This window comes from Dama dama, chromosome 3 (assembly GCF_033118175.1).
Source record: "Dama dama isolate Ldn47 chromosome 3, ASM3311817v1, whole genome shotgun sequence".
Classification (NCBI taxonomy): domain Eukaryota; kingdom Metazoa; phylum Chordata; class Mammalia; order Artiodactyla; family Cervidae; genus Dama; species Dama dama.
Genome location: NC_083683.1, coordinates 60122179 through 60266357, shown reverse-complemented (window position 1 = coordinate 60266357; position 144179 = coordinate 60122179). Strand labels below are relative to the sequence as shown.

Here is a 144179-nt window from a genome sequence, read left to right as displayed (position 1 = left end):
AATTCCTGCTTCCATGAGCTAATCCTGGAGTAAGGTAGGGGAGTTTAATAGGAAGCTTTCATGCTCCCTATATTAAATAATTAACTGGTCAGCCATTCTGGTTGTTCTGAATTAGACAACATACTAAGATCATATTTTATGTCCTGGACATGCAAAGTAGTCACAAAGTTGCCACTTGCTTGTATAGTTTTTATTTGCTAGCTAAAGCATGTTTGAAATTCCCTCTATTTTAGGCTTTTTTATACTTAAGCTTTTTTTTTTTTTTTTTTTTGAGAGCTCTCTCCCATATTTGGTCATCCTTCAACAAAGAAAAGATTAGATTTGCAAGCTTTTAAATACAGAAGAGCATTTGTAATACTTTTATATTGTTTACATGAAAGTAGTGATAATAATAATAGGCAATGAAGAGGCGAAAGGGCAGGAAGTAGGACAGAAAAAGAGAGAATGGTGATGAAGTTCTCTTTCTAAGGAGCAGGGCTGTTCCTGAGCAAAAATGGTAAACTCCACTTTGAAAAGCACTATGGTGCTTTAGTGATTGATACATCTTGTCTGCCAGAGGATCCTATGTGGAGGATAAATCAATATTATCTGTCAGTTAGAAATTATGGTATTAGAGTAAAAGTTTCTTCACTGTATGTGTGAGTTGAGAGTACTTTTGCTGTTTTTACTCTCAATTTGTACCCCACCTCCTTCCCCTGCTATGTCCAAAGTCTGTTTTCTATGTCTGTGTCTCTATTCCTGCCCTGCAGATAGGTTCATCAGTACCGTATTTCTAGATTCTATATATACACGTTAACATAGAACATTAGTTTTTCTCTTTCTAACTTCACCCTGTATGACAGGTTCTAGGTTCATCCACCTCACTAGTTGATCAATGCATTCCCTTTTATGGCTGAGTAATATTGCATTGTGTATATGCACCACAGCTACTTTACCCACTCATCTGTCGATGGACGTCTAGGTTGCGTCCATATCCTGGCTATTGTAAGTAGTGCTGCTGTGAGCACTGGGGTGCCTGTGTCTTTTTCAGTTGTGATTTTCTCAGGGTGTATGCCCAGTAGTGGGATTGTTGGGTCATTTGCTAGATTTATTCCTAGTTTTTTAAGGAATCTGCTGTCCGTTCTCCATAGTGGCTGTATCAGTTTACATTTCCACTAACGGTGCAATAGGGTTCCCTTTTCTCCACACCCTCTCCAACATTTATTGTTTGTAGATTTTTGATGATGGCTAGTCTGACAAATTGTATACTTTTAGTTGAGAGAATACAGTGTTCAATGGTTTGTCCTTACCAATTCCCATCATAGGCTATTTCTTACACTGGTTTTTTTTTTTAAGTGTTACATTTATTTCCAGCTATAGTCCCTCGTTTTTTAGGGCATCTGTCTCTTGAGGATTCATTCATCTGACTGCCTGTAATTGAGAGCCAGTCGTTCTCAGTTACTGTATGTTATGATTAAATTGTGTTATTATGCACAAAAGGTTCTTAGCAAAGACATGAAAAATTAATCATCACAAAATGTAAATGGAAGTTCCAAATAATACCCAAATGAGTGATATAGATGAGTGCTTATAGAATCAAGGTAAAAAGTGAAAACTCTTAGACTATAGTAGTCCAAGATGACCTTGAAAATGAGGTGAGAGTGTACATGATATTGAAGGGGTATGTAAGTTTTAGACTAACAGTGAACCCCAGGTAGACAACACAGAAATTAGAAAAGTGCAAAGTATGTTCAAGAATATTTTGCTGTAGCAGATGTTTGTGAAGTGGATTATAGGTCCATACTTTGGGGAAAGATTTGTTTTGAATTTTAGTAAGAGTATCAAGCACTTAATATTTCTAAAGTGAAGCACAAATAATTACAGTAAATGGGATAAATAAAACTGTAAATAGTTTCACATCAGTGCTTAGGTGAAATCTTTCTGTATAAAAATTTTATGTTAGGTCAGGTTTTGCCACTAAATTAAACTTTAGTTTTCAGAGATTTTGTGATTTCAAATTTTCTGAGAAACCGGTCTTAAATAGTGGAAAGGCTTTATTCTTCATTACTTTGTGTCTTTGGTGAGGACATCAGGATCTGACAATGTTACTTTGAAGAAGTTAGTATAGAAACAGTCTCTGCCAAGGAGTTCTTTTTGACACAGACTTAGGGTGGAAGGCACTGCTGAGGGTGATGAGTCTTAAAAGGTATGGGAGAACCACCTAATTCGAGTCCAGTTAAATGTCTGAAAGTAGTGGAGATTCATGAGTGTATATTAGTGCCTGGAAAGTAGTGGTGGTTTTTTTGTTTGTTTGTTTGTTTTAAATGTAATGCTTGAGAGCTCATATTTTAGCTAAGGTTTCTTTTTTAATTTTGAAAGTCTTATACCCTGCAGTTTGCCTCCCAATTGATAGATTTCTAAGAATTATATAATACATTTAATTGTGAACTTAGAGCACAAGAGAAAATTAGAATAGTCATATTGTAGGACTAACATAATCTCTATTGTAACATCCTTGGTGGAATTACTTGGTATTGACAAGGAAAGAATTTTAAAAGTATGAAGATCCTACTTTGAACTCAGGATTGATCATGAGAAGTACCTGCCCATTTTTTGTGTTTTCCACATATGCTCACCTTATTCTAGCAGCCTAATTACTTCTAACTTCAGTTCTCATTGCCTTTATCCATTCATTTGGTGTATATTAATGTCCAAGAATGCAAACATGTGTGCTGTTTTTAGATATTGACTTGTATCCATAATTGCCAAGACAGGCATGTTTCAAAGCTACTTTATTTTAAAAAGTGCTTATTAACCTAATAATTATACTAGTAAGTGGAATAATGTATGAAAAAGCCAAATGTAAGCATTGTTTATGGCTTCCAAAGTGTGGCGTGCCTTTTATTTTTCTAAGTGGTCTTTATTTTACTGGGTACTAAGTGCATCTGTAAATAAACTAAGGAGGCTAGAGTGTAACAGGAAGAACTATTAAATTAGACTACGTTACACCAGTGTGGGCATTAGCTAACATAAACTGCTGCTTAGATTAAGATAGTAAAATTATTAGAGAAAATTATGTTAAGTACCTGTGCTTCCACTGTCTTTTGTTAGTTGGTTAATTTTTCTCCTCTGACTGTGGCACATTTATTAGGAAATTTTCCATTAGGAGTGCCCTGGTCTTGAAATTTCACTTAGAATGTAATGCAAATTATAAACCCACAGTCTAAAATTATGGCATTCTTATTATGGTTTCAAATGCATTTGGGGGCAATCGTATTAAGCTTTGTCATTAAAATCTCAGAAATGTAACACTAAAATGAAATAAAAATTTGTGTAGTCAACTAAAATGAAATAAAAATTTGTGTAGTCATTTGTTCCTTCTCTCATAGAAGACTAATTCTGTTTATTTCTGAATTCAGCCTTATGTTGAAACAGACTGTAAAGTTCTGTTTAAAAAGTGTTCCCCCATGCTTGTGGAGGGTAGTATATTATAAAATCTGAATATCTATGTTAAAATAAATGTTTGTGACACTTTGCCATTCATAGAAATGAAAGGGATTTGTTTTAGAATCCTTACCTTTAACTTGAATTCTAATCTATCTGCTGGTAGTAAAAAGCTTCACTTCTGATTTCTTGAAATGCATGAAAACAAATATTTTCCCTAACTAATGAGGATATCTTCGTAGTTGATGTAATCATTTCATTCTGCAACCTGTTCTGGAAAAAGTATTGAACACCTTTGGTGTAAGTGTTAAATTTTGGACTCAGAAATTCAGGATGCTTGGAGAAAATGTGGCTTCACTAGGAACATAGTAAAATATCTGGTTAACCTTCTTACTCCCCCAAATAGTCATCCCTTTGGAGTGGTGGTGCCTCTTCTTTTGTGTGATGTGTGGAAGCTAAGCTGTTAATAGTGGATTATTTGAACGACTAAGGATTGTTTAAAATATTTCTGGAGGCCTCAGGAACACAAAGACTTTCTGTACTAAATTGGGAACACTTAATTGGAAGCAAAAAAAACAAGAATAGTACAGGCTCTGGTAGACTCTGACCTTTCTTTGCTAGGAATATAGGTCTTAGGATCTTGAGGAAAGAAGGTATTATCAGTCTTTTAGAGTACTTTTAAAAACACAGACATATCCAATTCCTATGATATTGAGAGATGTTATTGATAACCACTGGTCTAATATCACTTAATTCTCCTAGACTTTCGGGGCTTTAAAATTTAAATTTGATCTGACCTTGAGACATCCCGTCCAACCATTCCCATCAGTGCCTTCGATTAGCCACATCTTAAATATGCGTGGCTCTTTGCTTCCTATCCCGCCAGGGTATGGCCAATACCCTGGCCAGGCTGCATCTATCAGAAACATAATATCTGACTATAAATGTCTTATATGAACATACAGACGTGGGTGTTCACGTTTATCTTTAGAGAGACTCAGTGTCTGAAAACATGAAGACCTAAATGAGTCTTGGTGGATAATCTTGCTTTATAGAAAATGAAAATGCCAAGTACTAGCTTTTGCAGGCTCCTTGGTAGCTGGGGCACAAGGACTTGACATAGGCACAAGAAACAAAGAACTTTTAAAAATAATCTGAAAGGAAACTTTGCGGAGCCCTAGGCATGAATGCTTTAATGCTGGGCTGTTTATTATATTAGCCACTCCCATAATCAAAGCGCGAAGATTTAATAAATCAAATTTAGCGTCACATGTAAAGAATACACTTTACCCAAGATACCCTTTCCAGTTTTATCTGTAAAACATGATGGAGTTTTGGGATATGTTGGAGTCTTACCTTAAGTTCTCCTAATAATAATTTTGTCATCCTTAGAAATAAACAACTGAACCTGTTGACCAAGTGAATAAGGTGCCTCTTGAATGTTGTAAAATAGAGCTACATCAGCCATGCCAGAACCAAAATTGTTGTTTTTGAGACAGTCCTAAGCATTCACATGAACCATTCTCGATTCCTTTCGGGATTTTCTGTTGAGGTTTTTTCATATTATTTTGCAGCTAATTCATCTTTGTGAAACTATCAGACAACAATGTTGGCTTTATAAAATATTCTACAGCAGAAGTTTTCAAAGGTTTTTATTTACAATCCTGTTTCTCCTTTCCCTAAACCGTAACAAACATTGATCATTGAGAACTGTATTCTTTTCCCTTTGTGTCCAGAATCATTATTAACAACTGCACTCCAGGTAGCCATTAATATTTTGAGTTGCTATTTGAACAAAAGCCCTTTTGCCACCAGTAAATTAATAAACAGAATCTATCCTTAGGACAGTATCAGCGAACTTTCTGTAAAGGGCCAGTTAATAAATGTCTTGGGCTTTGTGGGCCACATAGTCTCTGTCACAACCACTGACTCTGCTGTCTTAGTATGAGTAACTGTAGACAGTACGCAATTGCATGGCTGTGTTCCAACAAAACATTACTTACCTAAGACAGACATGGTAAAATTTGGCCTGTGGGCTGGAGTTAGCCAACCTGTGCTCTGGGGCTGGAAACTGGTTTTGATTGATTCAACAAATAATTGCCTTTGTATTCCAGGCACTGTGTTAAGTGTTGGTTATACGGCAATTAACATTATATATAGATCTCTGGTCATGAGGTATTTAAACCTTAACTGATTATTTTTTTAATGCTTTCTATGTGCTTAGTCAGTCATATCCAACTCTTCTTGACCCCGCAGCCTGTAGCCCGCCAGGCTGCTCTGTTCATGGGGATTCTTCAGACAAGAACACTGAAGTGGGTGGCCATGCCCTCCTTCACCAGATCTTCCCAACCTAGGGATCAAACCCAGGTCTCCTGCATTGCAGGCAGATTCTTTACTGTCTGAGCCACTAGGGAAGCCCTTTAATGCTTTAGGCATACTCAAAGCAGCTTGAGGGAAGATGTAAGAAATAAGTGAAGTAAGTGTTAGTCTCTCAGTCGTATCTGACTGTTTGCGACCCCACGAACTGTAGCCCTCCAGGCTTCTCTGTCTGTGGGATTCTCTAAGCAAGAATACTGGAGTAGATTGCCATTCCCTTCTCCAGAGGAATCTTCCTGACCCAGGGACTGAATCCAGGTCTCCTGCAATGCAGGCAGATACTGTTTGAGCTTCAGGGAAGTCCAAAAAACATGGCCTGCCCTGTATATTTGCCTCATTTGTCAGTACAGATGAGATCTTAGGCAAATACCCTGAGTGCCATGTTCCATGGTAGTGGTATTAACAGTAATCTCAGGATGCTTTAGATACCGGATGGTGAGGTATGAAAGTTAGCATCTTGTTATAAAAGGGTGGGGATGGGGGGGCAGCTAGGATGCGTGGGTCTAGTATCTGCGCTGTCTGAACGTAATAGCTGCTTCGTATTCACACGGTGTTGTGGGATAAAACGGAAATGACCAGCTGTCTTAACTGTCTTCTGTTAGTCTCGCAGTTTCTTTCCTCTATGCAGCATTGTGCTTCTTAGCTCTTAATTTTGATTTTCATCATCTTTGTTATAGATTTCATCTTACAGATCAATTCATGCATTTTAAAAGTAGGTCATATATTAATCATATTTAATAAAATGCTAAATTTTTCTATATGTATTATCCTGGTTTCTGTTAGAACTCCTTTTATTCATTTAAAAAGTACCTCATGTATTAACAGTGCATATATGTATGGAATCTAGAAAAATGGTACTGTATCAACCAATTTGCAGGGCAGCAGTAGAGACACAGACAGAGAGAACAGACTCGTGAACAGTTGGGGGTGGGAGGAGAGGGTGGGAAAATGAAGAGAGTAGCATAGAAACATACACAATACTATATGTAAAATAGATGGCCAGTGGGAATTTGGTGTATGACTCCGGGAACTCACACCAGGGCTTTGTGAGAACATAGACGGGTGGGATGGGGTGGGAGGTGAGAGGGAGGTTCGGGAGGGAGGGGACATATGTGCAGGGCTTCCCTGGTGGCTTCGTGCTAAAGCAACTGCCTGCGATGCAGAAGATACAGGAGGAGCCCTGGGTTCGATCCCAGGGTTGGGACGATCCCCTGGAGGAGGGCATGGCAACCCCATCCAGTATTTTTGCCTGGAGAATCCCAGGGACAGAGGAGCCTGGCGGGCTACAGTCCATGAGGTTGCAAAGAGTGGTACACGACTGAGGTGACTGGGTGCGCACATGCATGGCTGAATCATGCTGAGCTATGGCAGAGATCAACACAATATTGTAAAGCATAAAGCAATTATCCTTCAATTAAAAATTCATAAATTTTGACAAGGGGGAGTACCTTTCATTTTCTCCATATTGGTATAGTTTTCTTCAAAATATCCACTACTGTTGATTACCAAATGAGTCAGATCTCTTGACCAGTCCTCAGAGATCTTCATTTTATCTTAGCTGTAGACTCTTTCTCTGTTTTTACTGTCTTGTTCTTTTTTACCTTGAGATTCGCTCAGACGGTGCTTTCTCTTGTGGTCTGATCACATTCCTACACTTTGCCGCCTTCTGTGCCTTTGCTTTCACTTTTCTCTGGCACGGTTTCCTTAATGCCAGACCTTTTAGTCATTTGCTGTCATCTTCATAAATCTGTTCCTGACCCTTTCCTCAATTTCCATAGTATTTTTGTTTCTCACATTTTCCATGATTTTTGTCTCATCTTTCTTAGAAAATTGTAAGCTTCTTGAGAATAAGTATGTTTTGCTCATCTTTGTAACCCTCATGATCATTTGCCCTGAATGCATATTCAGATACTAATTCGATGAAAGCTGTAATTTCCTACTTAAGCAAGGGACACTGTTCCTTCATGACAAATTCCTTGGATTTTTATCCAAATGAGAAAAGTCACTTCAAAATACATTGTAAATTGTAAAGGCTGTACAAATACTGTTTGTTACCATAAACACTCAAACTTGGCTCATGCAAGTGCTGCTATGCACAGTTTGCTTTTTAATTTCCATGTTTTGTTTCAAAGAAGAAAATGATAGTGAAAAAAGAAGCTTTGTAGTCCATTTGCAGGATGTTTTCTAAGCTTTCACAGTTCCACATCTTTAAAACTATGAAACATGAGAGGAAGAAAATTCCTATCAGTATGTGTTCCACCAGAGGTGACCAGCCACCTTGTTTTGCTCGGACGGAGAAGTTCCTGCAACACAAGACTTTGAATGCTAAAACCAAGACTGTTGGTCACCCTAAGTCCACTTTATGATGTAGCTGTCTTTCTTGCTTATAACTGTTTGTTGTTGTTGTTCAGTCTCTGAGTTGTGTCTGACTCTTTACGACCCCATGGACTGTAGCCTGCCAGGCTCCTCTTTGCATGGGATTTCCCAGGCAAGAATACTAGAGTGGGTTGCCATTTCTTTCTCCAGGGAGTCTTCCTGACCCATGTCTCCTGAATTGGCAGGCAGATTGTTTATCACTGAGCCTCCTTGGAAGCCCTATAACTGTTAGGACAGTTTAATAAATGCCTGGTAACTAGGCTATTGGCTTCGGAGGAGAGGAGTGTTGGGACACTTGGGCTTTTATTAAGTTTCTGAATATTACTTATTTTGGACAGACATTCTTTAATGTTCAAATAAAAATGCATTTGACTAATTGGAATATGTGTATGATATTATCATACATACACATATTATCAGAACGTAGTGCTAAATTTTTTAACATCTGTCACATGATTAATGCTTTATTTAAATGTATTTTTTTATTAGACACAGCAAAGTCCAAGGCAGCTTGAAATTTACCTCAAGTGGTTTAAGCTTTGACCATAGATTAACAGAGACTGTGTTTGTAAAGAAACATCTAGGGTAATGTGTGCATAGTCATTCCTGTGCTGAAATTAGCTTTTGTGTCTGTTCATGTTATGTAAATCAGAGTTTGGCTGAGATATCTTTAATAGCAGGTGTACAACTTAAAATGGCTACTAAAAATCCTTAGAAATTTGTCAGCAGTTAAGCCATTATGGGACAGAAACTATCTGGGACACTAAACAGTGTCCTTAATTTGATGGCTAAAATAGGCTCTTCTGGGATGGTTTTTTTGGTTGTTATTCTTTCATTATTTTTCTTGTTTTAAGAATGTGAATAGACTCCATTTGGTATTTCAGCTTTTTATGGTTCTTTTTGCCACCTCGTGAGACTTGCAGGCTTATATCCTGGACCACATTGTTGTAGAAAAATTACTTTTTCCCTAAAGCAAGTGTATCCAACATTATAGTCTTCTCTAGAAATGTAAAGAGAGATCTGAATGTTGAAAAAACTTGAGAAGACAAGAAAACAGGAACATTCACATTGAAGTTGAGAAGAGCTATATCCTTTTCACATGAGAAGGAAATCTGCCCTTTTTTGCTGATAGTAGTTTTTGTTGATTATTTTGTTGTTGTTGTTGATTTTTAATAGATACATTTTATTTTTAGACTAGACTTTCTTTAAAAGAATATGGAGTAAACACTGGCAATACTGTCACTATAGCAGTAGTATCTGTTCCTAGAGAAATCAGAAGTAGGATGTAAGGTGCTTATTCTTCCGTGTACAAAAGGCTTCAGATAAAGAGGAAAAAGACAAAGTTCAAAGACACAGTGTAGGCAAATAATTTTTCTATTTTATGGTTTGTTGTAAAATACAAGCTAGTCATTTGAGTGTTTTACACTGAGAAACTCATTAAACCTAGAAGGGTTTTTGGTTTTGTATGCATTTTTTCTGCTCATACTTCTTTTTCTCATAAACAGGCAAAAGACTCCATCAGAGTTCATTTGATAAAGGTTTACAACTAAAATTATAAAACCTTAAAATTAAGATTTTTTTGTTGTTAAGTTTCATCCGACTCTTTGTGACCCCATGGATTGCAGCACACCAGGCTACCCTGTCCTTCACTGTTTGACAGAGTCCTTCCCTATCTCACAAACTCATGTCCTTTGAGTCAGTGATGCCTTCCAACCATCTCATTCTGTTGCCCCCTTCTCCTCCTGCCCTTAGTCTTTCCCAGCATCAGGGTCTTTTCCAATGAGTCAGTTCTTTGCATCAGATGGCCAAATTATTGGAGCTTCGGCATTTCAGTGAACATTCAGGGTTGATTTCCTTTAGGATTGACTAGTTTGACCTCCTTTCTGTCCAAGGGACTCTCGAGAGTCTTCTCCAGCATCACAGTTTGAAAGCATCAATTCTTTGGCCCTTAGCCTTCTTTATGGTCCAACTCTCGTATCCATACATGACTACTAGAAAAAACCATAGCTTTGACTGTATGGACCTTTGTTGGCAATGTGATGGCTCTGCTTTTTAGTATGCTGACTAGGTTTGTCCTCCCAAGGAGCAGGCATCTTTTACGTTCATGGCTGCAGTCACTGTCCACAGTGACTTTGGAGCCCAAGAAAATAAAGTCTGTCACTGTTGGCTTTTTTCCACCATCTATTTGTCATGAAGTGATGGGACCAGATGCCATGATCTTGTTTTTGTATGTTGAGTTCTAAGCCAGCTTTTTCACTCTCCTCTTTTCACCTTCATCAAGAAGCTCTTTAGTTCCTCTTTGCTTTCTGCCCTTAGGATGGTGTCACCTGCATATTTGAGGTTATTGATATTTCTTCCCACAATATAAATTGTACATTTCAAACTAATAAGCCAGAAATATTGAGTGAAACATACTACACATAGTACATTTATAATCTTGCTAAACAAATCAGTGTTCTGTTCTATACCTGAAGCATTTTGAATGCAGACATTGAGCATCTTTCTAATCTCTTTACCAATAAAAGATGTTACTGCCATGTTCGTACATTGTCAGTTTCTCCTCCACTGTTTTGGAGACCTATACCAAAAGGTAGAAGATCCGTACTACCAAATCTGTTCGTCTTAGGTTCCCTTTCTGATTTAATGACCTCTATGTCCATTTGTTTGATCATGCTACATCTCACTTTCCTTTCCTCACCCATTCTAGTCTGTCCCCATGTTCTCTTGATTCTGACTTAGACATTTCTCAAGTATCCATTCTCTTTATTCTTTCTATCACTGTCCTGACTTAAGTCATGATCTTTTACCTGCACTAAACTCCTTCCTAGAGTTCAGAAAACTAATACTCTTGTTCTGTTTTCTTTTATAACACACATGTTCATTTCCCAACTTAGAAACTTTGTTTCTCAGTTTCCTACAGAGTACAGGTCAGGAGTCCCCTTCCTCTTATACCTACCGCCCTTTCCCATGTACTCATGATGTAATGAATTCTCATGCTAATCTTTTTTTCCCAGAATGCCCTCATCTCCCAGTGAATCTGCCTATTTCTTAAAATATCCACTGGTCTGGATTAAATATCCATTTAGGGAAACCTTGCCTAGCATATCCTTGTTGGTGGTTTAGTCTTGCAAGTCATGACTGACTCTTAAAACCCCATGGACTGTATTCCGCCAGGCTTCCCTGTCTGGGATTTCCCAGGCAAGAAGACTGGAGTGGGTTGCCATCCCCTTTTCCAGGGGATCTTCCCAACCCAGGAATCGAACTCAGGTCTCCTGCATTGCAAGTGGTCTCTTGCGTGAGGAAGACGTGGGTTTGGTCCCTGGGTCCGGAAGATACCCTGGAAAAGGGAATGGCTACTCACTCCAGTATTATTGCTTGGAGAATTCCTTGGACAAGGAGGTTCATGGGCTGGAGTCCATGGGGTCACAAGGTGTCAGACACAACTAAGCATATCCTTCTAGGCAGCCAGTTCTCTTCTGTGCAGTAGTGTTTTGTTCTGTAAACTCTACTTGATTGTGAGCTAACACAGTACAAATGCTATAAACATTTTAAAGTTCTAAACTTACAAAGCATCTTCTAGGATATAAAAGCTACTGAAATAGAGCTTTTATATTTGTTTTTTCTCAAGTTTCTGGAATGCCCTACCTCTTTATCTTTACAATTAAAGCTAACATCTCTTATCTGGTCATGAACATTCAAGTGTGTAATAAATTAATGTTTTCCCTTCATATTTGCATCCCCCTTTTTCCACATGAGAAATAATGAGAGCCCTTATGAGGTAATGGAGTGGAGAGAATGGAATTGATTTCAGAGACACCAAGGTAGAATGGATCAGACTTGGTAATGGGGTGAAAAAGAGAGACAAATGACAACTCCCTGGGGTATACGGTTTTCTGTAGTATACTATAGTATGCTTTTGAAGCCTTTCAGGTGCTTCAGGTTTTAAGCACTGTAGACAGTTAGATAGGATAAAAAAAAAAAAGTACCATTGTGTTAAGCATTTTGCATGGAATAAGTTACTTTATTTGAATTTTTTTTTAACTTAAAGAAGTACTATTTTTTCCCATTTTCAGATGAGGAAATGAGGCACAGAGAGGTTAAATAGCATGACCAAGATCATTTAGCTAATAATATGTGTTAGAACCAGCATTCTAACCCGGGTAATCTGATCTAAAATCTGTGCTCTTTAACTGTTGTTATATTTTCCTATTTTGCATTTGGTTTTTTTCCAATTTAAAGTATAGTTAACTAAGGCCTCTTAGCTATGTGTATGTGTGGAATTCTAAGATATGTAGCAGATAATAAAGCAGTGCCCACACTGCATTTACCTAAATTCAGTTCAGCAAGCCCAGCAGCTCTTTGAGTCATTATGTATGCCTATAGAATTTATTACAGCTAGATCTGACAAGAGGGAAAAAGCTGACAGGTAATTTTTAGGACATGTCCGAGGACCTGGGGGACCAGGAGGGACACAGATCCAGCTGATAGAAACTAATAAGGTGATCTTGAGCCCCCATTAATTTATTCTTGCCTGCTTTTGAAACATTGTTGGGATCTCCATTTTTTGTGATTTTTTTTTGGGGGGGGGGGTTCACTTAACTACCTTGCTCATGTATTGACTAAGAAATCTATTAAGCTTTCTTTATGTGGCTCTTCCGCAGTTGTCAGATTACTGATAGTTATACTCTAGTTAGTATATTCTCTCAGAGATGTGATCAAGTACTGAACTGAAAGGTAACTGCAGTAAAAAGTTCAATAATAAAACGGGAAACAGCTTCAATTGCACATCATAGTGTATGTTGGAATAAGCTTCATTTACTGACAATATTAATCCAATATTAATCCATGAAAAGCATGAAAGGAAGAATTTTTTTCCTCTGTGAAGTGTTATAAATACGGTCAGGCTAGAGAAGATGCTATGAACAGTTTGATGGTCTGCAAATTCTTTGCTCGAGTAGATTTAGAAGTCTAGTTTACAAAAAAGACCTTTTTCTTGGTGGAGTATAAAATTAGTAAGATTACAAACATTTGCCATTTGTCCTCTCATCCGTGGTATTCATTTTTAAGTTACTGTTTATTTTGCAGTTCCCTGTTAGTAGTTTGGTTTTGTTTGTTTGGGAGGGTGTTTTGTGTTTTTGGCTGTGTTGTGAGACATGTAGGATCTTAGTTCCCCCACCAGGAATCAAACCTGTGCCCCTGCATTGGGGGTGCAGAATCTTAACCACTAGACCTTTTAGTTCCAGAAGCTCCAGACGTTTTGTTTCTAAAAGAGAGTTTGAGCCAGTGTTCAGTTACGTTCAGTCACTCAGTCGTGTCCAACTCTTTGCGACCCCGTGAACTGCAGCACGCCAGGTCTCACTGTCCATCACCAACTCCCGGAGTCCACCCAAACTCATGTCCATAGAGTCAGTGATGCCATCCAACCATCTCATCCTCTGTTGTCCCCTTCTCCTCCTGCCCTCAATCTACTCAGAAGTTTTGAACTCTAACATTGTGTCTAAAAGATTAGTCCAGATTCTTTCAACATTTGAGTAGTTAATTTTATTTAAGAGTGAGAAGAGGGCATAGTAATCCTCTTTAGGTACTAAAATACTACTTTGGGAGTAGGAGGCAGGAAGGAGAAATCAAATATCATCTCTTCCAGAAAGTGTTCAGTGGGAGAGGTAGTGTCACTTGACTTTAGGAACCAGTAGTTAAGTGTTTTTACTTAGCCCTTTATAGTTTAAAATCACAGAATTTCAAATGTGAGTGGGGTAGGGGTATATAGGGAGGGTTGTAGCTAAACAACTTGAGGATAGGAAAATCACTTGAATTACCAGTGTTTTGGCAGAATTTTATTTATTTTTAATTGGAGGATAATTGCTTTACAATGCGTTTGTTTCTGCGTTACATCAGCATGAATCAGCCACAGGTGTGTGTATATATATATGTCCCCTCCCTCATCAACCTCTCTCCCATCCTCTCCCACCCCTCTGGGTTGTCACACAGCATTGGGTTGAGCTTCCTGTGTCACACAGCAAATTTGGGGAGAATTTTAATTTGTAGCTATTTGGAGATCCTTCTGACTTAATATTTTAATGGAAACGAATTATAAAATGTTGCTGTCACTTTTTAAGTATTGATTCTTATAACCTGACTTCCCTGGTGGCTTAGACGGTAAAGCGTCTGCTTATAATGTGGGAGACCCGGGTTTGATCTCTGGATTGGGAAGATCCCTTGGAGAAGGAAATGGAAACCCATTCCAGTACTCTTGCCTGGAGAATCCCAAGGACAGAGGAGCCTGTTAGGCTACAGTCCATCGGGTCGCAAAGAGTTGGACACGACTGAGCAACTTCACTTTCGTTCTTTCACTTTCTTATAACCTACTTTCTACATTTATTAATGAGATTGATTTAAAGAATAAGATTATAGAGTTGAGCATGTAAGTGTCTCTGGAACCCAAAAGTTGTTGGTTTTCATACTATTCCTGCTGTAGAGCATTTTCTTTTTGACTGAAGTTACAGTTCCTACAGGGCAAGTATAATAAACTAATTTTTTTTTAATTTAATTTTTTGAGATATATGCCCAGAGCATCTCGTGTATGTATGTGTTTATTTTTTGGCCACACTGCATGGCATCTGGGATCTTGGTTCCCCAACCAGCTATTGAGCCTGTGTCCCCTGCAGTGGACATGCAGAGTGTTAACCACTGGACCACCAGGGAAGACCCTTAATTTGTGTTTAATGTCAGGATTTGTGTAATTCATTTTCCATTGGGATTCATGATAGTCTGTCAACAACTAAAGAACTTAAATGGCATGTTACCTAAAAATAGTTAACTTGTTAGTGGCCTTTTAAAAATTTTAAATACTTCTTTCCTTTGCTGAAATGAATTGTTAGTCTTTAACTCATTCCTTTATTTGACAAACATTTCTGAACCTAATAGGGAACACCAAAATAAATATGGTAATGACTAACATTTATGGCTTTTATAGCCAATTTGTGTTCTTATTTAACCTGCCCACTAACTGTGAAAATTGGTATCACTGTTTTATAGATAAAACACAAGCCTAGAAATAAGTGAAAACTCATTGGTAAATTGAATAAATAGCCAGTTTTCTAGATCTTCTTATTTCTGGAATCCATGTTTTACAACCCTGGACTGCAAAGGTAGTATAGTTTTTACTTTTATGGTATAAGGAGAAATTAACTTTGGTCCTCAAACTTATCTAAATGACTTCCTTATTGATACCTGAATTGGCCATACTTGGCTAAGGGAAGTTTCTAAAAATGTTAGTTGAGTATTTGGTTTCAACTTCTTAAAATATAGGATTGTTTTGTTCATTAAAACATAGATCCACCATTTAAAAAAAAATGTGTTTGCTTTTTAAGATAATCTTGATTTCAAGCATTTTCATGGTAACTATGGATACAAATTTTGTTGCTGGATTAATATAAATAAAGTTTACCAAGTTCCTTTGGTTTGATGGTGTGTTGTATTTTATCCGGGATAGAATTAAAGCCACCTTTAAATAGAATCCATTATTCAGTGTTTTATCGGTCAGCCTGGTGACATTTGGTCCCCAGTCCACATTTTTGCATATTTTATATGTAAACTTTTCTCTTGCAACGACCTTTTGCGGCTTTTTATATTTTACTTCCCAGTCTTAATCCTTATAATCAATACGTATAATTCTGTACAACCAGTCTCTTCATTTGGGTTGATAGTTGAAGTATATTTCCTGAGGGAGAACCTCATACCCACGCCCTAATCTTAAATTAGTTTGAAAGAACCCTTGATTGACCTCACAAAGCATTTTGGACTAGCATGCCAGAAGGAAGAAGAAAATGTAGACGGCTTTTGCATCTTGTGTGCCCAGTAGTGTAGCAAATGAATAGGAAGATTGTCCTTATTGTTTCAAGCCTTTTTATTTAGCTTTATTATATTTGAAAGATAATACTAAAATGTCTATAATATTAAACCTCCATTATGTAGTTAGGAAAAGAATATTTACATTATCATTAAATTTTATTACCAAAACAGAATTTCACAGTTGGCCCTTGAATAGCGTGAAGGTTCGGCAGACAAAAATTCAAGTATAACTTTACAGTCAACTCTCAGCATCCAAGGAGTCAGCCCACCTCCAGTTGTGTAATACGAATTTATTTTTTTAAATAAGTGGACCCCACATGGTTGAAACCCATGTTGTTCAGTGGACAGTGATATATCATTTTAGACTAAGAAGGAGGAGTATAACACTAGGATACTTTAAAAAAAATTATTTCTCTTTATAAATCTTCAAAACTTGATGTAACAGTATATTTTGGAATTGAAAGGGACCTTAGAGTTCATCTAGTCCAGAAGTAAAAGAACTAGTGGCCCAGAGTCCAGATCTCCATAACTCAAATAAATGTGTTGGTTTTCACAATATTCACAGTTTTTAGATTTCGAATGACTTTAGCTGTATAAGTGTTCAGTCTATTTGGCCTTAATCCACACTATTCCTTAATAGTAACACCTTGCTCCTGGAGGCATTTTACATGCCTACAACTTCTAAAATAGAGCCAAGCCTCTTAAATCACAAGATAATATTGCCTCTACAACCTTTTGTCTCCTCTTAGAAAGCCAAACAAGAGAGTGTATGACCGAGTCCTGAAGTATCTGATGCAGCCCGTCAGAGAGAGGGGCAGTCACTGCGGGTTGAGATGGTGGCTGAGAAGACTGCAGATGTTTCTGACATTACCCCCCTAAGGACTGCATCCTGAGTATTTTTGCGTCAGGAACATTCTGTCCTGACCCATGTGCTGTTTTTTCTACAGTGAGGGGTAATAATGAATATCCTCCTGTATAGAGTTAGCAGAGGAAATCGCCAAGGGGCATTTTGTGCATATTGAACAATGCTACCTCATAAGACCAGCTATGTTTAGAATCCTCCAGAAATCCCATTTTTACCCCAAGAGGCACATTGAAGTCTTGAGCTCTCCTGTGGATCCTAAACAAATGTCTGTGACTATCTCCAATCCAGATTTAAGTTCAGCCACAAATTAATTGGAACATCACCCCACCAAAGATGTTGATTTAAAAATACTGAGCAGAACAAAGCCTGATAAGAGTCTTTCGTTGAAAATAGGATTTAATATGAATTTGTTGAAATGACTGACTACTGAGCTATATAGTACTTTGACTTTAAGACCTTTATTACCACCCTGATTAAAATTTTAATCTCTCCATTCCTTGCTGTCTCCCTTAACTAGTTTTATACTTTTTTCTCCATAGTACTTGTCAAATTACCATGTTTTATATTGATTTTGTCTTCACCCCCCCCCCAACTGTAAATTTTGGGGGCAGGGTATTTTATTCACTGCTTTATTCTGTTTGCCTGGAACAAAGCCTAACATGTAGAAGGTACTCACATGTGCATGTTAAATATTGAGTGCTATAATACAGTAATCTTGATAGAAGATGTCATTTCTTAGATTTTCTTTTTAAATTCTCAGGTTTTAGCACAATTCTTGGTTCAGAGTAGGTCTTCAGTAAATATCAGCATGAACTAAAGAGCCAAGAGGTGTTTTACTACATCTGTTTTTCATTTTGTAATGGTGTCTGTTTAAAGCTTCCCCAGTGTTTTTTGCTTGTTTGTTTACTAACTTGTTTGGCTGCATCAGGTCTCAGTTGTGGCACATGGGATCTTGGTTGCGTCACGCGGGATCTTTCTTTGGGGTACGCGGACTCTCTAGTGGTGCATGGGCTCAGTAGTTTCCGCAGGTGGGCTCTCTGGCTATGGCATGTAAGCTTCATTGCTCCACGGCATCTGGGGTCTTAGTTCCCCCACCAGGGATCAAAACCCATGTTGTCTGCGCTGCAAGGCAGACGCTAACCACGTCTAAGTCCCTTCCCAATGAGTTTTAGATTTATAATCTTGTAGTTCTTAATCAGGGACAGTAATGTCTGACCTTGGGTGTGCCCTGGGTCTTGTTAATGAAGAATATTACATGCAGTGTGTGTGCATGTGTATGTGCGCACGCTCAGTCATGTCTGACTCTGCGACCCCATGGACTGTAACTCACCAGGCTCCTCTGTCCATAGCCTTTTCCAGGCAAGAATAGTGGAGTGGGTTGAGATTTCCTACTCCAGGGTATCTTCCTGACCCAGGGATCAAACCCACATCTCTGCGTCTCCTGCATTGATAGGTAGGTGGGTTCTTTACCACGGCACCATGTGGGAAGCCCATTATATGTAATACAGAATAGTAAATATTTTTATCAATATTTTATAATGATTATTCATTGTGAGATGAGTGATTGGCTAAGCTTGGCATTTTTGAGTTTATACTGGCCATCTTTTTTTCTCTGGTTTTATTGAGATAAAATTGATGTACAGCACTGTAAAAGTTTCTTGTGTTCAGCGTAATGAATTGACTTAGATACATTGTGAAATGATTACCGCAATTAGTGAACACCCATTGTCTCATCAGATAGAAAGTTAAAGTAGGAAAGAGTGTTTCTCCTTGTAATGAGGACTCTTAAGATTTACTCTGTTAAGAACTTTTATATAACATAAGCAGTGTTAGTTTTATTTATCACGTTGTACATTATATCCCTAGTACATACTTATAACTGCAAGTTTATACCTTCTGACTGCCTTTATGTAACCGCCCCCTTTTTTTTTTTAATTTCAACTGATTTCACCATTTTTAAGTTACAGTAACATGCTACAATTACAAGACAACTCTATGACTCCTCTTTCACCTTCTGGCTTTAATTTTCATTTGTGTATTATAAATTTACTGTTTATTAGTAATAAAACTGTCAGGAAAAAAATGAGCAAACTATTTTTCTCCCTAAACTACATTTTAAAATGATGCAAAATACTGATAGATTAGTATATATTAATATATATATTATTACTTTTTGTATTGACAGCAGGAGTTTCCTATAAGATACATTCCAATTTCAGAGATGTTAAAGTATATTTTTAAAATGCCTGTTAGAATTTAGTGGCATATAGTAAGTAGAGCTAAATTTATAATATAGTTCAGTTGGTTTTTAACATAACCTATTCCAAACTGGTTGTAGTAATAGGACTAAATTAAGGATGGAAACCCACAATGATCGGAAGATAGTCTTAGGCTATGCCTTGTATCCTTTGGCCTACCTAGAAGAAACTGTCTATTAATAAACTAGACAAAAACGGAATAGCAGTGCTCCTCCTACTTTCTTAGTGTTTTATTAAACTAGTAGGTAAAAGGGTAGAGCAGTGATTCTCAGATGAGGGAACATCAGTTCTGCTGCACTGTATTGAGCAGTAGCCCAGACCATTGCTATTACAATTATTTTTAAAGCTATCTTTTATTGATTATTACTATGTGCAAGGACTCTTGAGGGAAATTACCACATTTCATATGCCAGTCACTGTTTGAGGTTCTGGGGATATAATAAAAGACAAACATTGTCATTTTTGTGGAGTTTGGGTTCTTGTATATCCATCTCACAACCTTACCGTATAGGCATTACTGTCTCCATTTTCCCTGTAAGGAAAGTGAAGCTCTAAAAGGGTTCATGACTTGCCAAAGATTATACAAAATCAGGATTTAAAATGTAGATGCTATGAACCACTGTGCTATGCTGTCAAAATTATCCCTCTTTGGGGTTCAGTGAATGAGAACAATTGTTTTTAGTGACTCAAACAACAATTATCATAACCCCTTTGAAATTCTGATATAACTCTACCCATCTTAAAATTATGCATGAAATTTTAAAAACTGAACTAATGGCCATTGCCAGCCAATCAGAGTTGGCATTCATAATGAAATCCTTTTTTTATCCTTGGCTTAGAATCTGTAAACAGTTTTTCAAAGCTGGTGTAGTAGAAGGCATAGATTTGAAAAATAGGTATTAGTTCCAATCTTGGCTTTTTTTTTTTTTTTTTTTAAAGGAAAATGCTATCCCAAGAGTTGGTATTTAATAGTATTTAAATAAAAATATTTTGCTTTTTTATCCATATAAGGAAATATGGCAAAAAAAATCAATGAAAGAGGATGACTTACTTCATTTGTGGTTCCTTCTTATCAGTGTTGCTTGTTAGAAAGCTGCTTATTGGTTAGTTAAATGTGTTTTGTCACTGTGTTTTTGTATTTGAAAGTCTGTTGATGATTTTCATATTTCCTACTTGAAAATTTGAAATGTTTTCAATTTCCTGTGAACTTAGGGCTCTGCAGTTAAAATTCTTGTTTGTGTTACTAAAATTAAATTGATACATGTTATTTATAATTACCACAAGCTGGAAACAAACCAAAATATCCATGAGCTGGTGAATGGATAAAGAAAATAACATCTATATCCATACTATGCTTTTTATCAATAATAAATAGAAGAAACAAATTACTAATAAAGCAGTAATATGCGTGAACCTGTCTCATTCTAGTGAGAAGTAATACCATGGATAAATGAAGCAACTGGCAAGAAAGAAGGACCCTAGTCATCTCATTAAGAAATGTAATTCCCCCAAATGTTTACTTTTTATAGTATGTACAAGTGTCCTGTCCTTGTTCACAGCTTCCCATTTCTTAGAAAACAAAACCCTTTTGGTTTAGTTTTTTTTTTTCTAGCTTGTTTACTTTGTGAGGATCTCAGAAAATGCTCAACTATTATAGATTTTCTAATTTTTCATTTTCAGTTTCCTGTTCAGGTCTTTAGACCATTTGCAGAAAGAAGGAACGTGTCTCTCTTTAAAATTTCCTGAAGTTAACTTTTATATTTTGTTTCCTGTGTTCATTTTGTTTACAGTTTAAAATATTGACCAGTCTACCCCTAAAATAGTATATTTCCTAAATAGGTTCTTCTCTCAAGGCCAGTTTTTTTTTTTTTTTTTATTAAATATGCTGGACTGTTTGAATCTGGTCTTTACTGTCCTGCTCTTAATCTCTTTCTTCTATGATAAAATTAAATACTTAGTAATTCAGTTGGGATTCTACAACAAATTTCTGTTCGTCTACCTGAGATTTAGAAAAATCTTTATAAACATAACTCCAACTAAATTCTAGACCAGTTTTTAAATTCAGTTTCTACAGCTCTGACTTCTACTCTAGCAATTTAAGAGACTGTTGTTTAGTATAATTTTTCCTTTGCTAAGAAACCCTCAAGAAAGGTAGTGCATTTCCGTGGTATGGTCAAGGAGTGAGTGGAATAGAAAGGCACTGTGGGAACTATAAAGAGACAATGGTGCAGGGAGAGTCTAAGTTTCCAAAGGTCTGAGCAGGGCAGTAAAGGAAGGCTGTCTTAGTCATCTTATTTGAATCTTTGGAATACCAATTAGAGGAGTTGATTATTGAATGTTATTTTTTTCTCATAATTTTTCTGTGTTTCTAATTCCTCTGAAAGTGTTGATTTTTACATTTTAAAAATTGGCCATAAGTCCTGTTGTTAGGCTGTAATTGTCAAAGTCCCCATTTTTGTAATTTACCGATGTGAGTGCAAGAGTCAAGATTATATTGGAAGTTTATAGAAGACACAGAAGTTTTTCCTAGAAAAGGTATAGCCTTGACAAATAAGAAAGAGATCACTAGAGTCAAAAAAATGGTGTTGGGGTAATTAACGGGGAAGAGACACATTGGGAACTGTTTGGATAATGGAAGTGTTTTAAATGTTAATGAGAGTTGTGTTTGAGGTTGGAGGGTATTGGCATATGCCAAAATTCATTTAACTGTATGCTTAAGATCTGCTTTTTTACTGGATGTAGATTATTCCTCAGTATGATATAAAGTGAAAATGAAAGTAAGTTAAAGGTCGCTCATTCGTGTCTGACTCTTTGCGACCCCATGGACTATACAGCCCATGGAATTCTCCAGGCCAGAATACTGGAGTGGGTAGCCTTTCCCTTCTCCAAGGGAAGTTCCCAACCCAGGATCGAACCCAGGTTTCCTGCATTGCAGGTGGATTCTTTACCAGCTGAGCCATAAGGGAAGCCCAAGAATACTGGAGTGGGTAGCCTATCCCTTCTCCAGGGGATCTTCCCAACCCAGGTATCAAACCAGGGTTTTCTGCATTGCAGGCGATCTTTACCAACTGAGCTATGAGGGAATATGATATGATGTAAGTGTGCTTTAATTTTTTTTTCCATTGAGGCATTTTATTTTCATATTTGTATTATCCCTAGAAAAAGAATCCCAGGAATTTCTCTCCTGTGTTTTTTTATCTTGGTTCTTCATGGTCCGTGATGCCTGCTGAAGTCAGTTCAGTGAAACCATACTGACAGGTTAGGAGCATATTATTCTGCCATTTTTCTAGATCTTTTAGTGGCACATCAAATCTAGGGGCTGATCGCTCCACACTTGTTTGACCTGTGTGTCAAACAACAGTTTTCTCAACTCTGCAATCATTGATTTCAGATTCGCCAGCGTAATCATGCTTCGTTATCATATGATCACAGAAGCTGACTGGAGCAAGCCCAGGAAGAAGCTGGCACTGCTTTTCCTTTCAGCGTTATTGATGCTCCTGAGAGCATCAGCTGGGACTTTCGTGTGCATGATATAGCAGCACAGAAAGATGACAGAAAGAGTTTAAAAAATTCTTCTTAACAAATGTGTTCTTACACACAGATCTTCAGGTCTCTTGACCAAGCCGAAGTTAGGAAGGTGCCCCATAATCAGCCCCACAGTTTATGACCCTGTAATGCTGTCATGAAAGTGAGTGACCCACGGTGAAGATTGCACTCATCTTTGCCTGAATTGGTCACTGATTGTACTCATCTTCAACCTTTAGTGCTTGGGGCCAGTTTGAATTTCACTGGAGGCTTTTCAGACCTATGTGTCCATCCATTCCAAACAGCTCTCCCTTATACAGTGAATGTAAACAAAACAGTCCCGGACAAAACAGAACATGAGACAAAATTTTGCCCAGGTAGACTAACAAAAAGCAAAGCAAGTAGCTGAAGAATTATGAACTAATGGCAAAATACGTATTAAATAGTACACTGCGGGCCAAAATCAAAAGCCTAAATTGCCTTATACAAAAACCTACTTGGTATAAATCCTAGAATAACAGATTTAACAGTGTGAGCTCAAGGAACTGATTGGAGCACCCATCATTGTTGTTACTGACTCATGTGATAGGAAAATCTAAGAACAAACAAGTTGGACACAGGCAGCCCATTCAGTATGCTTGTTTGTCTGAGGGCATCACTGGGAATGATGCCAGATGAGGGTCTTAAGTGGACTGTCAAAGAATGAGCGACACCATTCAATAGCTGAACTTACTGATTACTTAAGGGAAAGCTACCCTGGTCTGATACTGCCTGCCCTGAGCAAAGCAGACTACTAGTCTTACAGAGTCTTTAGGAAATTTCAAAGTCCAAAAAGCCACAAACTTTCAAAGGCAGGAATGAATTAATTATCAACTGTAAAAGCAGTGTCAGTCAAGTGAGACAGTTGCTGATTATTGGCATTTTGCTGGGTGTTCACTGAAGTCTGTCTCTCTCTCTCTCTTTTTTTTTTTTAAGTTATAAACAGTTGCAGAGAAGTGAATCAAAAAGTGGCACAGCCCAGCTGCCTAAAGGATAAAAGATGCAGGGAAATAAGTGTGTTTGTGTTAAAGTTAGTTGATTTGCTCTTTGGGATGCTGTTTAGTAAATTATTGACCCCAAAGTTACCATGTTCCCTCTAGTTGGGTTCAGAAACACAAATTTGAAGGTGTCTTTCATTAGAGTCCTAAGTTTATTTTTAAATATTTCTCAAATATTAATGTAGGTCTGTGTGGTTGGATAATGTGTACGTGGAACTGAATAGAATTACCACCTAAGTAATCCTATTTTTAAATGACTTTACATTAAAAGAAATAAACCTGACTTCAGTTATACATTTAAAGAAAACAACTTATTTGTCATAAATTGAATGCACACTACCATGTGGGATATTCTTAAAACTGAAAGGTGGTTCAGCTTTTATTTAATATCTTTTTTCATGAAATATCTGGTAAGAACTGTGCAGTTCACAAAAGTTAAGGAGACAGTGTTCCAGGACTGGAGAGAAGTCTATGGAAATGATAAGTTCACTAAGTTTAGAAATAAAACATAGGAACTAGTAAGTGGGAAAGTTAGCAGCTGACTTTTTTGGTGTTTTTTTAATTTGGTCTCTTCCAGACCCCACCCCCACCCCCCAATTAAAGAATGGAGAAAAATACAGTAAGTGATTGATGTATTTAAAGGCACAAGTGAAGGAGGAATTTTTGAAAAGTCATCCTTGGTGTTAAACACGGCATCCTAAGGAGAAATAAAGATGGCATATAGTAGTAGTGTTAGTTGCTCAGTCGTGTCCGACGCTTTGGCAACTCCGTGGACTGTAGCCCCTTTCCAGGCTCCTCTGTCCATGGAATTCTCCAGGCAAGAATACTGAAGTGGATTGCCACTTCCTTCTCCGGGGGATCTTCCCAACCTAGGGATCGAACCCAGGTCTTCTGGGTCTCCTTCATTGCTGGGAGATTCTTTTACCATCTGAGCTACCTACCAGATAGATAAACACAGGATTTCTTCCAAGAGTATGGACTAGAAGGAAAGAACATATAAAGAGGTTTAATACAAAGAAATATGTCAAAGTGAGTCCATTCTAATAGACTGACTTTCAGAAGTAAGAGGCTATCAATAATAGACTGGTCACAGAAGCATATTCACTAAAGTAAGGGGTTATCGGTGGGTTAAATGTGTTCAGACCAGTCGTGGTATTGTGTTACTATAAGTAAAGAACTGTCATCTCTTGATTGAAGAGGATTTAAAGCCTGGTCTGGTGGCTACTTCTGTACCATAGCCACTGGCAAATAAATTATTTTTTTTCTAGAAATGTGGGAGCTTTATATTCTCACGTTATTCCCCATCCTGGAAACTTTCAGGATCTTCTTTCTCTCTTAGTAGTAAGCTGAAATTTTAAAATGAAGAGCCTTGGTATGGATTGTTCCTTTTGGGTTTTATGTTTATTTGATTTCCCCTGTTTCATCATAACTGAACATTGAGTAGACTTTTATCAGTCTGGATACTCATGCTCTTGAGATTGAACTTTTGATTCCTGACTTTTCAGACTCTGTGCCACCCCATCCACACACCGCCCTCAGCCTTCTCTCTCACACACGCACACACAAACTTCAGTAATAGATATTTGGTCAGCTTTCTCTGCTAACTCATTTACCATTTATGTATCTCAGAGGCCAGCAAGTTTTTTCTGTGAATGCTTCATGTTAATAGTAAATATTTTAGACTCTGTGGACCAGATAGCTTCTGTTATAAGGACTTAATTCTGCCATTACAAGACAGCAGCCACAGACAATACACAAATGAATGGATGTGGCTGTATTTCAATGAAGCTTTATGTACAAAAACAGGGAGTTGGACTTGTTTGCAAATCCCTCCTCTATCCTATTCATCTTTACCAGAAAGTTAGCTCAGTTGAGGGCAGGAATTTTATTTGCTATCCATTGGACATATCCTTGTACTTATCCTTGTACTTGTACCTCAACTACTTGTGATTCAGGATTGCAGGTGGTTCAGAAAAGGAGATAACGTGTGTCACTGCCATCTTTTCGCCGATAGAATACCCCTTCATGCAGTTCTTCAGTCCCCCCCCCCCTTTTTCTTGATAGAGTAAGTATTTTATAGTAACTGAATATAGGATAGGGCTAAGAATCATGTCTAGAATTCTGCGATTTCTTTCTTCTGATGTTTTATAAAGAGCCCTACCAGTAGCATCGTTTAGTAAGTTTGTTTATGAAATGCTCCATCTTAGTATGGTATAGTACTCATTTTAAATAAATGCTTGAATGTTTTGTTTATATAAGAAGCACATGAATGCAAAGATATTACTTAAGAATTCTTTCTTTTTTTTTTCTTAATAAGGTACTAGCTTTTACAAGTTTGCACCATGCGTGAGTATAAGCTAGTCGTTCTTGGCTCGGGAGGCGTTGGAAAATCTGCTCTGGTAAGACATTCTAACTGTACTCAAGCTATTCACTCTTAAGACATGTTCTTTTTCTGTTGAGCATTAGGTTTTGCTTATTTTTTGTTAAGGTGAAATCTCATTGATTTTAGAAGTAATATAATATTTTTCTTGTAATCTAGTCAACTTTTAGTTATATCTGGGTAGATCATATTCTCTCTGGAACATGGGTTCCAGACCAGAATACAGTTTGGACTTAAGCACAGTTTGGACTTGAGCACATACAAATCTATGTCTCCACATTTCAGAGCAAGATAGAAATAAATTTTGTTCGATTTCAGTTGTGAGTTGGCTTAAAATATAAATTTCATGTTACAAAAATTAAATAACTTTATTTTTAAAGCTTTTTTCAAAGTTTACCTTTGACTGTCCCACCATGTTTTTTATATCAAGAAATAGTTAAGAAAGAAGACACAACTTGACAGTGGTAGTTAAGAAGGGGAGAAACTTAGGGGAAGTAACTTGGTGAATAGTTCAGAGTTTAGCAAAGCCCCACCTTAAGATAGACTGACCATCTTGCTTTGCCACTTATTTGTCACATGAACACCCAGCACGGAATTTGACTTGCTTGGATCAAACTGAGAAGTGTGTACGGTGGAGTATGAGCTGTGTTTTCGTTTGTAAATATCCAAAGTGATGGGGAGGCACTGTGAGTGTGCACATGTGTGTGATCACCAAATAATGAGCCGCTTTCTAACTAAAATTCGCATTTAAGCCCTAAAACTGAAATAGGAACCATTTAACAATTTTTAAATATATGAGCTCTAAATTTAGACCTACCCAACTAGGAATGTTATGATTATTAATTTTTTAAAAAAGCTTTCTGAAGTAATTTTCCCACCAAATACTTATGTTTGAAGGTAGTTGTGGCTGTTTTTTTAATCAGTCGTATAACTACTTATGTGAAGTTAATGTTTTTGAATGTGCAGGCTTGGATTTGTTCTTTTTGAGGGAGTATAATGGTACGTTAATTTTTTTCAGACTGTACAGTTTGTTCAAGGAATTTTTGTTGAAAAATATGATCCTACGATAGAAGATTCTTATAGAAAGGTATGTTACTTTAGAAGGCCTTTGCTTTCAACTTTACTGTAAACATAAATTCTTGGTTTTAGCTTAATAAATATTAAATGTTGTCTATAGAGTATAGGATGAGGAGCAGAGTTAATTTATAAAATTAGTGGGGAGAACTCACATCTGATTATTTCCTGGCATTGCATGTTTACCATCTTACAAGAATCTTAATCACTCTTGCTTTATCTCTCTGTCTTGCTCACAAAGAATTTTAAGTTTACACTGACCCCCAAGTTGTAATTTGTTGCAATTTGACTTTAGAGTTGAGACATCCATTTCAGGTGGTAGTTCCATGTTTCTCCCCCAATTCTGCCCCCCCAAAGACTGAATATTCTCAGGCTCCCTGCTTTTCATATAAAGATGTAAGTACAAAAGTCTCCCTAACCTTCCTATTTACAACTCCTTGAGAAAGTTCCACTGCTCGTAATAGTAGAAAAGTTTATTACTATGTTCATTTATATAACATGCGACAATAAAACTTAATATGCAGACATGTTTAATTTAGAAGGGAGAAGATTATCCGCCGCTTTAAAGCAGCCAGCCTGGACCCTGCTGCGCTGCAGACACTGCATTTCCATTCTTCTTTTGTGTCCACTGTCTGCCAAGACTAGAAACCCTTTCTGGACCCCAGCTCTGAGGCAGCATTACCCTTTTTTCCGCATCTGTATATTTTTTTCCTAGGAAATGTTAGGTTTAAAGGGTAACAGGGATATAGAATTTTATTTGATAGCTCTCCTTCCTTGCTACCAAAAATTTTGTTCAGTATAGTGAAGGGGATGTGGTTGTAAGCAAAGGGAAAGTATATCTAAAGTATGGCAGAATTGATATAGATAGTTACTTCTGACATTATTGGAACTATTATTACATTAAATAAAAGTATTTTGAGCTGATTTGAAATTATTTCCTCTCCAGAATTAAGTGCTGAGTGATTCGCATTGAGGTTGGATCTTGTATATCTTGTAGATACCCTTATATTAAATTGAGAACTCACAGTTTTTACACTTAATGCAGTTTGAGGATAAGTAGACCTTAGTTATCCAGCTGTTTTTTTCTCCTGTTTTGTTAAAGTATGTATTACTTGAGATTAGGATCAAAGTTGCTATAATCTATGTCTGTTTTAAATATCATATTAATATTATACGTATTAAAGTAGTCTTATATACAGGAAAAAAAATGAAGATCTACCTTAATTTCCCCCCTAGCAAGTTGAAGTAGATGCACAGCAGTGTATGCTTGAAATCTTGGATACTGCAGGAACGGTATGTACAACAGTACCAAAGTGTATGCACAACTTGTGCGGTGTTGACCTTATAAATGCTAGTATTCTTACAGACAAACATTATTTAAAGTGAGGCTTGCATTAAATCCTAAAGCTGTCTTCCTTATCTTCTTGAATTCTTTTCTTGTGTGCATGGGTCATTTACTGAAGAAATAAGTAGAAAATTTGTATGAAAGTTTTCATAGCTTCACTAGTACTTTTAAAGCAAGTTAGACTGTATTTCCATATGTTAAATAATGTGGAAAATACCTGAGATTCCTCAGTGACTTTGTGAAGTATTTTGAATAGTATCTTTCATCCTTCAATATATTTACAGAACAGCTAGATCTGATGGTATCTGAAGGTGAAGGGAAGATGTACTCTGGATGTGTGGTATTCATTCATCTAATGTTTGAGTGCCTGATACGTGTTGTGGCTTGTATTCTTACACTCAAAAGCTTACAGTCTAGCGAAGGAGGAAAAGTGTGGGAAAATGTCACCATGTAGGTAACTTGCTGGTGGACCTGGGAGAACTGGAGCATTGTGAGCTAGCTGTGAGCAACTTGGTGATTTGATTTGGGTGCCTTCCGTATGGTGTCTTGAAAAGCTGCCTTCAAGCAGCCTTTGAAGATGGGACATTTCCACTTGAGTGCATTTACTGCACATGAATCTGCTCTGGTGTATTATTTTTAAATAAAACACTTATTTCTTGAAATACCAATTTTTCAAATAGCCATGGACTACAGTTTTAAGAGATGTTACATAACACTACTACATTCTTCTTTGAGCTCTAATTATAGACTTTGAAAATTGTCAAATTAACTGTCAAAACATTTTTTTAAAATGATTCTTTCTTTCAACTGTAGGAACAATTCACAGCAATGAGGGATTTGTACATGAAAAATGGACAAGGCTTTGCGTTAGTTTATTCCATCACAGCACAGTCCACATTTAATGATTTACAAGATCTGAGAGAACAGATCCTTCGAGTTAAAGACACGGATGATGTAAGCTGGCTTCATAATAAATATATTTTCTTTCAAACCCTTATTATAGTGATATCTGGTTTAAAAGTTTGAATTTAAATCCAGTTTAAACTTCATCTATTTTAAGAAGTTTGTTTTTCAAAAGCTTTTTCTTTGAAAGGGAAAAACGTACCTTTAACACTGTATATAATGTAAAAAGTGATGTAACACTATATGTAATGTAAAAATACCCTTCCTCCTGTGTAAAATAAAATTTATACCCTTCCTATTTTTTTCCCTTCATATTTTTAAATCTTGCGTTTGGTGGAGAAGGAGGAGAGGTGTCGGTGGCAAATATTACTAATAGAGCAGATGACGTTCTGGTAGATTTAAGAGCCTTTTTAATAAGAGAACAACATGTGAACATATCTCAAGCAACTATGACAGAAGGTGCAAGAAAGCCAACAAATATATTCAATTCTAATGCTAAGTAGCATGCCCCTTCTGAGTACACCATAATGGAGTTTAACCCTGTAGGAAACTTCAAAAGGATTTTTAAAATTCCTCATCACGCTATATATATAAATTCATCTTGCATCAGAATCACCTGTAAAGCTAGTTAAAACAGATTGCCAGGTCCCACTCCCAGAGTTTCTAATTCAGTAGGTCTGGAATAGGGTTCAGGAATTTGCATTTCTAACATATTTCCAGATGGTATTGGTGCTGCTGGTCTGGGCATCACACTTTTAAGAACCACTGTACTATGTATAGTTTAATTATAGCAAATATTTTGAGAGCTTGGGAGCATCTATTAGAAATATCCTCATTTCCTGGACTTCTGAAGCAGGAGGACTTTGGGGGACCTTAACATACTTAAAGCAACTTCAGTTGGAAAAGCTGTTTATCAGTGTCTCTGGTAACTACTATAGTTACATTAAACAGGTATTTATTAGTATACTACTATATATCTGTTCCTTAAAAAGTCACAAATCTTGATTTTCTAGTTTGGATTTTTTCCAGAACTTCTTTGGAGAGCCAATCTCTAAAGGATTAATAGGAATTTTACAGAATAAGGATTATTTTTCCCTGTAGTGTCCAAAAACATGATTAATATGGTCTAGATTTTTAGTACATTAAGGTGATTTTAATTTTTGGCTTTTAATATAGACTATATGAAAAGCTAAAAATTCTACCTTGAATTTTATCTACCTTCTAAATTTCTCCCTTTTTGTGTTATGAAACTGAGAATGAGCTATTTGATAAATACTTGTTAAGAAACCAGAAAATCTGAAATTGATTTGTGTCCTTTGGAGTAACACTTTAAAATTTTGGAATATATTGACTTTTTATGGTATTTCCTTTTGCATTTTCTTTTTAAAAATAAGTTTTGTGTTTTCTTACTATAATTAGTCCTTTTGTGAGGGACTTTTCCTGGCAGTCCAGTGATTAAGTCTGTGCTTCCACTGCAAGGGCATGGCTTCAGTCCCTGATCAGGGAGCTAAGATCCTGCATGCTGCACGGGGTGCCTAAAATAAAAGTCCGTTTTGATACAATTTTCATGGTTTTTCCTCCCTCTTTTATAAGTAGATCATAGCTTGTTTTCTAAAAAATGTATGTGAGAAGTTCTTAAGTTAATTATTAATGCTTTTATATTTAACTGTCAGTTTTAGTACACGTTATTAATTTAGTGTTTTTCTCTGGCATAATATAAAAACTAATCCTTATGGTTGACTCTTAGAATTTTGACTTGAATTTATGTAGCATATTTGTTTACTTATTTGTTTTTACCCGTTTAGGTTCCAATGATTCTGGTTGGTAATAAGTGTGACTTGGAAGATGAAAGAGTTGTAGGAAAGGAACAAGGTCAAAATCTAGCAAGACAATGGAACAACTGTGCATTCTTAGAATCCTCTGCAAAATCAAAAATAAATGTTAATGAGGTATGGTGTAATAGAACTCTTGATTTGGAATTTAGCATTCAGAATTAATGGAAAATAATAAGTGTATATTAACACAACCCCAAGTTAATTATGTTAATTAGCATGCTAACAACCAATAATACTATTTGAGCCTCTTTATTAAACACTGGTGGTACAGTAGAATTTACCGTAAAATGAAGTAAGATTAGTGGAAAAGAATAAGGGTGGGGAAGACAGATTTAATCTTCAGATGTATGAACAATGTTATGTAAAAGATGAAAACAAATTCAAGAAGGCATGTCTGGCTCTTGGCTTCAAGGAACTTAAAATTATGTTGTAGAATAAGAATACATAGAGTCAAAGAAGAGTAAAGGATTGTTCTCTTTGGATGATGGTAAATGTTCTGACTAAACTAAGATTTCTGCAGCTACTTAGTATTTACTTTAAGGAGAATGATGTCAGCCCTCCCAGAAAATAAACAGAAAAGTACTTGACAGTTACAAGAATACCTGGCTTTACTCTCATTCCTTAAATGAACAGAATATTTGCTTTTTGGAGAAGAGTTATGGAAAGTTCAGTTTTTTCATTGTACTCTTTCACTTGTAGTTTGGGGGGATTTCCCTACAAATTAAAAAAAATTAATAAATGTTTGCAGATCTTTTATGACCTAGTGCGACAAATTAACAGAAAAACTCCAGTGCCTGGGAAGGCCCGCAAAAAGTCGTCATGTCAGCTGCTTTAATATACTAAATGCATTGTAGCTCTGAGCCAGGTATGTTAATTTATCTTTTCTTCTGTTTTGTTTGTTTCCTCTAATTTTTAACCTCAACTTTATTAAAGGTCAAAAAAGCAAGTATAGAATTTTCTGTTGTAGAAAACAAATGGTTACTTCTTAGGAGTTAATATGATATCCTAGTAATTGAAATAATTATTTCACTTACATATGATCATCAGAAGTAAGGTATTCCACATAAGTATTCTAGATGAGTTTATCCAGTATATACTCATATCTCAGTGGGTCACTGGTTTGTGCTGACAACATAGTGATGATCAAAACCAATCTTCTCTGCTTTCCTCTTTGTTACCTTAACCTAATTAAGGTCTAGTGTAAAAGTCAGACAAACCATTGCAAAATATTATAAATGTTGCTGGCGGAATAAATGCAGCATGGTACTGATAATTAAAACCCCTGACATCATGTACCAGACAAAGTACTGCCTATATGTTAGTTGGATTTTCACAACAATTCTGTGTGGCAGAATTATTATAATTCCCATATTACAGATGAGTGAACTGAGGCACAGAAAGATTGTTCAAGCCCTATAGTTAGTGAACAGCAGAGTCAGAATTGACTCTAATGATCTGAGTACATGGCTCAGAATTTGAACTCTGAACTGATTCCCAAAGTCCATAATTAGTCACTATGCTATTATGGGTACTATCAAGAGTATTTAATTGGGGTATCAAACCAGTCAGATATGAACTGTGGATTCAGGGAAAGTCTCAGAGTGAGAGCATCTAAGTTGAAATCTGATGGATAAGTAGAAATTAGAGGGTGAAGAGTTCCCGGGCAGAGAGAACCACAGATACAACCTTGAGATGAGACAGTAGAGGAAAATTGAGCAAACATCACTATAACATAGTTTTTGAAAATAGTCATAGCAAATGAGTTAATACTTGCAAAGCAGTTAGTTCAGTACCTGGCACGTGATAAACCCTCCTCTGTTAGCTGCTGTTTGCCAAGTATCACTAAGCCATTTTTTTTTTTTTAATGTATTCTTATCCTTGGAAACTTTGGATGTTACTAGCTCTGCCTCTTCCCATATTAAATGACCCTGTACAACCATAGTACTCTGATTCTGTAGTTTTCTGGAGTTTTGTCCCTTATCTCCACTTAACGACTTTCTGCTTAGGGATACAACCTTTAATTTTTTTTTTCCTCTCCTTTCCAGCCACTTGCCCATTCTTGACGGCACACTTGTGCCTGAGCTCACACTGCCATCTGTCCTTTCCAGTTTGCTCCAGTCGGTCTGCTGAGATTTAGAAAACTTAGGAAACTCATTCAGTCTCTAAATGAGGGCTTCAAGTTCAAAGCATTTGTGGAAAGTATTTCATCAGCCACATCTATATTAACAAACATTCTGGAGCAAGTCTGATTCCCAGAAAACCAATATAAAAAGGAAGTGTTTTTTTAGCCCAGGCATATGTACAGAAAATCATCCAAAGTAAATAAATAAATGACAGACTGATAAATTCTGATTTTACCCTTTTAAGTTTAATTAGATAAGATTTTAGTGTAATAACAGCCTTCTCTGGCGTTTCTTAAGTTGGATCTGTTTTATAGAATTAAAAAATATATATCTGTCAACTGTAGAGAGCCTTCATGAAATAAATTTATTTTATTGACTTCTCTGCACCAGCTTTTTAGCCACTTACTGGAAGAGGAGGGAAGAAAAGTCTTGGAGAGCTTGGTTAGATGTGCATTCTGTACTCATGATGTAATTCTAGGATTATAAACACTCTTACAGACCAGCCATTTTGTTAGTATTGCTGCCTGTTTGATTCTAGTCAAGTTGACTTGATGTAAAATTTTAATATGGTGTTTTGTTTTGTTTTTAGTTTTCCTGCTTTTAATCTTTGGGAGGTAATACAAATAAATTTTCATTTAAGTACATTCAACTTTCATTTGAGTGGCTTTCGGGGAGGCAGCAGAATGTGTCTACCCGTGCTTTGCTGTGAATCATAGTACATGGTCATAATGTAATGATGAGAATAGGAAGCTGTATTATATTTATTTCTAACTGTTGTCTTAATATGTCCTTTTGATCTTTAGTATGCTATTTACAACCTGTGTTTTCAATTAATTTTCTCCTTTTGACAGGTCTGAAGAACTGTTGCCCAATTCAACAGTGCCAGCATTCCAACTTTGTTAAACCTACCAACATCTTAAATGGACTTTCTGTGGTGGTACCCTTTAAGAGGCGGATGAAAACTACTACATCAGTTTGCACATTCTAATCACTTTCCAGTATCACAGAGAGATTTTTACTTATATAATAGTCCTAGAGTATGCAGCTGGTAAAACCAGAGGCTACAATCCAGTATTACTGCTAAGAGACATTTTTCATCCACCAATGTTGTACATGTATGAAAATGGTGTACTGTATACTTAAACACACCCCATACTTTGTATTGGAGAGTACAATAATGTAAATCCTAAAAGCACCACTATTTTAGCATAATAAAAGAAAGTCCAAAGAGCTCCTATATAGACTACTCCAGATAACTTTGCTTCTTTGATACTTGTAGCTTATTGTAATTTTTTTTAAGAAATTCAAGGTCATTATCATTGTATTGTACAAATAAGCGCTTTGATTAACACAGCTATATAGTTTTTTTAATTTTTAAAAAACCTGTGGAGACAGTGATCTTGTCTTTAAAATATGATAGTCCTTTCGGTATAATGTCTTAGATTAAAGACGTTGCCTTTAATATCTGTTGGGAAGGAAATGTCCAGACTTTTCAAATCTTTTATTATATGTTTCCTTTTTTGTTTACATAGGGAACAATGTTTATAGTTGTGTGTACAGTGGGGGTCTACAACAAGAAGTGTATATTTTCAAACAGTTTTTTAATGATTTAACAATTTTTGTAAATCATTTTCAGGCTTCTGCAGCTGTAGATTCTCACTGTGAATCCCCTGCTTGCTCATGCATAAGTGTATTTGCAATACCAAATATACAGGTTTAGTATTTTTGCCTGTTAGTGATTGTTTCCTATGTGTAACGTTTTGGTTGAGATGTTAAATGGTGGAAGAGTACTGTGGATGTGAATGTGGGAAGTAATTTTAATCATGTGTAATTGGTCACAAGGCCTAAGTTGCAGTAACTATTGCTGTTTTATTTAACAATGCCTTGTTGCTTTGTATGCATTAACGTTTGGGTGTAAAGATTGTGTGTCTATCCAACAGGGAGCCACAGTATTTAAATTGACCAACCTAATGTTACAACTACTTTTGAGGTGGCCAAATGTAAACTAAAAGCCTTAATTAAAGTGGTGCAATTTTGTATAACTTAGCATCAGTAGTTGAATAAATTTGGATTGCCATGCAAGGGCTTGCATTATAATTACTTGCCACTTGAATGTGTTTTGTGTAATGTTTAACAGTGCTAGTTAAATAAATATGGGTCTAACTTCTTTTTAAATGTGATAGGTGCATTTTGCATAGTGTGGTTCCATAATTTAATGTTTGGGCAAGCCAAACTCATTTATTAATTACAGAAATGATGAGAGGAAAATGTCAGGTATTTTTCTTAGTATTGTTTGAATATCCACATAACCATCTTTTGAATTTTTCCTTTGGAAAGAGTTCTGTAAATCAAGCAATATTGCTTACGAACGTATGCCTTCTGGGTAGTGTTCGGTAGCTCTTTGAGGTACAGGAGGAAGAATTGAAAATACTTCAGCAGGTGTTTCACTTACGGATTTTTTTTAAACCATAGGATGCAGTTACACTTATGGTCATAAAAATCTTTTAATGAAGTGGACTCAAGTACTACTTTTTATATAATGGGTCTTTGTCTCAGATGTGCTGTAATTCCATTCTTTTTTGAAATCTGTAAACGAATCTTAAACTTTCTCAAAATATTTTCCAGCCACTGGAGAATATCAGCAGTTAATTAGTAATACCATCTAATTTAGGGATGTCTGTTAATCCCTTAGATACTTGGTATTTGAATGAGACATTTAGAAGCTTTTATTTAAAAAAAAAAAGAAATCTTATTCCTTACATATTAAACTCACAGAGTTCCATGTATTTAAAGGTTCAGTGTACCTAAAGAAAAAAATGTTGTTCTCTCAGAAACCGCACTTAACACACTTGTTTTGGCAGAACTGTTTTTATTTATAGTCATTGGGAGAAAATTAAATCTGAAAAAAGTGGCATTGTGGAGCATTGAAATCACTTCAGTTTGTTATGTCCTGTTCTATCTCTTTGGTCCTTTTTGGGGGCACCACCATTAATTCAGTTACCTTAATAAATGTTTGTTGCCTACCAGCTATGTGCCAGGCTGAATTCTAGGCTCTTAAAAACAGATAAATACTCAACAGATGAACTTAAGTAATTTCTATATCCGAAGATAGAGCAGCAACCAAGATCAACTTAGGACCCTGCCCTCCTAGAATTTATACTCCGTTTAGGGTTTTTTAGCCTCAGCACTGTAAATGCAATGTGCTAGATAATGAGTTTTCCGCTCACATTATGGGATTTTTAGCACCATCTCTAGACTCTACCCACTGGATGTAATACCACCCCCAGGTTGAAACGACCAGAATTATCTCCGGATATTGCCAGGTGTCCTTAAGTTAGATTCAGGGAAGAGGGAGATGGGTATTGAAGGGCAAGGTTGCCCCAGTTGAGAACTGTTGGTCTGATGGGAACCAGTACATTAATTACAGATATGGGTTAGGGATACAGAGTAGACAGTTTACTATAGTGAATAAGAACATGGGCTCCAGAACCATATTTCCTGGATTTCTAATCCCTGCTCTGCCACCTCCTAGCATGTAAGCCTGGGTAGGTTCCTCAGTTGCTTTATCTGTATAACGGGAATGTTAGTAACGTCTATTTCATAGGCTTTAAAGGGGTTACCCAGGTGGTGCTAGTGGTAAAAACTCTGCAATGTAAGAGATGTGGGTTCGATCCCTGGGTTGGGAAGATCCCCTAGAGAAGGACATGGCAACCCACTCCAGTATTGTTACCTAGAGAACCCATGGACAGAGGAGCCTGGTAGGCTACAGTCCATGGGTTCACAGTTGGACACAACTGAAGTGACTTAGCATGCATGCACAAAGAGAGTGAAGTACTTGGCCAGTGTCATCCTCCAGGTCAGTATTTGTCTTATTTCTTATTTTGTATCTTGCTAACAGAAATAGGGCTGGGGGTTGGCAGATGCACCATTGTCTCCCATACAAAATAACTGCAGCTTAGGAATGCAAATCATGGACTTTCTGGTGCTTAAATGGAAAAAAAAAAAACCTAAAGTCAAAAAACTCGTTCTTTTTTCATGTCCCCAAGGATACTTGGAGAAAGGTTTAAGTTTTTGGAGAAAACAGTGGTATTTCACTTTTTTTCTAAAAAGTGTAAAAACCCTGTTTTAACTTTCATGTTGATTCAGCTCTTTTTCTTAAATGTATAGTCTTTACTACATGTGGATATTATGAGTAGTTTTAAAACCTCTATTTATGAAAATGTTTGCTTTTTTTAAAGTCATTTCATCTTTAGATGTGGGGCAGCAAACTTAGAATCAGTAATTTTTACTGCAACATTTTTTTATTCCAGTTTATCTGTTTTCATTAAATTTAATCCTTATTATTCTGCCTCTTTAAATCACAAAGTGTAGAGTTTATTAATATTTTGTAATCAATACTCCTACAACCTTGTCTTAGAAATCAGTGTTTGCAGTTTTACCTCTCAAACTAACAGTGAGCCTTAACAAATTGTGACTTGCAAGACTCAAAAAATTGTAATCTCTTCTGTACTTTGTTACAGTGCATCCATACATCGGATATTTCATGACTGCATGAGAGAAGTGAAAGAGATTGAAAATAGAACTAAACTTCTGTGCCCTTAACTGACCATTAAAAGAATATATGAGTCCTTGTTAGGATATTGATGATACTTATCAAAACTCTAAACCTATTAATGGAGCAACTAAGTTTGTAAGCTTAACATTAGTTTATCTTTGAAAGGTAGAAATAAGATACTGCTAAATAGGTCAGTTTTCTAAATGCTACAGAAGCATTCCGTATGTTGCACATACTCTGAACTTGGTCCTTTAAAACCCTTTGGTATAGATTACTGACCTTACAAATGATTTATTTTTTCAAAAATTAGGGGTATCCACGCAAATTTTGTATCAAAATCATCAACAAATGCTTTTGAAAAAAAAAAAAACGCATTTGGTATCATATTTACTATGTTCCAAGCACTGTTTACTATGCTAGCGTGGATAGAGCAGGGATGTTCTGCCCTCACAGAGCTTAGATTCTACTGGGGAAGGGGGAGTCATCAAATGAGCAAGGATAATCTATTAAACTATCTCAGAACTTTCATTTGGGACAATTTAATGATTCAGGAAAGCATAATATCATTTAATATGTATAAAGATTTTATCATTTATCAGCAGTTAATTGTCTGAAAGGGTATGGAGAGAATTTTTACTGTTCTTTTGTTGTGCTACAAAACAGTAAACCTGATTTTTAACCTTAAAAAAGCAGGTTAAACTTAGTTTAACCTGATTTTCCTTATACAATGTCTTAAATGCAAAATTATCCATATTTAGTGTTTGAGTCAGAACACAAGTTTTTTTCCTGAAAACTAAATAATGCAGATTCTACAGAATTTTAATATGAATAACATATTTAGTTACATCAAAAGGTTACAGGAGTTTTCAAAAGCCTTCATTGTTTCTCTCTGTCATTATTACTCATTCAAATTTCTATTTATAGTGTGTTAATTTATGTCCTCTGGGAGAAGTAAGCTCATAATGGGAAATTCTGTTACTGTCAAACTTCTGAATAAGAAAGGTGCTGTGCGTGGAGGAGAGGGGAGTAGCAAAAAGTAAATGAGAGAATAAACCCAGTCCCTATTGCCAGGGTTCTTAATGTTTCAGTGGTGGGGAATAAGCAAAAATCCAATACCTCATTTCTAACCACAGAGTTCATGCTCCATTATCCATACTAATCCAAGTGACTAACAGTAAAAACTGTATTTTGCTTTAAAATGTATGGACTGTTGATTTATATTTCTCTTAGTTTTATTCAGTTCACTGTTAATTAGATTCTCAGAGCAGATCAACCAGTGATGGAAATTAGAAAGAAATGAGTGTCTTTAATACTGGAAGTGGGGAAGATAAAGTAGGTACAGTGCAGAGGGGGTACTAGAGAGCCGCTCTGCTGTTCTAAATGGGAGGAATAGGACTAAAGCAGTGTATTTTTTTTTTCAAACTTAATTGAAGGAAAATTGCCTCACAGTATTAATATTGTGTTGGCCTCTGCCATACACCAACATGAGTCAGCCATAGATGTGTGGGTATATATATGTACTCTCCCTTTTTAATGTCCCCCCCATGTCTTACTCCTCTAGGTTTTTAGAGTCCCGGTTTGAGTCCTTGAGTTATCCAGCAGATTCCTATTGGTTACCCGTTTTACACATGGTAGTACATATATCCTTCCATTACTCTCTTCATTCAGCCCACCCTTCCGCTAGCGCATGCCCATAAGTCTGTTCTCTATGTCTGCATCGCCATTTTTGCCCTATAAATAGGTTCATCAGTACCATCTTTCCAGATTCTATATATATGTACTAATATACAATATTTGTTTTTCTCATTCTGACTACAGTTCAGTCACTCAGTCGTGTCCAACTCTTTGCAACCCCGTGGACTGCAGCACACCAGGCCTCACTGTCCATCACCAACTCCCAGAGTTTATTCAAGCTCATGTCCATTGAGTCAGTGATACCATCCAACCGTCTCATCCTCTGTCATCCCCTTCTCTTCCCACCTTCAATCTTGCCCTGCATCAGGGTCTTTTCAGATGAGTCAGTTCTTTGCATCAGATGGCCAAAGTATTGGAGTTTCAGCTTCAGCATCAGTCCTTCCAATGAATATTCAGGACTGACTTCCTTTATGATCGACTGGTTGGATCTCCCTGCAGTCCAAGGGACTCTCAAGAGTCTTCTTCAACACCACAGTTCAAAAGCATCAATTCTTTGGTTCTCAGCTTTCTTTACAGTCCAACTCTCACATTCATACATGACTACTGGAAAAACCACAGCTTTGACTAGACGGAGCTTTGTTGGCAAAGTAATGTCTCTGCTTTTTAATACGCTGTCTAGGTTGGTCATAACTTTTCTTCCAAGGAGTAAGCGTCTTTTCATTTCATGGCTGCAGCCACCGTCTGCAGTGATTTTGGAGCCCAAAAAAATAAAGTCTGCCAGTGTTTCCACTGTTCCCCATCTATTTCCCAAGAAGTGATGGGACCAGATGCTATGATCTTAGTTTCCTGAATGTTGAGTTTTAAGCCAACTTTGTCAGTCTCTTTCACTTTCATCAAGATGCTCTTAGTTCTTTGCTTTCTGCCATAAGGGTGGTATCATCTGCATATCTGAGATTATTAATATTTCTCCCGCCAATCTTGATTCCAGCTTGTGCTTCATCCAGCTCAGCGTTTCTCATGATGTACTCTGCATATAAGTTAAATAAGCAGGGTGACAGCATACATTCTTGACACACTCCTTTCCCAATTTGAAACCAGTCTGTTGTTCCATGTCCAGTTCTAACTGTTGCTTCCTGATCTGCATAGAGGTTTCTCACGAGGCAGGTCATGTGGTCTGGTATTCCCATCTCTTGAAGAATTTTCCACAGTTTGTTGAGGTCCACACAATCAAAGGCTTTGGCATAGTCAATAAAGCAGAAGTAGATATTTTTCTGGAACTCTCTTTGTGGATGATCCAGTGGATATTGGCAATTTGATCTCTGGTTCCTCTGCCTTTTCTAAAACCAGCTTGAACATCTCTAAGTGCACGGTTCACGTACTGTTGAAGCCTGGCTTGGAGAATTTTAAGCATTACTTTACTAGCGTGTGCTGCTGCTGCTGCTGCTGCTAAGTTGCGTCAGTCATGTCCAACTCTGCGACTCCATAGACGGCAGCACACTAGCGTGTGAGATGAGTGCAACTGTGCGGTAGTCTGAGCATTCTTTGGCATTGCCTTTCTTTGGGATTGGAATCAACACTGACCTTTTCCAGTCCTGTGGCCACTGCTGAGTTTTCCAAATTTGCTGATTTATTGAGTGCAGCATTTCACATCATCATGTTTTAGGATTTGAAATAGCTCAACTGAAATTCCATCACCTCCACTAGCGTTGTTTGTAGTGATGCTTTCTAAGGCCCACTTGACTTTGCATTCCAGGATATGTGGTTCTAGGTTGATGATCACATCATCGTGATTATCTGGGTCATGAAGATCTTTTTTATATAGTTCTTCTGTGTATTTTTGCCACTTAATATCTTCGGCTTCTGTTAGATCCATACCGTTTTTCTCCTTTATTGTGCCCATCTTTTCATGAAGAATTCCTATCGTATCTCTAATTTTCTTGAAGAGATCTCTAGACATTCCCATCCTATTGTTTTCCTCTGTTTCTTTGCACTGATCACTGAGGAGATGTTTCTTATCTTCCTTGCTGTTCTTTGGAACTCTGCATTCAAATGGATATATCTTTCCTCTCCTCCTTTGCCTTTTGCGTCTCTTCTTTTCTCACCTATTTGTAAGGCCTCCTCAGACAACCATTTTGCCTTTTTGCATTTCTTTTCCATGGGGATGGTCTTGATCCCTGCCTCCTGTACAATGTCACAATCCTCCATCCATAGTTCTTCAGGCACTCTGTATATCAGATCTAATCCCTTGAATCTATCCCTTGAATCTATTTGTTACTTCCACTGTGTATTCATAAAGGATTTGATTTACATTGTACCAGAATGGTCTACTGGTTTTTCCATACTTTGTTCAATTTAACTCTGAATTTGGCGATAAGGAGTTCATAATCTGAGCCACAGTCAGTTCCCGGTCTTGTTTTTGCTGACTGTATAGAGCTTCTCCATCTTTGGGTGCAAAGGATATAATCAGTTTGATTTTGGTATTGACCACCTGGTGATGTCCATGTGTAGAGTCTTCTCTTGTGTTGTTGGAAGAGGGTGTTTGCTATGACCAGTGCATTCTCTTGGCAAAACTCTATTGGCCTTTGCCCTGCTTCATTCTGTACTCCAAGGCCAAATTTGCCTTTTACTCCAGTTATTTCTTAACTCCCTACTTTTGCATTCCAGTTCCTTATAATGAAAAAGATATCTTTTTTGGGTATTAGTCCTAGAAGGTCTTGTAGGTCTTCATAGAACTGTTCAGTTTCTTCAGCATTACTGCTCAGGGCATAGACTTGGATTTCTGTGATATTGAATGGTTTGCCTTGGAAACAAACAGAGATCATTCTGTCGTTTTTGAGATGCATCCAAGTACTGCATTTCAGACTCTTTTGTTGACTGATGGCTACTCCATTTCTTCTAAGGGATTCTTGCCCACAGTAGTAGATATAATGATCTTCTAAGTTAAATTCACCCATTCCAGTCTATTTTAGTTCACTGATTCCTAAAATTTTAGGAATTTTAGGAATTTAGTTCTCCTGTTTGACCACTTCCAATTTTCCTTGATACATGGACCTAACATTCCAAGTTCCTATGTAATGTTGCTCTTTTTGACTGACTTTACTCTGTAATGAGCTCTAGGTTCATCCACGTCATTAGAATTGACTCATAGATTCCTTTTTAATGGCTGAGGAATATTCCACTGTGTGTATGTACTGCAGTTCCTTTGTCTGTCTGTATGATAATAGACATCTAGGTTAAAGCAACAAATTTCGACAGCTGTGTGAAAGATAACCCAGGAAGTGTGATGTTAGAGAGAGAGCCACCCCACCCAGTGTGTATGCTGCTTGGGTCTGTAAGCAGGAAGTGATTCACTGGAGCTGTGGTGAGAAAGCCCAAAATGTTTTTTAAAGGAATAATTGGAGAATTGGTTAGTGGCTTAAGTGTGGGGATTGAAGGAAAGACAGACATAGTGGATTATATTAGCCAGACTGGAGGAGATGAACACCAATGGTGATAAAATACAGAAGCCAGCAAGGAATTTCGGTTTTTAGTGCATGAGTAGAGAACTTTTCGGTATGACAAAGTTTAAGCGAGGTGTTTTAAAGAGTATCTTCTGAGGACAGGTGGATTTTAACAGACTTTGAAGTCTTTGGTGTACAAAAGGCAACTGAAACCATAGTGAACGAAATTATAAGGATTAAGTATAGAGAAATATAAGAAAACCAGGTCTAAATGGGGTGGGGAAGAGAAAGATTGGAGTGCAAAGAATTGCTCTTACAAAGATAAAGGCAGAGAAGGCAGCAAATAGCCTTCTATAGCCAGAGAATACAGCATCTTCGACGGCAAAAGAGTAAGACTGTGACCCCACTATTTGTCTTGCACTGCAGGCCAGCAGTAATTCATTCTCTAGATGTATCATAATTTGTCTCTTCATATACTTCTTAGTAGGAAAATGGCTACTGATCTAAGGAAATGATAGGATAGTTTGGGAAATACCATCTTCTTATTAATACCAGGTCCATGTATGTCTGCAGGCATACTTCAGTTATTTTCAGGTTTAATTCAGACCACTGCAATAAAGTGAATATTGCAGTAATGGAAGTCAGTGAGTTTTTTAGTTTCCCAATGCATGTAAAAATTGTACTATAATGTATTAAGTGTGCAATAACATGTCTTAAAGAAAAAAAAAACTACAAACCTCATTTAGAAGTACTTTTATTACTAAAAGATGCTAATCAACATTCGCGCCTACATCATGCCCTAATCTTTTTGGTGGTGGGGAATCTTGCCTCAGTGTCGGTGGCTGCTGATGGATCAGGGTAGTACTTGCTGAAAGCTAGAATGGCTGTGGCAGTTTCTTAAAATAAGGCAACAGTGAGGTTAGCCACATGGGTCAGCTCTTCCCTTCATGAACAACTTTTCTGTAGCATGCAATGCTGTTTAGTAGTATTTAACTCAGAATTTCTTTCAAAATTGGAGTCAGTCGTCTCAAACCCTCCTGTTGCATTATCTACTAAGTTTACGTAATATTATAAATCCTTTATTGTCATTTTGGCATTTTCATAGCATCTTAACCAGGAATAGATTCCATCTCAAGAAACCACTCTGTTGATCCATAAGAAGTGACTCCTCATCCATTTGAAGTTTTATTGTGAGATTGCAACAATTCCATCACATCTTCAGGCTCCACATCTAGTGCTAGTTCTTTTGCTACTACCACTACATCTACAGTTACTTCGTCTACTGAAATCTTGAACCCTTCAAAGTCATCCATGAGAGTTGGAATCAGCTTCTTCCAAGTTCCTATTAATGTTGATATTTTGACCTCTTTCTGAATCAGGAAAATTTTTGGTTTGATTTTTTTTTCCCTTTCCATTATGATTTATTATAGGATATTGAATATAATTGCCTGTGCTATAGGGTAAGACCTTGTTGTTTATCCATTCTATATATAATAGTTTGCATCTTCTAGTCCCAGACTCCCAATCCAATCCTCCCCAACCTCCCTACCCCTGGGCAACCACAAATCTGTTCCCTGTGTGAATTTTCTGTTTCAGAAATAAGTTCATTTGTGTCATATTTTAGATTTCCACAGTAAGTGATATCATATGGTATTTGTCTTTATGATTTCACCTAGTATGATAATCTCTAGGTCCATTCTTGTTGCTGCAAATGGCATTGTTTCATTCTTTTCTATGGCTGAGTTCTATTCCTGTGTCTGTGTGTATGCGTGTGTGTACACACCACATCTTTATCCATTCTTGTCAGTGGACATTTAGGTTGCTTCCACGTCTTAGCTACTGTAAATAGTGCTGCTCTGAACATAGGGGTACATGTATCTTTTCCAATTATTGTTCTGTCTATATATGTGCCCAGAAGTGGAATTGCTGGATCATATGGCAACTGTATGTTTTTTAAGGAAACTCTATCTAGTTTTCCATTGTAGCTGCACCAATTTACATTCCCACCAAAGTGCCAGAATGTTCCCTCTTCTTCACACCCTCTCCAGCATTTGTTATTTGTAGACTTTTTAATGATGGCCATTCGAATTAGGAATATTCTTAATATCATCTAGAATGGTGAATTCTTGCCAGAAGATTTTCAAATTACTTTGCCCATATCCATCAAAGAAATCACTGTGTGTGGCAGTTATAGCCTTACGAAATGTAGTTCTTTAATAAAACTTGAAAGTCAAAATTACTTCTTGATCCATGGGCTGTAAAACAGATGTTGTGTTAGTAGGCGTGAAAACAACATAAATCACCTTGTATATCTCCATCAGAGCTCCTGGATGACCAGGTGCATTGTCAATGAGCAGTACTGAATTTGAAAGGAATCTTTTATTATGAACAGTAGATCTCAACAGTGGGCTGAAAATCTCAGTAAACTGTGTTGTAAACAGATATGCTGTCATCTAGGCTTTAATTTTCTATTTATAGTGCATAATCGTGAGTGAGTGAAGTCGCTCAGTTGTGTCCGACTCTTTACGACCCCATAGACTGTAGCCTACCAGGTTTCTCTGTCCGTGGGATTTTCCAGGCAAGAATACTGGAGTAGGTTGCCATTTCCTTCTCCAAGAGATCTTCCCGACCCAGGGATTGAACCCGGGTCTCCCGCATTGTAGGCAGACGCTTTACCATCTGAGCCACCAGGGAAGTCCTCTAAATTATGCTAAATCACAGTAGATTTAGCATAATTCTTAAGGGCCCTAGGATTTTCAGAATGGCAAATGAGCATTGGCTTCAACTTCGTTGCTAGTCATGTTAGACCCTAACAAGAAAGTCAGCCTGTCCTTGAAAGCTTTGGAGTCAAGCATTGACTTCTTTCTAGCTAGGAAAGTCCTACATGGCATCTTCTTCTGATAGAAGATTGTTTTGTCTACATCAATAATCTATTTAATGTAGCAACCTTCATTAATTGTCTTACCTAGATGTGGATAATCTTCACCTTGCACTTTATGTTATGCAGGCGGCTTCTTAAATCTCAGGAACCAACTTGTGCCATTTTTCGTTCTGCAGTTTCCTCACCTCTCTCAACCTGCATAGAATGGAAGAGAGGGCTTTGCTGTGGATTAGATTTTGGTTCCAGAGAATGTTGTGGCTGGTTTAGTAGTTTTACTACAACTTTCTTCATAGCAGCAATAAGGAGTAGCACTTTTAATTTCCTTCAAGAACTTTTCCTTAGCACTCACAATAGGGCTGACTGGTACAAGAGGCTTTGGACATGCTTCTCTCACTAAGTTTAATCGTTTCTGGCTTCTGATTTAAGATGAGAGACATTCAACTCATTCTTTCAGTTGAACGCTTAGAGGCCATTGTAGGGTTATTATTTGGCCTAATTTCAATACTGTTGTGTATCAAAATAAGGAAGCCTGAGGAGAGGGCAGGAGACAGGAATAACCAATCAGTGAAACAGAAAACCACTCACAACAACATTTATTAAGTTTGAGGCCATATACAGGCATCTAAAACAATTACAATGTTAACAGAGATCACTATAACAAATACAATGATAATGGAAAAGTTTGAATATTATAAGAATTACCAGAATGTGACAGCAAGCAAAATGTGAGCAAATGCTGCTGGAGAAAATGGTGCCATTAGATTTACTTGATACAGGGTTGCCAAAAACTGAATTTGTGTAAGAAATGCGATATCTGCAAAATTGCAATAAAGTGAGGCATGTATAAAGTCTGTTTCAGAACCAGTGTTGACAAATTAAATTCAGCTCTACCAAGTCCACAAGGCATCTTTCAAATATGTGTCATTGAAATATTTCTCCTTTCCAATGATACAAACATTTTTGTTCCTCTTAATGTTAGCAAGTCCAAGCTTGCCCTGCTCACTGCACAGCAGACCAGTGAGAGTGAGAACTAAAGTGTTGAGACAAGGAATACGACTTTATTCAGTAAGTCAGCTTACTGAGAAGATGGCAGACTAATGTCTCAACCATCTTACCTGGGTCTGGGTACCAGGTTTCTTTTTATGGATCAGAGATGTTCAGGAAGCAAAGTAAAAAGGCCATCATTAATCTTGCAGATATCTTATAGAATGGCAAGCCTCCTGCAGGGAATCTGTTTACTTCTTTCCAGCCATCTACAGGTGGACAGGGTTCTGAACAAAAGCACTTTAGTTGAACAGGTAAGGGGCAGGATTCTCTGAGGCAGACCTTTATGTATGATTATAATAACAAAAACAACAGAAAGCAAGTCAAATAGTTTCAACAAGGAGTCAGAATTGACTTCTTGCAACATTATTTTTCTTAAATGTGACAGCTTGGTGCTTTACCCCATAAAAATGTCTTAGAAAGGTAAATTACTGTTAACTGGGTTCTCATTATTTTTACAACATGTTTCTTAATATTTTCTAAAAAGATACTGTTGTCCTAGCTAGGCAGTATATATTAGTTCCTAGGGCTACTGTAACAAATTACCACAAATTTGGTGACTCAAAACAGAAACTTTATGAGAGTTCTAAAGGCCAAAAGCCCCAAATCAAAGTGTTGGCAAGCCTCGCTCCCTCTAGCAGCTCCAGGAGGTAAATCGTTCCTTCCTGCCCATATTCCTCAGCATGACCCTGGTCTCTCCAAACTGCCTCTATCTCTGTATATCTGTATGTCTCTCACCTCTTTTAAAGATACTTGTGTTGGCATTCAGGGCCCACCTCTATAATCCAGCATAATCTCAAGATCCTAAATCACACTTGCAAAGACCCTTTTTTCCAAAATAAAGATAAAATTCACAGGTTTGGGGATTAGGACATGAAAGTACCTTTGGAAGCCAGTATCCACCTACCACACAGTGTTTTATTAATTTTGCAATGACAGAGACCAGCATAGATCTACTCTAGGGTAATTCAAAATGTGCCGAATTGAATCAACAGACCCAAGGGTCTCTAGAGAGATCCTACCTACGAAAGCTTCAGAATTAAGCTACTCTGCAGAGATCCTTCTAAGGGAAACGAAGAGTCAGTAGAGACCTTCAGGAATCAATAAGAGGTCCAGTCTGGGCTATTTCCACAATTCTAGAACCAATAGAGTGAAATTCTGTTAATCGGTATCCCTGAACTACTTTATTTTATTACTTATTACTGAATTACCTTCCACTTGGGTTAGCACACATCCTGTCTACGCAACGTATTTTGTATTATTCATTGATCAATGATAACAGAAACTTCCCCCTTCTACTGACTTAGATTTAGGAGTGATATAATTAGCAAACTTTATTTTCTCTGCTTTTCATTTCTAGACACAAGAAAAAGGGCTTTCCCTCCACCTCACCCTCTCACCTTTAATCAGACTTGAATGATTCATATTAGAAGAAAATGAGTGCTTCTGAAACCAGTGTCATGATTTAGGTTTTATTCAACTCCCACACTGAATTGGTTTGTTTACTGCCTTTGTTTTTAGAAATGAGAATAATGGATGGGCACAAGAGTTAAATGGTAAAAATTTATTTGGTTGGAGTAAACTACATTGAACATTCAAGCAAAGTAGGGATTAATTCAGTCCAGTGGGGTTCGGGGTTTTATATTTGGTAGGAATACTGCAATAAGTTTCTGCAAGATTTCTCAAAAATGAATTTGGACCTTCTCCAGATAGGCTTTATCTGTTTATTATTTCTGGTAACTATTTGAGGTAATGGTAAAAGGAGAGAGTAACCATCTGTAGGATTTACATGTTTAAGATACAAACTTAGAGTTCCCAGAAGTTGATTCAATCATTCTCTACCAGAACTATTCTGGAAAATGTTCTCATTTCATTCATTTATTCCTTTGGATCTTCAAACTTTCACTAAAGCATGACTTAGATCATACAAGATGATGTTAGCCACCGTCATGCCACCCAATGCTGTCATGGAGTATGTCCCCACAGAAGAAAGAGGCAGCCACCATGTCTCCCTTCATCCTTCCACTCTGAACCAGTACAGGATACTCTGGTGGTCAGGACTTCCTCCCCTTGTCAGGATGTGGCTAATGCTGGATACAGAATTAATGATTTTGTTGCCCTGGGCCCCCTGCCAAGGTTCTTGTTCAGGGAGGGTAAAGAGGACAGATCTCAGGATGTCGTCCAAATAGGATAGGAGTAAAATGTCAAAACATGTCAGCCCTGGACAGTGAAGACAATTTACAGTGCCATCTCCCCCCAAATTGTCTGCTGGAAGACACCAACAGCTCATCTCCCCAAGGCTATTGCATCATACGAGACGACTTTTTTTCTTAGCTTAGTTACTTGTGAAACTCACTGAGAGGAGCAGTAGAATTAGTCAAAATTGGCTCAACTGCTCTCTCTCACTTTGAAGGAGAACAAATTCTAGGAAACAGATTCCGTGACAGGCCTCCTTGACCTGCACACAATAAACTCAAAAACACCCCATGAGTTAAATCAAAATATATTCAATCAGTTCAGTCGCTCAGTCGTGTCCGACTCTTTGCAACCCCATGAAACGCAGCACGCCAGGCCTCCCTGTCCATCACCAACTCCTGGAGTCTACCCAAACCCATGTCCATTGAGTCAGTGATGCCATCCAACCATCTCATCCTCTGTCATCCCCTTCTCCTGCCCTCAGTCTTTCCCAGCATCAAGGTCTTTTCAAATGAGTGAGCTCTTCGCATGAGGTGGCCAAAGTATTGGAGTTTCAGCTTCAGCATCAGTCCTTCCAATGAACACCCAGGACTGAGCTCCTTTAGGATGGACTGGTTGGACCTCCTTGCAGTCCAAGGGACCCTCAAGAGTCTCCTCCAACACCACAGATCAAAAGCATCAATTCTTCAGTGCTCAGCTTTCTTTATAGTCCAACTCTCACATCCATACATGGCTACTGGAAAAACCATAGCCTTGACTAGATGGACCATTGTTGGCTAAGTAATGTCTTTGCTTTTTAATATGCTATCTAGGTTGGTCATAACTTTCCTTCCAAGAAGTAAGTGTCTTTTAATTTCATGGCTGCAATCACCATCTGCACTGATTTTGGAGCCCCCCCCAAAAAAAGTCTGACAGTGTTTCCACTGTTTCCCCATCTATTTGCCATGAAGTGATGGGACCAGATGCCATGATCTTAGTTTTCTGAACTTTGAGCTTTAAGCCAACTTGTTCACTCTCCTCTTTCACTTTCATCAAGAGGCTCTTTAGTTCTTCTTCATTTTCTTCCATAAGGGTGGTGTCATCTGCATACCTGAGATTATTGATATTTCTCCCAGCAATCTTGATTCCAGCTTGTGCTTCTTCCAGCCCAGCATTTCTCGTGACGTACTCTGCATATAAGTTAAATAAGCAGGGTGACAATATACAGCCTTGATGTACTCCTTTTCCTATTTGGAACCAGTCTGCCATTCCATGTCCAGTTCTAACTGTTGCTTCCTGACCTGCATACAGGTTTCTCAATCTAGCATTAAACCTAGTTTGGAGAAAGCAATGGCAGCACAATACAGTACTCTTGCTTGGAAAATCCCATGGATGGAGGAGCCTGGTAGGCTGCAGTACATGGGGTCGCTAAGAGTCGGACACGACTGAGCGACTTCACTATCTTTTCAAAAGGAAGATAACTGTGAAGTGGTAGTTTCCTGAGATTGTTGTAAAAATTATGTACTAATTTTTATTTTTATTTATTACATAATAACAATCTATGAATCATTTCCAAATATAGACTATTTCTCTGCTCTCTTACTGTCATCATATCATGATGAGAGAATCACAAATAAAAGCTTAAGAAAGTTGGGGAGGTTAAGCCTCCATTTTAAACCAATTAAAATGGAGAATGATGAAAGAAGAAAAATCAGCGATAGCTAAATTCTTATTCTTTGGCATGATGTTCCCATGAGAAACTTGAGATTGAAGAACTCATAAACTCTTGCTAGTTGAGAAGTAATAACAATATTAGTTATTTCTTGGACCTCTTACTATGTGCCACCCACTGCTGTAAGCAATTTCAGGTGTTTATCTTATTTAGCTTTTAGAACAACGCTATAAAATGCTGTAAAATATTAGTGTTCCCTAGTGGTGCTTAAGGATGCCTTGTCAATAGACCAAGACATAAACACTAGAAAATGAAACTATTAGAAATGAATACCCTAAAGGCTCAATAAGTTTATTAGAATTATTCAGGAACTTAGGAAAGTAGGGCTTCCCTTGTGGCTCAGCTGGTAGAGAATACGCCTGCAGTGCAGGAGACCTGGGTTCGATCCCTGGATTGGGAAGATCCCCTGGAGAAGGGAAGGGCTATCCACTCCAGTACTCTGGCCTGGAGAATTCCATGGACTCTGTAGTCCATGGGGTAACAAAGAGTAGGACACAACTGAGCGACTTTCACTTAGGAAGGTTACAATACAAAATAAATATGCCAAAAATCAATAGCTTTTTCTGTATTCACAGTAAGTACTTAGGAATTGATATGAGGGTAACTATAACAAAAATTATAAATGTCTCAAGGAATAAAGCCAACAAGAAAGAGTTATATAAAAGTCTTACTGGGGCTTCCCTGGTGTCTCAGTGGTAGAGAATCTGCCTGCCAATGCAGGAGACACAGGTTCAAATCCCTGATCTGGGAAGATAACACTTGCTACAGAGCAACTAAGCTGGTGCAGAGAGCTACAGAACCTGTGCTCTGGAGCCCAGGAGCCGCAACTACTGAAGCCCGTGCACCTAAAGCTCGTGCTCCACAACAAGAGAAACCACCGCAGTAAGAGACCCACCCCCACGCCCCACAACTGGAGAAAAGCCCGTGCGGCAGTGAAGATCCGGCACAGCCAAAAGGCAATTAAAAACTATTTTTAACCTCTGAGCCACCAGGGAAGCCCAAAATTATTTTTTAAAAAAAGTCTTATTAAAGAACATAAATCATAAATCTAAACAAATTCTTTATTCTTGAATGGGGAGACAGTATCATAAAATTTCCCCATATGAGCATTTTAATGTAATATGATTCTTATTTGAATTTCAACTGGTGACATGTTGGAATTGAACTGAATGATCTTAAAGTTCAAGTGAAAGGAGAAATAACCTTAATTGGTAGAGTTGAATTGAATCCAGAAGTAGATTCTAGTATACAAGTTACTATGTGACAAAATTTTATTTCAATAAGAATGTTACTTGGAAAATGCTGACACAACTAGCTATCCGTTGGAAGAAAATGAAAGTGCAACCCCTTTATCACACAAAAAGAAACTTCCAGATATATTAAATTTTTTAAATTAAGTATAAAGTAAAGCAAAAAGGAGTACGTCAAGGCTGTATATTGTCACGCTGCTTATTTAACATATATGCAGAGTACATCATGAGAAATGCTGGGCTGGAAGAAGCACAAGCTGGAATCAAGATTGCTGGAAGAAATATCAATAACCTCAGATAGTCAGATGACACCACCCTTATGGCAGAAAGTGAAGAAGAACTAAAGAGCCTCTTGATGAAAGTGAAAGAGGAGAGTGAACAAGTTGGCTTAAAGCTCAACATTCAGAAAACTAAGATCATGGCATCTGGTCCCATCACTTCATGGCAAATAGATGGGGAAACAGTGGAAACACTGTCAGACTTTATTTTTGGGGGCTCCAAAATCAGTGCAGATGGTGATTGCAGCCATGAAATTAAAAGACAAGTACTTCTTGGAAGGAAAGTTATGACCAACCTAGATAGCATATTAAAAAGCAGAGACATTACTTTGCCAACAAAGGTCCGTCTAGTCAAGGCTATGGTTTTTCCAGTGGTCATGTATGGCTGTGAGTTGGACTGTGAAGAAAGCTGAGTGCCGAAGAATTGATGCTTTTGAACTGTGGTGTTGGAGAAGACTCTTGAGAGTCCCTTGGACTGCAAGGAGGTCCAACCAGTCTATCCTAAAGGAGCTCAGTCCTGGGTGTTCATTGGAAGGACTGATGCTGAAGCTGAAACTCCAATACTTGGCCACCTCATCCAAAGAGTTGACTCATTGGAAAAGACCCTGATGCTGGCAGGGATTGGGGGCAGGAGGAGAACGGGACGACAGAGGATGAGATGGCTGGATGGCATCACCGACTTGATGGACATGAGTTTGGGTAAACTCCAGGAGTTGATGATGGACAGGGAGGCCTGGCGTGCTGCGATTCATGGGATCGCAAAGAGTCGGACATGACTGAGCGATTGAACTGAACTGAAAACAAAGCTAAGAGATTGGAAGTATAGTCTGGAGGTAAGGGAGAACTTCTTAGCAAATTTAAGAAACTCAAAAGCTACTTTAAATGAAAATATTTTATACATTTAAATTAGTGAAATTAAAGAATTTATAAATTTAAAATTTGGCAAAGTATATTACAAAGTCAATTGATTTGGGAAGATACAACAAAATATATAGTTGTTAATATCTATAAAATACAAAAGGTTCTTAAGAATGGAGAAGAAACAATCCAAAAGAAAAGTGGGTGAAAGATGTTAGTAAGCAGTTCAGAGAAGAGCAAATTCAAATGGCCCATAAACATAAAAAGTTGCTCAAAGTAACTAGTAGCCAGAGAAGTGCAAAACCATGTACCAAAGAACCCCAAAAACAGGGAAAATTTGAAAAGGAGATAACAACAATCCGAGAAGGAAGGTTAGAGGGCAAGAAAGGAGTCATATATTGCTCATGGAAATGTGCCATGTGGAGATTTTGGTAAGCAAAAGTCTTAATTTGCTGTCTGCTGTTATTTATTAAAATTCAAACTAGGCATATTTGACTCAGCTATTCCTACTCCTGATAACTATAGCAAAGACACACATACACACACACACACACACACACATATACAAGGCTGACACAATGTAGTAGAAAAAACAGAACTAGGGTGAATGACCATCAAAAGTGAATAAATTATGATGCAGTCACAATATAGAATATTATGCACCCATTAAAAATGAATGTGATGTTTGATGGTTGACTTAGAGGGATTTCTCTGAGGTATTGAAAGTGAACAAAGCAAAATGCAAGGAAGGATTGTGGGTGTATTACATGAGCCTGGAAAAGGTACTGAAAAATACCATCCAGGTTGTTAACATGGTTATAGAGGAGAGGAAGGTTAAGGAAGTTAGAGCTAGGGAGATTTCAGTACATAAGGGACGAAAAGCAAAAACATACCTATGGGAAAACAAATCAGGATCAGAAAGACAGAGAATTCCTCATTGTCAGTAATACGTAAATAAGTTTCTGGAATATAAAAGCTATCTGAATATCATTACCGTATGTAAAACATCAATGTCAACATGTGGGAGATAACATGCAGTAATAAAAATTACTGTCCTAGCAGTTGTAATATGGATGACTTAAATTATTTCTTTTTCCCCTAACATTCTTATGCTACCTTTAAGTAAAGATAAATTTTTAATAAGTAAAGTCATAACTTTATGGAGCTAAATCAGAAAAAAGAAAAAAGTCATTGTTCAAAAAAACTAAAGGAGTTTAGCTTTTTTCTAATACTTCAAATTCAACCTTCTGACACAGCTGAAGAACTTCAGTTGATCTTGTGAAGGACAAAGAAGCAGAAGGACTCCCCTAGGATGGCAGGCAGTTTCCTAAAGAATTAAACTCAATCATTTAAAAATTGCAAATAGGAAACCAGGATGGATGTGGAAGCACACACGTACCTAATGCCCTTTTGTGGCACAGACTCCAGCTTCCTAACAAATTTCAAGGGCAGACTGACACAGCTTTTTCTTGGCGTTATATCCCACTGCCAATACATACATTATATCATTTTAGGCTTTTAAATTATCTTCTATTTATAGAACCTGCATAGTTGGCTCCTATATGACAATATGTTTGTGGCTCAAAATATCCTTAAAGTATTTTAAAAGTCAATTCCTGCTCTTGATTTATGAACTACATATGCTACATTTTCAGTCATTAAAATAACCCCTTGAAAATTGTGTTGTTAAAGAACAGATTCATAGCATTGTGGGTGCATGATGCATCCTCTTTAGGATACATTTTCATAGAACATCTAATAAGATATTTATTTACTGAAAAAGATAACTTTTCACATATGGTGTCCATTCGAGTTTTTAAATTATTTGCTATGTTGTTTCTCAAAAAGTTATCATTTAGTCACATAACAATAATGTGCTTGTTTTCCCTGTTTTCTTTTAACCCTTCCTTGCCCTCTTCCACTGGGTATGCTGCATATGCCTCCCATCTTTCTGACATCTGTCAGACACAGAGATCTGGACAATGACCTGCATTCAGTAAAGTGGAGTGAAGGCTGGATATCTTTATCTGTGTGCCTAGCACCATAGAAGCCATCCTATGGATTCTTATGCAAACCCTAGAGAAGAGGAAAGAGCCCCATAATGTGTGAGGTTGAATTTCCTGCCTTCAAACCTCCAAACCAGGCAGGATGAGGGCTCAGTCAGAAATAAGATCATATAAGAAAAATTTTAATGTGACTTTTCTTAGTCGAATTTATGGGGTAAGTTTCATGCTAGCGCCCTTCTTTTTATAATAAAAGCTAAACAGAGTGTAAATCATGCTATTGAGAGAAAACAACAAAGCAATGCTGTCTCAAGGGCCCTAAGAAATCATTCATCAGAAATGAGAGTGTGTATTTGACTTACAGGGTTTCTATGCCAAGCAGAGAAGTATGCAAAAACAGCAAAGCAGAATGCATAAACTGCAATACTAGTTTGTGATTTAGCTGGAGAATGTCCCGTATCAACAGGGAACAATGATTTTAGTTTTTCAGTCACCTCCAAGATCATGTTCTCTATTGATGATGCCTGAGATGTCTGTAAGGAGTCACTGAAATTGATTTATTTGTCCAGCAAACTTTCTGTCAGCAAATTCACCACTACCTTCAAAATGTCACTGACCGCTCAGTGCTTTCAAGCACAAGCCACAGTGAAACCTGTATTGAGCTCACCCTTACCGTCAGAATTCTAAGAAGCAATAATATATTTATGATTTCATGTTAAAAATCTCTCAGACGTCGCTGTTTAAATCACAATTCAGCAATACCAGTAACTTAAAATTACAAAATTTTACAGTTCACCATTCCATTTTCCTCTTCACATTGAGCACAATTTGAAAGGATTAAGAAGCTGTAACACATAAATTATTCAAGAGTTCTTCCTGTTTTTAAGCTCCACAAGATTGAGATGATAAAGAAATCTTTTGAAGTGGTAGAGAGTACTGTGAGGCATCTGTATATGATTGAAAATCATATAAGTGCAAGTAAATTCAGTCTGATTATATAAAGGTAGATACTCTTATTCACTGAGGAATTGAATGTAGCGCATGTAGTTGGGCTTCTCTTGTGGCTCAGCTGGTAAAGAATCCACCCGCAATGTGGGGGACCTGGGTTTGATCCCTGGGTTGGGAAGATCCCCCGGAGAAGGGAAAGGCCACCCACTCCAGAGTTCTGGCCTGGAGAATTCCATGGATCCATGGGATCACAAATAGTTGGACACGACTGAACAACTTTCACTTTCACTTTGAATGTAGGTGTATCAGTTGGAAATGACCCACTCATTCAAGAAAAGTTTGAGCACCTAAAAAGTGACAAAAGGTAGAGATGAATTAAACAGATACAGTCCCTGGCTTCTTGGAGCTGAACTTACTAAACCTTTGTATAACTACATATAGGTATCCATTCAATACTGTATGTGATGCATTATTGTATTAGCCTATGAAAGAACAACCCACTCCAGTATTCTTACCTGGAAAATCCCATGGACAGAGGAGCCTGGTGGGCTACAGTCCATGAGATGGCAGAGTCAGACACAACTGAGTGACTAAGCAGCAACAGCTTTGGGAGTTTTATATACCAAACACTGCTAAGTGATTTGTCTATGTAAACTCATATAATCCTCATGGTGAATCTCTTCAGTAGGTACTGTTATTATACAGAAGCAGGGAGGTAATTTGTCCAAAGCTCCACAGAGTAAGTGGGGGAGCCAGAATTCAACCCAAGGAGTCTTTGTGTTCCCTGCCACCTCTCAAATTGCTACATAAATAATATTTAATCACCAGGGCAAATTTTTGAGGACAGTACTCTCAATTTTACAGAAGAGGAAACTGAAGTCTGAAGAGGTGAAATAACTCATCAAATGTTAACTGACAAGATCCTACCCACCATACACTGCGTTCCTAAGATGGACAAACAAGGGTCAGCTAAGCTCTGTATTTAAACTTTGACCCCATTTGACCTCAGGGTAAAGCATTTGCCTTCGAACCAGATACCACCATCACCCCTCCCTCCTGCAAAAAAGAAAAGGAAAAATTTTCATATCTGAAAAGACATGTACTCAAACCATAGCTTCCTGTGATCACCGCAGTGACCACATCCTTTCCTGGCCTCCTGTCAGTGCCTCAGGGAGTCCTTCCATTAGCGTTTCTCTTATACATGAAATTCCAATAATACATCTGAATCTTCGAGAGCACATGCAGTTTACACTCCACACTTAAATATATTTTTCCTTCCCTGACAAATGAACTTCTTAAAATTTAACATTTTTTTTCTATCCTTTTTATTCCATGATCTCTCCAGACCAAATTTATATCTTACAGATTCCCCCCTAAAATCCATTCAAATTCTGTTTTGCTTACCATCACTGGTGTTTAACTGCTTTACAATATCACTTCTGCTTATAAATAAAATGTGTGTCAGAATTTCATTCTGACTACCAAGATGCATCTTGAGCAGGAAGCCAAATTAAACAAAAAATAAGGTTCATTTTGGTTTATAGTTTGGTTTATATGTTTAAGGCTAAAATATTTCTTTGTACAACAATGTGAAATGTATTCAATGTCGCTGAATTGAACACGCGAAAATGGCTAAAATGTTGTTTTATGTGATATCTATGTCACCACAATTTTTAAAATAAAAGCTAAAAGATCTAGTCAATGTCAAGAAGGAAAAAAAAAAAAGAATAAAACATTGCCAACCAAGCTTTAATATCAGTATACAAGATCTAACAGCTTTACCTCATAATAGGTTTTTTTTATAGTTTAATGTATTTTAATAGCAAACTTAAAAAAAAATAGCAAACTTACAGGAATAGCACAGAAGACAGACAACATTAAAAACATGTACTTGCATGTAGGACAACTCAGAAAAGTATAGTGAATGGATGGAACCTACTGTATGATAAAAATGCTACAAACGCCATTTAGTTGCAGTCAATATGAAATTTACTTGTTTTTAAAAAAAAATCCATGGAGAAGGAAATGGCAACCCACTCCAGTATTCCTGTCTGGAAAAGTCCATGGACAGAGGAGCCTGGCGGGCTAAGGTCCATGGGGTTACATGACTGAGCGTGTGTGCACGAGGGTGGAGGGAGATGGGTTGGTAGCAGTAAAGTGGTAGAACTAAAAAAAAAAAAAAAAAAAATCCAAATGCTGACATTGTCCAGGAAAATTTAACAGGTTTATTTATAATTGTTATAAAGTTGAACTGCTGAAACTTGTTCACTGAAACATTTTTACTTTCATTAATGCTTTATGTCTCTGCATTTATATTAAAAACACACACACAAATGAAAATGGAAAAACTGCCAATACCTGATTTCTGTCCCCTATTTTTCCACTTGCAATCATATATTTAAGTACCTTTTGACCCCATGGAAAAAAAATATCTAACATTCAGAACTACCAATAACAGGAAGAAGAGAAATTTTTTTTTTAAAGAATGAAAAATGTTTCCCATCATAGTGGATTCTTAAGCACGTTCTCCACGTATGCGGCGTGCTAGCTGGATATCTTCTGGCATAATTGCTACACGTTTGGCATGGATAGCACACAGGTTGGTGTCTTCAAAAAGGCCAACCAGATAGGCCTCACTTGCCTCCTGCAAAGCACCAATAGCTGCACTCTGGAAGCGCAGATCTGTTTTGAAGTCCTGAGCAGTTTCCCACACCAGACGCTGGAAGGGGAGTTTGCGAATCCGAAGTTCAGTGGACTTCTGCTAACGTCGAATTTCACGGAGTGCCACAGTACCAGGTCGTAACGATGAGGCTTCTTCACCCCTCCAGTAGAGGGCGCACTCTTGCGAGCGGCTTTTGTAGCGAGTTGCTTCCTCGGTGCTTGACCACGGGTCGATTTGCGGGCAGTCTGCTTGTAGGAGCCATGGTACAGAGACCTCCTTACGTACCCGCCTTCTCCTTCGGCTGGAGCTCGGCGAGCTAGAGGCGGCGCTGGCGTTGGAGAGCGACGGCGGCGCGGCGGCGGCTGCGAACACAATTCTCATGATAGGTTTTGAGACTATTTTAAGAAAATAATGGCCAAATTTTATGACTACAATGATGATCTAAAATATTTATGTATTCCAAGTTTATTATCAATTAAAGATGTTTGAATAGGTCAGTTTGCATGATTAAAAAAAATCAGCAAATGTCCTTTATCTCCCAATCAATATCTCCCAGGTGCAAACACTGTGCTAGTACATAATAGATACTTTATAATCATTTGTGAATGGATGAATAAGGATTCTTCAAGATTATGTCTATTGAACTCCTTTATACGGAGAATAAAAGGAAGCTTTGCAGTTATATTTATCAGTGGTGGTGGTGGTTTAATCAATAAGTCGTGTCTGACGCTTGTGACCCCATGGACTGTAGCCTGACAGGCTCCTCTGTCCATGGGATTCTTCAGGCAAGAATACTGGAGTGGGTTGCCATTTCCTTCTCCAGGGAGTCTTCCCTACTCAGAGGTTGAACCTGGGTCTCCTGCAATGCAGGCAGATTCTTTACTGATTAAGCTATGAGGGAAGCCCATATTTATCAATAAAAAGTATTAAATATAAAGTATCAGTATAAAGTTTTTTGAGCTCTTTATATAAACAAGGAAAAATGCTTTTGCATCACAAAAAAAGGCATCACAAGGAAAAAAAAAAAAGGATTGGAATTGGTTCAGTTCAGTCTATGTTACTAATGGCTCTATCACTACATCTCAAGTTTGATAGTAAAACAAATGGATAATTATTACCAGAGTAAGAATAAGAAAATTTTAAACATGTATATCATGCCACACATATAATGACTGCTATTATTCTAAGGCTTTGCACATACTCAGTTCAGTTCAGTTGCTCAGTCATGTCTGACTCCTTGCGACCCTATGGACTATACAGCACGCCAGGCTTCCCTGTCCATCACCCTGTCCATTGAGTCAGTGATGCTATTCAACCATCTCCTCCTCTGTTGTCCCCTTCTCCTCCTGCCTTCAATCTTTCCCAGCATCAGGGTCTTTTCCAATGAGTGAGCTCTTTGCATGAGGTGGCCAAAGTATTGGAATTTCAGCTTCAGCATCAGTCCTTCCATTGAATATTCAGGACTGATTTCTTTTGTGATTGACTAGTTGGATTTCCTTGCAGTCCAAGGGACTCTCAAGAGTCTTCTCCAACACCACAGTTCAAAAGCACCAATTCTTCAGCATTCAGCTTTCTTTACAGTCCAGCTCTCACATCCATACATGACTGCTGGAGAAACCATAGCTTTGACTAGACGGATCTTTGTCGGCAAAATAATGTCTCTGCTTTTTAATGTGCTGTCTAGGTTAGTCATAGCTTTTCTTCTAAGGAGCAAGTGTCTTTTAATTTCATGGCTGCAGTCACCAACTCACTAAATTTTCATAACTTTATGATCTTGGTATACTGTTACAACCCAAAAAAATAAATGGAGGCAGACACTTGCACCCAAGGTCATGTAGCTGGTACTTAGAGGATCTAGGATGAAACCCTAGGCAATCCAACTCTCGAATCTGAGCTTTTGACCACTTTGCTCTATTGCTGCTTTTGTGTTTAGTCCTCAACTATCTTAAAAGAATATTTTCATTTTCAGAGGTGAAAGATAGTACAAATAGCTGATAAACTGCAGAACTGAGATTCAAACCTGAGAAACCTGAATTCCAAGACCCCTCTTAACCTCTAGGCAATATTGTCTCCTGAGTCAAGCTAGATCTTAAAACCTACACACAGTTTTGATATACATTCTGACAGCAAATGTGCTGCGTGATAAATCAATTAAGTCGTGCCCAACTCTGCGACCCCATGAACTGTGTAGCCAGCCAGTCTCCTCTGTCCATGGGATTCTCTAGGCATGAAGGCTTACTATGCCTTCCTCCAGGAGACCTTCCCAACCTGAGGATCGAACCCATGTCTCTTGTGTCTCCTACATTGGCAGGTGGGTTCTTTATACATGTGGTTTTGTTTCAGCCAAAAACTGATATTTATATTCAATTAATGATTCATTGTTCTTTACTATACTTTTGGTTTGTGATTCAATTTAGTTCAAGTCCATGACCTGAAATAAATCACTTGATCTTTCTGTAATTCTACTTCTTTAGATAAAAAGACTATTAGGAAATTTTAATAGCATGTTGACAATGTTTTGAGCTCAGAGAAGAAAACTGCTCCCCAAATGTTAGAATTAAAACAAAAGCCACCATTATCTAATATCTGAACATCCTGTTAATAACTTACTGTTTTATATAAGCTACAGTGTATCTTCTTGACCGACATACAGATTTCTCATGAGGCAGGTAAGGTATGCAGGTCAAGAAGCAACAGTTAGAAGTGGACATGGAACAACAGATTGGTTACAAAGGAGTACATCAAGGCTGTATATTGCCACCCTACTTATTTAACTTATATGCAGAGTACATCATGAGAAATGCTGGGCTGGAGGAAGCACAAGCTGGAATCAAGATTGTGGGGAGAAATATCATAACCTCAGATATGCAGATGTCACTACACTTATGGCAGAAAGTGAAGAACTAAAGAGCCTCTTGATGAAAGTGAAAGAGGAGAGTGGAAAAGTTGGCTTAAAACTCAACATCCAGAAAACTAAGATCATGGCATCTGGCCCCATCACTTCATGACAAATAGATGGGGAAACAATGCAAACAGTGTCAGACTTCATTTTCTTGGTCTCCAAAATCACTACAGATGGTGATTGCAGCCATGAAATTAAAAGACGCTTGCTCCTTGAAAAGCTATGACCAAACTGGACAGAATATTAGAAAGCAGAGATATTACTTTGCCAACAAAGGTCTGTCTAGTCAAGGCTATGGTTTTTCCAGTAGTCATGTATGGATGTGAGAGCTGGACTGTAAAGAAAGCTGAACACCAAAGAATTGATGCTTTTGAACTGTGGTGTTGAAGAAGACTCTTGAGAGTCCCTTGGACTGCAAGGAGATCCAACTAGTCAATCATAAAGGAAATCAGTCCTGAATATTCAATGGAAGGACTGATGCGGAAGCTGAAATTCCAACACAATGGTCACCTGATGTGAAGAACTGACTCATTGGAAAAGACCCTGATGCTGGGAAAGATTGAAGGCAGGAGGAGAAGGGGACGACAGAGAATGAGATGGTTGAATGGCATCACTGACTCAATGGACATGAGTTTGAGCAAGCTCTGGGAGTTGGTGATGGACAAGGAAGCCTGGCGTGCTGCAGTCCATGGGATCGCAAAGAGTCGGACACGACTGAGTGACTAAACTGACTGACTGACAGTGTATCTTACAAGTATATTCAAAATTCTTCAATGTTTTGGATATGGCAAAAAAATTTAAGCACCTGATTCATACTTTAATTCACCTGATTCATATCTGACTCACTGTAATTTTTTTTGTTGTTCCTTTTTGTTTTTTTATTGAATTTTTAATGAATTTATTAAAATATTCCTTTGAATTTCAATTCAACTATCTTATATGTTATGAAAATAAACTACTTTTTTTTAAAAAAAGGCAAAGTAAACTAGACAATAACAACAATCAAGACAAAGTTATCAAATCTCACCAAAGACAACGACTATCAACATTTTGAAGGTTGTTTCTGAATCACGCAAAGACACCGGGGTTCTTGGCCTCCGGAGGAGAAGAATTGAATCCGGGGCCAGAGACGAGGCTGGATCGCTCAGAGCTTTTGTGCAATAAAGTTTTATTAAAGTATAAAGGAGATAGAGAAAGCTTCTGACATAGACATCAGAAGGGGGTAGAAAGACTACCCACTTGCTAGTGTTAGCAATGGAGTTATATACTCTCCAATGAATCCAAAGAATGTCTGGACGTTGTAAAGACCTCACCAGACCTACTCCCATAATTAATGTCTTAAGATAACAGAATTAGCCAGAGGGTTTAATCCAAAGACTGTCCTCAGGCAGGATACATTATTGTTATATAATCCTAAGGAATGTAGAGGAAAAAAAATGAAAAGTTTGTCCTTTCTTCCTCCTTGAATATTCCAGCCCTTTCTCTCCTTGGGGACCCCTAGACTTCTTATCAACCTGCCTAGGAAATGACTCTCTCAATTTCGTGTGATCTTTCAGATATTTTTTTAATGACTTCCTTTTTTTAAGAGCAGTTTTAGGTTCATAGCAAAAGTTAGAGGAAAATACACAAATTTTCCATATCTCCCCCCGATCCCCACTCATACATGTAGTGCCTCACCCATTATCAACCTGTATCACCAGAGTGGTATATTTTTTTCACAACTGATGAACCTGCATTAGCATCATAATTACTCAAAGTCCATAGAGTTTCCAAAAGGGTTTACTCCTGATATTTACATAAAGGTTCATTCACTCTTTGTGTTGTACATTTTATGGGTTTAGACAAATATATATGCTATGTATCCACCATTATATTATCATACAGAATATTTTCAGTGCCCTAAAAAAAACTCTGTGATCCACCAATTCATCCTTTATCACTATCATCCCAGCCCCTGTTTAGTATTTTTACATTGTTTCTGAGCATACTGATGTATAATACATGTTCACCTGCTTCCCTGATTTAAAACAAAACAGAAACATTTCCAAGTTATTATGAATTATCTCTAAACATCTTTTTATGATTGAATAGCATCTGTGATGTGGGCATTGATTAGTCCATTTTTGCCTCTGCTTGGTAGAAGTGGAGAACATATGGCAAGTGGCCACAGAATGTTTGGAATTGTAGTTGAATATGTCTACAACATAGAATTTGAGATAAAGAGAGTGGTGAGATGATGCCAGAAGGCTGAGTCAAGTAGTTTGAAGGTAAAAATTGAGATCACATAGAAACTGAAATTTGAGTGACCCAATCAGACTTATATTTTTAGAAGATCACTCTCCCTGCAAGAGGAAGAAAAAAGTTCAGTTGGAGGACTTACAGTGAAGAGATGAATACCTCTGCCCTGTGAAACTTCCCTCCTACTGAAATCAAACCCCAGCTTTTAGCTTGGGCAACTGCATGTGGCCATTTGCGAAGATGCAAAATACAGGAGGAGAGATAGGGTTGTAGTTGTGTTGTTTTGGTGAGACTTGAGCAAGGAGGCAGATCTGTTGAGTTCAAGCTTAGAATTAGAACATATTAAATTTCAGATACTCTGTATCCTCAAAGTGGACATGTCCAGTAAAAGCAAGATACGTACTAGAAGTATAGAGTGAGAATCAAGGGGGAGAAAGTTGCTAGTTTAAAGACTGAGGATTGTGCAGTGTTGAAAAAAAGAGAGCTTAGGTTAGGATTCTGAAGAAAATGAATCAACATTTAAGGGAAAGGCAGATTTCAAAAGCCCACATAGGAGACTAGCTAAGAGAAGCCAGAGAGGACTTAGACCAGAGAAGCCGATTAGTAAAGTCCTGACACCCATCTATAGGAAGCTGGCAGACAAGAAAGTGGTCTATAGGGTCAAATGCACCCAAGATGATGAGAGATGAAAAGTAAACTTTTACTGACAAAGAGATCTTTGGTGACTTTTCTTGGAGCAGTTTTCACTTAGCAGTGAGGGTTGAAGTCAGACTGTGTTAAGCTGTATCGTTAATGTAAATAGAGACAGAAGTTTCCTCTTTCAAATATTTGGCTAATTTAAGAATGATGGAGATGAGTGATGCTTGACATGATAAAATGTTCACACTGTTAAGTGGAAAAGCAGATTATAAAACAGTGTTATAGTCTCATCCCATTTGTTCCAGTTATCTATGGCTATGTAACAAGCAAGCCCCAAATGTCGTGGTGTAAAACTGAAACAGAACAGAATGGAGCAGGGTACAACCTTTTAAAAAATGAGATAGACTTTGAACTTCCCTGGTGGCTCAGTGGTAAAGAATCTACCTGCCAATGCAGGATACCTGGGTTCCATCCCTGGTCTGGGAAGATCCCAAATGAATAACGAAGCCCATGCAACACAACAACTGAGCCCGTGCTTTAGAGCCCAGGAGCCCCAACTGCTGAAGCCAGCGTGCTCCAGATCCTGTGCTCCTCAACAAAAGAAGCCACTGCAATGAAGAGCCTGCACGCCACAACTAGAGAGCAGTCCCTGCTCGCCACAAGGAGGGGAAAAACCACTCGGCAACGAAGACCCAGCACAGCCAAAAATAAATACATAAAATTATTATTTAAAAAAATGACATAGCCTTTGAGAATGTGACATAAACTGTTAGAACCAGTTAGGTCCAAGACGACAGACGATTCAACTTCCAGTAGACCCTGAGCCTCATAAAGTGAAGTGAATGTTGCTCAGTTGTTTCTGACTCTTTGTGGCCCCGTGAACTATACAGTCTATGAAATTCTCCAGGCCAGAATACTGGAGTGGGTAGCCTTTCCCTTCTCCAAGGGATCTTCCCAGCCCAGGGATCAAACCCAGGTCTCCCACATTGCAGGTGGATTCTTCGCCAGCTGAGCCACAAGGGAAGCCTGAGCCTCATAAGCTCATTGTAACATATTAGCATTTAAATAACAGTTGCCATGACAGTTCTAAGGCCCACCCACCGTAAAAGGCCATCAAGTGGTGGTGGCCCAATTCCTCGAAATCCTCTCGCTTTCCCCAAAATAGTTGAAATAATTCTTCCACTTGTTAGCCGATGAAATTACTGCGGCTGATTAGTTACTAAATCATGTCTGAATCTTTTGGGACCTCATAGACTACAGCCCTACAGGCTCCTCTGTCCACGGATTCTCCAGGCAAGAATACTGGAGTGGGTTGCTATTTCCTTCGCCATGGTATCTTCCTGACCCAGGGATGGAACGCACATCTCCTGCTTGGCGGGCAGATTCTTCACACTGAGCCACCTGGGAAGCCCCAGTCTATGAAATTACCCAGCCCATAAAAATCATTCCTTGGAAAAAAAAAAAAAACATTCTTTGTTTCTGGGCTTGCCTGTCGGATGGGGCACTTTTAATTTTTTTTTTTTTTGGGGGGCGGGGATGTGGACCATTTTTAAAGTCTTTATTGAATTTGTTACAATGTTGCTTCTGTTGTTTACCTATGGGCTTTTTTTGTTTTTTCCTTTTTGGCTCTGAGGCATGTGGGTTCTTAGCTCCCTGACCAGGGATGAAAACTACACCCATTTCAGTGGAAGGCAAAGTCTTAACAATTGGACCTCCAGGGTAGTGTCCTGGTACACTTTTTAAACAAATGTTCCCTCTTTACATATGAACTGAACCTTGGAGATAATCTTTTGCTCCAAACTGCTCTTCCCTTTTACTGTGTGCCTTATCACTGCAAATACATTTTAAGAATAAACCACTTTACAATTCATTTGCCAGGGGACACATGGCAAGAACCTGAAACACTGGCGCCTACTTTGAATAAATCTGATTCCAGTACTGACAAAAAAACATTAAGACCACATTTCATTTTCCATTAAGAGACAAGTACTCTTTTGTACAAGAAAAATTAGAATATGGGAAAAAACGAGGGTACTAGGGTGAGATTCAAATAGTTATTGAAGGAGGAGAAAATTAACATTTCGATGACTACTATGTGCAATGCACATTTGACATCTCGTTTTAATCCTCCCAAGAACTCGGTGATGAACGCGTTATCTCCATTTTACAGGCGAGGAATCTGCAGCGCCGGGGTTTCTAACCTACACGGAGCTCAAAGCCACGTTTTTTCAAACCCCCACGCTGTCTCAGTGGGAATTAGATATGAAGAAGTCCTCCTGGAACGACGTTTCCCAGGATTAGGGTGGAATGTATCAACAAATGCCTACGGAAAACGTAAACCTATTTCTTTGGGGCTAGAATATACAGCTTTTTGACTACTGCACTTTGAAATAGAGGGCGATACCAACACCTTTTATACTTTTAAGACACGTGATCATTTTCTCCTTAATAGGGAAATATACCAAGTAAAGAATAATTAGCCATCATGGAAAACAGTTTCAAAAACTTAAGGGGTTTACACGACAGCTCAAACAAGGTGAGTATAGTCAAAGACATACAAGCAGACATATGAGGGCAGAACCGGCACGTCTGAATTCAACGTCCAGGCTGTTTCTCATAGAGTATGAGGAAATGGCTTCAGGTTTTTCTATACCGTCAACATACACCAGGACCTCCAGCAGAACCCCGGCGCTTGGACCACGCCCACAAATGTCAGTCCAGAAAGTGGCGGCCGCGCAGCACGGCTAAACGGTCAGGCCCCGCCTCCTACCGCTCCTGCCCCGCCCCTGGTCCGACCCTGCCCAGCCCGGCGCCATCAACCCCCGACTCTACTTTGCGCCTGCGCAGACCGCGCGTGCGGCTGCTGGCGAAAGAATTTGTGCATGCGCCTAGAGGGAAAGTTGGTTCTTTTTCCCTCCTACCCCTCGCGAGAACTTGAGAACTTGCTTCCGGGTCGAAGGGTTTACTTCCGGAGAGCGGGAAGGCTGAAACGCGGTGGCTAAACTGTAGCTGAGTTTGCATCGTTCTCGGTGGAGAAGGCTGTAGCCATGGACAGGTGAGTTCTGGTGGAGACGGCTGAGCTCGGTCGCTTTCCTCTTCAGCGTGTTGGAGGAATGAAACAGGTGAAACCCGACTCAGGAAGCAGAGGAGGGCCTGGGTGCTGACCCTAGGCCTCCTTTTCCGGCTGGGAGACTGCAGTTAAGGGAGAAAGGCCGCTTCGGCCGGGGACGGGTATGGTTAATGATAATCTTCTGGTTCCCATGGCAACTCTGCCATCTACTCACTTTCGCGCTCCAGGGGTGGGCGAGGTCGGAGGTGGCCCGGCATTCGAGATGCTCAGTTACTGCCCGAGATCACAAAGCCAGACAGTGACGGAACGGGCTCTCACCCCAGACTTCCTGATTACAGGTTTCAGCACCAAATAGTTAATCTTTCTATGACCTCAGAACGATGGTAGGCCCCTGCATAAAGATGAGTTATTCAAGGTTCTTGGCCTCGGGGAACGTATAGTGGAGGAGACGACGGAGCAGTGCGGAATGACGAGTGTTTTGTACTACTTTGTGGGAAAACAAACGGAGCAATGAAGTCTCCTTGTCATGGAAAGTACCAGGAAGACCTCTCAAAGGAGGATACATTCTAGGTGGTCTTTGAATAGTGGCAGTAGCCTACATCGACTGCCTTAACCGCTTTAAATGTATTATTGTTGTTCAGTCGTTAAGTGGTGTCCGATTTTTGCGACTCCGTGAACTGCAGCTGGCCAGGCTTCTCTCTCCATGGGATTCTCCAGGCAAGAATACTGGAGTGGGTTGCCATGCCCTCCTCCAGGGGATCTTCCCAACCCAGAGATCGAACTCGCGTCTCCTACTTTGCCGGCGGATTTGTGTGTGTGTGTGTGTGTGTGTGTGTGTGGAAGCATTTGTGATGGTATATTAGCTATTTTAATCCTTCTGACAATCCTATGAGGGTAGCTACTGTGATCCTCTTTTCACACATAACATTGAGGCTAAAAGAGGTTAAGGAACTTGATCAGTTAGGAAGCTAACAAAGGAAGCCAAGAAACAAGTTGCCAACCTGGATATGTGTTTCTAGACTCCACGAGGCTGTTTGATGAGTAAGTATTCACCAGATAGACCAAAGAGGTGAATGTAGGCCTCCGAAAAGAAGCATGGGTACAGAGGTGTAATGATATGAAAGTGTAGCTGAGTGGTCACATGCAGTGTGTGTTTGTATGGACGTGACGTTTGTGGCTGAACGGGTAAGCTGGGGTCAGATTATAAAAACCATGGTAGGAAATTTGGACTTGATTCTGTAGGCCAGAGATATCTATCTGAAGATTTTAAGTGGAGGAAATACACATTAGATTCTTAAGATACAGGTCTCATAATACACACAATTTATTTTCTAGACGTTGGGCTGAGAATGTCTGGGACTATAATAGTGCTGAGACAGGAGACACCCTTAGTCTACTCTGGGAAGAAAAGCTTGAAGGATCATTTCTTTCCAGTTTATTAGGTTTATTTTTTACTTAGCCTCCCAAGTCACCAGCTTAAACAATAGTATCCATGGTTTGAAGTACTTTGGAGACTACAGAACATCCTTTTAAGAGTTCCTGCAACTTTAGGAACCTCCTCAATCCAACGAAGAAAGGTTTATCTTCACGAAGCAATTATTTAAAGCAATGCTAGAATACAGATTTAGATTCCAAGTGTTAAAATAATTCCAGAGGAGGAAAACATTAACAAGTCAGAGAAGACTTTATGCAGGTAAAATTTGAGCAGGACTTTGAGAGAGAAGCTGGATTTGGAGGCAGAGAAGTATTAGCAACAAGAAAACAAAGACTTGGCAGTTGGGATGATCTGTGTCTTGACTGACTGAGGATCCTTTGCTCCAGTCGTAATGATAAAGGTTTTGCAGATGGTCCGTTCTCATTTCATTCACGTGAATGTGATTATTGCCGTTTTAGGAGTGGCTTTGGAGAGATGTCATCTCCTGTGATCCGGGAGGCAGAGGTGACTCGGACTGCTCGCAAGCAGAGTGCCCAGAAAAGAGCCCTGAGTATCCTTTGCGTCTTAAGCGTCAGCATGAACACTGTAACATGTTCGGAATTAGCAGTGCAGACTTTCCATGAGCGATGTTAAACACTAGCTGTAATAATAAAATACTGTGGAAATTAATTTTTTTTTTAACTCTCCTGATGTGTTATTTGGCAAATATAATGCTGCAAATCAGTGAGATTCATATTTCCCTGAGAATAAGGATGTTCCATTTTACTGCTATCCTATTGTGGTTAGCTTTTGCTGAGATTAGATCTTTATTATTTGAGATCTAAGAACTCTTAGTTCAGTGTGTGGTAACCTAAGACTTGAGCTCTTAGTTCAGGACTGTAGTAACTGATAACTAGAATTTAAAGGGGAAAGGGAACTATTTACTCCTCGCATAGAAAATATGGTAGCTATAGAATACCTTGTCCTTGAAAAACGGTATTCACATATTTTGTATAGTATAAATATGGTTCATTCTAACTTTAATGATGTTTTTTTCTATACGAAAAACTTTCCTTAACATTTCCTGTAGTTCGGGCATCCCAAGATGAAATTTTTTCTAATACCACTCCAAGAAACCAGGTTATGCCCCGAACTCCCAGCTCATTTCGACAACCTTGTAAGATTTTTTTGCTTTTAAAGCATTTAATAATGATAACAGTAATAGCAGCTAATACTATAATATATATTATATTTTATAAATTATTTTTAATTAAGAGCAAATAATAGGGATTGCACTTACTATTTGTTGAACTCTTAGCATGTGTAAGGCTTTACATAATTGCGTAATAGCTGTGAAGTAGATATTGTCTCTATTTTGCTGAAACTGTACATGAGACCTAGAGAAGTTGATTAATGCAGATAAAATAGCTAGATAAGTATGTAAGTATGTATGAATTTTGGCAATTGGGATGATCTGTGCCTTGACTGACTTAGAATCCTTTGCTCAGAATTCAAATCATAATCTGCTTACTTTAGAGCCCATGTCCTCTATACTATAGTATGCTTTATAAAATTAGAATTTGATAAGTTCATGAACTCATGAGTGTCTTTTTTTTTTTTTTTATGTTCAGTTATGTTATAATGAAAGCATCTCTGTTTGCAGTAAAGTTTTTTTGGTGGGCTCAGTAGTACCAAAAGTTCGTATTTAGAAAAATAAGTTAAATCTTTATACTATAGAAATGTTAATATTGAAAGTATTTATTTGGTTAGAATCTAAATAATTGAAAAGTGAAAATTATTTTGTTTTTATTTGCTTGTTTCATTTTCATGATCAATGCTCATGCGCTTCCGATTCTCTTTACTAACTTCTTGCTTGTAGTTACTCCACCAAGCCGGAGCCTACTGAGGCAGCCAGATGTATCCTGCATTCTTGGAACTGGAGGGAGGTCTCCCCGGCTTACACAGTCTTCAGGGTTCTTGGGAAATCTGTCTATGGTATGTAGAAAAATGGGGCTGAAATTTTCCCCCTTTTTAAATTATGGTATGATATTTAGCTTAAAAACTTTAATTGAAGTCTTATTCTTAATAAAAGTAACTCAGTTATGTAGGTTGAAATCATTTTTTGGTTAGACTTCCAGAAAACTGAGACCTGTAAGCATCTTACGTCATAGGTGGAAACTGTGACACCAACAGCAGTTAGATGCAGATAAAATGTACTAATCTGACAGTTTACTGATCAGAATAAATAAATTCTGATTGGTTGCTAGTTTCTGTAAAAACTGAGCCCTGTTTTGAAGCATAGAAGAGGAGGCCAAGAGTAATCAATGAAGACTGTCATAAGGAAGAAGAACAAAGCATTAAAGGAGAGAAAAGAGAAAATTTGAGGAAAAGTAAGTTAGACACTCTTTAGGAATCATTATGGTACAGTATTTAAAATAGCAAAAGAAGTGTCATATAGACTGTAAATGCAGAATGACCTGACCTAGGTGCTTAAAATACCCTATAGAGAAAGAAAGAATTGTGTCTAACTGAGAAGATTAAAACAGAATAGTTTTGTTGGACTAGTAGAGTATTATGGTTCATTTAGTTCCAAGAACAAGATGAAAAGGGCCCTTTATTTGGCTCTGTGATTATTGAAAAAACAGTTTTACACACACCAGAAATTGTCTAAATTATGTGTTTTCAAAGGAATGGTTTTGCATATTAAACCTCTCCTTGTCTTAGAAGGTTAACAATCTTTGAAATATTTTAGAGTGTTAGTATCTAACAGTGATCTAGTCATTGAATAATTTTACTCTGGTTATGAAGCTGGTTTATTTTGGCAACATTTATTTGTATTCTACTTAGAAACATGAGTGAATTGACTGCTTTTAGGTTTCAACATAAGATGATGACTTTTATTATTTAGTGCTTCAGAACTGCCAGTTTAATAGTAAAATTATTACTCTTCTAAAGGCCAGGATAGAGTAAATATGTATTGATTATTACAGAATGTTTGGAAATTACTTTGTAGTCAAAAATGTTTTCTTGATTTTGTTTTGCCAATTTTAGTATCAGTTGTGAGAGGTGGTTGAAGGAGGTACAATTATTTGTTACATTGGTTGATTTTATCATGTGTCGACCTACAAAACATTTTTCTGAATGCAGAATATCACTACTGTGTAAGATTTTCAGTTTGACTTGGGTGCTAATGATGATGAGTACCCAGAAGGAAATCAGTCTTTTGGTAGCTGAAGCTAAACTCTGCTCAGCCCATAGTTACTATCTCATTAATATACAGGGTCCCAGCACCCATTAGTTTCCCTTGGGGAGACTAATTTAAAGGTACATTTTAATCGTTGCTCATGCCTGGATTTTTTAACACATTGCATTTGCGTGGTATGTCCCAAGTATTTGAATCTCTAAGTTTCTAAATCATCCTTTTTTTCTCATTATCATTTATTTGTTTAAGAAGCTGAGTCATTTATCCCGTAATATTTCCCAAAATTAAAAACTTGATTTGAAGTAGTCCTAGAGCAGTAAAATTCATGAACAGAGAAGCCTGGTGGGCTACAGTCTATGGGGTCATGAAGAATTGGACACAACTGAGTGATTAACACTTTCACTAGAGCAAAAAGGTATGGAGTGGGGCAAAGAAGAAAACAAAGCCATAATATCCTTAACAAAATAGTCATGTGGCTATCTTTTTAGTATATGTGCTGCCGAAGAGAACACATGTGGCTATCTTGTAAAAGTGAAAAGCACATGTTTTTTTAAAAAAATGTTAATAGTACTGAAGTCTTTATTCACTCAATGGCAATAACCACATTACTTTTCTGTATCTCCTTTATCTTTAGGTGACTAACCTGGATGACAGTAACTGGGCCACTGCTTTCTCATCACAGCGTGCGGGGCTCTTCACAAACGCAGAGCCTCACAGTGTGACGGAGGACGTGACCCTCAGCGCTGTTATGTTACGTGAGGATGATCCTGGAGAAGCTGGTAAAATAGCTTTGGACTTTGTTTGTAGCACAATAGTTTGTCCTTTTACTGAGATCAATCAAGGAAATTATCTCCTATTCCTGAATATTAAAAAATATTTTTTGTTATGCTTATTAGTTATGGTAATAGCTCTGCCACTTGATGATAATGGGTTAGCCAAAAGTTTGTTTGGGTTTTTCAGTGGAATTTTTGGCCAACCCAGTAGTAACTCTAGAAAGTTGAGAACCTCAGCTTCGTTCTCAGTTGGAGCAGCATCTTGCCATTTAATCTTTTCAGTGTAAATAGCTGCCTCTTAGGTTATTAGACTAGTCACTAATGCTTTTATTCTTTCCAAACTTGTGCTGTTGAGAGAGCTTCTCTTTTTGTTTCATTTATATCTGACATTGTTGACATGTTTTATTTTGGCCTGAATGCTAATGCTGTTTCTTCAAATAGTATTGTGACCATTCTGACTTTAGGCTGGTTATTACCATTCCCTTTTGGGAAAAAGCATTTGCTTTTAATGTGCTTATACCTGCACATTTTTTTTTTTTTTTTATTATACCTGCACATTATGACATAGATTCTTCATTAATTTATCATCATAGACTAACAAGCTAGTCAGTATGCCTACCACTGTATGCACGTTAACTCATTTCATGGTTCATTAAATAGATACAATAACTATTTCATTTTTGTGGAAAGGGAACAGCTGCTCAAAAAAATTAAGTAACCTGAGCTCACCTGGCTAGGAAGTGATGGCACCAGGATTTGAAACTGAGCAGTCTGATTTCAGCACCCTTCTCTTTAACACTGTGGTGACCACTGCTTTGTAGTATATGCCAGTGATAAGCATTTAAATGAGTAACTCAGAAATGCTTTGTACTTAATATATGAAATATAAGAATTTCATGTTTAGTATGAACCATGCTGAGGCCTTAGATATTATACAGTATTATAGTAGGGTGTATATATTTCCCCTGAATAAAGCATGTCATTTTAGAACCTGCTACAACTTTCCCAGTTACTTTGTTATGGTGTACTTAAAATGTAATTCAGGTGTTTTAAAATGTGGCTCATGTTTTTGTAATAATTGTTGACAGACTAATAACTAATATATCTTTGGAATCTTAAAAGACTTGTAAGTGACAGAAGACTAAATAGATAAATTAGACTACATCAAAATATGGGTCAGAAAATGCAGTCAATAGAATCAGAAAGCCACAGAATGTGAGAATATATCTGCAAGTCATATATCTCAAAAAATTAATGTTCAGAATATAAAAAGAACTACAACTCAACAGTAGCAGAAGATAGTCCAACTAAAAAGTGGGCAGAGAACATGTATAGATATTTCTCCAAAGAAGATACAAAAGTAGCTATTATGCACGTGAAAATTTGCTCAGTATAGCTCAAGTGGTAAAGAATCCCCCTGCAGTGCGGGAGATGAAGATGTAGTCCCTGGTCAGGAAGGTGCCCTGGAGAAGGAGATGGCAACCACTCCAGTATTCTTGCCCGGGAAATCCCATGGACAGAGGAGCCTGGTGGGCTGTAGTCCAGGGAATCACAAAGAGTCGGACACGACTGAGCACTGGATGGATGTAGTAATCATTAAGGAAATGCAAATGAAAACCACAATGAGGTAGCATCTCACACCCATTAAGATGGCTACTATCAAAAACAAAAAAATCCCCAAATAAACTGGAAATGGTAAATGTTGGCAAGGATATGGGAAAATTGGAACTCTTACATGTTGTTGGTGGGAATGGGAAATGGTGCAGCACTGTGGCAAACAATATGGTCGTTCCTCAAAAAATTAAAAGTAGAATTACCTTATGATTTAGTTTTACCTCTGAGTATATTCCAAAAGAAGTGAAAACCATATTTTAAAGAGATTTGTATTTCCTTGTTCATAGCCCTGTGAACAAAAGATAGAAGGAACCCAAATCCCATTGATGGATAAAGGATTAAAATATGATTAATAACTTTTTAGTGGAATATAATTTAGACACATGCTACAACATGAATGAACTTTGAGGACTTTATGCTTGATGAAATAAGCCAGTAGCATAGGGACCAAATACTGTATGATTTCACTTACATGAGACACCTAGAGTAGTCAGACTCATAGAAAGTGCAATAATGTTTGCAAAGGTGTAGGAACAGGGGAGAATGGAGAGTTACAGTGTTAGGGTTTTTAGTTTTTGTTTTTTATTTAAATTGACGTAACATTCTGTAAGTTTAAAGTGTATGACATATTGCTTTGATACACTTGCACATGGTAATACTATTATTAGTGTTAGCTAACACCTCCATGGTACTTTTGCATTATATAATTATCATTTCTGTGAGAAGAACATTTAAGATCTCATCTCTTAGCAACTTTGAACTATGTAGGGCAGATTTATTGACTGTAACAATGCTGTGCGTTGGATTTTCAGAATTTACTCATCTTCTTACTGCACGTTTGTACACTTTAACCAACATCTCCCAATTCTCTTATCCTCCAGACCCTGGAAACCACTGTTCCAGGCTCTGGTTCTTTGAGTTTAGCTTTTTTAGATTCCTCATGAGTGATACAGTACAGTATTTGTCTCTCTGTTAAATTTATTTTACTTAATGCCTTCAGGGTTTATCCAGGGTCTATCCTGTTGCAAATAGCAGATCACTTTTCCATGGTTGAAAAATATTCTGGTTGTGTGTGTGTGTTTATGTATGTATTAATATGTTGTTGTTTAGTCGCTAAGTCATGCCCAATTCTTTTTGTGACCTCATAGACTGTAGCCCGCCCGGCTCCTCTGTTCGTGCAATTTCCCAGGCAAGAATACTGGAGTGGGTTGCCATTTCTTTCTCCAGGGGATCTTCCTGAACCAGGGATCGAACCCACGTTTCCTGCATCAGCAGGCAGATTCTTTACCTCTGAGTCACCAGGGCAGGCCTATATATATATACATACACATACATACATATATATGTATGTGTATGTGTGTGTGTGTATACACACACACCCCACTTTTCTATGTTTATCTGGTGGTGGATACTTGGGTTTTTTTCTTGTCTTGGCTGCAGTGAGCAATGCCGCAGTGAGAATGAGAGTGCCGCTGCCTTTTCCTTTTATTTATTATTTTGGTTGCACTGGGTCTTCATTGCTGTGTGCAGGCTCTCTCTACTTGGGTTCAGGGAGTTGGGACTACTGTTCGTTGCAGTGCACGGGCTTGCGACGGCTTCTCTTGTTGTGGAACACAGGCTCTAGGTACATGGGCTTCAGTAGTTGTGGCCCACGGGTTTAGTTGCTCCATGACATGTGGAATCTTCCCAAACAAGGGATCAGCCTGTGTCTCCTTCATTGGCAGGCAGATTCCCATCCACTGTATCTATAGGGAAGTTCCTGTAGATACCTTTTTGTTGGCCTGTTTTCATTTCTTTTGAATATATACCCAGAAGAGATATTGCTAGATCATTTGGTAGTTCTGTTTTTAATTTTTTAAGAAACCTTCATACTGTTTGCCATAGTGGCTAAACTCATTTACGTTCTCACCAGTAGTGCACAAATGTTCCCTTTTCTCTGCATCTTCACCAGCACTTGCCATTTCTTGTCTTATTGACTGATGATAGTTCTTACAGATGTGTGGGGATATCTCACTGTGGTTTTGATTTGTATTTCCCTGCTGATTAGTGATGTTGAGCATCTTTTCCTGTACGTGTTAGCTATTTGTATGTCATCTTTGGAAAAATGTCTGTTCAGTTCCTCTGCCTATTTTTAAATCGTATTTGTTTTTGAGTTTTATGAATTCTTATATTTTGAAGATTAACTTTTTATGAGATGTATGGTTTGCAAATATTTTCTCTCATTCCATAGGTTGCCATTTCATTTTGTTGATTGTATCTTTTGCTGTTGATATAGAGCTTTTTAGTTGATATAGTCCCACTTGTTGATTTTTTGCTTTTGTTGCTTGTGCTTTTGGTGTCATCCAAAAATTATTCTCAAGACAGATGTCAAGAAGCTTTTTCCCTATATTTTTTTCTAAGCGTTACACAGTTTCAGGTTTCATGTAAGTCTTTCTTTTTTCCTCCAAGTTTTGGCTGTGCTTGGTCTCATTGCTGCTCATGGGCTTTCTCTATTTGTGGGAAGCTGGGGCTGCACTCTAGTTGCGATGCATGGGCTTCTCATTTCGATGGCTTTGCTTGTTGCAGAGCATGGGTTCTAGGGCCCAAGGGCTCAAGCGTTGCAGCACATGGCCTTCAGAGTAGCTGTGATGCACAGGCTTAGTTGCCCTGAGGCATGTGGATCCTTCCCAGACCAGGGGTTGAATCCCTATCCCCTTCATTGGCAGGCAGATTCTTAACCACTTGACCACCAGGAAAGTCATCGTTTAAGTCTTTAATCCATTTCAAGTTCACTTTTATGAGTTGTGTAAGATAGGGATCCAGTTTTGGTTTTCTGCATGTGATTTTTCCAGTTTCCTTGGCACTGTTTACTAAAGAAACTACCCTTTCTCCATTCAGTGCTCATGGCTCCCTTGTCAAATAGTTCTTGACTGTATATGTAGGAGTTCACTTCTGCATTCTCTGTTCTGTTCCATTGATTTGTGTGTCTGTTTTTATGCCAGTACTGTTTTGAATACTAGCCTTTGTTGTAAAGTGTGAAATCAGGAAGTGAGATGCCTCCAGCTTTGTTCTTTCTCAGGATTGCCTTGGCTCTCCAGGGTTTTAGGTTTGCAAAAACCTAAACTCTGCAAAGAGTTCTGTGGTTGGATGGTGGTTATGGGGGCACAGCTCTGTGAATGTACTTTCTGCCACTGAATGCTTAAAAATGGTTAAAATGATAAATTTGGTTACGTGTATTTTACCACAATTATGTACTTTTAAAAACACAGTAGTTTCAAAAAAGGATTTAGAGCTATGTTTTAAGTTTTCAAACAAACAGAATGACTTGGAAACATGAGACTTAATTTGTCTGTTCCTCTTCTGTTTATTGTGTTCTAGCATCCATGAGTATGTTTTCTGATTTCCTGCAGTCTTTTTTGAAGCACTCTTCAACTACTGTTTTTGACCTTGTAGAAGAGTATGAGAACATTTGTAGTAGTCAGGTAAGTTATTTCACTTCATTGTTGGTCAGACTTCAGTAATCAAGTTTTTTCTGAACAACATTAGCTTGTGAATTTCCTTCCTGTATTTAAGGAGGATGTCTTAGAAATGTAGCGGCAGGCATGGAATAGTTAGAAGGTCAGCCAGAGCAGATCTACTTTTTACACATTGAGAGTCTTTATAGTATTTCTTTTAAGGACAGAAGGATTCTGCAACTTTGAGAAAGGAAAACCCAAAGTATACAAAGAACTTAAAACTCAACCATAGGAAAATGAACAATCCAATTAAAAAATGGACAAAACATGTAAACAGACACCTCATCAGAGGAGATCTGCAGATGGCAAATAAGTATATGAAAAGATGTTTAATATCAACACAACACTGTAAATCAACTCTACTCCAATATAAAATGAAGATTGAAAAAACTTTTTAAAACACATCATGTGTCATTAGGGAGTTGCAAATTAAAACAAAATGCTACTATATACCTATTAGAATGACCAAAATCTGAAACACTAACAATACCAAATGCTAACAAAGATATGGAACATGAATTCTCATTTATTATTTTTGGGAATGCAAAATGATAGCACTTTGGACCATAATCTCTCTCAGTTTCTTAGAAAATTAAACATACTCTTGCCATATAATCCAGCATTCATACTCTTTGATATTTACCCCAAAGATTAAAAAATTTATGTCCACATAAAAGCTTACACATAGATGTTTATAGCAGCTTTATTCATAGTAACCTAAATTTGGAAGCAATCAAGATGTCCTTTAGTAAGAGAATGGGTAAATCAACTGGTTGATCCAGTCTGTGGAATCTTACTCAGCCCTTGAAAGTAATGAGCTATCAAGCCATAAAGAGTTGAGGATGGACCCTGAATGTATATCTCTAAGTGAAAGAAGCCGCTATGCAAAGGAACGTGTGGTGTGATTCCAACTGTATGATATTCTGGGAAAGGGAGAACTTAAAGAGAATAGAAAGATTGGTAGTTGCCAGAGTTCAGGGAGAGATAAGGATAGAAAGTGAAGCACAGTAGATTTTTAGGGGAGTGATATTTAATGAGTAGAAGTAGGCTAGGTAGGAGATGGTAACACATTCCAGTACTCTTGCCTGGAAAATTCCAGGGATAGAGGAGCCTGGTGGGCTACAGTCCAGTGGTTTGCAAAGAGTCATATGAGACTGAGCGCATTATAATGATATTATATGGTGGGTGCATCATTACACATTTCTCACACCCAGAGGATGTACAGCACCAAGAGCGAACCCTTCTGTGAATTATGGACATTGGGTAATAATGACATGTCAGTGTAGTTTTATTGATTGTAACAGATGTACCACTCAGGTACTGGATATTGATAGTCGGGGGTTAGAGTGTGTGTATATGGGGCAGAAAGCAATGAGAAGTTGCTGTACTTTATTCAGTTTTGTTGTGAATCTAAAACTGCACAAAAAGTTGTCTATTTTAAAGAAAAGGAAAACAGCTTCAATAATAATTGAAATAATGGTAATAGCCAACCTTTGTTGAGCATTTAAATCAAGAAACACCTGGAGTAGCAGGCAAATTTGGTCTTGCAGTACAGAATGAACCAGGGCAAAGGCTAATAGATTTTTGCCAAGAGAATGCACTGGTCATAGCAAACACCCTCTTTCCAACAACCCAAGAGTAGATTCTACACCACCATGGACATCACCAGATGATCAACAGTGAAATCAGATTGATTATATTCTTTGCAGCCAAAGATGGAGAAGGTATATACAATCAGTAAAGACAAGACCGGGAGCTGACTGTGGCTCAGATCATGAACTCATTATTACCAAATTCAGACTTAAATTGAGCTAAGTAGGGAAAACCACTAGACCATTCAGATATGACCTGAGTCAAATCCCTTACGATTATACATTGGAAGCGAGAAATAGATTTAAGGGACTAGATCTGATTGACAGAGTGCCTGATGAACTATGGACGGAGGTTTGTGACATTGTATAGGAGACAGGGATCAAGACCATCTCCAAGAAAAATGCAAAAAAGCAGAATGGCTGTCTGAGGAGGCCTTACAAATAGCTATGAAAAGAAGAGAAGCCAAAAGCAAAGGAGAAAAGGAAAAATATACCCATTTGAATGAGTTCCAAAGCCGAGTTCCAAAGAATACCAAGGAGAGATAAGAAAGCCTTCCTCAGTGATCACTGCAAAGAAATAGAGGAAAACAATACAATGGGAAAGATTCGAGATCTCTTCAAGAAAATTAGAGTTACCAAAGGAACATTTCATGAAAAGATGAGCACAATAAAGGACAGAAATGGTATGGACCTAACAGAAGCAGAAGATATTAAGAAGAGGTGGCAAGAATACACAGAAGAAAAGATCTTCATGACCCAAATAATGACAAAGGTGTGATCACTCACCTAGAGTCAGACATCCTGGAATGTGAAGTCAAGTGGGCCTTAGGAAACATCACTATGAACAAAGCTAGTGGAGGTGATGGAATTCCAGTTAAGCTACTTCAAATCGTGAAAGATGATGCTGTGAAAGTGCTGCACTCAATATGCCTGCAAATCTGGAAAACTCAGCAGTGGCCACAGGACTGGAAAAGGTCAGTGTTCATTCCAATCCCAAAGAAAGGAAATGCCAAAGAATGCTCAAACTACCACACAATTGTACTCATCTCACATACTAGCAAAATACTGCTCAAAATTCTGCAAGCCATGTGAACCTTGAACTTCCAGATGTTCAAGCTGGTTTTAGAAAAGGCAAAGGAACCAGAGATCAAATTGCCAACATCCACTGGATCATCAAAAAAGCAAGAGTTCCAGAAAAACATCTATATCTGCTTTATTGACTATGCCAAAGCCTTTGACTGTGTGGATCACATCAAACTGGAAAATTCTGAAAGAGATGGGAATACCAGACCACCTGACCTGCCTCGTGAGAAACCTCTATGCAGATCAGGAAGCAACAGTTAGAACTGGACATGGAACAACAGACTGGTTCCAAATAGGAAAAGGAGTACGTCAAGGCTGTATATTGTCACCCTTATTTAACTTATATGCAGAGTACATCATGAGAAACACTGGGCTGGAGGAAGCACAAGCTGAAATCAAGATTACTGGGAGAAATATCAATAACCTCAGATATGCAGATGACACCACCCTTATGGGAGAAAGTGAAGAAGAACTATAAGAGCCTCTTGATGAAAGTGAAAGAGGAGAGTGAAAAAGTTGGCTTAAAGCTCAACATTCAGAAGAGTAAGATCATGGCATCTGGTCCCATCGCTTCATGGCAAATAGATGGGGAAACAGTGGAAGACTTTATTTTTGGGGGCTCCAAAATCAGTGCAGATGGTGATTGCAGCCATGAAATTAAAAGACCTTACTCCTTGAAAGAAAAACTGACCAACCTAGATAGCATATTAAAAAGCAGAGACATTACTCTGCCAACAAAGGTCCGTCTAGTCAACGCCATGGTTTTTCTAGTAGTCATGTATGGATGTGAGAGTTGGACTATAAAGAAAGCTGAGCGCCGAAGAATTGATGCATTTGAACTGTGGTGTTGAGAAGACTCTTGAGAGTCCCTTGGACTGCAGGGAGATCCAACAGTCCATCCTAAAGGAAATCAGTCCTGGGTGTTCCTTGGAGGGACTGATGTTGAAGCTGAAACTCCAATACTTTGGCTTCTTGGTGCAAAGTGCTGACTCATTTGAAAAGACCCTGATGCTGGGAAAGATTGAAGGCGGGAGGAGAAGGGGATGACAGAGGATGAGATGGTTGGATGGCATCACCGACTCAATGGACATGAGTTTGAGTAAAGGCCTGACGTGTTGCAGTCCATGGAGTCATAAAGAGTCAGACGAGACTGAGTTACTGAACTGAACTGAATGTTGTTTCAATAATGAGTTTCTGAATTGTTCCATTATAAAATCAATAGCTTTGTTACATAACAAAAGCAATAATAATCACCTAGTGAATCACTGGAGTTTGGATTCCAATAGAGGATTTATTAAAGGAATGAGAAGTACAGGTAGTACTTTTTTTAAACACTGACCTTAATACAGAAGTAACATTACTTTGTGAATCCATTTTTAGAGGTGGGGAAACCTGTTGTTTCGGTGGTTTTTCTTCATTTTCTGAATGAGACCAATCCTGTTTCTTAATTGCCCTTGATAAAAGGTAATATTCACAACCTTTGAGAAAAGTTTCCTTTACCCTGGGTTCTTAAATCTGTTAAGTAATTTGGTGTGTGTTTGTGGAGAATATCTGTATGTTTCATTAGACTTTCATAGAAAGTCCTCAAGTGGTAAAGAACTGCTGTTTTACAGCAAGGAGGGATTTTGGTTAAGTTTTGACAAAAAAAAAAAAAAAGAAAAAAAGGCAGTGTTTTTGTACCAGTCTTAGGAAAAGACTGGTACCAGTTGGAGAATATTTCTTAATTTTTTGTATATGGTATAAATTTTTCAGATTATTTGAAAGTATCTTATTTTTAATGTTCATTCTGCTGTGTTGGTTCATGATATATGATTTTACCAGGCATAGGTTAGATTTGGCTATCTTCTGGTTGATCTACAGGAAGAAAAATGTACTCATGGCTGTTACTGTTAAATCTGAAATCTCGAGTATGTTAAACTTTTACATACACACTCACCTAGACACACCTTACTTCAAATTAAGGCCCTTTCTAGTGGGAATGTTATATTACATTTAATTAAAAAAGGCAGTAGACAGGAAAGATTTGTAATGTAAATATGTACTTTTGGTACTATGTACTTGAAAAATACGAAGTTGTGACTCAGAGTTACAGAGAACCTCTTTACATTTGTGTCTTTAATTCAGGTAAATATGCTGAATAAAATAGTGAGCCGAGCAACACCTGGACTTCAGAAGTTTTCAAAAACAGCCAGCATGCTCTGGCTTCTTCAACAGGAGATGGTCACATGGAGGCTGCTGGCTTCTTTGTATAGGTAAAGTTGTGTAGGACTCAGAAATAAACTGGCAGTTAACTTAGAAGTTAGAATGAGGTGTGTTTGGAAATAGGTTCTGCCATTTTATGATGCTTACCATGTCTAATGCCTTTAGCTGTCAGAGGTAAGTTAGGAGGAAAGAGGGGAATATTAAATCATAAAGTTGGTAACTACCAAAAATTGAATGTTTGGAAAGATTGTTAAAAACTCGGCAATATTTAGAAGATAGATTAAGGGAAAAAGTGACGGATATACTTCATGTAATGTAAAAGTCTGAGAGAAGTTAACCAGATTTTTCTTAGATGCTCCTTGGTTTTGGCTCTCATTCTGTTGCTCTTTCATCCCGGTGAGAATACCTCAAGAGAAAATCATATTTTTTCATTTTGGCCATGTGAAAATGTTACATTGAAAAGTTAAGTTTATGCATTAGCAGGTGGCCATCGAAGACTTTGTATTGTGTTTATTTTTGAAAATACTATTTTTGTCAATAAATATGGAGAAAATCTCCACAAAGTGGAGAAAACCACTAGCCCATTCAGGTATGACCTAAATCAAATCCCTTATTACTATACAGTGGAAGTGAGAAATAGATTTAAGGGACTAGATCTGATAGAGAGCCTGATGAACTATGGATGGAGATTCGTGACATTCTGTAAGAGACAGGAATCAAGACCATCTCCAAGAAAAAGAAATGCAAGAAAGCAAAATGGCTATCTGAGGAGGCCTTACAAATAGCTGTGAAAAGAAGGGAAGCAAAAAGCAAAGGAGAAAAGGAAAGATATTCCCATCTGAATGCAGAGTTCCAAAGAATAACAAGGAGAGATAAGAAAGCCTTCCTCAGCGATCAGTGCAAAGAAATAGAGGAAAACAACAGAATGGGAAAGACTAGAGATCTCTTCAAGAAAATTAGAGATACCAAGGGAACATTTCATGAAAAGATGGGCTTCATAAAGGACAGAAATGGTAGGGACCTAACAGAAGCAGAAGATACTAAGAAGAGGTGGCAAGAATACACAGAAGAACTGTACAAAAAAATATCTTCATGACCCAGATAATCACAATGGTGTGATCACTTACCTAGAGCCAGACATCCTGGAATGTGAAGTCAAGTGGGTCTTAGAAAGCATCACTACGCACAAAGCTAGTGGAAGTGATGCAATTCCAGTTAAGCTATTTCAAATCATGAAAGGTGATGCTGTGAAAGTGCTGCACTCAATATGCCAGCAAATCTGGAAAACTCAGCAGTGGCCACAGGACTGGAAAAGGTCAGTGTTCATTCCAATCCCAAAGAATGGAAATGCCAAAGAATGCTCAAACTACCACACAATTGAACTCATCTCACACGCTAGTAAAGTAATGCTTAAAATTCTCCAAGCCAGGCTTCAGCAATACATGAACCGTGAACTTCCAGATGTTCAAGCTGGTTTTAGAAAAGGCAAAGGAACCAGAGATCAAATTGGCAACATCCGTTGGATCATCCTAAAAACAAGAGAGTTCCAGAAAAACATCTATTTCTGCTTTATTGACTATGCCAAAGCCTTTGACTGTGTGGATCACAATAAACTGTGGAAAATTCTGAAAGAGATGGGAATACCAGACCACCTGACCTGCCTCGTGAGAAACCTCTATGCAGATCAGGAAGCAACAGTTAGAACTGGACATGGAATAGCAGACTGGTTCCAAATAGAAAAAGGAGTACGTCAAGGCTGTGTATTGTCACCCTGCTTATTTAACTTATATGCAGAGAACATCATGTGAAATGCTGGGCTGGAGGAAGCACAAGTTGGAATCAAGATTGGTGGGAGAAATATCAATAACCTCAGATATGCAGATGACACCACCCTTACGGGAGAAAGTGAAGAAGAACTAAAGAGCCTCTTAATGAAACTGAAAGAGGAGAGTGAAAAAGTTGGCTTAAAGCTCAACATTCAGAAAAGTAAGATCATGGCATCCAATCCCATCACTTCATGGCAAATAGATGGGGAAACAGTGGAAGCAGTGGCTGACTTTATGTTTTTGGGCTCCAAAATCACTGTAGATGGTGATTGCAGCCATGAAATTAAAAGACGCTTACTCCTTGGAAGGAAAGTTATGACCAACCTAGACAGCATATTAAAAAGCAGAGACATTACTTTTCCAACAAAAGTCCATCTAGTCGAGGCTATGGTTTTTCCAGTGGTCATGTATGGATGTGAGAGCTGGATTATAAAGAAAGCTGAGTGCCAAAGAATTGATGCTTTTGAACTGTGGTGTTGGAGAAAACTCTTGAGAGTCCCTTGGACTGCAAGGAGCTCCAACCAGTCCATCCTAAAGGAGATCAGTCCTGGGTGTTCATTGGAAGGACTGATGTTGAAGGTGAAACTTCAATACTTTGGCCACATGATGAGAAGAGCTGACTCATTTCAGAAGACCCTGATGCTGAGAAAGATTGAGGGCAGGAGGAGAAGGGGACGATAGAGGATGAGATGGTTGTATGGCATCACTGACTTTTTGGACGTGGGTTTGGGTGGACTCCAGGAGTTGGTGATGGACAGGGAGGCCTGGCATGCCACGGTTCATGGGGATGCAAACAGTCGGACACAACTGAGCTACTGAACTGACCTGATTTTTGTCAATATTAGAGTCAGAAGGCATTTACTACTTGATTCTTGTTTTTAAAGCATGTTGGCTGAGTTACCCCAGATGGAATGCAGGTTTGTGCATGTATTAGCTTAATGGTGATTTCATTTGCTCTTGTGAAATAAGGCTTTTTCATTTTGTGTTGTTTTCCCCCAGAGACCGAATACAGTCTGCATTAGAAGATGAAAGTATGTTTGCAATTACTGTAAGTTTTATATTGTTTTTTCCTTTATAAATGCTTAAAAATTTAAATGGTTTTAATAGTAGAATTTGATTTTTGACCCTCCATCTAGAGTTTCTCCATTTTTAAAATTTTATAAGTAAATAAAAGATACAGTAAGCAAAACTGAGCTACACTGTAGAGTGAAAGGTGTAAGTTCTGTTTTAGCCTTCGTACTGTTCAATCTAACAATTTAGTATGTATCCTACCAGACATTTTCTTTGCATCTTTATACATATATATATATATATATATATATATACACACAGAAGTTTTATGGGTGTTTTTTAAGATCAAGTTGAGAATGTCATTTTGAATATTTAGTTAAACCTTGGGAGGAGCAATCACAGTGTTCTAAAAATGCCTTCCTTCAGACAAAGGACCCTCTAAGACAGTGAACGGTGTGTTTCACTGAACTTGAAACATTGAATTTCTAGGAAATTTGAAGGAGTTGTCCCTTAGGCCATTCAGCAGAAGCTTTTTTTTTAGTGCAGTTTGGGTAGGGTGTTGCAGTGACTTGGTCCCTAGTAAAGGTATTAGTTGTTGTTCAGTTGCCAAGTCGTGTCTGACTCTTTTCAACCCCATGGACTGCAGCAAGCCAGGTATTAGTCACGTTGTTAAATTATGCAGACTTGTCTGCAGTGCTGAATGTATTTTGTCCTCTCCTAGAGACTCCAAGCAGAGAGAAGATAGAGGTTGAAGGGAATGAGTCACCTGACTCTCTCTCATTCTGTAAATCATCTTCTCATAGTTTTCTTCACCTCCCAGCAGACCTGTGGGAACCTAGCCACTTTGCCCCCCTTCAGATGTCAGCACTTTCTACAGCTTGCTCTTGAACAACATGGTTCCACTTAATATGCACATTTTTTTTTTCCCCACTAAACGCATACTACAGTATTACACCATCTGCAGTTGGTTGAATTCTCAGGTGCAGAACTTCCAATACAAAGGAACAGGCAGTCTAGAGAACCAACTGTAAAATTATATTTGGATTTTCGAGTACAAGGAGGCTCGATAACCCTGAGTAACCCTTGCATTGTTCCAGGGTCAAATGTATTTCTTTTTTTCTTTTAAAGCAAAATAATTTTCAAGTACCATAAGTCCAACCTGTCAAAAGTCAAACCCACTCTTATTTTTCAGTGGATAACACCATGACCAATGAACATTCCCTAAGCCAGCACTTATCAAACTTTATTATGCACATCAGCCACCTGGGGATCTTGTTAACGTGCAGATTCTGACTAGGTAGGTCTGGGATGGGCCTGCGAGTCTGCATTTTTAACAAGCTCCCAGATGGTGCTGGTGTAGTTGGTCTGTAAACTGCACTTTGAGTAGCCAGCGTCCAGACTGATGTCTGCCTCGTCTCAGAAACAACTGCACATTGCATATCAGACTTTGCTGACTCTGTCTCCTGTTGCAGTTCTGATCTCTCATCTTATTTCTGTTGCCACCACTTAAGCCAAAACTTCCATCATTTTTCCTAGGAATTATGGCAGTAACATTTGTCTAGTCTCCCTGGCTTTCGTTTGGCAGGGATAGTTTGGGTGGGGGGAGAGGGGGGTTCTCTTTTTTTTGTTGTTTTTTACCATATAGTATACTCTCATTTATACATTATACTGAGAGTTTTTATTTTTTTAATTTAAATTTTTTTTTTTTATTAGTTGGAGGCTAATTACTTCACATAATTTAAATTTTTTTTAAAAAAAATTTATTATATTTTTGGCTGCCCTGGGTCTTCATTGCTCTGTGTGGGCTCTCTAGTTTCGGTGAGCAGGCTTCTCACTGTGGTCACTTTTCTTGTTGAGACACGCAGGTTCTGAGTGCATGGGCTTCAGTAGTTGTAGTCCGCAGGCTCATTAGTGGCGGCTCAGGGTCTTAGTTTCTTTGTGGCATGTGGAATCTTCTGGATTCAACCTGTGTCCCCTGCATTGGCGGGCGGATTCTTATCTCCCAGGAGAGTCCACTGAGAGTTGTTATTATTCATCATTATTTTTTAGTTTTTTTCATGTCAATTCATATAAGTTTACCTTATTTTTTCATAGTACGCTAAAGTATAAATGTACCATAATTTTTTTCAGACATTCTGCTGGACATACTTAAATTGTTCCCAGTATTTTTATTACAGTAATTAATGCATTGAACATTCACACTTACCTACATATTCAAGGATCTCCTGTATTTCTGGAAGTGAAATCGTTGGGACAGAGTTTGAGAGATTGTTGTGTTGGCTTCCCAGTGAAATGTACTAGTTCACACAGTCCTCGTACAAGAACATGTTTGCTCTGCTATCCGTCATTTGATTTTGCCAGTTGGAGGGGAGTACCTCATTTTAATATGCACACCATTAATCATTAATAAGATGGAGTGTTTTCATTCTTAAGTATTTATATTGTATGAATTCTATTCTTTGCTCACTTGTCTGTCCATTATTTTCTTTTTCTTTCCTCAACATGGTAAAGATAGTCTTTATGTCATTTGTCTTTCACCTTTGTTTCAGGGGTCTTTGTCAAGCAGGCATTTACATCTTTAACTGATCAACATCCGTCATGCTTTCCTTTATCATTCCTTTATCATTTCCTTTATCATTTATTAAGGAAGGCCTTTCTTACCCATGTGAAATTATTCTCAATGTTTTCTTCTACATGTAGGTTTTTTTTCTTATACAATAAGTTAATTTATCTGGATTGTTTGTGAAGGGAGCAAGAGATTTGTCTTTTTCCCAATGGACGTCCATTTATCCTGACAGCCTTTATCATATTTATGAAAGTGCAAGTCGCTCATTCGTGTCTGACTCTTTGTGACCCCATGGTCTGTACAGTCCATGGAATTCTCTAGGCTAGAATACTGGAGTGGGTAGCTGTTCCCTTCTCCAGAAGATCTTCCCAGTCCTGGATCAAACCCTGATCTCCTGTGTTGCAGGTGGATTCTTTACCAGCTGAGCCATCAGGGAAGCCCAAGAATACTGGAGTGGGTAGCCTATCCCTTCTCCAGTGGATCTTCCCAACCCAGGAATCGAACTGGGGTCTCCTGCATTGCAGGTAGATTCTTTACCAGCTGAGCTACCAGGGAAGCCGTATCATATTTATACATAGATCTTTTTTGTTTTGATTGCTTTATTTGAAAACCAGTACTACACAACTGAGTCACTCTAGCTCAGGAGTTTTGATATTTTGTAGACTAAGTCTTCTCTTCATTTTAAAAACACTTGGGAGTTATTTTTGCATACATTTCCCCAGATGAACTTTATCATTTCCTTTTTTAAAAGTCCTTTTGGGAAATTTTTTGAAATAATACTGAATCTGTATATTAATTTGGGAAGACCTGACATCTTTACTATGTTGGATTTTTGTATTCATGAATATGGCATCTCTAATTATTTAGATCTTTTATAGATTATGTAGATTTGTCCTCTTCATAAAAGTCATTTATAAAGGATTTACATTAATCCTGTTGAGAATGTTCCTTTCCTATTACATTTTCTAATTAATTATCACTGCCAAATAATGATTTACATGTAAAGCTCATATTTGACCATCTTTTGGACCTCATTAGCTCCAGTAAGTTTTAAATTTGATTTTATTGGGTTTTCCCTGTTGGCAGAAATCATCTACTAATAATTTCTTTTAATCCTTCTATTCTGTTATATTTTTCAGGAACATTTTACTCTTTATTTTTATTTTTTAATTTTGTTTGACTGTGCTGGGTCTTCCTTTCTGTGCGTGGGCTTTCTCTGGTTGCAGTGAGTGAGGGCTACTCTTGGTTGCATTGCCTGGGCTTCTCATTGCTGTGGCTTCTTTTGTTGTGGAGCACGGGCTGTAGGCAAGTGGGCTTCAGTAGTTGGGGTACACAGGCTCAGTGGTTGCAGCCTGGGAGCTCTAGCACTCAAGCTTAATAGTTGTGGCACATGGGCTTAGTTGCTCCACAGCGTGTGGAATCTTCCTGGACCAGGGATCAAACCCATGTCCCCTGCATTCTCAGGAAGATTCCTATCCCCTGTACCACCAAGGAAGTTCATAGTCTGTTGTTCCTCTTACTTGCCTTATATCATGCATTGAGAACTCCCTGGCCTTATATCATGGACTAAGAACTCCCTTACAGTTATATCAGTGATAGCAGGTATTCCTCTCTGGTACTTGACTTTTGATAAGAATGATTTTGTTTTTAGTGAAGAATAAGAATTTTTTTTTCTCCTAACTAGCTAAGAGTTGCAGTCAGATGCTTTTTATCTTCTGTAGACACCTGTTTTAAATTTGTTTTATTTCTGGCTGCACTGGGTCTTCTCTAGTTGCAGCGCATGGTCTCTAAAGTTCGTGGGCTTAGTTTTCCGTGGCATGTGGAATCTTCCCAGACCAGGGATCAAACCTGTGTCCCTTGCATTGGCAGGTGGATTCTACCTACTGGACCACCCGGGAAGTCCTATAGATAACTGTTTTAATTTATTAGCATAATGGTTTGCATTAATAGTTCTCCTAATGTTCAAACTATCCTGAAACTTTGAGTCATGATATATTCTTAAATGTGCCACTAAATTTTATTAGCTGATTTTTTTTTAGAAGTTTCCCAAATATATTTTCTTTTTCAGTGACTTTTTCTTATCTAGTTCTAGTGCCTAGAATTGTGCCAGCTCTGCACATCTTCCGTCTTTGTGTGTGTGCGTGTGTGTGTGTGTGTGTGTGTGCACGCGCGCGCATGCGTGTGCTTTATTTTAATATTATAGTAATTAACCTGTTCTTTGAATCCTTGGTAAAAATATGCCTTTAAAACCATAAAGACCAGGTGCTCTTTTAGGGTTTAATTGTTTTTGCGTTCGCATTACAGAAAGTAACTTATGTTTAAAACAACTATGAATAGTCAGAAAAGAAGAAAAGAAAAAAAAAAGGAGAGATACTTTTATTGTATAATAAATTATTTCAACCATGTTTGTTAACTTACTTTTTCACTTAAGATATTTCAAAATATTTTTTCAATCTTTTATTTATTCTGCAAATACTTATTTTATTCCCAGCCAATGAGATGCACATCTTGGAAGATTATTTATCTTATATTTGGCTATTTATTGAACTCACTTATACATTTTAATAGTTTTTTGTTGATTATCATGGTATTCTAGGTAAGCATTCCTGTTAATCTCCAAATAGTGATGGCTGTGACTCTTTTTCCATATTTTTAACTACTTAGTGCTTTTTCTGGTTTTATATATTAGCTAGAACTATCACAGTAAATTTGAATAATTAGAGCAATTCTTATTTTTTCCATCCTCTAAAAGGATTGTCTCTCTTTATAGTTAAGTATATTTGCTATAGGCTTCAACTATTAATAGATACTCCATTACATTGGCAAAATATTCTTTTATTTCTAACTTATGAGGGTATTTTTATCAAATGACATTTTGGCATCTATCAAGATCTCCTGGAGAAGGGAATGTCTACCGACTCCAGTATTCTTGCCTGGAAAATCCCATGGACAGGAGCCTGGAGGGTTACTGTCCATGGCGTCATAAGCAGTTGGACACGGCTGAGCGCACATACATGTTTGCAAATTTCATGTGTTTCTCTTTTCCTTGAACCATGAATAAGATGAATTAATTAATAGGTTTGGTCATTGTGTGTTATCCTTTTACTGTATTGCTTGACATAACTTGTTAATATTTATTTCAAGTTGTCTAAGTCAGTCTTTAGAACCTTGGATTGTTTTTAAGTTTTATCATCTGTCAACTTCTGTGTAGAATGAAAAGATTTAAAAATTTTTAAATGTTAATTTCCTAATATGCCTCATGACTGCATCCTGCCCTTTACTATGAATTGTTTCATTTTGCTTTACATTTTATTGTTCTCTAAAACAACATCTCTGGAGAAACAGAACTTAAAAATTTTAAGTGTAACCAAGAATTAAAGTATCAAGTAAGAGTAGCTGCTCATTGATCTAGCAGTTTGAAATTTATTTATAAAAAATTTTCAAAGGTGGATATACAGATTTGCTGTCTTAAAATAGTTATGGGTGATGAAATATACTTATTTCAGATTCTCTTTTACCATTCTGTTGAGATAATGTTCCTTGAGTATCTTCTTTTCTTTTTTTCCATCAAATTTTTTAAATAGGCTCTTAATGCCAGTGAAAAAGCAGTTGTGGAAGCATTGTTTCAGAGAGATTCACTTGTCCGACAAAGTCAGGTATGACTAGAGTTTTTACATTTTGGGGTTGAAATATGGAGAAAAGGTAAATGGCATTTAAAAAATGAAGTTTTTTAGGTTTGAAACTTTCTCCTTAAATTTTTTTCTTTTTCATCTTTTAATTTATAATTATAAGGAAGTAAGCACCTTGTTTTTTAGCTTTCAAATAATAGCCCTAGCATTTACAGGAATAGTCTGTTAACTGTATTATTCTTCTAGAAAATTTATTTTGCCATAATATTTATACATCTTTAAAAAGTAAAAATAGTGGTAGAAAAAATTGTTACTTGGTGTTTTTTGAATTAGAAACCTTTTTTTTTTTTTTTATTGTAGGAGTAGTACTACTTAAAATAAAATCCTTAACAAAATTTATAGTTAATGCTCTTTTTTTACCCCCTTCCCTAGCTGGTGGTAGATTGGTTAGAAAGCATTGCCAAAGATGAAATTGGAGATTTTTCCGATAATATTGAATTTTATGCAAAATCAGTATATTGGTAAGTCACTAAACTTTTATTCCTAAAGTCACTTAATGTTGAATTTGTTGATTCATCTTTCAACAAACACTGATTCACTTCTTGCTAAATTCGGTCTGTGAGCAAAACAGATAAAAGCCCTGCCTTTATGGGATTTATAATTGTGTAAGACAGCAAATAAATATATCCTGTTAGGTGTTAATGGCTTTGAAAGAAAAAGGAATCAAGAGTTGATGGATAGAGGATAATAATGGGAGTTACTTTAAGTAGAAGAGGTGACTGAGGAAAGCCTCTCTGGGGAAATAAGGTTACAGGTAGTAAGAGTGAGAGGCTTTTAAGAAATAAAGGAGGTCAGGCATGCAAAACGTGAGTGACAAGCGCTCTGGGCAAGAGCAGGAACTGCAGAGACTGAGAAGGTAAAGTGTTTGCACATGAAGGCCAGCGTGAACACAGCAAAGAAAAAGAGCAGTAGTTAATGAGGTTGGAGAGAGCCAGCTAGCATAGGACTTTGACAGTCAGCCGAGCTAAAGGTTTGGAACTTTATCCTGAATGTGATAGGAAGCCTCAAGAATAAAAGAATGACATGATCATGTTATCAAGCACTCACTTTGTTATATTTTCTAAATAATCATAGTTTGAGCATCAAGAAAATTCTACTGTGTTTCTAGCTACTTATGTGTGTGTTTTTTCCCCCTTTTCCCTATATTCTTCAATGCTTCTAATTTATTGTTAAAACCTTGGAACCAGAAAGCAACCCCCAGGTTAAAGGGACAATTTATTTTAAGAGTTAAAGAAAAAGTTCACTAAATGGGAAGGAACTCAAAAAAGAGGGGATATATGTCCACGTATAGCTGATTTACTTTACTGTACAGCAGAAACTCAATATTGTAAAGCAACTATGCACCAATGAAAAATAATACAAAAAAGAGAAACATTTAGTTTGCCTTTGAATTCAGTAACGTGTGTAAAGTCTGCAAATCAATTTTTTTTCTGCCTAACTAGAAAATTAATGCTACCAAATATATATTTTAAAAAAAATCTTAAATCTTGATTAGTGTTGATTTTTCTGAAGGAAATTTCAATTTTCAGAAAAATTTTTAAAATGCTTGTTTAACTATGTGGCATGTGGAATCTAGTTCCATGACCAGGGATCAAACCCAGGCCCCCACCCCTGCATTGAGAGTGTGGAGTCTTAGCCACTGGGCCACCAGAGAAGCACCGGAAAAAAATTTTTTTTAAAAAATCTGTTAAGATTTTTGCAAATTTTTACCTGTTGGTCTCCTTTTTTTTTTTTTTTCCCAATCAATAAAAGAGAGTAGAGAATCCTAAAACAAAGCCACACATATATGGTCATTTGATTTTTAATAAGGCATCGAAGCAGCCCAGGATGGAAAGAAATGTTCTTTGAACAAACCATACAGAGAAAACTGCATGTCTGTGTGAACAGAGATTAGCCTTGATACCTCCCTTGCATGCTAAGTCACTTCAGTCGTGTCTGACTGTGTGTGACCCTCTGGACTGCAGCCTGCCAGGCTGCTCTGTCCATGGCATTCTCCAGGCAAGAATATGGGAGTGGGTTGTCGTGCCCTCTTCCAGGACATCTTCCTGACCCAAGGATTGAACCTGCATCTGTTAGGTCTAACCTGCATTGCCAGGTGGGTTCTTTACCACTAGTACCACCTGGGAAGCCCCCCTTGCACTGTACCGAATAGTTAATTCAAGATGGATCATAATCCCAGTTGTAAAAGCTAAAACCTAAAGCTTTTTAGAGGAAAATATAAGAGGACATTTTTGTGACTTGGAGAATAAGTGATTGTCACAGAAAACAATAATAGGGAAAGAGTGATTTGACTTTACCAAAATTAAAAATTCTTAAAAAAAGATATAATTGAGAAAATGAATTGGTGGCAAGCCACAGACTGGAAGAAACATAAAGAACCTGTAGTTCATAAAGAACTCCAACTTGTAACAAAGAGATAACCCAATAAAAAAGACAAAGATCTGAAGAGATACCTTACAAAAGTGGATAAATAAATGGTCAATAAGTCATGAAAAAATGTTCAACATCATTAGTTGTCTGAACTAAAATGCCCTTTTTTTGGGGTGGGGGCATTTTTTTTTAAAATTTTTTTAATTTTTTTTAATTTAATTTTTTTTTTTAGATCTTAGTCTTTATTATTATTTTTTTTATTATTATTATTTTTTTTTTCCAGTGGCTAAAATGCCCTTTTGTGTTTAGTGTTTTGCATGTTTTTTCTGAGTTGGTACTCTTGTTGTGACTTGACTTGATTCTTTAAGTAGACCTATACAAATTGTTCTCCTAAAAAGAAGTTGTACATACATTTTCAGGGAAAATACTCTGCATACCTTGAAACAGCGGCAACTATCTTCTTATATAGGAAGTGTCCGTCCTCTTGTCACTGAATTGGTAAGTGTTCTTTGAAATGAAAGTTGCCCTCAAAGTTAAGTGATTTTCTTAAAGACTGAGAATTTTCTTCTCTTGAATCCTTGTTTTAGATTTCTGAAGGACTGCATATACTGTTTAAATCTTAAGAAGTACTAAGTTGCATTTGAATTTAATGGCATGTATTGAGCCCATCTGTGGCCTATGGATTGTAAATTGTAAAAGAGAGTCTAGAAAGTATTTCTGATTTGCCAGCATTAAAACAAATTAATTTTGACCTTATAGCAAGGTTTAACTCTTTAATTATAGGATGGTGACCTGTGAAGGTTCTTCTGTGTAGAAAGCAGGAAGAGAAAATAAAGCTTTGTGAATTAGCTTGAGGTTGGAAAAAAGTGATTCTAGGATATGAGTAATGGGAGTAACAGTGGGTTTGAAAAAAATGAGAGTCTAATAACTGTAGAAATGACGAAACAGCTTTGTGATAGGTGGAGGCATATGAACTGGAAGTTTATAGTGAAGAGTGAGAGAAGTAAGTAAGAACTGAAAAAATGGGTAAAACTCTATTTCGTAACAAAAGTGCATTTTGATGAAAATTATTTGGAAACCACTGACAGTGCTTATAATAAATTGGAGCAAAATTATCCCACAACAAACAACTGAAAATCATTTATCCTTAACTTCTGGAAAGTGATTTCCTTTTGTCAGAAAGAAACTATCTTCCAAAATTGAATGATTATATCTGCAAAAATATTTGTGGAACTAGCCAGTTGACCTATTGTGCATTCCATGTTTTGAACTGATACTCATATTACTCAGTAACATTTGGAATAAGAATTACTTCCTCCTTTAAGTCATATTAAAGTAGCTTTTCATCTGAAATTCATCATGTAGATCATGTGTGTTCTTTGCCTCAGAAGTGAGGCCAGTGTTATCCCTAGTGTTTAAATGCACATTTGTTTCTATTCATGAAAGGTAGTTAGGAATAACTGTTGGAGGGTAGAGGTATTTATCAGAAATCTGTTTTAAAATTTCTTTTGTTGGACATGGGTTTATTTTTATGTAGTTTTAATCCCATACTGGGCTCTCTTCTCGTACATTCTCAGAAAGAACCAGCTATGCACCTTATAGTCAGTGCCTGCATTGTGATTCTTGGAGTTTCTCTGCTCATTCTCCATCTAGGCCTAATTCTACTTAGGGTTAACTTGGCCACATAGTTGCTACAACTGGGTAGAACTCAAGTCTACTTAAATTATGAGTACAATTTCTAGAGTTTCTGGACTGGGCTAGTGATATCTCTGCCGTGCCTTGACTAAGGCATGCAGCTTTGTGGACCAGTGGAGTCTGTTTTGAATGGGCAGCAGATAATTATTTCTATTTGGAACACTTATGACTTTTTCATTCCCTTTTTACCTAACTAAATTAAATTAGTTTATTTCAGTATGTAAACTCAGATGTTTATCATGTCTCAATGATGTTTAAATTATGTATGCGTATAAAAATTTATAGTTGATTAATTAATTTTTGTAGGACCCTGATGCTCCTATAAGACAGAAGATGCCACTTGATGATCTGGATAGAGAAGATGAAGTCAGATTACTCAAATATCTTTTCACTCTAATTCGTGCTGGAATGACAGAAGAGGTAAATGATACATACCCTGCTTGTTCTGTGTCAAAAAGTCAGAGACTAAGTTAGAAGGGATTTTTGTGACAACTTAGTATACTTCCTCAATGCATTAATGTTTTTCACAGTATTTCTGGGTCTAACGCCTAACATTTTCAGTGATAAAGAACACATTATTTCAGAAAGCAGTGCACTGTAGTTTGCATATCTCTGGTAGAAAATTCTTTATAAGAAGTCAAGCTTTGGCTTCCCATATTTGTACTTCGTACTCTAGGCATAGCCTCATTATTTCTAGTTTGGATTTTTAAGAGTTAAGAATAAATCTGGGATTGTCTCGGAGGGGACACGCCGCGCAGACGCCATGGAAGTGGTGCTGCTCCTTCTGTGCGGCCTCCTGGCCCCAGCGGTCCTGGCCAGCACAGCTGAGCAGGAGAAAGGAAAGGACCCTTTTCATTACGACTACCAGACCCTGAGAATCGGGGGGTTGGTGTTTGCGGTGGTCCTCTTCTCTGTGGGGATCCTGCTTATCCTCAGTCGCCGATGCAAGTGCAGTTTCAATCAGAAGCCACGGGCTCCTGGGGATGAGGAGGCTCAGGTGGAGAACCTTGTCACTGCAAATGCCATGGAGCCCCAGAAAGCAGAGAACTGAAGTGCAGCCCCCAGGCGCAAAGAGCCTGAAGGCAGCTGCTTGAACCTTTAGATGCAAATACTGATGCTTAAAAAAACCGGCCACTTCAGCAACAGGTCTTTCCCCAGGAGAAGCCAAGAACTTATGTATTCCCAGCCCCTCGATACCTGTCCTCAACTTAATAATGCAACCCTGCCTCCCCCACTTGGAGCCTGTGGTCTCGTCCACCTCCTGTGACGTGTGTGTCTGTGTGTGTGTGTCTGATGACTGTGGTCTCTGTGGTTGCTTGTTTGTGGATGATGTGTTTTAGTGAACCCGAACCCACTTTCTTGGGCCAGAGCTGAGCCACGTGGTCTCAGCTCCTCTCTCTCCATGGCCCCATCACCTCCCACTTTTGGGAGGCTGCTTTTTCTCTGACAGACCAGTCCCTTCTCTTGATTTCAGGGTGGATATGGGGGTCTGGTGGGAATCTCCAGTTGGCTTGGGACTTGGGAAGGTTTACATCACCTTCATGATCCTTCTGCATGGCCACTTTTCACTCTTTTTGTAAGAACCTTGCTTCCATCCTTGTCCCTGGACCAAATCTGTGCTGAGGTCTCTTGGCAGCGGGAGGTTCCAGCAAGGAGCTGATGAGCCCACCTTGCCCTCAGGTGGCTGAACCGCGTCCCTGGTGCCCATATGCCCCGCCTTACCCTGCCCCCGGGGAAATGTGCCCCTTGCGTATCTTCTCAGCAATAACCCCCTGGGCTCTGGAACCATACACCCTTCTCCAGCCTTCCCTGCTCCAGAGACTCCCATCTATAGCCAGCTCGGCTGGACCCAGGCTCTCATCCCTGAACTGGGGCTCTGGCAGGTGATGGCTGAATGGATGCAATTGGCTGGGGCCTGTGCTCTGGGGAGGGACAGCATGGAGAAAGAGCAGGGGTCCTCTGCTTCGCTGTCTGCGCCCTGCTGGCCAGGCAGCAGCGCCGGCTCCCGCCCCCTCTGCTAGCCTGGCACCAAGTTAGGGAGCGGGCAGGGCTCCGGGCAGCCCCGCTGCAGGCGGAGCAGCAGGAGGTCCCAGGTGGTGAAGAGAGTGGAAAGGCAGACCCCGCCCCTCCCGCCCCTCGTGTTCTCGTGGAAACGGACCAAACCGTGCCGCTGTGAGCAGGACTGCCGTTCTCTGTGTCGTGATCTCTCCTCAACAAGGACAAAAAGGAATAAAATACCACTTGTTTCCTAAAAAAAAAAAAAAAAAAAGAATAAATCTGACTCTGATTGCTCTTCTAGTTGACACTGTAGCATTTGAAGACTATGGTGCCCTCAAACTTCTTCCTTTTAACTTCACCTCTTTAAAAGGTAACCTCCTTTGTGACAGTTAAGATTTTGCATGTAGGATGTGAAGTATCTAATAACACAGCTTACTGAATGGTTTTGTGAACTCCTTTAAATGAGATAGTCTGATGCATAGGTGCTTCAAGCATCAAATATTATGTTTTACCTGTTTTGCTGTACTCTAGATGATGTTCTTTAGATAGAAATTTGTTAGTTCAAAGTGTTGTTTGTTCTTCTCTGTTACATACCACCAGCATATATTAAATAATTTCTTATAGTAGTAACCCTTGGATTATTAAACATCATTCTTATTTTTTAATTAAGAAAAGAAGCAACATATATTCATTTATTCAGAAAATATTTAAGGCCCAGCCACTGTGCCAAGTTACGTGCAGGATATTAGGAGTCACAATGGCAAACGAGATGTATTTTTGACAACAGAAAACAAAAATATAATCACATGACTGAGAGGCTTGAAAAACAAAAACTTTTAAGGACCTACTACTTTTGCATAATCACAGATAGTGAGGTTTTAAATAAAAATTTACTTACAACCCTTTTTCTTTTTTACCTGTTTTTAACATAATTGTAAACATAGTACACCTCCAGGTATTTTTTTTAATCTTTATGGAGATATAATTCAAATACTGTACTATTCATCCACTTCAAGTGACTAACTCAGTAGTTTTTTGGTATATTGCATTATTGATTTTTTCGTTATGATAAAAGGTATATAACAAAATTTGTCATTTTGACCATTTTTAAATGTTAATTTCAGTGGTGTTAAGTACTTTCATAGTGTTTTGCAATCATTACCACTGTTTGTTTCTAAAACTTTTTTGTCACTCCAAACAGAAACTCTGTAATCATTATGCAATAATTTCCCATTCTCCCTTTCCCTCAGTATTTGGTAACCCAATCTACTTTCTGTCTCTGTGAATTTGCCTATTCTAGCTATGATGTAAGTGGAATCATATAATAGTTGCTCATTTGTGTCTAGCTAATTTCACTTGGACAAATGTTTTTAAGATTCTGCGTTCAGATTTTGTCCTGCCTTTTTTTAGATAACATATCAAATATTTAAAAAATATTTTTCCATGTTGCTACATTATAGCTTTAATTATAGCTTTTATAATTTTTATGAGCCATAAAGTCAAAGTATGTTTGGAGTATGATGCTTTTTAACTGGTTGTAGTAATGAGATTCTGTAGGTTCAAATGACAGAAACCTAACTCAGATTACTTACAAGCAGGGAATTGATTGGTTCCTAGAACAGAGAAGTGTAGAGGGTTATATCTGGCAGGATCTAGGGACTCAGAAGATGTCACTAGATAATGTCCAGGCTCTTGACTCTGCTGTCCTCTCAGTGACTTCATTGTTAAGAAGCCATTTGTGTCTTCTCCATCCTTGTATCTTCCTGCAAGTGAGCAACCCCAGCAAAAGGAGTGTCTCTTTCCCAGTATCTCTGGCAATAGTCCTGGGAATGATTCTTGTTAGATCATATGCCTAATGGTTGAGTTCAGAGGTGGAATCATATGATCTACTCAAATCATGTGAACCAAATGGGGGAGAGATCATTCCTGAAGAGACTCGGGACCAACAAGCATGTGTCTTATCTCAGTGGTACATCAGGTGCCTCTGATTGGTCACATTTAACATAAAGACATACCATGTTTATGGCCTGAATGAGTAGTAGCACCCCTGTCATTATAGAGACTAACTATTTTTACATAAATCAGGGGTCATCAACCTTTTTAACCCATTTGTCTTTAGCAGAATTAAATGCTTGTGGGCACCATAAGCACAGAGTGGTGAGCCCAAAATCAAAGAGCAAAGGGATTATTAGGGAAAGGAAGATAGGGAGGGACCACAGAAGGACATGCATATGTGAAATGCTATTACTAATTTGTCCACACCGTCCTTTGTGACATCTGTGCCATAAGTTGTCTAATCTTTTGTGAAATCATTTATATTTTTTCTACAAAGCACGTGTATTTCTTTGGTACTGCATTGGTTATATGGCCAACCGCTCTTTTTCTTGTTTCTAAAGGCACAGCGACTCTGCAAACGCTGTGGCCAGGCGTGGAGAGCTGCAACACTTGAAGGCTGGAAACTCTATCATGACCCCAATGTTAATGGAGGTATTTTAATAGATTTTATTCTGAGAGTTGGGATATATTTAACTCTAAATAGCAATTTTGTGAAGTATAGCTTTTGTTTTTAGAAATTGTTGAAGTAAGATTTCATTTTAAACTGTAAATTTTATTTCTTTTACTGTTTTATAGGAACAGAATTAGAACCTGTTGAAGGGAATCCATATAGATGCATTTGGAAAATAAGTTGTTGGAGAATGGCAGAAGATGTAAGATAAAATAAAATATTTACTGATATTGATTTTTACTTTTAATACACTGAAGGGCTGCTGAAAATGCTGTGGATATTTGAGTAGTTAAGAACTAAAGTTCCTGTTTTTCAGAACTTTCAATCAGACTGAAGAATAGGGTAGGCTTTACTAATCAGAGTTATTCAGACACTGAGTACCAAGAATTAAGCACTGGAATAAGGCAAAAATACAAAAAAAAAAAAAAAGGAGTAGCAAATGAAGTCACAGAATAAGCACTGGGCTGGGTTCCCAAGAGAGAACTGAATCGATCTTTTAAAAATTTGAGTTGTTGGTCATGAAAAACAGAGGAGGGAATTCTAGATAGGATACCTAGATTGGGAAAACTCAAGGGAAGGTAGGTCTATCAGGTTGGAGCAGAAGGCTCATGAAAGGAAATATTGTCAGTTCTGTTGTGACATGACCTATGCATTCCTAGCAGTCATTGCAGCAGGACAAATGGTGCAGAAAATCCAGAGCTTTGAGGGAAAATGGAGTTAAGAGCACAACACTCAAAAACCATCAGTAATACTTAAAAAGATAAAAACTTAATAAAAACCACACAGTTTCACTCTGTTACATAAACAGGAAATACATAAGTAACTGCAATAAATATGGCAGTTTACCTTAAAAAAGAACTGGAGTTTGCTTGTGATACTGGATATCAGAGGGTTGCAGCTTATGAGTTACTGAGAAGTGATAGAAAGAGGCTATCTGAAGTCAAACAAAATTGTAACAATTGATGCAAAAGGATTTAGTTTAACATACACCTGGAGAGCCCAGGGGGCTGGTAGATGTTTGAGGAGTCTCAGTTTTGTGTATTTCTAAGTGGCTTGGTTCAGTTAGGTGTTGTTTCCTGTATTTGACCAGTGTTTCTTGTGGATAAAATTGTGCATAAAGAAATGGGAAGTTTGTATTATGTTCAAATTGTTCCTTGATAAATCAGTTGCATTGGAACAAATTCACATTTTCAAAACAAGCACTGTAGCAGAACTGACTGTAATGGGAAGATGATAAAAAACATTAAGAGCAGGCAGTGGTGGTTCTCAGACGTTGCTCCAAGGAATGGGCACTTTGTGCCATAGAGAGTAGTGAACCCTCAAAACCTCGAGGGCCCGTGACAGCAGTGCTCTAAGATTAGCATGGCAGTGGGAAATAGGCTTAAAATCGAATGAACTAAAGACCGAGAAACCAGTTAGAAGCCATCAGAATTATTCAGACACAATTACGGCCTGTCCTCCGTTAACATGGCGAGTAGAAAAGAAAGGAACGAGAAATGATCAGGACCAGAAATTGGAAATAGAAGGCAGAGGAAGACTCAACTATGTAGTGAGAGTCTCTGAAGTCTCTTGTTTGGATGAGAAAACAGGAAATCTCATTAATAGAATCCAAAAGTAAAATGGGATAATTTGGTGAAAATAATTGATTCTGCTTAGGAATTTAATGCAAACTGGCACATGACAGGCTCCAAGGGCCTTGTTTTGATGCTGTTCTTAGATTAGTATCGGGTAGTGTTAGGTATTTAGAAATTTTATAGGAGGAAACATCTATGTGGATTCTATCTGGAATAAAATTTGACTATAAAATAATCAAAGCATCCATTAGAGTTGAATCTGCTTTCACTCTGTATTTGAAATTTAGCTGTTTGACTTTTCTGGAAGATTTCAGTATTGACTACATCAAACTAAGGGATCCTTCCTTCTTAGTCCCCCAGTAGATCTTTTACTAAAGTTTAGAGACTGTTCAGGAACAAATAAGTTCAGTTGAGAAGATATTGCAGAATTCCAGATTATGAAAAAAATTGACATACTGAGATAAAACAGTAGTTCAATTTTATTTATATTCATTGTGTTTCAGGAACTTTTTAATAGATATGAGAGAGCAATTTATGCAGCTCTAAGTGGGAATCTCAAGCAGGTATGCAATATATTTTAATAATTCTTTTTTCCTATGGAATGGAATCAACTGCATGAAATATTCTAATACAGTAATCATTTAAGCTTAAGCTAGTTTCTAAGAATAGCAATGATAGGATAATTATGAAATAGAGTGGTAACTTGAGCTACTTAATTTGATGTATCCCATATACCAAATGATGTTTTAATCCGTGCAGACTTCAGTTTCTCAGAATTGTAAATATAATTACAACACACATTTATTTATAACTTTTGTTACCATAGCTTTATCCAGAAATGTACCACTAAGGCACAGTATGGCTGTTAGAATTGTCTAACATACGTATGCTTCTCACAACTCCCTCTATCCCCTACATTTTATAGTTATTTTGAGGGATGTTATCTTAATTAGTTGAAACACCATCTTATATCAGCATGGAAAATTGATGCTATGAGAGTCCAAACTTCTTAGAAGATGTGGCTTGAGGGATTTCCCTGATGGTCTGGTGGTTAAGATTCTGCGCTTCCACTATAGCAGCTACTGGTTCCATCCCACTGTTTCCATGTGGGAACTAAGATCCCACATGCTGCCCACTGGGCCCCTCCACCAAAAGAAGTTGTGGTTTGGGGAGGAATTGGAGACACAGGGTTATTTGGTATGATAGTTTATAATCCACATGTTTTATGTTATTATAGTGATTTTATAGTTCATATCAAGAGGTTCAACTGCTTTTCCTTTTTTTTTTGTTGCCTATGTCTGCATGTTTCTGTTTTGAAACGGGGTAAAGCTGCTTCCTGTCTGTGATACTTGGGAGGACACAGTGTGGGCCTACTTTAGGGTGATGGTGGACAGTCTGGTTGAACAGGAGATCAGGACATCAGTAATGACTCTGGATGAAACTGAAGAACTCCCTAGAGAGTATTTGGAAGCAAAGTGAGTCTATTGGTTAGTTTTTCATCATGAGGATTTGTAGCATGCTCTGAAGTTTTATTCTATAGTCTTTGTTCATTTTATATATTAATGTTACTTTATCCATTTTCTTGATTTTTGTTTCAAAAGTTGGACCTTAGAAAAGGTTTTTGAAGAACTTCAAGCTACTGATAAAAAGGTAAATATTAATATTTTAGGATAATTGGAATCAGAAACTAAATGTTACATTGTTGTGTACTATAGCTGAAAGGCACAAAAGTGTGTGGAATCTTGTTATATCCTCTCTTCCTTTCCTCACCACTTACTCAAGTAAGAGATATGCTTTAAAAGGAAGAAACTTAATTGCATATTTAAATGATACATCATTTCTGTTTATTTGGTTTAGAATTTATTTCATTGAAATACATGGCATGCATGTATGCTGGTTGATTGATTTCTTCTTGAAAAATTAAAATTGGAATGGAAAAATGAACAAAACTTTATATGCCTAGATCTCAAAATAATCTAGTATTTTTTAAAGTAATATTCTTAAAACTTTTAAAAAATGACCTTAGTATATACTTGTAACAAAATAATCTAAAAATGTATTATATAAGAAAGACCTTTATAAAATTTCCTCCCAGCCTCTTTATGATTATTCTCATTCACTGGGATGATAAAATATGGATATGTATCCTTCATATCCTTCTCCATACTCTTACAAATATATGTAGATATTCCAATATAGGATTTTGTTTTTTTGAGTTTGTTTTTCGTGTCATTCTACCTATAATAGTTTATGGCTCCCTCCTTGGCACGCCCCCTGCCCTGTTTAATGAGACTGTCTTTGAGTTAATGGATATAAATTTAATAACCTAGCTTATTATTTTTAATAGGTATATAATATTCTATAGAATGATATGTCCTTTTTTAATCATTCCCCTTTTGGTAATCATTTGGGTTACTTGTAGCATTGTAATGAATGTTCTTGTTAGTGTTATTTTAATTCCCTGGTTGTAGCAATTAATTCATATTCCTACAAATAATTTATTAATATGACCATTTCCCTGCCTTCTCACTAGTCCCACATGTCATAGTTTGTTTTTGCCAACCCATCAGATGAGGTAGGAAGTAGAAACTCACACTTCTTCTCATATTTCCCTGTCTGTTCATAAGGCTGAGCAAGTTTTCCTGTGTTCATTGACCATTTTTGAATTTCCTATTTAGAGCTTTCACTTATTTTTCTGTTGAATTTTATCTTTTCCTTTTTATTGTATAAGATCTCTTTGTATAGTGGGAAAAAAAGTTAATACTTTCTCTATCAAATTTTTCTTTTTTTTAAATCAGTCTGTTTTGGAGATTCTAGCAAATGAAAATAAAACAAATGAAAGTCATTTTATTTTCCAGCACATGAAAGTCACGGAATAGATACAAATCTAGAAAGAGGGGAACATTTACATATGATAAAAGTATAAATCTAGAAAATTGTGACTCAATAAGTTACTATAATTAAGAGAATTTTTAAAGTATCTAAATTCAAGATAAAGTTATGAAAAAATTATAGCCTTTTTGTACTTGTTACAGCTAGTAAGAAAAGGATTTCAGTTCAGTTCAGTCGCTCAGTCGTGTCCAACTCTTTGCGACCCCATGAACCGCAGCATGCCAGGCGTCCCTGTCCATCACCAACTGCCGGAGTCCACCCAAACCCATGTCCATTGAGTCGGTGATGCCATCCAACCATCTCATCCTCTGTCATCCCCTTCTCCTCCTGCCCTCAATCTTTCCCAGCATCAGGGTCTTTTCAAATGAGTCAGCTCTTTGCATCATGTGGCCAGAGTATTAGAGTTTCAACTTCAACATCAGTCCTTCAATGAATACCTGGGACTGATCTCCTTTAGGATGGACTGGTTGGATCTCCTTGCAGTCCAAGGGACTCTCAAGAGTCTTCAACACCACAGTTCAAAAGCATCAATTCTTCGGCGCTCAGCTTTCTTTATAGTCCAACTCTCACATCCATACATGACTACTAGAAAAACCACGTGCTTCACCCAGTCCAGCATTTCTCATGATGTACTCTGCATATAAATTAAATAAGTAGGGTGACAATATACAGCCTTGATATACTCCTTTTCCTTACTGCTTGGAAGGAAAGTTATGACCAACCTAGACAGCATATTAAAAAGTAGAGGGTGGTGTCATCTGCATATCTGAGGTTATTGATATTTCTCCCTGCAATCTTGATTCCAGCCTGTGCTTCCTCCAGCTCAGCGTTTCTCATGATGTACTCTGCATATAGTTAAATATCCCCCCAAAGTCTCATTTAAATTACTGACCAAAACTGTAAGTTGCCTAGGAATAAATAACCAAGGGTTTGAGTACTTCCATAAAAAAATCTATAGAATCTTATTGAAAGGCACAAATAAATAGATTTAGCACATTCCTGGATGAGATGATTTGTTGTTAATATCAGTCATTCCAAAGTTAATGTTGAAAGCTATTGCTCTGGGATACTATTTCTGAACAGGAAATTTCCAAGTAAAAGAGAAGTGAGAATAGAAATAAGATTAAGAAAAGAACAGTAGTTATGTTGTTCCTCAATAATGAAATCATATAAAGATTTAATAAAACAGAATGGAATTGGCACAGGAATAAATAGATCATCAGAACACAAAAGTCCGTATTAGATTCAGGTATACATGAGAACTTAATAAAGGACAGATGACCTTTCTTTCAAAGAAAGAGGGGTGGTTTATTTACATACATGGTGTGGACATAATTGATTTTCCATCTGAAATAAAACAAAGCTAGATCTCTGCCTCATGACATGCATTACAGTCAGCTCCAGGTGGAGTACATATTTGTAAAAATGGAAGACTGCTGGAAGAAAATTTAAACAAATGAAAATTAAAGCCCTCCTACAAAGGCGAGTCTATGGTTTCCTATCTTTTGGACACATAAGAATTGGAGGCAAGGAAATGTGGATTTGGAGAAATCTGGTACCAGCTTCCTTGCTGCAGGCTCAACATCAACTATCCCACATAGAAAAAAAAATTGACCAAAAATATAGGAATTATTTTCTTTAGAAAAAAAATCTAACAGCAGGTTACTTGTAAATTTGTTCTGCTCTGTGCCTAATCACTATTTTGATGGATTTTATTACTTAGTGCCATTTGCAGATGAATGCTTTCAAAAACCCAAAGAATGCTTTCAAAAACCACTGTTTATGTTGAAGGAAGTCTTATAGCTTATTTTGCTTTGGTCACCTGTGCCCTTCTTTTCTGGTTTACCATGGACTGTCAAGGAAAACAGTAAAATATATTAAAGATAAAAGTTTCATAACATTCACAGAGATTAAATGTTTTATCACAGTTCTCTGTTTCAAAAATAATGTTCAGCCTTGAGTCCCAATGGCAGTATCTTTCTCATACTTGATTTAGGTTTCCTAATACCCTTCATTTCCAGCCTTTTCTTTGTATGCATGCGTGTCGTGTCTGACTCTGCGTCCCCGTGGACTGTAGCCTGCCAGGCTCCTCTGTCCCTGGGATTTCTCCAGGCAAGAGTACTGGAGTGGGTTGTCATGCCCTGCTCCAGGGGATCCTCCCGACCTAGGGATCGAACCCCTGTCTCCTGCGGCTCCTGCATTGCAGGGTGATTGTTTTACTGCTGAGCCACTGGGGAAGCCCTTTGTTTGTATATGTTCCTTCAACACTTCATGTTTTTAGCTTACCAATGAGTATATACTATAGAATGACCATAATAAATTTACAGAAAATATAAAACATTTTTCAGAGAGTTCTAGAAGAGAATCAAGAACATTATCATGTAGTTCAAAAATTCCTTATCCTGGGAGACATTGATGGTAAGATATATTTTATTTTACTTTGCTTGAGTTCTTTGGTTTTTTTAAGTAATTTTGTAAAAAGTTATCAAAACAGTGCATATAACTTACCACATCTTATCATCTCTATAAATATCAACCTGACTGCAACTATATAATTTTTAGAAAATAAAGTTTGAATTTAATCCAGAGGCTGTTTTATGTGGTAATTCATAACAATAAGACAGTGAATTGATAGAGTGCTATATGAATATAATAAATGTCCTTGGATAGTGTTTATATCTCTTTTTTGATTTGTATCCATCTAAATCTTTGCTTTAATGACTTGTAGGTTTGATGGATGAATTTAGCAAATGGCTTTCTAAAAGCAGGAATAGTCTACCTGGACACCTCCTCCGCTTCATGACTCACCTCATTTTGTTTTTCCGCACTCTGGGACTACAGACCAAAGTAAATAAAAATGAGCTGTATACTCTTCTCTGCAAGGCTGACGCTTTATACACCTGTTGTCAGGAAAACATGCTACTTTCTGGTTTTTGTTTTCTAGAAATGGTGACCATAGTCTCACATTGTCACTCAGTGATAACTCACTGCAGATGACTCATTAATATTCTAATCTGTGACTGCAGAATGCTGATGGCTACCTAGTTTGGAGACAGTTTATAACTTCAGTCCTCATCAGTACCCAACTCTGAATCAACCAGCTAAGCCAGCTGAACCAGACTTAAGTTTTCTGTGGGATTTTAAACCTTTGTTTTCTTTTTCTTCTGTCCTAAATGATTGGTAACATTTTGGGCAGAGTATGCATAGAAGGCAGAATGACATAGTAGTTGAAAGCTGGGGTTTTGGATTAATAATCTTGGATTCACATTCTTACTCAGAAGCTTCTAGTGGTGTAAATCTGGGTAAATAAGACCTCTTTAAGTCTTACTTTCTTCCTCTGAAATGTGAACAATAATAGTAATTACCCACAAAGAGTTAGGGTAAGTTAATACAAGAAATTTGTTAAGCAGTTACCCCGGCATGTAGTTATTGCTCAGTGGTAAATACTAAAATCATTATGGCAGGATTTTATTAGATATATTTGGTGGTGCACATAAACAGCTGTATTTATAATTTAATTATATTTTTTTTCCTATGAAGGAAGAAATTTCCATTGACGTTTTAAAGACATATATACAGGTAAACTCTGGTAAAACAGGTAAAATCAAATCCACAGTTTGATTCTTTTTTTTCCTTTGACCATTTTAATGAAAACATAAGTCAGAATGATAGTATTTTAATATCTAGTGGCAGGAAGGTCATCAAAGAACATACCTTTTAATTATCATAAATACTTTCTTCTGGAATTTAAAATTAATCCTGTTTAGCTGTACAACTCTGTATGCATCTCTCCTAAATATGTTTAAAATTTTGAATTGAGTAGTGCTGCTGTTCCTAGAACTTGCTTTATTATTGACATATTAACATTTTGATCCTTTTCTATTTTTCAGCTTTTAATAAATGAGAAACATACAAATCTCATAGCATTTTATACCTGTCATTTGCCTCAAGACCTTGCTGTTGCCCAGTATGCATTATTTTTGGAAGGTGTTACAGAGTTTGAACAGCGCCACCATTGCCTGGAGCTGGCCAAAGAGGCAGGTAAAAATGAAAGGCTTCATCTGTTGGGCTCTGTAGGCAGGTTATCGTTTTGTCTTAGTAACATATATCCTTCTAGTTTGTTTCTCTTGAGAGGAAAAGAAGGAATGAAGTTTTCAATGAAATTCTGTTTTGGAATGAAATAACTCATACTGTAACTTGTGTAAAATATCTTATAATTGTGGCATTTTCTTTTATAATTTCTTTCATATTTTAAATCCCAGATTTACTAAATCATTGTGATTATTTAAAGAATATTAGTGTGAATGATTAGTTCTTGTTTTTGTCCCTTCAAAAAATTCTTTAGATTTGGATATTGCAGCTATAACAAAAACTGTAGTTGAGAATATTCGAAAGAAAGATGCTGGTGAATTCAGTCATCATGACCTGTCCCCAGCGCTGGACACGGGCACTACTGAGGTAACAGGAGGGCGAAGAGGTGTGCTGCGCAACTCTGAATAATCCCTCATGTTATGCTTTTCAAATGTCTACTTTGAAATACTCTGGCTTCTTTCCTTTTTTAAGACTTTTTCTTTGTCAGCCAAGTTACGAAAATTGGCAGCAAACTTTAGGTCTTGTGTAAGGAATTGCTTAGTAGTAGTGTTATGTTAAAGGAAGCTTCTTTAATAGTAAAAACCTGAGCATTGGATTTTTACTCATCGGATTATTCTAGATACTTGATCAGTTAACTAATTTTTATGTAGTTTACTTATTCCTTATTTTCAGAAAAGAATAGAAAGTTTTATCTAGGAAAGAAAAAGTTGTAGAATAGCACTTAAAGGAATCAGATAATTAAATTGGTGGCACATCAGATATATAATTCCAGACTGACAGTCCAGTAAGTTTTTTCTGTAATTTAATAGAGAGCTATTAAATGTGAAAATAAACCAAGGAAAGCTATTTTCTCTCATAATTTGTATAACCTGAAGGAAAATGTTCATTAGTAGTACAGATGTAAGCCAATTCTATTAATGTGCAGAATATCTTAGGAAAAAAGCACAAATGACATTTCTTTTTTTCCAATTAAATGAATAGGAAGACCGATTAAAAATTGACGTAATTGACTGGCTGGTATTCGACCCAGCACAGAGAGCAGAAGCACTAAAGCAAGGCAATGCGATAATGAGGAAATTCTTGGGTATGCTCCATTTTATATTCTTTTTTCCAAGTTTTTTTTTCTGTTCTTAAGCTTTGTTGTTCTTCAAACCCTTCCAGTAGGGTAAGGTACAAAATACCCACTCTTATGGCTGATATTGTGAAACAAAACATATTTAATAGTGACTTTTTATGTCCCACTCAATTTTATATATAATCTCAAGGTTTTGAAAAACGGAATTTTTTTTTAAGATGTAGTATGTAAAAGTAGCTGCGGGATTTCCTGGTGGTCCAGTGTTTAAGACTCCATGTTCCATTGCAATGGATTTGGGTTCAGTCCCTGCTTGGGGAAGTAAGATCTGTCATGCTATGCAGTGCAGCCAAAAATTGAAATAAATAAATAATGAAAACAAAAGTAGCTACATTTAATTAATCCTTTATGTGACTGTCACTGAAATAAGGAAATGCCCAGCCATTAGGTAGAAAGATCACCCAAACCTTTAACAGAAGTACCTTGGGACCTGAAATGGTTACAGATCGCTATGAAAGTTGCAGACTAATAATTTGACTCTTTTAGAAACCACTACACAGAAATCCATATATATTGAAAAACTGTATATCTTTTCCACAGCCTCAAAAAAGCACGAAGCTGCAAAAGAAGTATTTGTGAAAATTCCTCAGGATTCAATAGCAGAAATCTATAACCAGTGGGAGGAGCAAGGAATGGACAGCCCACTTCCTGCTGAAGACGATAATGCTATCCGAGAACATTTGTGCATCAGAGCTTACTTGGTGAGATTGTAGAGAAAACCATGAAGTGCCCTTCTTTATGATGACTTTCCTGATTCACTCTCAAACCTTAAACTACTTTTTTGAAAAGTGGTGATTGACTTACTATCTTACCTCCCTTGTGACTGTGCGATTCACTGTCCCTAAGAACTTGGAAGTCCTGACCTTGTTTTCATGTGCATGAGCCTCTAATCATTGTTAACCAACACACAGTGTGTTTTCTTAAGATTCTTTGAATTCTTAACTCAACTTTAGCATTTCTGCTTTTGGCAACAACTGAAAAAAAAAAAGCAAGATAATCTGTATTATGACTAAAATAACAGCATACTCATGCAAAATTCATTCAACAAATAATGAAGTGATTAGGTTTTAGGACTAAGTCTGAATTTCTTTCCTTCCCTCTGGAAGCTAATAGGCTCGTCAAGGACACAGATAAGCATGTGAATATCACAAACATATTCGTAATTTTTTTGTATAAAAAAGAAGTATTGAACAATTTTATTTCTTACTACTGCAAAATTACTTCTAAGAACCAAATTTTTAAAAATTTTGTTGAACATATGTGAAAAGTTTTCATTTTTTGTATTTTTCTATTTTAATTTATATTTTAGGAAGCCCATGAAACCTTTAATGAGTGGTTTAAGCATATGAATTCAGCTCCACAAAAACCTACCTTGACAACTCAAGCAACTTTTACTGAGAAAGTGGCCCATGAACATAAAGAAAAGAAATATGAAGTAAGTTAAATGTAGATGAGACATGTCTCATTGCATCTCAAAAATACAAGTCATATATTTAAGGAGATCATTTCTTCAACCGTTATATTCCAATTATAAGAGTTGGTCTTCCTTATTACTGTTCTGCCTTTAAAGAAAGAAATCTATTTAGTTACCTTTTTGTAGATAATTAACCAAACATGAAACGTACCTTCGGGTGACAATAGTGTTCATTTACATGGTAAACATTTTAGTGTTTTATTGAACTGCAGTCTGTTGATATTTAGTTTATATTTGGCTTACTGAATGTCAGTTCTTTAGAATGATGTTCCATATATGTACATCTCTGTACTTTGCAAATATATTATAGTCTATTATATATCTGCCTTATATCTGTTTTCCAGATGGATTATGGTATTTGGAAAGGGCATTTGGATGCCTTAACTGCTGACGTGAAGGAAAAAATGTACAATGTCTTGTTGTTTGTTGATGGAGGGTGGATGGTGGATGTTAGAGAGGTAAGCTCTGAGCATTGTTTATAGCTAAAAGCAAAATCAAACAAGCTACATCTTTTTTTTTTAAGTTCTTTCTCTGAATAGGAGCAGTTATAGATCTTGTATAACCTTTGTACTATATTGTAACTGAACATCCCATAATTTAAGTCTAACCTGAAATACTAGTTAGGGAATACATGAATGTCTGACTCCTGGGTAAACTGTTTCTCCATATTTAATATGTTCACTCAGTATAGTAAAATCTAATTTTTTTAAATTCTGGACCAAAAATCAATTATTCATGTATTCAACTCAGTCTATCGAGGTGAAGATAAGTCTAGTAGAGTGAATAAGACATACATAAAGCGGTGGCTCTCACCTCTCAACTGTATTTAAATGACCTGGAGAACTTTTAAAAAACACTGGGTTGATTGCACTAGTGGCTACCAGTGGGGAGAGGGAAGGAGGACAACATAGGGGTTGTGGGGAGGTGGGGGTACAAACCACTGGGTGTAAAGTAGGCAAGGAGGACATATTGTACAACATGGGGAGTAAAGTCAGTATTTTATAATAGCTAAATGGATTGTAACCTTTAAACATTGTATTAAAACAAAATAACCTTTTAGAGTTCTAAAAAGACATGACAGTTAAATACAACATGTGATTCTAAACTGTATCCTGTGTTGGAGAAAAAAAGATGCTATTGAAGGACAGTGTTGAGTCAGTGATATTAAGGTATTATATCATTGTTAAATTTTCTGAAGTCGTTAACTGCACTGTGACTATATTAGAAAAAAATTCTCCTTATTAGGAAATAAACTCTGAAGCATTTAGAGGTAATAGAACATGATTATGCAACTTGCCCTCAAAGGGTTTTAAAAAAAAATGTGTTTATAGATGCACACACAGAAGCAAATCATAAAGTAGACAGGGTAAAGATTGAGCAAAGCAGGGTAAAGGGTATTAAGATATTCTTTGTACTATTGTTGTAATTTAGTTTGTTTGAAATGATTTTCAATTTAAAAATATTTTTAGATACCAAAAAGAAATACTGGGTTTCACCTCCACAGATTCTGGTTTAATTGGTCTGAAGTAGGGCTGGGCTTTAAAAAAAAAAAAATTTAAATTACCTGGGAAGTGTGAATGTGTAGCCTGGGTTGAGAATCAGTTACAGAAGTACTAAATGCCCCCAAAAAAGCACATATGAAGTATTTTGTGACTTCAGGAAAAGAAAAAACCTGCTTCTACCCAGAAGAGATCTGGATGGAATGCTTAAAAGGTACAGCATTTGACTGAACCTCGAACGAGGGGTAAATTTGGATGAGTAGAAGTGGGGGGAAGGAAGAATGCTGCAAGTAATAATGTTGTGAGGGAGAGGTATTGAGGCTCGCTCCTGGGGAGTGACAGAAACAGTGCATTTAGCTCAGTTCCAAGAATTATAAATGCTGGATTCTTGGATAACGTTATTTTGAATAGAAAAATCCTGAGTGTTTTTGGTATCTTTCCTTCTGCATCCCCTGAATCCTAATATAGTCAGTTCTTTCTTATTGTTTGTTTTGTTTTTTGCTACTACATTTTTGTCACTTTATTGGCTTCCATTTTCTGACCAGAAGCAAAACATTAAGGACAGTTTGCTATTTAAATACTAAAAAATACTAAAGCTTCCCAGGTAATTTAAATACTAAAGCTTCTTAGGTAATTTAATTTAAAAAAAAAAAAAGCCCAGCCCTACTTCAGACCAGTTAAACCAGAACCTGTGGAGGTGAAGCCCAGTCCTGCTTTCTTAGTTTACCACTACTGGTTGCTACTCCTCCTGATACAGTAATAATCTTAAAAGTCTCCACATCTTACATACAAATTCATAATAGAACCCTGCTAACTTCATAACTTTGAACCTTTTTGTGTATGTGTGGGTTCCTTTTATTATTATTATTGAATTAATTCATTAATTGATTCTTGAATGCTCTGGGTCTTCATAGTTGCACGGGCTTTTCTCTAGTTTCGGCGAGCAGGGACCACTTCCTAGTTGTCCGTCAGCTTCTCATTGCAGTGGCTTCTCTACTGGGGAGCACAGGTTCTGGGTGTATGGGCTCCGTGGTTGCGGAGCACAGACTCAGCTGCTCCGTGGCATGTGGGACCTTCCTGGACCAGGGACCGAAACCCTTGTTTCCTGCCCTGGCAGGCAGACTCCTCACCATTGAGCTGCCAGGGAAGTACTGTAGTTGTGAATCTTTAGCAGGTTCCTTAATGGTAAACTTTTCTCTCCTGATTTATGTTGGTGCTCATGAAGATAACTGTCAGTTTTGCAAAATGCTATTGTGTATTTAAGGTTTGAAAAGACTCAATGCCTTATTTATACTTATGTATTTGTTATTCTAAGTATTAATTAATCTTAGATAGTGAAAGTCACAGAAACTTTGGAATATTTTTAAAATGGAGTTGGAATGGAAAATTATGAATGATACAATTTTGCTTACAAACATTTTAAAATCAACATTCTGTGTCAATCACTTCTTCAAATCTAATCCAAACAAGAAGCGATTTCTTAAACTAATTATAAAGGATGATATTTTGACTTGAGTTTTGCTTAATACTCTTACATATTCAGCGAAGCAGAAAATTATTCAGGGCTCCTGTTAGCACTTACATAACTTGTATAAGAATTAGGAAATGGTACCCATTCTCTTATACAGATAGATTCCATGTCAAGTGCACATGACCTGTAGAATGGAGCACGGATTAGATTTCAGCAGCCACTCATTTACTGTCCAGCACCATTGGGCAAGGCACAGCTGTTCAACACAGCCCTGACCTGATATCTGGCTCTTATATCTGCACCTCACTTTTGACATAACTGCAGGATGGTCCCATCCATGTTGGAAGCCGGTGGCACACAGGCAGGGATGGCAGAGCGCGTGGAGCAGGCAGGCCACCTCTATCTACTCTTCACCTCTGCCGTGGCCACATTCTGCTGGAAGCGCCAGCTGTCTTTGCCTTGCTTCCACTCTTCTGCATGCAGTCCCTTCATATAGATCAGCTAGTAATTCTTTTAAAATCAGAGAGATAGCACTCTCCTCCTCTGATCCTTGTGATGGCTTCTCATTACACTTTGAATAAAAACCAAAGTTCTTTTCTTAACCAACAGAGTCACATACACTGGTCCTGACTGCCTCCCCAGTCTTTGTATCCTACTCTTCTCCCCTCATTTGTTCTAACTTTCTGGCGTCCTTGATGTTCTGCCTACAGTGCTCTTTCCCTGAGGTATCTGCATGGGTGACTTCCTTACTTCCTTAGCAGGGTACTCCGGTGTTCTCTCTCTTCAGGGACCCTGCTGCAGCCCCACCCCCCATCCTCAATAGGGTACATACATACATATATATACATATCAACACATCCCAGTTAATGATTTTTTTCTCACATATAAGGCACTGTACATCCCTGATAGAATCTTTTTGTTTTATATATTTACAGGATTTTTCAAAGCTTTTTTTCATTCAGATGAGAAAAGTATCATAGGTGGTAGCAGAGCAGTTTGTTCTGTTTTCCTCGTGGCAGACTGCTGGGCCCGTCAGGCATGATTCTGGATGCTTGATGGCAACCAGTCTGCTGGTGTGACAGTCCCCTGCGGTCAGCAGAGGAGCTCACACCCTAATACTCGGCAGCAGCAGGATTTAGGAGAGGCAGGTGCCAGAATCCATCCTGTGAGACCAGGTTATCAAAAGCCAGCTGCTACTTTGAGTTGGTAAGAGATGTAGGACCCGCAGGTACTCTGCCTCTTCAGCACAGGGGAAAAGAGTATATTGGAGCACAAACGGAATGGCCCAGAAAGAAGTGGGCCTCTCATTCTTACTAGGCTCCAAGTAGGAATCACCAATATGAATTATGAGTGAGGCCTTGAGGTGTTTTAAATCTACCTCTGAAGGGAATGAGTGCTTATTTGAGAAAATAAATGAAGATGCTTTCCCTTTTAAAGCTAAAAAAACACAAAGCTTGCATTTCTTAATATTTGCTTCCATGTATCTGTATCTCAGAACAAAAGATTGATAGTAATTTTTCCTATGCATAGAAACCTGACGTATGTCAAAGTTAGTACAATTATTCTTTGCTATAATTTCCAGATTACATTCTGTTGCTTCACACTTCTACTTATATCTACCTTTGAAAAATGTTTTAACAATTTAATCTCTCATGTGAACACATTTTTAATGATGAATATAATTGTCATAAGGAAAAAATTTTAATTAATTAGATATCTTATTAGGCTTTTCAAAGGAGCAGTTGTTATTTTTGTTTGTCCCATTTTCTTTTACACTATTATGCAGGACTTCCCTGGTAGCTCAGCTGGTAAAGAATCCTCCTGCAATGCAGGCTGACCCCAGTTCGATTCCTGGGTTGGGAAGACCCCCCTGGAGAAGCGATAGGCTACCCACTCCAGTATTCTTGGGCTTTCCTGGTGGCTCAGACGGTGGAGAATCCGCCTGCAGTGTGAGAGACCTGGTTCAATCCATGGGTTGGAAAGATCCCCTGGAGGAGGGCATGGCAACCCACTCCAGTATTCTTGCCTGGAGAATCCCCATGGACAGAGGAGCTTGGTGGGCTACAGTCTGTGGGGTCACAAAGAGTCAGACATTACTGAGCGACTAAGCATAGCATACAACATATGATGCATGTTATTTTTTGTGTTTTGCCTAGCTTGCAGGATCTCAGTTCCTCAAGCAGGGACTGAACCCAGACCATGGCAGTGAAAGCCCAGAATCCTAATCCCTGACGAGGCCACCAGGAAACTCCTTTGTTTTGTTTTACACTTAGTCCTATGGATTTCCTTTCAAGTTTTAAGATTATTTCAGAAATTTTGGGTACCTTTTTATTATTTGAATTATTTTACTTTCCAACTTTGTTATAAGAAAATATAGTGAACCTAAGAGGTCTATTCTTTTTTCTGTACTCTTGAGTGTCTACAGAACTTTTTAGAAAGATCCCTGTGTCCTTACAAAGAAATGCTCATTGTTTTTTGTACAGTAAGTTTTCTCATATATGTTAGTTCTGTCCCATTCACTGTATTATTCAGATCTTTGCCTCCTTTTAATTTTTATATTTTTAAAAAATTATACAAAAGCATCATAAATTCATTCTAAGTATTAAAAAAAGTATTTGCAGTGAAGCTGTCCTCCCACGCACCTCTCCCCTCATCCTGACCCTTCTTCCCAGCAGGAACCACAGGGTGTGAAATGCCCTTGCAGGATGCCCGACATCTGCCTGTTTCCTTCCATGTATGTCCAGGGGAATAGTTATTATTTTATCTTCTGAGTTTTGCTCTAGTCTTAACATTTTTCCTTTTATGCAGATGTCTATTTAAGACATAGTAAATACAGTTTCAGAAGCATTTTGTTTTCCTTATCAGACTTGTGACTCCTCTGAAGTGTATTTTGTTTATCTTTATGTTTTTTTGCCAAAAAATCATGTCTACTTGATACTGTGATTGAAACCTTACCTTGGGAATATCTTCGTGGTCCAGTGTTTAGGACCCCAAGCTTCCACTGCAGGGAGCACAGGTTTGATCCCTGGTCAGGAAGCTAATATCCCACAAGTCGAGTGGCACGACCGAAAAAAAAATAGAAACCTCGCCTTGTTTTATTTTTAATGGGTCTAATAAGCTTTACAGAAACTCTTTAGCTTCTACCTGTTGCATTTTGGTTTGTGTGTAGGATGCTGAGGAAGACCATGAAAGAACGCATCAGATGGTTCTACTGAGAAAGCTTTGTCTGCCGATGTTGTGTTTTCTGCTTCACACCATATTGCACAGTACCGGTCAGTATCAGGAATGCCTGCAGTTAGCAGATATGGTGTCCTCTGAGCGCCACAAACTGTATCTGGTAAGTTCTAGAGCGTTTGCACTTTTAAATTTTAATGACTTGATGTCCTTTGTAGTAATATTTGGGGCGTCCCAGGTAGCATTAGTGGTAAAGATCCCGCCTGCCAATGCAGGTGACATAAGGGACTCGGGTTTGATCCCTGAGTCAGGAAGATCCCCTGGACAAGGACATGGCAACCCACTCCAGTATTCTTGCCTGAGAATCCCCATGGACAGAGGGGCCTGGCGGGCTACAGTGTATAGAGTTGCAAAGAGTTGGAGAAGACTGAAGTGACTTAGCATGCACGCACATAGTAATATTTAATTTTGTGAGATGCATATAGTCTTTAAATGTTCTTAGATTTTCTTCAAGTAATGATCCAGTTTTAATGTTTGTGCTTTTTTATACAGAATATGTTTACATATCTAAGCAGTTAGAAGTTTATAGACTGGCCCAGAGAAGTAGCTTTGAGCTATGCTAATATACTGACCTCTGGCTACATAAATCATAAAGAGGAATTTCTTCTTGCATTAAGCTAATCAGGTTGATTAGGTAACTATAAATTTACACTCTTCTTTGTTCTCATTCTTAACATTTCCTCTTTTTTAAAAACAGGTGTTTTCTAAGGAAGAATTAAGGAAATTGCTACAGAAGTTAAGGGAATCCTCTCTAATGCTCCTCGACCAGGGCCTTGATCCATTAGGATATGAAATTCAGTCATAATTCATTCAGTCTTTGTAATCTAGATAATTTCCATGATAAATGGAGTTTTTTTGTAAAATATATGTATTTATAATTACTGGGTTTTTTTCTTTTCCATTACCATGGGGAAAATGTAAAATTTAGGCTTTGAATTTTGTACTTTTAAGAATATTATGGTGAGACTTTGAAAATTTAATGTATTATATCATTTCCCTGGGTTTATTAATAAAACTATATAAAAACTAAAATTTTTGTTCATATGAATTCCAGGAATGCCCCTCTATGATGTAATAAGAAGTTAAATTTTCTATTCTTCTTTTTCCCTCTGATCATAAGTACTCTGAAATCTTAAAATTATAAAAATAGAAAGTCCTGATACATTTTTAAGCCAGATATGTAATTCCTCATCATAAAATTTAGTGGTTTTTAAATATTAGAATTAATTAGATGAACAAAGCAAGAATGTTTTCTAAAATGATATTATGTTGTTATCTTACTTTGAAGCCACTTCTAGTTGATTAATTCTCATTCAGTAAACCTTATCTCATAAGTTGCAGCATGTAAAGACTTAGCATCGTATCTGGCACACGGCAAACACTGAATACATTGGGGACTATAAAGTAAGATCTTATCTAGCCCTTCTAGTAGGGGAAATAAAATAAATATGTCTTTTAAATGCCATTAAAAAATACAAGTAATCTGAGTAGGAAGGAACTATTTCCAGCTAAGAGATTTCTGGGGAAGTAATATTTGAGCTGGAGTCTGGGTAATGCATTGAATTTGCAAAGACAGATCAAGAAAGGGAAGGCACTACAAGTTTAAGAAATCAGTATGAGCAAGGCCTGCAAATGATGAGTGCATGTTTGTGAATCAGCATTTGTGCCAAATTGACTAGCATGTAGGACTCATAAATAGGAGATAACCAAAAGGGAGAATGTGGTTCTAAGAGGAAGTGACATGTAGATTAGCAGCTCCCAAAGCTGGTTGTTCATCTGACTCATCTGGTGAGTTTCTTATATGTATTTACAGATGCTGCCCCAAGAGCCTTGGATGGGAGTCATAGAATTTGTATTTGGCGTAAATATAATACACCATAAGTCATCTAAGTTCAGGACATTCTGGCTTAAATCAGAGATGGGTATTGATCCTTCTGTATCCAAGGCAAACTGGCAGTAGTTGACTATGAAACTGGCCTGGCATCACTTGGGAAGAGGTGTAGAGGTTTCAGACTCTGCCTCAAGTTTTGATTTTTGCTAGTTCAAGTGTTCCAAAGATGAATTGTTTACCTAACAAAACCTCTTTAATTCTTATACCTAATATGCATCCATTTAAAAAATGAGGTAGAGCAGTATGAACCGACGTGAAAGTGTAAATCTAACAAAATGTGTACAGGATTTTATTCAGAAAACTACAAAATGCTAATGAAACCAAAGGAGCAAAATAAGTGGGGAGAGATAGCATGTTTATTAATTGGAGATTCAACATAGTAAAAATTTTAATTCTCTCCATGTTGGTGTACAGGTTTAACACAATTCCTATGAAATGCTAGCATAAGACAGAGTATGTAAATTGGTACGGTGAAATTAATGCTAATTTTCTTAGGTGTGATACTGGTATTGTCGCTGAGTAGGAGAGTGTTCTGGGTAGGAAACATACTGAAATATTTAGAAATGAAAGGTCATGAAGTCTGTACTTTACTGTAAAATGGTTTAGCTTTAAAATAAAAGTCTACATAGATGAAGCAAATATGAAAAAATGTTAACCAGTGAATCTATGGACCAGTGAATCTATGGGAAGGGCATAGGATTTAAATTTTTTCAAATAAAAAATTGGGGTGGAGTTTAGTAAATTATGAGGAAAACAACTGAATATCTGTATGGAAAATAGTCAGCCTTGACCCTTAGTTGATACTGTACACAAAAATTAGATTATAAACCTGAATAAAAACACTAGAACTGTAAAACTTTTAAGAAAAATAGAGACTATCTTTGTAACCTAGAGGTTAGGTAAAGATTTACTATACAACAGACAGAAAACAGTTACCTTAAGGAAAAAGATTGATTACTTAGACTTCATCAAAACATAAAATTTATGCTCAGATATGCAGATGACACCACTTTAATGGCAGAAAGTGAAGAGGAACTAAAGCTCCTCTTGATGAATGTGAAAGAGGAAAGTGAAAAACTGGCTTAAAACTCAGCATTCAGAAAACGAAGATCTGGCATCTGATCCCGACATGGCAAATAGATGAGGAAAAAGTGGAAACGGTGACAGATTTCATTTTCTTTGGCTCCAAAACCACTGCGGATGGTGACTGCAGCCATGAAATTAAAAGACGCTTGCTCCTTGGAAGAAAAACTATGACAAACCTAGACAGTGTATTAAAAAGCAGAGACATCACTTTGCCAACAAAGATCCATATAGTCAAAGCTGAGGTTTTTCCAGTAGTTATGTTTGGATATGAGAGTTGGGCCATAAAGAAAACTGCTGAAGAATTGATGCCTTTAAACTGTGGTGTTGGAATAGACTCTTGAGAGTCCCTTGGACAGCAAGAAGATCCAACCAGTCAGTCCTAAAGGGCATCAGCCCTGAATATTCATTGGAAGGACTGATGCTGAAGCTGAAACTCCCAATACTTTGGCACCTGAGGCAAAGAGCCGACTCACTGGAAAAAAGTCTTGATGCTGGGAAAGATTGAGGGCAAGAGAAGGGGGCGACAGAGGGTGAGATATTTGGGTGGCATCACTGACTCAATGGACATGAGTTAGAGTAAATTCTGGGAGATAGTGAAGGAGAGGGAGGCCTGGCATTCTGCAGTCCATGGGGTCACAAAGAGTTGGACATGACTTAGTGGCTGAACAACAAACAACAATGCTCTTTAAAGATACCATTAAGACAATAAGGCACAGAGTGGGAGAAAATATTTGCCAAAGAATAACTGGCCAACAAAAACCTTGTTTCCAGCATATATAAAGAACTTGCAATTTACGGCAATTTTCTGTTGGTCTCAGTAGTTAGGACTCTGCGCTTCCATTTCAGGGGTCTTGGGTTAGATCTCTGGTGGGGGAACTAAGATCTTACACACCTTGCAGCGAGGTCAAAAAATAAAAAATATAAAAAGGAACTCTTACAACTTAATACAAAGACAAAAAAAAAGTAAATACTAGAACAGATGATTCTTAAAGGAGGACAAATACCTAACCAGTGTACCCATGCTCAGATCAATGGTGAACACAGATTAAAACCATGAAATGTCACTACACATCCATCAGAATGGCTAAAATCAAAAAGACTAACAACCAAATGTGTGAGAAGATGTGGAGTAACTGACTTGGACACAGTAAAATGGGTAGTCTTTGGGGGAACATTTTAACTATTATAATCACTCTTTAACCTAGAAATTTCATGCCTACATATTTGCATGAGAGAAATGAAAATAAATTCCACAAAAAGACCTGTACAAAATATTCATAGCAGCATTATTTATAATAGCCTCAGATTGGAAAGCCAAATGCCTATCAATAGGAGAATGGTAAACAAAGGAGTACTACTCAGCAACGTGAAAAGGAAAGAACTGATCTATTCAGCAAGACCTAGCCACAAATAGTAAATACTATATGATAATTTACATGAAGTTCTAAAACAGTCAAAACTAATCTAAGGTGAAGAAAAATTAAAACAGTGATTTCTTCTTTGGTGTGGGGTGGGGATTTTCTAGGGAATTTGTGTGGTGATGGAAATGTTCTATACCTTGAGAGGGGCGTGGATTACAAAGTGAATCCAAGTGTCAAAAACTGTATAAGATTTGTGTATTTGAATGAATGTAAATTGGCTGTTTAAAAATTAAATGTGGGAGTGGGTATACAAGAAACAAAAATGGCAGTTGGTGAAGCCAGGAGATGGGTACAGGAAGGTTCACCATACTATTTTAATTTTGCATATGTTTGGAATTTTTCATAATGTAAAGGGGGGGAAATGGGCTGGAAGCCATAGAAATTTGGGTTTGAATCTTACTCTCATCTATTCTAGCTGCAAGATAACACTCATGACCTCTATTCCAACATCTGAATGAGACTAAGGATAATAATCACGTTTCAGAACTAGTAAGGATTAGGGCTCTTGTGCTTTGGTGAAGAAGGTAGAGAAAGCCACTTAACCAACTACATCAGCCTTGGAGATGTACAAAAGTTCTGAAACAATGGGCAACTGGGTGAATGTCAGAAATTGAGGTTAGGCTCATGGATGCCTTGAATCAAGGCAGTTGGAATCCATTAGATATTTTTATATTTTAACCCAAATTTCAGAGTTCATGTTTTAACTTCAAATATTCTAAGAGAAATAGAGGAGTGATAAAAATAAAATTTATCAATCATGTTAAGATTATCAGTCTAAATCTGTTATCACAAGGAAACAATGAATTGAGTAGACTAAAAGAAGACAGGCTATCTAAGGCTAGGCTCTTAATTGGGGAGCAAATGAGGGTAAACAGCTAGTAAATCACTGGTAGGGTTCTGCAGATCCAAACTGGAAGAGAGGATGGCAGTATAAACATACAATTGAAAAGGCACACAATTCTAGTAAGAAATGGTAGAGTTTGGTGGCATGACAGGAAGAAAAGCGTTATTGGGAACACCCTGTTAGGAAAGCCAGACTTTAGACTTTACCTAATTAACTTCTCATCTTAATTTGAATCATTTCCTTGGGGGAATTCCTTGACCCCAGGAATTCTTGACTTCCTCCCCAAGTTAGATCAGGTTCTCTTAGTACACATTCATAGAATCATATTTTGTTACTTCTTCAGAACTTTCATTTGTCGTGGTTTATAATTGTATGTCTTCTCTCACTGACATCTATGAGAAAGGCTTTTGTCTGGCTTTACTTGCCAGTATCTCCCAAGTACCAAATACAGTGCCTCACACAAAACAGGTGCTCAATATTTCAATAATTCTGAATTCAAAGAGGAAATGAAAACTGTCAATCAAACTAAAGAATTAAGGAAAATGAGAATATTACCTTGTCCTGAAGACTGTGTGCAAAGCTATTCTAAAAGAGGAATCTCACAGCTTTACATCTTTCTATTTTTAAATAAAAATAAATGAATTAAACTTTCTATTGAATAAATCAGGAGAGAAAGAATGAAAAAAGTAATGAAACAAAATCAGAATTTTCGAAAAGGCCAGTAAAATAGTTACCCACAAGGCTAATCAAAGGACAAAGAAAACCAAAATGCATGTTTAGAATAAATAAAGTGATGTAACAACAGATGAAATAAGTTGAAAATATGGTAAAACACTATGTACAGTTCTGACGAAATACATTAGAAGATCTAAAATGGACACTTTTCTAGGACAATGAAAAGCCAAGCTTTTTTTCAAAAAAATATCTGAATAGTAACTATGATGAGTATATACGTAGGCTCATCCAACAGTCTACTCTTCTATATGTTTAGATTTTATAAATAAAATGTTTAAAAATATGCTTTCAAGAAGTAATGCTTTCCCCTGTCTGCTAAGGACTAAATTTGCTCAACACTAACAGTAGCTAACAAGTCGATCCAACCAACACACAGGAAATGTCCAATAAAGGGGTCCCAGATTGGTACAGCCGGGTTTAGCTAACTCGGGTGGTAGGGCAAGGAGGATTCGGCTCGCCTCATCCGGAGCGCCACGCGCCTGCGCAGGTGAGGATGCTCCGCTAACTTGCTAGAGGGCGGAAGCGCGGGTGCCCGGAGCCACGTGACCAGGGATGGAAGGGGGCGGGGCGCGCGGGACGTGCCGCCGCGTAGTCGCAGGCTGAATGGGCGGCGGCAGAGCATGTGTGCCTCACTGAGGTTGCTGCTCGGCTGGGACCCGAAGGTTGAATGTCTCTCCGCAGCCGGACCGTGAAGCCCGCGGCTGCGAGAACGTGGCGGCGGAGGAGGCGGCAGAGGGCAGCCGGAGACAGGCCGGGAGCCCCTTTCCGAGGTTGACGGCTCCCGGCCACGCGAGAGTCATGGCATCGCTGGCGGATCGAGTACGGGGCAACGGGCGCATCGCCGCCGGGCTCCTACTCAACCTACTGGTGTCCATCTGCATTGTGTTCCTTAACAAATGGATCTATGTCCGCTACGGCTTCCCCAACATGAGCCTGACCCTGGTGCACTTCGTGGTGACTTGGCTGGGCTTGTACGTCTGCCAGAAGCTGGACATCTTTGCCCCCAAAAGTCTGCCGCCTTCCAAGCTCCTCCTCCTGGCCCTCAGCTTCTGTGGCTTCGTGGTCTTCACCAACTTGTCTTTGCAGAATAACACCATAGGCACCTATCAGCTGGCCAAGGCCATGACCACGCCGGTAATCATAGTCATCCAGACCCTCTGCTACAAGAAAACCTTCTCCACCAAAATACGGCTCACGCTGGTGAGTAGCTTCAGCCAGGTGACGTGCACCTCTAACAACTCACCTGGACCATCTTTCTCCCCCCAGGGAAGTTTGAATGAGGGAAGTAACCTTGCGCCATCCTCTTTCCCATGATCCTAAAATCCACAGTTGAGTCATTTGTGAACTTCACGCTCATTTGGGAAAGGTGACAAAAAACCATCTTGGCCCTCTGTTGGGCTTTCAGCACAGTAGAGTGTACCTGTGTGAGTTTTAGTAACTGCTGTTTGATGGAAATCCTTATGCTGTGATTTCTTTCTGAGTAAGAAAGAAAGCTGTATTGAGTGATGCAAATCTGTTACCAGGTTAAGTGGAAAATCTGAAACTGACTTTATGATAAACGTTAAATGTCTCTCAGGATATGTTTGCATTGACATACTGCAGAGGTTTCATAGTCTTTACATAAAAAAAGATGGGCTAAAATAATTTTAGTACTTCGTAACTTACAGAACTTAAAATCTTAATGCTTTTGTTGTACCCTTGTGTTTATATGTTGTTTAGACACTAGTTTTGTAGTCCATTTACTCCGATGTGCTCGCATGTGGTATTTTCATGCAAAGTGCAATGCATCGACTCATTGTTTTACTCAGAATTTTAGATAAAATTAAATGTGAACAAAAATATAGAATTATTTTATTCAACTTTGAGGAAGTAGGATTAACAGTTCTTTTTTTTTTTTTAACATGGAAGAATATTTGTAGAGGTTCATTGTTTCCTAGTGACATTTTTATGGTTAACCTTTCAAGACAGTGTGAAAGGAATACTAATTTTATGTCTCATAAATTTAATCTGAACAACGTTTACCTCTTTTTCTTTACAGATTCCTATAACTTTAGGTGTAATCCTAAATTCTTATTACGATGTGAAGTTTAATTTCCTTGGAACGGTGTTTGCTGCTCTTGGTGTTTTAGTTACATCCCTTTATCAAGTGGTTGGTAATTTTTTTTTTTTTCTTTATGTGCCTTTTAGCAGATTTCATAAATTTTGAAGCTGTGCCTCAAGGTTTAGGCAATACAGTATAGAAACAATAGACTGTTGGGAAGAAAGCATAATTGCATAAATTGTCTGACTCAAGTTGAAGAGAAGAAAGGAGACAGAAACGTGGGTGTATAGTGTTCACCAAGTATCTCCCTACTTGTTTGTAAGTGTATAATACCCACACTTTACAGTCTGAGTTTTGGGTGATGGTATAATGTTTTTTGGGAAATCCTTACAAAATGAGTAATAAGACTTTTTTACTTGAGGATTGTGTTCATGGGTTTTATGGTATTTGTCATTTACTCTTTTAATTATGATGTTACTATGAAGGAGTAAGTACAGATCCAAAAAATTGAACAGGAAAGGAAAATTTCAGATTTATAAATCTTTGCCTCAAAAGATATGCTGCTGTTACAGCTTGTATATTCTAATTATTTGTCTCTGTCAGTATTTTATAGCAATGGGTATTTCACTTCTTGCACTAGCCTGATGCCTTGCCTGTGGGAGGCATTTACTGAAAACTTGTTCATGGATTTATTTACTTCATTACCGTAAAATCTCAACAAGTATTTTTTGTTTCTTATATAGTGGGGAAAGAATAATGAATGGCAAAGGGTACAGTGAAACAGTATTTTCTCTATACTGAAGACCTTGGACTGAAAATTCTGGGTGTGCCTGCATGGGGAATCAGAGCCAAGTGTGTGATCAATTTTACTTTGTTCACAAGCATCCGCTAGTTGTAAACTAAGGCATTTTTATTATGAATGTTAGGAATTTAATAATGCAGCCTTAGCATATTCTAGTACTGGTTAGTTCAGAAGCATTGTTATGTGAAAATTCTGAGGTTGAACAAATTTCTTAGTGGCAGAGAAGCAGTTTAAATACAAGAGAGCAGTGACATGAAAGGATGGAGTACCCACTCAGTCTTGTCACTTGGCCCCAAGATATTCTTCTACTATAGAGAGAAATCAGAGGAAGCTCAGGATTGTGCTTTAAGAAAACTGCATTTGGGCATACTTCAATGAGTTTACATTTTTAATTAGATACTATGTATCTTTTTTTGTTAAATGGACTTTTTTCATTCAGTATGAATTATTTGTTAGAGCAAGAAATTTTATTTGTTGAACGTTAGAATTTCTTGTATCCTTTATGTATAACTTCAATTCAGAGTACTCACAGTACTCACTGGCCACGCCAATATGACCATTTTTGTTCAGACAAGTTTCAAAATTGCTATAGATTGGAATCAAAGAATTCTGTATTTCTCAGGTAGATATTTGAAATGAGATTGACCAAGGAATGATTGTAGACTAGGCTAAGTTATGGGCACAGTTTTTGATTATTGGTAAGTGGTAAAAGTATGGTTACAGAATAGATATATCCCCCCAAAAATTCATTTTAAGGAAAGTTGTATTTTCCTGTTGTATCCTTGTATAATTTCCAAGTTATTTGTTCTCATACTACTACGGCATTGAAAGGAATTAAGAGATGAGTTAAGAGCTGAATGAGTTAAGATGAATTAAGAGCTGTTAGATTTAGTTGTAGAAAGACAATTGAGTCTTTCATCCATTCAGCAGACATTTCTTCTGCTTTATACTCAACCTTGATACAGAGATGAAAAGCAGCTATAATCCAGTATCAAAGAAATACATGGAGAAAGCTGATCACAGGTAGTATAGCTCAGGGTATGAGGAAAATTCTGAGGAACACCACGGAAAGAGAGACTGTTCTGCAAGAAGGTGGTGGTGGGGTAAGGCTCTATGGGAAAGTTCAAATTGAAGAATGCATAGGAATTTGCTTAGCAGAGAAATATAGCAAAGGTCTTTCTTTGCAATGATGTGTGAAAATACAGAGCATTTTTTGAGAAGTTGGTTCTTTTGGTGAGACTGGACTGTAGTTGCATGGTGGAAAGACAAGGCTGAGAGTTGGGTGAGACCAGATGGCCGAGTCTTGAGTATCATGTGGAGGAAGTGTGCCCTTTATCTTGCAGGCACCAGGACAGGAGTTCAGAGAGGGCAGTGACTTGATCATTCCCTGTGTTCTAGAAACTTCTGGGGGCAGTGAAGGATGAATAGGAGGGAAGACAGGTTGACAGGCAGAGCAGTCAGGAAGTGCTCCATGGTTTAAGGGGAAGACTGGAAGGACATGAACAAGGACAGTGGTCCTGGACATGGAAAGGAAAAAACAAACTCCAGATACCTTTTGGAGAAAGAATTAGTAAGACCCAACTGAATGTGAGAGTGCAGAGCTTACTGAAAATGAGTCTGATCCTTGGAGGAGATTATATCATGAATTATTGGAGCAACACAGGAGGAGCTCATTTGGGGAAAAAAGTAATCAGCTTAATCTTAAATAAGCTCCTGCAGATGATCTAAGTGAAGTGGGCAATAAGCTTTTAAAGGAGTGACCTAAAGGATGCTCAAGGAAGAAGGTCAGAGCTCTAGGTGTCAGCGGATAGGAAAAGATAAGTTGGGGAGGTAAAAGGAAAGCTAGACGTCTCCCTTCCAGATAGAAGGAAGAGGTGAGTGAGAAAGCCGCACAAACCAGAGGCAAGTTCTTCCAAGGGCAGTTGCAGGTTCTGCAGAAGGCTCCAGCTGGAAGGGGGCCGAAGGCAGTCCATCAGCGTGGCCGCAGGAGGTGAAGGTGCCCTGTCCGGGAGCAGTTTCATGAGAAGGGTGACCGCAGAAGCCAGGCTGCGCTGCAGAGAGGGCAAGTGGAGGCCTGAGAGTCCCCACCCTTCCAGGCCTGCTATCTCGTGTCAGACGCACAGCTGCCCAACGAGGCTGCTAAGGCCACGCAGGGCTGTGCGTACACCCTCTGCATTCATTTTCGCTCACTGGGGTGTCCCAAGCAAAAGAATCAACTCTCTGTCCTTCATGTTCACAACAGACTCTTACTAAGGCTGTCAGGAGTATGCTTCACAGTTCCCGCTCTTCTATTTTTGTCTTGGTGAATTTCTATAGACTTAGCATTTGTATAACAGGATACCCAGACCTACAGGAAAAAGAATTATGTAGGAGCAGTTACTCAAAAAAGCCGGGCTGTTCTTGCCAGGTCTTATATTCAGACAGTCCTATCAAACTTGCTTTAAAACCTCTTTTTCAGTTATATTTGTGAAGCATTTTGAGAACTGAAAGGGTTTGAGGCTGTGGAGTGTCTGTTCTAAGGATAGCCTTTTTAGGGGTTGTGATTATCTATAGTTTATTGGGGGGGATTATTCGCAGAAAAGTCAGCCATAGAGAGGGAAGTTCCTTCTACTCTGCCACTGACTGAATTTTCTGAAGTTAATGAAAAGCCCTCACATGGCTTTCTGACCACACACGTTGGTGGCCACCTGGGATAAATGAGGTTTCTGTTAGTCTCCATTTAAGAGTCCGCCCTGCCTCCCAGTCTTCATTTTGGGGGCCATTTTTAGAAAGAAATGAAGTCTGACAGTGCATCTGTATTCCTGCTTATCCTGCTTATGAAGATTAGCCTGCTTATTCCTGCTTATAAATATCCATTCCTGCCTAATTTTCCCAAGATCTCTGATACCTATGCATTGATTTTCCAAATTTACTAGGATCTGGAGGGAAGAGAGGATTTTTTTTCCTCCTTTCATAGTAAGAAGAAAATCGATTATCAGACATGGAATATAGAAAACTCCTTTTATCCAAGGAGCTTTAAGGATATACATATATATTATTGATCTTTGAAATCTTAGGCATTTCCCCTCCCCTCAGCCCTGCCCGTCATTCCCACGTTTGTGGCCAAAGTTGCGTCTTTGCTTTGTTGAGTGCCTCTATTTTTTTCTGCCTAACTTGTTCTCTCTTCTGAATTTCAGTGGGTGGGAGCCAAACAGCATGAGTTGCAAGTAAACTCGATGCAGCTGCTGTACTACCAGGCCCCGATGTCGTCTGCCATGTTGGTGGTCGCTGTGCCCTTCTTTGAGCCAGTGTTTGCAGAAGGAGGAATATTCGGTCCCTGGTCAGTCTCTGCTTTGGTAAGTTCTAATTGTTTCGGTGGGTGTCTAAGAAACAAGGCAGTAATAATTATTAATGCAATTTTTAGTTTTCAGAGTGCTAGCTCAGATCCATTCTCACATTTAATCTTTATAATCACACGTTAAGGGAGGCAAGGTATAAGATTATTCTTTTTTTGTAATTTAATTTTATTATTTATTTAGTTAGTTATTTGGGGGCTGTTCAGGGTCTTTGTAGCTGCGCAGGCTTTTCTCTAGTTGCGACGGACAGGGGCTAATCTCTAGTTGCGGTGCACGGGCTTCTCTTGTGGAGGTGGGCTCTGGGGCGTGCGGCTTCAGCGGTTGTGGATGTCGGCTCAGTAGTTGGGGCTCTCGGTCTCTAGAACACAGGCTCAGTAGTTGTGCATGGGCTTAGTTGCTCTGAGGCATGTGGGATCTTTCTGGACCAAGGATTGAACCTGTGTCTTGTGCATTGGCAGGCGGATTCTTTACCACTGAGCCACCAGGGAAGCCCAAAGATGATTGTTTAGATGAAGAAACTGATGCAGAGAAAGATGAAAGGACTAGCTTAGGGTGCAACAGCTAGTCAGTGGCAAAACCAGGACTAGAATTCAGGTCTTCTGATGCCTGGTTACTATGCTAAGCACGCCTCTTTGTTGTCCAGTAGCTGAGTTGTGTCTGACTCTTTGTGAACCCATGGACTGCAGCACGCCAGGCTTCCCTTTCTTTCACCATCTCCTGGAGCTTGCTCAAACTCATGTCCATGGAGTCAGTGATGCCATCCAACCATTTCATCCTCTGTCGCCCCCTTTTCCTCCTGCCTTCAGTCTTTCCCAGTATCACATCTGCCCTTCACATCATCAGGTGGCCAATGTATTGAAGCTTCAGCTTCAGCATCAGTCCTTCCATTGAATATTCACGGTCGATGTCCTTTAGGATTGAGTGGTTTGATCTCCTTGTTGGCTAAGAGACTCAAGAGTCTTCTCCAGCACCACAGTTTGAAATCACCAGTTCTTCGGCACTCAGCTTTCTTTATGGTCCAACTCTCACATCCATACATGACTACTGGAAAAACCATATTGGCTTTTCCACTATGGCTGCAGTCACCTTCCACAGTGATGCCAGGCTATAGCCCACAAATATTTTGGGCATTTATTTTTTTATAATGAAAATATAGCCTTGTTTATTTTATTGTAATAATGTAAGTAGTTCGTACTATATATATATAGTATATATTTTTGAACATACATAAAATTATAAAGTGAAAGTCCCCTTGAATCCTGCCACACTAGGATAATCACCTTTACCGCTTTGGTAATGATCATTTCATGGATCCTTTTGTATCCACAGATACGTGCATGTGTGTATATGTTTAATTTCATTTATATGTAACCATATTACTTATGCTGTTTTTATCCTGGATTCCTTTTCCCCAGCCCCGCTACCCATACACACTTCATCATCCCATTACCCAACCCCTTCTCCTTGAAGTAAGTCATGCTAACATTCTAGTGTGTGTTCTTGCATATTTTTCTCTGTGCTGTACATGCCCTCATATAAACACATACTACATGCACAAGCATACATACACGCATGTATACTTAAATTATACACTTGTTTCTTTTACAGAAGTGGGATCATATTCCACAGATTTTCTTTTTTTTAGAAATTCAAATAAGTCCTTACTGGGGCCCCTGCTGTGTTAGCAGGGACTTAGGATTTTCTGTATCTTGCTTTTCTCACCTAACAATGTCTCATAAAAACATCTTCACATCATTCTTTTGATACCTGTAAAATAGTTCCAGTTCTTAACTACTATGAGCAGTATTGCAGTAAACAGCCTTGTACATGTGGCCTTACGAACTGGTACTTTTTATTCTGTGGAATAGTCTTAGAATGGGATTGCCAGATCAAAGGGGTCTGTACTTTGGGCACATTGTTTTAACAGAGTTAGAAAGTATAGTCCCCCTACTCAGGAACTTCTGCTTCCCGTGTGTTAAACGCAGGGCATGGGCATGTCTGTTTTGTTGGTGGTGTTAATTGATCAAACCACTGTAGTTTGGGCACCTTAGACTCGGAGGGGAGAGGCTTTATGTGCCTGGTCCTCTGACATTTAAAAATGAGGACCTCAGCAGAAAGACCATAAATAAAGGTCAAAGGAACTAGAGCACAACCGTCTGAGGCCGCTGAGTGAGGGAGAATCACCTCCCTCTCTTCTTGTCTCTAGAGGGCATCATTGTCTCAAAGGAGCATGTGACTGTGTCTTTAATGATGTGAAGGTCATCAAGAAATGGGCTTGTGACGTGCTGTAAACTCTGTAAAATGAACAGTGATACGTTCCTAGAAACAATTTTTAAAATTTTAAGGGGCAAATTTCTGTTAGTTAAAAATTTAATGGGCCTCACTGTTGTTTAAAAAAAAAAATAAGGTATTACTGTTTCTAATTAAAAGATTGCAAATCCAACTCCCCTGGTCCAGTTACAACTGCACTGATTTAAAAACTGAGAAAACCCATAGGGGACAGAGTCTTCAAATATGACATATTTTCTTTGGAATTTAAACTCCTTAATAATTCAAATTAGAACCAATATTTTCTCTAAATTCTATTTCAGCAGTAGATAATGGTTTTTTTTTTTTTTTTAGATAATGGTTTTATAACCTTTTTTTTTTAACTTTTTATTTTATATTGGAGTATAGTTGATTAACAGTGTTATGTTATTATCAGGTATATAACAGTGATTCAGTTATACATGTATCTGTTGTTTTTCAAACTCTTTTCCCAATTAGTTGTTATAGAATACTGAGCAGAATTCTCTGTGCTCTACAGTAAATCCTTGTTGGTTATCCATCTTCAATATGGCAGTGGGTACGTGTCCATCCCAAACTCCCAAGCTATCCCTCCTCCTCACCCTTCACCCCTGGTAACCATGAGTTTGTTCTCTTAAGTCTGTGATCCTGTTTCTGTTTTATACAAAAGTTCATTTGTATCTTTTTTTTTTTTAAAGATTCCGCATATAAGGGTTATCATATGATCTTTCTCTTTGTCTGTCTGACTTGTTTTCTAACTTTTAAAATGAAACCGTGGGATATGTGTGGACAGAATGTCATGTGTGTCTACAGTGGGAGAGCCACATTGTCTCCCATCCTCAGCCAAGTAGGCTTACTCATGTCCCATGCACACACCTCGGCTTTTATTCCTCTGCTTTGACCCATACTGTTTCCTGCCCCTGTTATTTCTTTTTCTAATCCGAAGACTTTTCTTGCTATTCCAGTCCAAAAGGACATCTCCTGTCTAGAGAAGCCTGCAGAACCTATTGTCTGTTTGCCTACTGATGGGGTTAGAGCTCAAGACTAATTTTCTTTTCTTGCCTGAGCTGAGCGTCTTGTATGGTACTGTTGTTTAGTCGCTCAGTTGTGTCTGACTCTTGCTGACACCATGGACTGTCCATGGGAATTTTCAGGCAAGAATACTGGAGCGTGTTGTCATTTCCTTCTCCGGGGACTCTTCCCGATCCAGGGATCGAGCCCGCATCTCGTGCAAGCCTCCCGCATCGCAGGCAGATTCTTTACTGCTGAGCCACTGGGGAAGCTTCATTTGGTTAAGAGGCAGCACAGCAGAGCCAGTTAGGAGCAGAGACTCCAGAAGCGGACGGCCCTGAGTGTAGGTCCTGGCCCTTCCACTTACTAACTGTGTGTCTTAGGCAAGTTACTTGACCTCTTTGTGCTCTGTTTTCTTGGCTGTAAAAAGGGAATATATTTTATTCTCTCATGGCTGTTTGCAACAATTAAGGGAATTAATACATGTAATATATTTAGAATGATTCTTGTTGCTTAGTCAGCACTATGTAAGTATAAGCTGTGATTATATTATAAAGATTTGTATGATGTCCTTGAGTGGTTTCTGAAATCTTTGAGGGCAAGAACCCATGGTGTTCCTTATAAGGCCTGGCCTAGTTTTGTGGATATCGAATGAATGCCTACTGATTGAATTTAAATCAGAATAAAATGAGCAATTCAAAGGAAAAAAGGTGTAAAAGGATATATGCCAATGTATTAACTCTGGTGAGTGGTTGGGATTATAAGAATTCCTTATGAGTTCTCTTCACAGGGAAAAATACTTTTTTCTATATGTTTAATTTTGTATATGTGTGGATGGTAGATGTTCTCTATTCTTGCTGTGGTAACCATTCCATAATGGCTTGTTCATGGTTTAGTCGCTCAGTCGTGTCCGACATTTGTGACCCCATGGACTGTAGCCTGCCGGGCTCCTCTGTCCATGGATTCTCCAGGCAAGAAGACGAGTGGGCTGCCATTTTCTTCTCTGGGATATCTTTCCCACCCAGGAATCGAACATGGGTCTCCTGCGTGGCAGGCAGATTCTTTACCGACTGAGCTACAAGGGAATCCTGTTTTGTAATGTGTGTAGGTCAAATCCTGATGCTGTACACCTGAAACTTACGCAGTGCTGTGTCAATTACATCTCAGGAAAAGTAGAAGGAAAAAAATGCCTTATGTTCTTTTTGCTTATCTTTATTTTCTAATTTTTCCATAATGAATATATATTACTTTTATAATAAGAAATTATTAGAAAATAATTTTTCACTGGATAGATAAGGAAAACTAACCTGGAAATTTACATTCAGAATCAGCATATTGTTGAAGAATTTTCTATTGCATTTTGTAGACAAAATTGCAGTTTCAAATACTGCTCATTCTGCTTTTTTACCCTCAGTTCTTGCTTTCTCTGAACTTGATTATCTCTTTTTAAAAATCCTATTTTGGGAAATTCCCTGGCAGTCCAGTGGTTTGGACTCTAGGCTTCCACTGCAGGGGGTCCCAGTTTTGGTACCCTGGTCGGGGAACTAGGATCCCACAAGGCACTGTGTTGCGGCCAAAAAAAAAAGTCTTGTTTTTAATGGTTGATAGAAGTGCTTGATGAAGTGCATTTTCACTTGATGATTGTAATTATTGCAGCTGCTTTTCATTAATGATTCTTTTGGTTTATTTGTAGCTGATGGTCCTGCTCTCTGGAGTAATAGCTTTCATGGTGAACTTGTCGATTTATTGGATCATTGGGAACACTTCACCAGTCACGTATCCTTTTCTTAACAGTTCACAAATGCATAGTCTTTTATATTCTCCAAAACTCTGTCATATTGATTTCTTTATTTGAGTCTCACACTTACTGTTGCATGGCCTAAATTGAGTAGAGTCGGTTATTTTTAGTCTTTATGGAGATTTAACAAACTGAACTGGGGAGATGGGTTAGCTTTCTGTATCATAAATGCTTTTGAATTTTCTTAAGGAATAGGTGAGCTTTTCCCTTATCAGAATTAATGCAGAGCACCACTCCTTGCACATAAACATTTGTTGAGTGAATACTGAGGTAAATACTTAGGTTTCCCATCACCTTTCAGTTATTGATAGTTTGATAGTAATACAAAGGAGTGGTTAATCTAAGTAAACAATAATTTCAGACCAGTCACTCTGACTTGTGAGTTTATTTTTGTACTTGTCTGGCTGGGTGTGCCTGCTTTTCTCAATATTACTTCACATCAAGAAGTGAAGTCATGACTTGAAGATCTTAATCAAACGCAGCTGCCCACTTTTAGCATTTCGCTCGTAATGAGTGAATGCTGAGCTGTCCACAAAGTGTAGAAGCAGCCTATTTGACAGCTATCAAAGATAACAGCAGTTCTAATAGTAATAATTCAAAGGAAACAAAAACAACACTTACTAAATGTTTTTTCTGTGCCCGGCACTGTTTGAAACACCTTCTGTGCATTAACATTTAGTTTTTAAAGCAGCTCAATGAAGTAAATTCTGTCTGTATCCTGCAGAAGAGGATGTGGAGGTGCAGAGGGGTTGAATAACTCATTTGGAGTCACCCGGCCAAGAAGTGTGATATCCAGGTTTGAACCTGGGTGGTCTAGCCAGGACTTGTGCTGCCAGATCAAGGCATCCAAGTATGTGCCCTAACTAAGAACATCCATTCATTCATTCAACAAATTATTAACTAAATGCCCACTGTAAACCATTCCTTGACTCAGTAAATATTCACATGCTGAGTATCTACTGTATGTCAGGCATTGAAGATACAGTGGTGAACCGAAGAGACAAAAATCTCTGCTCTCACAGGCTTAAGTTCTGGGGAGAAAGGCTATAAAGAAGAAAAATGTGCATGTGCAGTGTTAGATAGTGTTAAGTGATAAGGAGAAAAAGATGAAGCAGTGAAGGGGTTGTGAAATATTGGGTGAAGTTTTACGGAAGGTAGTCAGGAGGGCCTCGCACAACGGATACTTTTGAATGAAGACCTGAAGGAAGTGAGGCTGCTCCACGCAGAGTGGGGTGGATAGCATGGCCAGGCAGAGGGAACAGCAGGTGAGAGACTGGAAGGGAACCAGAAACCTGTGTGGCTGGAGCAGAGGGAGCGCAGGGTGGCTTTAGGAGGACTCAGAGTAACAGGGGGTCAAACTGGGCAGAGCTTTTTATGAGATGTGACGCCATTGAGCAGGGACATGACATGATTTTATGTCTGTTTTGGTAGGATCCCCCTGGGCTATTGTGTTGAGAACAGGCAAGGCAAAGATTTTCAACCTCAGTGCTACTGACCTTTTGATCCAGACAGTTCTTTGTTGCAGAGGCCTGTCCTGTCCATTGGAGGATCTTCAGCAGCATTTCTGGCCTCCACTCACCAGATGCCTATAGCAGCCTTTTTCCCAGTTATGAAAGCCAAACACTTGTCCTTGCCCAGATGCCAGAATCACTCCCAGTTGAGAACTGCTGCACTGGAACGGGCAAGAGACGAAGGGGAGCCGTCTGCTGCCGTTGCAGTACGCTAATGTAGAAACTATGCTGGTTTGGTACCGGAGCGTCCCAGCGGATGCAGTGAGAAGTGACTGGACTCTGGGTATATTTCCAAGTAGAGCCAGCAGGTTTTGCAGGCAGATTGGATGTGGAGAATGAGAGGAAAGAAGGTAGACCCACCCAGTGTTGAGCCTGAGCCCCTGGTGGAGGAGGTGTGGAGGCGGGGAGGAAGACCAGGTGCTCGGTTTGGGGTGAAACAAGTCTGAGAGTTCAAGATCGAGGTCTTGGCCTCAGGTATTCTGGAGAGAGTTGGCGGTGTGTAGATGTGGTTTGAAGCAGTGAGTCTGGCTGACATTCCTAAGCACACAGGTAGAGGAAAAAAAGGTGTCTAAAGACCGGGTCCTGGGTCACTTCGGTGCTTAGACTGCAGAGATGACAGGAGCCAGGCGGAAGGGGCAGTGAAGGAGCAGTCGAGGTGGAAGGAAGGAGGAGAGGGTGTAGAAACCCAGAGAGGAGCAGGGGAGTCAGCTGTGTCCAAGGCTGCTGCCAGCTCACGTTCAGGTAACCGAGGAAGGGGCTTGGTGAGGTGGAGGCGCTGGTGATTTTGACAAGAACTTCAGAGTGCCCATGTGGAAGCCGACTGGAAGAAAGTGGAGAATTAGAGGGGGTGGAGATGTTGAGTATTGATTGCTTCTGTTTGTTTATTTTTTTTTTTTTCTGATTTACAAAAGGATTCACTGAAGAATTTCTTTAAATTTGCCTTTCCTCCCATATAAATATCTTTAACAGACCTTGAGCACTTAAAGGCCGAGGAGTAAGGCAATGCTGACATGTGGGAGCCGGTGCACTTGAAGATAGGTCAGAGTTGAAAATGAAGCCTGTTTTATTACGGTTATAATTAACGTCCTTGAGAAGGTCCTCTGTCCCACAGGAGAATTACCCCTGTTGAGGCAGGCAGCTACCCCGGTGACCTGGCGCGTGCTCTCCTGCCCAGAAGGAACTTCCTGGTTGCTCAGCTGGGCTCCGAACAGAGGAGGGAACCTGGCCGCTGAGGTGGGGCATGTCCGGGCATGCGGGTGCAGCTCTGCTGCTGCCTCAGCGAGTGGTGGGCGGTCTCTGGTCCCACTCTCATCGTTTATGAAATGGGGTCATGGCACCTGATGATGAGGTTGCTGTAAGTGTCGGAGAGAATATGTGTCCAGCACCTGGCCAGTGCTTATTAGGTGTAAGTACCACTGTTAATGGGCTTCTCTGGTAGCTCAGCTGGTACAGAATCCACCTGCAATGCAGGAGACCCCGGTTCAATTCCTGGATCGGAAAGCTCCCCTGGAGAAGGGATAGGCTAACCCACTCCAGCATTCTTGGGCGTCCCCGGTGGCTCAGACACTAAAGCATCTGCCCGCAATGTGGGAGACCAGGGTTCAGTCCCTGGGTTTGGAAGATCCCTTGGAGGAGGGCATGGCAACCGACTTTTGCCTGGAGAATCCCCAGGGACAGAGGAGCCCATAGGGCCACAAAGAAGGAGACACAATGGAGTGACTAAGCGCAGCGCAGCACTGCTGTGAATAGCTCACATACAGGACCTTGCCGGCGGCTCGAAGCCTTGTGTGTGCTCGCTTAGTTAATCCTCACAATGACGCCGGGGCAGGGTGGTAGCTCTTTCTAGTATTGTTACTAGGAAGAGTACATGGGTACGTATCAGACATCTGAAATATAATAAAGTACTAATTCATATAGAAAAAACTATTGAAAATTCAGTAAGAATAATTTGTAAAGGTACCAGTTGTGTCTTTAGTTAGCCTTTTAAGTGAACAGTGATTTGGAAATGCCTTCATCCAGCAGCAAGTTACAGGCAGTAAAGTCAACTCAGACATGGACTTTAGAGTTAAATAGACCCATCTATGTTTGACCTCTGGCTCTGCCACTTAACTGATTCTGTGATCTAAGCTACTTAAAATCCTCGCGCCTCCACTTTTGTAAATGAGAAGAATGCTATTGCAGTGAAGGGAAATATGATGCTTAAATATTATAAAACGGTGTTAGATACGCACCTGGGGAGTGCCTGGCATGTCACTGGTGCTCAGAGCTAGCCCGCCCCTGTCCCTGATTCCCTCCCAGACTTAAGCACACTGGCTGTGTTGACCTTGAGTCAGCCCTCTGGTGCCTTACACGGCTCACCTCATTTGCCAAGGGAAGTTTAGAAATGGCTCCATAAAACAGCATCACAAATCGCTCCACGAAAGAGCTTCTCTGTACCTTGTTCTGAATCCCTTTCCCAACTTTGCATCGCAGCCCCTTTTCTCTTCGTTGGGGAGGTCGGCAGGGAGAGTTGAGGGAGTCTCCTGTCTCTGATTAATTATTAAAAGCTACCTGCAGAAACTAGGATTCACCCAGGACTTCACAGAAGCTCCTGTTCTTTAGACTTGGGAGCTGCTCTTCAGTCTGTTTCATGTGCTTCTCTCCAGCCGTAGGAAGCCTTTGCTTCGTGTGTGTGTGTGTGTGTGTGTGTGTGTGTGTGTGTGTGTGTGTGTGTGTGTGTGTGTGTGTGTGAGGAGCGAGAATATAAAACATCTAGCTTGTTATTCCTTTTTATCCTTATCTTTAAACCTCAGCTATAACATGTTTGGACACTTCAAGTTCTGCATTACTTTATTTGGAGGATATGTTTTATTCAAGGATCCACTGTCAATTAATCAGGGTCTTGGCATGTTATGTACATTATTTGGCATTCTTGCCTATACCCATTTTAAACTCAGTGAACAAGAAGGAAGTAAGAGTAAATTGGTGCAGCGTCCTTAATGAGGTTTTTGTAGAGAAAAAGTTGCCTGAAGACAACACAAAAAGTATCAGGTGGGCAAGTTACTTTCAAAGAAGAAATGAAAGTTATGTTGCAAAATTCATTAAATGATCGTTTACAGAAAGTCATGCAAAGGAAATTTTATTCATAAATATGACTTACTTGGGAATTTTCTGGTGGTCCAGTGGTTGAGACTTCATACTTTCACTGCCAAGGGTGCAGGCTCAATCCCTGGTCAGGGAGCTGAGATCCCGTAAGCTGTGTGGCACGACCAAAAAAATAATAATAATAAAATTAATTAAAAAGTAAAATAAATATAACTTTCTCTTTTAGAGTACCTTTTAAGAAAAACTTTATCCTCTAAAGCATGGCTCATGCTTCTTTTCCAAGGCTGTTCTATGAAGTGTATAGGATGGTTTGGTTATATCAAATGAAGTACCTGATATTAAAGTTTTATAATGGTGACAAAGGAATTCAGATCACTGTACCACAAATGTGTAATGGCTTTTAAGGAAGGACACATAGGATTCCTCTACTTGCTCATAGGTGGTCCCCAATATGAATTCTATTATAATTGAAGCCAAAGTGTTCAAGTCAGAATTTAAAGCTAGCATTTCTATTTTAGTTGTTTTAGTATAACTTCTTGCTTTTTTCATTTACAGAAATGACATGATTGCTAGAAAGCAAAGTGCAGTAAAGGAGACCATAAGGCAAAAACCAGTTCTAGAAGTATTATTCCTCTAGTAGAAAGTGGATGTAAGAAGTTAATGTTATAAAAAAAAAAAACTGTTATCATAAGCATGGAACAGAAACTTTTATAAAGAAGAATGCATTTCTTATTAAAATTTAATCTTTAAAATTAAAAAAAAACTACAGTTTCTATGGGTGTTCTCTTGATGAGCTCTCAGGGAGCTCTAAAAACTGTACATGAAGTTCAAAAATAAAAGAGCTCCATGTTTAAATGGCTCAAAGAAAAGACTACAGGGGAAACTGAGCAGGTTTCTTCTTATCCTGGTGACTGTTCTCCTGGCTTCTTTGAGCAACTCATGTCCATAATTGCTTAAGACTACCTCCCAGCCATCACTCCCCCACACCCACATGTGAGGTGTCTGTGGAGCTTTCTCTGACACTGAAGAGTCTGAAGTGATTTGTGTCAGCCTTTCTAAGTGGGCTAAGCAAGTCAAGGTAGATACTATCAGAGATTAAGCAGAAACTTGGGGAAGATATGAGGAAAGATTTGAAAGAGAAGTAGAGAAATAGTCAATATTTAACAAGTTCCATGAATTTTTTTAAAGGGATAATTAAATAAGTTCTAGGGGAAATACATGATTTTACTTAAAAATATAATAGTGTCGCATATTGAACTGCTAAATCTATTACTGGCTTCCCACTCTTGACATTTGAGCACCCAAAGCAGTTGTTGATAACCTCTCACAATAAATTGACTGAGCCAGAAAATCCCTCTTATAATAATTCTTTTTCTAAATGTTATTTAGAAACTTCAAGTGAGAGAAACAGCTCTCTGGAGGATGAAACGTCACATGTATAGAAATGCACCTTTTAGGACCATTTTTTTCCCCCTGGCCTATTTGAATGAAAAGCCTCACTGAAAATCGATTTTGACAGAATTTCTATGTATCAGTCAATCTGTTGTGTGATTTTTATGTGTGGTGTTCTGTTATTGTTTTAAATACTTTTGGTTCTTCTCAGTTTCCAAAGATACAGTTTATTGTGCTAAGAAATACAAAGCAATTTGTCTTGCTAGATGAGCTTCAGGAGTCATGTTTATCTAAGGAATGTTCTCTGTGTTTTAAATGAACATATAATTGTTTCCCAAAAGCTGGAGAAAAGTACTTCAGTATTTCAGAGGATCATGTGACTTCTGTGCACTAACAGCTGAGTCGATTTGTGCTATTTACAGATTCTTCTTAACTGTAAATACAACTTGGGGGTTATAATAAATGTTGGGAGATAGTTGTAATAAATGACTGATGTCAATAGGAATTCAAGGAAGGCTGGAGCAAGATAGCGTGGGGTGGGGTGGTTGTGGATCTATAAGTGAATAAAATATATACTACTGGAACTAGAGTCTGATAAACATTTTTTTTTTTTGCCCTGAAGACCGTCTTCCCTTTGAAAAGGAAATTCCTGGGGGGAAAATGTACCAGATAATGAGGACCAACCAAGGAGACAAACCAGAAATTCTGTGCTATGGAAGAAAACATGCTGACTGGCCTTTTGTTAAGGATGTAATTGCACTTGTTTTTTATTGTATGTTAGATGACCATACTGCAGTTTTTACCTGTTATAAATAAAGAGAACCTGATGTTTTTACTTTCCAATTGCATGTTAGAACTAGTAGAGGAAGGATGGCATTTGTGTGTATGCAGGAGTGACGCTGGCCTGTCCAGCTCCCAAATCTGCATCCCCTAAGGAAACAGAGGAGAAGGGGAAGACAGAGGATGAGATGGTTGGATGGCATCACTGACTCAGTGGACATGGGTTTGAGCAAACTCAGGGAGATGGTGAAGGACAGGGACGTCTGGCTTGCTGCAGTTCATGGGGTTGCAAAGAGTCGGACACGATTTAGGGACTAAACAGCAACAACAAAGAAAGTCCTTGTCTCTTTTAAAAGAACATAAAGGAGGGACATCCCTGGTGGTCCAGTGGTTATGAACCTGCCTTGCAGTGCAGGTAGTGTGGGTTCGATCCCTGGTCAAGAACCTCAGATCCCACGTGACTTGGGGCATCTAAGCCTGTTCCACACTACTGATCCCGCAGACCACAACTAGAGTCTGTGCACCACAAGGGAGATCCGATGTAACCAAATAAGTCAAAAAATAAATATTTTTATAAATAAAATCACGTAAAGAAGAAACTCTCTTCTCTGTGAAACGAAGCAAATTTTCTCCTGTTCATTTTTAAAAATACTTTTTAAACCTGGCTATTTTCAAATCACTAGTCATCTGTTCTGAAAAGTCTATAAACAACTAATGGAGCACTCCACATTGACCTCATGGGTGATTAGGTGTTGGTGAATGAATATGCAGAATGGTCAAAGGAGAAGTCTGAAGAAAAGAATGAAGACCGTATTTATTAGATATATTCTGTTTTGCCTTTCTGTTCGCAAACTCGAACTACATTAGAGTTGCTAACATCAGGACTAGGATGATCATTTCATTCATTCAACAGAGATTTATTAAACATACATTATGTGCCAGGCACTGCGCCACCCACTGTGCAGAGACAGACAGTCCTGTGTTCCCTGTGATCTTAAACATTACTCCAGCAGAAAAGATAGAAATTAATTAAAAATGTATTATTTCAGACTCAAATAGGAGAAGGCACATGGTTCTCTGGAGCATGTAACAAAAGAGTCTGACCCAGGATTGGCTGTCAGCAAAGGTGTCCATGAGGAGAGGACAACTGAGCTGAAACTTGATGGCCTGTAGAAGTTAGCTGAGCAATGAGGGGGCTGAGTAAAAAGGTGGGGATTGCACTCTGGTAAAAGGTCCTTTGGTTGGAGAAATTTGTGATGAGTTTTAAGCTGCAAAAGGATGGAATGTAGGAACTACATTTAGGGGAGATGTGGTATGACTTGAAATTGGAAAGGAAGGCCAGTCCTTGGACCACAGAATAGCTTATAGACTGTGTTAGGAATCTAGTAAGAGCAAGACAGAGTGTTCTGAGCATCGTCACATCATCATAGTCAGCGCCTTTGTTTCGAAACACATGAAAGAGAACCAGACAGAGGCTAGGAGAGGACATGGCTGCAGTGAGATGTGACCGCTTGGAGAGGTTGTGGCGAGACGACAGAAGTGGGGAGAGCAGGAGGATCTTGTAGATGGGATCCAGTGGGCTTGAGATGGATTGGAAATAGAGAGCGTGGGAAGGGATGAAGTCAGGAATCACATGTGTATGATTTGGGCAGCTTAAAAGAGGATGGAAGAGAGTGCTCTTGCGATAGGAAACACAAGAGGTTGGACTGGGGACTGTGGAGACTGAATTCACACGTAGCTATCTTGACTTTGAAGTGTCTTTGAGGAATCCAGTTAAAGTTGCTAAGTAACCAGATAGGTCTACAAGTCAGGAGTCTTTTTTTTTTAAGTTGATATGTAATTGATTTACAATATTAATTTCAAGTGTTCACTTCAGTTTATCAGCTGTGTCCAACTCTTTGCAACCCCATGGACTGCAGTGAGCCAGACCTCCCTGTCCTTCCCCATCTCCCTGAGTTTGCTCAAACTCATGTCCATTGAGTCAGTGATGCCATCCAACCATTTCACCCTCTGTCTTCCCCTTCTCTTGCCTTCAATCTTTCCCAGCATCAGGGTCTTTTCAAATGAGTCAGTTCTTC

The 144179-nt window shown here is 38.2% G+C and overlaps 4 protein-coding genes, 1 non-coding gene and 1 pseudogene across 8 annotated transcripts in view; 5 read left to right on the top strand and 1 right to left on the bottom strand.

The window, feature by feature from the left end:
• Window positions 1-35468, top strand: part of RAP1B (RAP1B, member of RAS oncogene family) — a 43307-nt gene extending 7839 nt beyond the window's left edge. For both annotated transcript variants that reach the window (XM_061130505.1, XM_061130515.1), the window contains exons 2-8: window positions 26029-26110; window positions 27110-27178; window positions 28402-28458; window positions 29324-29464; window positions 31219-31362; window positions 31997-32113; window positions 34223-35468. In XM_061130505.1, coding sequence (XP_060986488.1) covers window positions 26054-26110; window positions 27110-27178; window positions 28402-28458; window positions 29324-29464; window positions 31219-31362; window positions 31997-32083 — 555 coding nt within the window. In that variant the 5' untranslated portion in view covers window positions 26029-26053 and the 3' untranslated portion in view covers window positions 32084-32113; window positions 34223-35468. The remainder of the gene's footprint in view (window positions 1-26028; window positions 26111-27109; window positions 27179-28401; window positions 28459-29323; window positions 29465-31218; window positions 31363-31996; window positions 32114-34222) is intronic.
• An 18753-nt stretch (window positions 35469-54221) lies between these two features.
• On the bottom strand, window positions 54222-61481 carry LOC133043376 (histone H3.3A-like; annotated as a pseudogene).
• Window positions 61482-67536: 6055 nt separating this feature from the next.
• On the top strand, window positions 67537-119116 carry NUP107 (nucleoporin 107). Of its 2 annotated transcripts, XM_061130475.1 has the most exons (28): window positions 67537-67666; window positions 69575-69666; window positions 70186-70272; window positions 70975-71090; window positions 72932-73076; window positions 78042-78145; window positions 82978-83105; window positions 85881-85929; window positions 92043-92114; window positions 92520-92608; window positions 94937-95015; window positions 96519-96632; window positions 100607-100697; window positions 100842-100918; window positions 102794-102853; window positions 103620-103765; window positions 103892-103940; window positions 107531-107600; window positions 107911-108029; window positions 108723-108761; window positions 109073-109223; window positions 109528-109640; window positions 110256-110358; window positions 110947-111107; window positions 111716-111841; window positions 112225-112338; window positions 118020-118187; window positions 118782-119116. In XM_061130475.1, exons 1-28 carry the CDS (start codon window positions 67659-67661, stop codon window positions 118887-118889), a joined length of 2778 nt encoding a protein of 925 aa, XP_060986458.1. In that variant the 5' UTR covers window positions 67537-67658; the 3' UTR covers window positions 118890-119116. The 2 variants fall into 2 exon arrangements, with proteins under 2 accessions (XP_060986458.1, XP_060986465.1); XM_061130482.1 differs by lacking the exons at window positions 67537-67666; window positions 69575-69666 and having other exon boundaries at window positions 70201-70273; window positions 70948-71090.
• Window positions 96654-100598, top strand: LOC133047306 (FXYD domain-containing ion transport regulator 6-like). The gene has a single exon (XM_061130495.1). It carries the CDS (start codon window positions 96976-96978, stop codon window positions 97261-97263), a length of 288 nt encoding a protein of 95 aa, XP_060986478.1. The 5' UTR covers window positions 96654-96975; the 3' UTR covers window positions 97264-100598.
• On the top strand, window positions 106652-106783 carry LOC133049395 (small nucleolar RNA SNORA38). The gene has a single exon (XR_009691307.1). It is a non-coding gene; the product is annotated as a small nucleolar RNA SNORA38 (small nucleolar RNA).
• A 5519-nt stretch (window positions 119117-124635) lies between the features above and the next one.
• SLC35E3 (solute carrier family 35 member E3) lies at window positions 124636-143816 on the top strand. Of its 2 annotated transcripts, XR_009690714.1 has the most exons (6): window positions 124636-125261; window positions 126100-126210; window positions 130081-130239; window positions 135230-135312; window positions 139638-139875; window positions 141944-143816. XR_009690714.1 is itself a non-coding variant. In XM_061130462.1 (5 exons), the coding sequence occupies exons 1-5, from the start codon at window positions 124860-124862 to the stop codon at window positions 139822-139824; spliced, it is 942 nt and encodes a 313-aa protein (XP_060986445.1). In that variant the 5' UTR covers window positions 124636-124859; the 3' UTR covers window positions 139825-139950. The 2 variants fall into 2 exon arrangements, 1 of the variants encoding a protein (XP_060986445.1); XM_061130462.1 differs by lacking the exon at window positions 141944-143816 and having other exon boundaries at window positions 139638-139950.
• Window positions 143817-144179: the final 363 nt, after the last annotated feature.

What these genes read in the sequence shown, in the direction of transcription:
- NUP107 (XM_061130475.1), top strand. An exon ending in AGAGAGTATTTGGAAGCAAA is followed by an intron (nt 103,766 to 103,891) that starts GTGAGTCTATTG and finishes TTGTTTCAAAAG; the next exon opens with TTGGACCTTAGAAAAGGTTT. An exon ending in CTCTGGGACTACAGACCAAA is followed by an intron (nt 108,030 to 108,722) that starts GTAAATAAAAAT and finishes TTTCCTATGAAG; the next exon opens with GAAGAAATTTCCATTGACGT.
- LOC133047306 (XM_061130495.1), top strand. Translation starts at nt 96,976, where the DNA reads ATGGAAGTGGTGCTGCTCCTTCTGTGCGGCCTCCTGGCCCCAGCGGTC.
- SLC35E3 (XM_061130462.1), top strand. Translation starts at nt 124,860, where the DNA reads ATGGCATCGCTGGCGGATCGAGTACGGGGCAACGGGCGCATCGCCGCC. An exon ending in CCAAAATACGGCTCACGCTG is followed by an intron (nt 125,262 to 126,099) that starts GTGAGTAGCTTC and finishes TTTTCTTTACAG; the next exon opens with ATTCCTATAACTTTAGGTGT. An exon ending in GGGAACACTTCACCAGTCAC is followed by an intron (nt 135,313 to 139,637) that starts GTATCCTTTTCT and finishes TTTAAACCTCAG; the next exon opens with CTATAACATGTTTGGACACT.